At 39.7% G+C, this 144,179-nt stretch overlaps 5 protein-coding genes across 11 annotated transcripts; 2 read left to right on the top strand and 3 right to left on the bottom strand.

Annotated features, from left to right (window-relative positions):
• Positions 1-4,627: 4,627 nt before the first annotated feature.
• LOC110082367 (galectin-related protein A) lies at positions 4,628-7,831 on the top strand. The gene is made up of 4 exons (XM_020799838.3): positions 4,628-4,773; positions 5,143-5,231; positions 5,732-5,912; positions 6,524-7,831. The coding sequence occupies exons 1-4, from the start codon at positions 4,723-4,725 to the stop codon at positions 6,665-6,667; spliced, it is 465 nt and encodes a 154-aa protein (XP_020655497.3). The 5' UTR covers positions 4,628-4,722; the 3' UTR covers positions 6,668-7,831.
• A 1,870-nt stretch (positions 7,832-9,701) lies between these two features.
• On the bottom strand, positions 9,702-21,497 carry PLEK2 (pleckstrin 2). The gene is made up of 9 exons (XM_020800174.3): positions 21,328-21,497; positions 18,487-18,651; positions 17,498-17,679; positions 16,300-16,391; positions 14,881-15,068; positions 13,606-13,707; positions 12,319-12,402; positions 11,028-11,106; positions 9,702-10,372 (listed from the first exon to the last, which is right to left on the bottom strand). Exons 1-9 carry the CDS (start codon positions 21,373-21,375, stop codon positions 10,245-10,247), a joined length of 1,068 nt encoding a protein of 355 aa, XP_020655833.2. The 5' UTR covers positions 21,376-21,497; the 3' UTR covers positions 9,702-10,244.
• Positions 21,498-29,722: 8,225 nt separating this feature from the next.
• Positions 29,723-44,107, bottom strand: EIF2S1 (eukaryotic translation initiation factor 2 subunit alpha). 2 transcript variants are annotated; one of them, XM_020799796.3, is made up of 8 exons: positions 43,872-44,107; positions 40,127-40,368; positions 39,370-39,449; positions 37,943-38,094; positions 35,985-36,091; positions 34,809-34,906; positions 34,094-34,237; positions 29,723-30,236 (listed from the first exon to the last, which is right to left on the bottom strand). In XM_020799796.3, the coding sequence occupies exons 2-8, from the start codon at positions 40,365-40,367 to the stop codon at positions 30,111-30,113; spliced, it is 948 nt and encodes a 315-aa protein (XP_020655455.1). In that variant the 5' UTR covers position 40,368; positions 43,872-44,107; the 3' UTR covers positions 29,723-30,110. The 2 variants fall into 2 exon arrangements, with proteins under 2 accessions (XP_020655455.1, XP_020655446.1); XM_020799787.3 differs by having other exon boundaries at positions 43,806-43,940.
• A 1,760-nt stretch (positions 44,108-45,867) lies between these two features.
• Positions 45,868-59,334, top strand: ATP6V1D (ATPase H+ transporting V1 subunit D). The gene is made up of 9 exons (XM_072986123.2): positions 45,868-46,106; positions 50,199-50,316; positions 50,506-50,585; positions 51,669-51,736; positions 53,585-53,629; positions 54,086-54,189; positions 55,460-55,526; positions 57,136-57,214; positions 58,609-59,334. Exons 1-9 carry the CDS (start codon positions 46,066-46,068, stop codon positions 58,745-58,747), a joined length of 741 nt encoding a protein of 246 aa, XP_072842224.1. The 5' UTR covers positions 45,868-46,065; the 3' UTR covers positions 58,748-59,334.
• A 4,358-nt stretch (positions 59,335-63,692) lies between these two features.
• Positions 63,693-140,152, bottom strand: PALS1 (protein associated with LIN7 1, MAGUK p55 family member). 6 transcript variants are annotated; one of them, XM_078390344.1, is made up of 16 exons: positions 139,996-140,152; positions 117,306-117,390; positions 107,170-107,676; positions 98,774-98,982; positions 89,245-89,322; positions 88,220-88,366; positions 84,802-84,963; positions 80,516-80,593; positions 78,900-79,083; positions 76,839-76,910; positions 75,024-75,095; positions 73,483-73,650; positions 72,679-72,881; positions 70,664-70,774; positions 68,537-68,637; positions 65,689-66,896 (listed from the first exon to the last, which is right to left on the bottom strand). In XM_078390344.1, exons 3-15 carry the CDS (start codon positions 107,534-107,536, stop codon positions 68,584-68,586), a joined length of 1,905 nt encoding a protein of 634 aa, XP_078246470.1. In that variant the 5' UTR covers positions 107,537-107,676; positions 117,306-117,390; positions 139,996-140,152; the 3' UTR covers positions 65,689-66,896; positions 68,537-68,583. The 6 variants fall into 6 exon arrangements, with proteins under 6 accessions (XP_020655420.1, XP_078246468.1, XP_072842221.1 ...); XM_020799761.3 differs by lacking the exon at positions 68,537-68,637 and having other exon boundaries at positions 63,693-66,896; XM_078390342.1 differs by lacking the exons at positions 68,537-68,637; positions 139,996-140,152 and adding an exon at positions 139,130-139,648 and having other exon boundaries at positions 63,693-66,896.
• Between the last annotated feature and the right edge of the window lie 4,027 nt (positions 140,153-144,179).

The following is a 144,179-nucleotide window of genomic DNA, read 5'->3' as shown; positions in this document are numbered from 1 at the left end:
AGGCGCCTTTTAATTTCAGGGCTGCTGTCTCCATCTGAAGTAATCATGGAGCCCAGGAAGATAAAATTTGACACTGCCTCCATATCTTCCCCTTCTATTTCCCAGGAGGTGATGGGACCAGTGGCCATGATCTTAGTTTTTTTGATGTTGAGTTTCAGACCGTTTTTTGCACTCTCCTCTTTCACTCTCATTACAAGGTTCTTTAATTCCTCCTCACTTTCTGCCATCAGAGTGGTATCATCTGCATATCGGAGGTTGTTGATATTTCTTCCGGCAATCTTAATTCCGGCTTGGGTTTCTTCCAGTCCAGCCTTCCGCATGATGTATTCTGCATATAATTTAAATAAGCTGGGGGACAATATACAGCCTTGCCGTACTCCTTTCCCAATTTTGAACCACTCAGTTGTTCCATGACCAGTTCTAACTGTTGCTTCCTGTCCCACATATAGGTTTCTCAGGAGACAGATAAAGTGGTCAGGCACTCCCATTTCTTTAAGAACTTGCCATAGTTTGCTGTGGTCCACACAGTCAAAGGCTTTCGCATAGTCAATGAAGCAGAAGTAGATATTTTTCTGGAACTCTCTGGCTTTCTCCATAATCCAGCGCAAGTTAGCAATTTGGTCTCGAGTTCCTCTGCCTCTTCGGAATCCAGCTTGTACTTCTGGGAGTTCTCGGTCCACATACTGCTGAAGCCTACCTTGGAGGATTTTGAGCATAACCTTGCTAGCGTGCGAAATGAGTGCAATTGTACGGTAGTTGGAGCATTCTTTGGCACTGCCTTTCTTTGGGATTGGGATGTAGACTGATCTTTTCCAATCCTCTGGCCACTGTTGAGTTTTCCAAACTTGCTGGCATATTGAATGTAGCACCTTAACAGCATCATCTTTCAATATTTTAAATAGTTCAACTGGAATGCCATCACCTCCACTGGCCTTGTTGTTAGCCAGGCTTTCTAAGGCCCACTTGACTTCGCTCTCCAGGATGTCTGGCTCAAGGTCAGCAACTACATTGTCTGGGTTGTACGGGATATCCAAATCCTTCAGATATAATTCCTCTGTGTATTCTTGCCACCTCTTCTTGACGTCTTCTGCTTCTGTTAGGTCCCTTCCATTTTTGTCTTTTATCATGTTCATCTTTGCGCAAAATGTTCCTCTAATATGTCCAATTTTCCTGAACAGATCTCTGGTCTTTCCTTTTCTGTTATCTTCCTCTATTTCTTTGCATTGTTCATTTAAGAAGGCCCTCTTGTCTCTCCTTGCTATTCTTTGGAAGTCTGAATTCAAGTTTCTGTAACTTTCCCTATCTCCCTTGCATTTTGCTTCCCTTCTCCTCTCTGCTATTTCTAAGGCCTCGTTGGACAGCCACTTTGCTTTCTTGCATTTCCTTTTCTTTGGGATGGTTTTCGTTGCTGCCTCCTGGACAATGTTACGAGCCTCTATCCAAAGTTCTTCAGGCACTCTGTCCACCAAATCTAGTTCCTTAAATCTGTTCTTTACTTCCACTGTGTATTCATAAGGGATTTGGTTTAGATTATACCTGAGTGGCCCAGTGTTTTTTCCTAATCTCTTCAGTCTAAGCTTGAATTTTGCTATGAGAAGCTGATGATCAGAACCGCAGTCAGCTCCAGGTCTTGTTTTTGCTGACTGTATAGAGCTTCTCCATCTTTGGCTGCAGAGAATATAATCAATCTGATTTCGATATTGCCCATCTGGTGATTTCCATGTATAGAGTCGCCTCTTGTGTTGTTGGAAAAGAGTGTTTGTGATGACCAGCTTATTCTCTTGACAAAACTCTATTAGCCTTTGTCCTGCTTCGTTCTGAACTCCAAGGCCAAAGTTCCCTGTTGTTCCTTTTATCTCTTGGCTCCCTACTTTAGCATTCCAGTCCCCTAGAATGAGAAGAACATCTTTCTTTGGTGTCAGTTCTAGAAGGTGTTGTAAATCTTCATAGAATTGTTCAATTTCAGTCTCCTCAGCAATGCTGGTTGGGGCCGTCGTTAGCCAATGCTTTCTTCATTCTTTCCGGGCAATATGTCTCGATGGCTTTTCTGCCCGCAAGAGTTTCCGAGTACTGTACAGTGAAATTAGGAGAACATTATTTCAGAATAGATTAGAAACACATAATGTAGAAAGGAAGGAAAGGCCAGGAGTGAATGTGATCTACTAACTAGACGCCTCTCTTGAATTGTGCCTGTGGACAGTTGTGTCCGACATGATTTTGTCTTTTGTCCTTGTTGAGGGAAGGCGGTTATAGAGCCATGACCCCCCCCCCCTTAGGTGGCAGAGCAATCCACACAATTCTCTCTTTTGCTTTTGATCCCCTAATAAAACGCTGGAAGAAGGGGAACTGAGGGACACAAATAGGGTGTGCTGCAGGGACAGACTAGGACTCAGCCAGGAGACCTGGGTTCAAAATGCTGACGGCCTGTCGACACTGAAAATGGGTGCGATCTGGTTGGTGCTTAAAGGGTCCTTATCTGCAGTGCAATCTATTTTAACTTTTGGTACCCCTCGACCAAGGCAGAACAAACAGCTATTTTGCATCTCAGTGAATCATCCCAAAGAGATTGCATACCTTAGCAAAACAAACAAACAAAAACACCAAAAGCAAAGTGAGTCGCTTATATACCCGTTGGACAGTATTGAAAACACTCTCTGGATGGTCTACAATTTAATTATTCAGGTTACACATCCCCGACCCCAGCAAGCTGGGTGCTCAATTTACCAACTACAGAAGGGTGGAAGGCTGAGTGAACCTTGAGCCGGCTACCTGCGTTTGGTTCCAAAGCAGAGTTTTGGCTGCAGAAGGATGGGCTGATTTAAGTGGAAACACAAGCGGAGGTCTTTTTTTTCTCCCATGCCAAATATGGCCATCATAAAACATAACGATATATGTATCAGTGTGAACAGGCTCTGATTCTACCATGGGTTCTGCCTTAGTGTGGGTTACACTAGCAGCAGGGAACAAGCTTATGTGGGGTGTTTTAGAAGGGTCAGACTTGATAAATGTGATCTACTCAAGTGTGATGGTGTACAGTACATGGAAATTGCTCCTGTCAATATTGTCTACAAACTATCAGGAACCCCTACACAATACTAGTTCTTGATTTCCCCAATTTCACTTTAGGAGACAGAATAAATATAAGTCATGCTGTCACCCACCTTGTTTCTTCTCATAGGTGGAAAATATATGAGCTTTCCTAAATCCAAAAAATTGAGGTGAAGACATATATTTCTCATTTGCTTTCTCTTCAGGCACACTTTTTCTCAGTAACTGGCTGCCTTAGAAGGGGTTCTTAAAAGTGGGGCTGCTGTTTTTCACTGTGCTTTTTAAAAAGTTTTAAACATTGTTTGTTTTAATATTATTAGCCATCTTGGGTCCTCTTGAAGAGAAAGGAAGGGTATAAATATTTTAAATTAATAAATAATAAACTACAGTATATTCTGCAGCTTATGCATTCTCCCTCCCATACTTTTTGCTACATCTAACTATGAAGAATTATATGTGCAGCCTGGTCTTCCCCAAGTCATTGTTTTGGAAGGAAGTGTCTCAAATTTCAATGAAAGCTGCTTCCCAGAATGTGTGCATACGGTTGTAACATACTTCAGCTGTGTCTCAAGTGCAAAATGAGAAACATGTGACTATTGTGAGACAAGCCACAGGACAATTAATGTAGTGCTAGTATTCAGAATGTGTTCATAAAAGATAATGTTAGTTGTCAAGGCTAGGCAAGCCTCAGATGAAGTGAATCCATGGCAGTAAAGTAATCTCCACCCACTGCAAATATTATCTTCTTTATTATTTTAATTTTTTCTAAATTAAAATTTTACTTCAGTTCTGGTTATAATACTGTATAACTGCTCCCATGGAACATATTATCACAGTGTGTTAGAATAAAAGGCAGCTGTTAAACTGCCCAAGTATGTGGTTTCATACAACAGTCCTTTCTTGCAGAGTTGCCACTTTGTGAAAAGCACAAAATACACATGCTTGCTTCTTTTGAGGATTCTGTGTGATAAACACATGTTTTTTCCTCATAACTTTTTTGAGGTATTGCTCCCAGAATCTCGCAGTCAGCATGGGCTGGGGTATTCCAGGAATGTATTACAAAGAAGAATATGTGCTTGCTGTGGAAAAAATCTAATATTTTTAAAAATCATGAAAGGAATTTTTGAAACAGTGCTCCAATATATTATCATCTATTCTGAATTTCCACAAATGTGCCTTACATTCTTTACCAATTTGTATGAATGGAACTAGATAAAGATTTGATCCAAACACTCCTTTTGAAATAATTGCATGGAAATATCTTACATACTTTACCAGTATGTAAAACCAAAGGAATTTTACTTGGTGTCTCTACATAATACACATTTCTTCTTATCCTTGACCTAGAAATACAGTATTCTTTGGTTAAGTGTGTGCAGTGTGAATGATTTTGAAATGAAGCCACCCCATTGCTTAATTTGTATTGTCAAATAGTCACTGTCACTGAGTGTTAATTTACAGTTATCGTCTCTCTTACCCTCTTGAACACTCATTTGAAAATTATATCTGTTGTGACTCAGCCATCTGTATGGGTGGTGTTTGACCGGTGTTTGTTAGAGATAATGCTCCACATGATATCCTCTCTTTATTCTTTCTCTTTTGTTTGTTATGTCTCTGCACAAAAAAAGAAAAAAAGGGAAAGAAAACTCACTTTCCTTAGACTTCTAAGAAGGCATGAATGTAACTGGCCAAAAAAAGATGACAGAAAATGACAGATGCACAAATGTAAGTACTGTATAAAATCTATTGCTTTGTGTATGTGCATGTATAAATAGAAAGAACAATGCAGTTTTATGCAAAAAGCTCTCAGCTGTATGGAAATTACATCAGAACAAGTAAAGCAAAAGGATCTTTGCCATGGCCTCCTTTCACTGCATAGCTCATTTTACTGTGATGCACAGAATGGGGCCAAAAGAGGGCTACCACTGAAATGTGTTTCATCCACAAGCAAGATGTTTCAATTGCCAGGTCTCTGTACTTTGTTAGTTTTTCCAATTCTTCTTATGTGAAGATCATAAATATCTTTATCAAACACACATTTATAATTTACATTAATTTACATTATGCATTTATATAATGTTTCCCTCCTTTTAGGTTGACAAGTATGTTGGTGAAATTAAAGGTGGGCTGAGGCCAACCATGAAAATCACTATCATGGGAGTAATATGTTCCACCCCCAAAAGGTAAGTGTGTTGCCATCCAGACAACAGTTTCATGAGTGTATCTGGTCAAAACAGCATGTAAGTGTAATCATATACGCACCTTGGGGGTCTACAACTGGTTCCAGGTGCCAAATGCATACACTTAAAATTAACATATTCTGAGCTTAGGAATTTATTTTGAGTGTCAGAACAGAACAGAGGTTCTTTATTTCAGCAGAATAATTTGGCATTTGGGTATGTGATTGAATCATTTATTGTATCTGTTGTTATTGGCAACTATGTTTTCTGCTTTTTTATATTATTTAATGAGTTGCATTACATACAGCAGCACTATCATTCCATGTCTCTGTGCCATCCCTGCTGCTGCTAGATCCAGTAGGTTCTATTTACTATGAAATAAATATAGCATTATGTGATATGTATGTAGTATGTTAAAGATGAGCTCTTCCCTTACATCTCCTACACCATCCTATTGGATTATTGATGTTTTTTTCTCATTACTATATGTTTGTTCCTCACAGTTTTTCCGTGACTCTGCTCTGTGACCCCATTGATGGTCATGCAAGCAAGGATATTGGCCTATCACTCATAGTCAGTTTTACTGAGAAATCCGTTGTCCGGAATTCACGAATTGCTGGGAAATGGGGTAAAGAGGAAAGAACAATTCCTTACTTCCCATTTACACCAGAGGACTCATTTAAGGTAATTTATTATTTATATATGTAAAGTTGCTTTGACAACTAGTATGGTATAGTGGATATAGTATCCGACTGGGGACTCAGGACACCTGGTTTCAAATCTCCACGTATCTACAGAAACTTACTTGGGAATGGCAATGGTAAATCATTCCTTGAACATTTTACATACTACTGTACTTGGATTGCCGTAACTTGGAATCGACGTGATTGTATGTAACACATAAAGTTGTCTTATGCTAAATGGGAGCAGTGGCGGGGGGGGGATAATAAGAAAAAGATTTGGTGAGCACATGTGGCCTGTGGGCCTTTGTGGACCCCTGAACTCGAACAATAGAACTTATGACCTTTGTGTGTACAAAACAACATTTGTTCCATCAGTGTTTACAGAAGCAGAAGAAAGCCTAGCTTAAGCCATCCAGTATAATATTTGCCATGCAGTTTCAAAACAATCCAGAGGGTGATAAACATGCTTGAGCCCCATGGAACTCAATAATAGGCAGAAACACTTTATGGCCTATCAATCTGTGTGGCTTTCCTATACTTGACTATTTCTGGATTGCATTTATATGATGCTGTTGTTTTCCACTAATGTATTTTTCTGTTTATTTCTTTCAGATGGAGCTCTTCTGTGAGCATCAACAGATCCGTGTCCTGCTTGATGGGCGGCAACTCTGCAGTTTCAGTCACCGTGTGCAGCCTGTGCAAAGAGTGACAGCTTTACAAATCTCAGGAGATCTCAAACTCACTAAGGTGGCCTGAAGAATAGAATAAAGGATCCCATATTTTACTGTGCTACGGCAACAATTCTCTTTCCTACATTCTTCAAAGTGTTTCCTTCCTTTTCTGCAAGGTTTTTTTTTGGAGGATTTGAAATGTTCAGGAAATTTGGATTAGGTGTGTTAGCAACCACCCCGTCCCTGTTTTGTTTTATTTTTCTTTGCATACCAAATTGATATACTAATTCTTATCCTAATGTTCCACAATCTGTAATGAATGACTGGTTTGGGGGCTTCACATGACCACAGCATTATTATTATAATAATTGCAAGCCATGGATCCAGTAAAGCTTTTTGTCCATATAGAAAAGATGGTGAATCCACAGAGGATGTATGCATTTCCAAAGAGAGCACATGGCACCTGCTTATTTAATGACTATGTAAATTAGAGGAAGTCAACCCCATTCAGAGCTAACTACATAACACAGAGAAGTTTCTAGTCATGTATTCCTTTGTATGTTCTGTGGAGCTTACTCTGTACGTAAGATTATAACTATGTAGTGCCATTCTACATGTTTCCCTAGAAGTAAATCCTACTATGTGGAGCTTCCTTTCTTTTAAATGTGCACAGAATGGAATTGCACCATGAGTGCAGAATATGCAAATGAAGGATATATAAATATCCTTATTGTATTTTGCTAAACTGAGACAATATTTTACTTGCGTTTTTCTATATCAGTAACGCTTTGGTCTGTTGTGCTAAAATAGTATATACTTTAATTAAAATTGCTATTTTAACCTTTTAAAAGTACACATCCAGTTTTGTTCCATGATGTTGCACATATGATGCCATTGTTCTGGAAGATGAAAAGGGAGGATGTGTAAATCTGAGAAGTCAAATTCCATGGACTTTTTCATTGTCCAGATCTACATCAGTTCCTTGCTACTTTCATGTGGATTAGGAGTATGTAGGAAAAAGTCCCTCCTATATTATAAATCTTTTAAAATTGAATTTTTCCAATTGTACACATGGTTTGTTTGCACTGTTTAAAATATGACAGATAGATAAAACTTTATTACCATCAAAGACTAGCCACAAATAAAAAATCGAAATATATAAATATGTTTTTCCACATTTTTAAAATATGTGCTTTTTTCTATGAGTAATTTTCAAGTACATTATTTTTTATAAATGTTTTGCAAAGTTTTGGAATGTGTGGATTTTTTAACACAAAGTACATACGGTATAGATCCATTTTAATGGGTAGTATATTAACATTCCTCCTGATAATTATGGCTGTGGAATTTTCATTTATGAATGTGATTTCCAAAAAGAAACACAATTATCAAACTCACTGCTAAAACTTGTCAGAAATCCTTGTGCCTCTTAAGTTATAGTTCTAAGATTTTTTAAAGCACCTTTGTATTTAAGTAACAAACTTTTAAGATTTTATAACTAGAAATACAGTACATAGTATGAGAAACATAGGAAAATATTTCAAAATGGTGTAATACCAAATATACAGAGAGGGAGGTTATTAAGCTATATTCCACATTGATAGTCCAAGTCCCGTTGTGCAATATTTGCCTACTTAAAGAGTGATAGTGTCACAGGCAAGGGAGTTTGCTGATAAAGAATTCCTGCTTCAATCCCAGGCTCACACAGCTCACACACAATCAGTTTCATTGCATACAAGCATGCAAGTGGAAGCAGTAACTCTTTACCAACAGTCTTCCCCCACCACTGATGTCATCTCCCTTATGTTGGCATAATTTGTACAACAGGATTTGGAGCAATATTTGTTTTTCATAATAAACCTTTTGTTGCAAAACATTGGCTACTAACACTTAGAGCTTCTTGTATATTCCACAGGACATTTCTTTAAAACGAAAGAAAGAAAATGATGTGTAGCTACCTTTTTTTCCAATGCATATTATTCTTTACATGCAGAATTGATACTAGTCTAGACACCACAAATCAATATGCAATAACTATGAACATCAGGAAGAATTTAGTGGTTTCTCTGCCAAGGGAACAGCATTTTTCAAATAAATCAGTTTCTCTTCTCCACTGCATCGCTGTCACCTAGATCTGCTCTGGAGGGTAGAGGGACCTTCTGGAGCAGAGCGCGGCTGCAGTAGTGAGGAAGGGAAGAAAAGTCCCTTTTTCCAATAGATTTTTGGGTGTCACTCAGAATATTAGTCCTTGTTATTCTTCACAAAAATAACATCCAACAAAAAAAAATCAGTTTAGTGAATGGTTTGCAATTTCCACCATCCATCCTGGTGAAAGGTACTTCTGCTTGTCTGAGACTCGGAAGATTTTCTCTTTAGGAAACTAAGTGGGCTAGTAGGCTACGTAGGTGAATTCTCAGGGGAATTCTTACAATTACATACCTCCATTCCTCTGAGATGCTCAGAGTGGTGCAAGATCCTTTCCATTCCCACCCACATTTTGTTAATCCTACTTATAATGTATGTTTGATTAAAAGAGTTATTAACCCAGAGTCATCTGATGAGAGCTTAATGACCCAAAACAAATGTTAACCTTGATTTTCCCCCCAGTTCTATGTTAACATATAATCTCTGTACTGTAACAAAGTTCTCTTTCTTCCTTTCTTCCTTTCTTCCTTTCTTCCTTTCTTCCTTTATTTATTTATTTATTTATTTATTTATTTATTTATTTATTTATTTATTTATTTATTTATTTATTTATTTATTTATTTATTTATTTATTTATTTATACATACCCCGCCTATCTGTTCAAAATGGATAAAAGGCAAACTTGCTATGTTTGTGCATAGACAAGAGTTCTGACTCCTGTCCTCTGAAGATGCCGGCCACAGAGACTGGCAAAACATTAGGAAGAACAACATTCAGAACATGGTCAAAGAGCCCAAAATATCCACAACTTCCATTGCTATGTTTTTGCTTGGTCCAGAGATAACTATGAGCTAGAGTTAGCCATTTCCTCCTATGAACTGCACTTCTGCACTTCTGGACAATACAGGTCTAGGGAATAGATATGGTCTAGAGTAGGAGCAGAGGAGAACTCAAATACGGTATCTTTATTTATACCCTGTATTCCAACAGGACCATTCTCAAAATGGTTCATACAAAAACATTAAAAGTGTGTAATATTAAACAATCAGAACTTACAACTACAAGCTAAGAATTACATGGTGGCAAATACAAAGTCTATATATAAACCACAACCATATACCCTTGTGGATCCATATACCCTGGAGAGTTGAATAGATCCATGTAGAAGAGAGCTGATTTGCCTTTAGATGGGTTGTCCCCATTCTTGGTTATAATTATGACACAGTTCTCCGTGTCATTCAGTTTATCTTTATTCAGGTGAATGTACCTGGTGAAATACTGTATCCAGAATTCCAGACTGACTTTGAGATAACAATATGTAGAGATCTTCGACTACATAGAAGAATAGATGAAAATAGGTTCATCATCAGAATGTACAAATTGTCAGATGAAGAGTGTTATATGCTTTCCTGCTTCATGATAAGCAGATTAGTCAGATGTAGACTTCGTGCTAGAGTTAAAACAATTCTGCTGCACTGAAGCATGAGTTTTCCGTGTCCTAGACATTCTCACAATTCTTATGTCTGTTGTTTGATAGCCTCAATCCATTGAGCCCTCTCCGCCTTACAACTGGCCTGTATGTAGTAGTGGATGTCATTCTTTGTGATGATTTTGAAGAGATTGCCCTGCACATTTCCTTTCACTCCTGGAAAGAAAGGGGGGGAAATCAGGCACAATGTACAAGATACAGTGGCAATAAAGTTAGTGCAGTTATAGCAGACATTTTTCCAGAGAGATGTTTGAGTATGATAAGGACAAGTGGTCTTGCCAGAGTTGCCATATGACTCACTGCATTTTCTTCTTGCCTACAAAAGCCGGTAATGGAACAGACGTATACTTCATGCAACTGTTTTCACAAGCAACATGAAAGGCTGCTTATGTTCTCCGTTAGACTGTATGCTTAACCCGGGACCAAGTTTGCTCAATTTGGATCTGTGTGTAGACAGGGCACAACAGTTTCTGTTGTCATCACTATCTTTTCTAAGTAGCTGTGAACAATACACACAAGGTGATGGGCAAGCAAAGCAAGCTCCCGACCTTTGGGACTGTTATTTCTTTAATTTTTTTTAGGAGTCTACAGCATACAGCACGATTACAGTAAGATCAGACCAAGTCAGGTTGTGGCATCTGTGAATTTCATTACATTATCCCAACAGATATTACCTACAATTTCAGAACTGGTCTGAAATAATGACAAAGATTCCAATGCAAGCAGCTACTTCATACTATCTACAAATGAAAAAGGAATACACAAACAATACTGTCACAGGAGAAAGTAATCTGGCATGGTCATAACTTACCTGCTGGAACTCCATTATCTTCTAGTGCTGAAATAAGACAGCCACGGAGAGAAAACCCACCAACTGGCCTGTTATCTTCCTATAAGAGGTGGAATAAAAGGTCTAGTGATAAGGTAAAGATTACATTCCCTGCAACACATTTCACATTGTCATGAAAGATATAATAATGCAATAGATGATCATATCAACAGTGCTTTAAATGTGTTTCAGGACTTAAACCCTAGTCAATCATTTTGTAACACAGAATAATTTCCATGATTATAATGGAGAAGCTAATACCGCCCATTGGCTATCAGATCAAGGACATATTTTTAATCCTGTCCTAACATTTAAAGCCCTATGTGCTTCCTGTCCTAATTATTTAGCAGAGCTGGTGTCATGGCATATTCTTCTTAAGAGGACTCAGTCTGCATATTCTGGAATTTTGTCCGTGCCTTGGACTAAAGTGGCAAATTCCAGGCTTTGGACATTTTCGCATTCAGCTCCAGAGCTGTGGAAGTTTGTCCCTCAGCACCTTTGTATGGAAACAGAGTTAGGCCAATTTAGATAAGGTTTGAAAACCTGTCTCTTCAACCTGGAGCCATAGATGTTGGTTGTAGGGAGTGGTCAGGGCTTTACTGTTCACCCTACTATATATTCTAAATGTTAATTATTTAATAATGGCATTGGAAAAAGGGAAAGGTGTCTTTACCTAGTTAGACTATTTGTCTACTCTGATAAGTATAACCAGAAGAATTTGTGCACCTTTAATAATTGTGTACAGAAAGAAAGTTTGTCAAACTTTGCTTGTTCATAGATCCTACCTACTAATAGAAAGTCCTGCTTCTGCACAATTTTAGAAGTTGCAGAGACTCTGTCATCTTTTGCACTTGGCCACCCTAACTTTGACCGGCAGTACCTCTTCAGGATCTCAGATGGAGGTGTCCTGGATCACATTAAAAATCTTTTTAATAACATGAGATGCCAGAGATTTCCAACATGTGATCATATACCTTTCCACTAAGCTTTAGTCTCTTCATTCATTGGAAATTATGGTACAAGGCATTCTGCATCTCTCAAATCAGGGCATGATATACGACTGCTGAGTCTGAGCTTCTGAAATGTATGAATACAGTATTAGCTTATTGGCTGGATGCTGCATCCATTGTAGTACCCTCTTGTTCTGTGAAGTATATGAAATTGAACAACAGCCCACTGCAATTTACTTCAGGAGGGGGATGAGAAACAAGGGAGACCTCTTTCTTTCTCTTCCACACACAGACCTTCAAATACTAGAAATGCACCACCTCACCTTTGTGGGGTCATAATAATGTAAGAAAGCAGGATCAGCCCTCAGGACGAACCGCCTCACCTTCCAGTTTTTTCTTTTGTGCCCCTAAACATTGGAGAGAGAAAAAAATATGTAAGACTCCTCCTGCTAGACATACAGTGTTCTGAAACTACCCCACTTTGCGTAATAGTAGGGTTTTGTGTGCCTGTGGGAACAAAAGATTCTGGGTGCTTTCAGATAAAGACCTTTGTTATGGAACTGCTGTTTCAAAGATGGAATTTTACAGAAATCATTTCCCATTAGTAAGCCCCTTATGTTTTTCCATCACTGTTGGTGTTTTTCTCACAAAAAAAAGTGGTAGTGCTAGGAATTGTCCGCCTGAAAACACCATCTCTGTTTTCTTACAAGTTGTCTTGGGAGTCACTGAACTTCAGAAAACAACTTGGGATAAGGTGGGGTATGTGGTATATTGCAGAATCACAGTTCTAAAGGCTTACAGGGTGCATGGGGCTACTGGCTTGGATTCCTAGAGAAATACGATATTCTTGGGATTCCAATGCAATTCAAGAGTTGTCACAAAACATAGAAATCACCAATACGTGAAGAGTTATATTCCGTTATTAGTCCCAAATACAGTATACAATTGAATGAATGGAACTTACAGTGCTTTAACCAATGACCCATTGATTAAATTGGTCTACTGTAACTGAAACGTAACCATTGTGTTTAGCCTCAAAAGGCAAGGCACTGAAATATGTAGGAAACAAACAAATTCTAAAAATCTGTTTGAATTGGTGTAGATAGTGCAGTGCTCTAAACAAGGTTTCCCTGGGCAGAAAATTGTTGCTGATGATTTTGTTGATGTGGTAGTACTATTTTATCACAGTGAAAGCCAAACTGTACATTCATGAATGCCCTGTGAACCACCTTTTCATAAAGTACACATCAGATTCAGGGAGAAAAGTACATGTGCCACCCTCAGATTTCCTGCCCATGAAAAGTTAGCTTGCCAGCTAGATGGTTATACATTTACATTCTCTTACATCTCGGACATGCACTTCTTATGGAAAGAATAGTTCCAATTAGTCACAAGGACCTTTCCCTGCAGAGAACTGTCAGCCCTACAACCCCACTGTTTCTCCAGAAGTGTTATGCAACCTATTTATTCTGCAACATTGTACATATGATTTTGATTTGTTATTACTGAGTGCATTGTCCTTCTTTCTTCCAAACACACACACACACACGACAGAATTCTCCACTCCTCCCACTGCCCATTTGCCAACATGTTCCAGAAGTCATATTCACCTGTTTTGTTAAAAAGCCTTGTTTTACAATTGTGCCACTCAATTCAAGAATGTTAAGATGAAGCTCTTCTTTGGAGCTGACTCTTTTTTTATAGCTTTCAGCCTGCAGTTTAAAAAGGAAAGAGATTTAGAATTTGGTTATTCCATTTTTGGTGCAGAGAAAAATGTGGAGAGATCTGCCAACCCTAACACCTTCCCTTGGTAAACGGGAAATTATTAATCCAGACGGTTTTTGTTTAAAGGAAACAAAACAAAAACAAAAAATCCCAATAACGCGTTTTACTTATAGGTCACGGTTTTATTCTTTCATATACATACTGTGGTGTGACATCTCCCCATATCTATCTCTGGACAGCAGAAAATGGAGGAGAAAAGAAAGGCAGCAAACGAAAGAAGCAACAGATAGGAAAGGGCATAGAGAAAGAGTCTTCTGCATTTAGTGTCAGGTATAGAGCATGCTTCCCATAGCTATAAAATGTTAAAGGAGGAGCATGAAAGATCATATTTTTCCAACAGATAATCTATACAAAATATAAAAAATACAAATGTCATTCTTAAACATGGAACCTTTAATAGTTTAAAACAACATCCATCTCTAGAGTGTTTTTCTGTTGTTCCCTGATGTAACATGCTGAACTTCAGGGCTGGCTTTAGCATTCAGCATCCCAGGTCCCTGCTCCTTGCTCCTCTTGCAGAATTTGCAGCTAACATTAGCAAGAGACCACTCCATGCCCACTTCCTCCTAACAGACTGGCTTATGAGTTACCTTCCATTTTAATTATCATCACTTATAGGAAATTAATGGCAGGGAAGCCACTATGTCTCATCGCAGGTCACAGTTTTGCTCCCACAACTCATTAGATAAGCATATCAGAAAGGCCCACTGAGGCAAAAGGCTACCAACAAGGGGGCCTCCCTGTGGGGCCTCCTCAGATTGGGGGATTGCCCTGATAAGCAGTGACAGAAATGCACAAATTTAGTTGAATAATTGTATAGACAGCAAACTGTTCCCACATTGTGCCTACAATAAAGGTAAAATTTACTTTTTATGTATACACACAGTCCAAAGTCCAACTACTATATCAGTTTCAGATAGAAGTCTTTAAAGCATTAAGAAGGTCCTAAGATTCCACCCCACAACCTTATCTCTCAACTGGTTTGTCAAGGGTTGGCCTAATTTTTCTATCAAATTCTCAGTTCTGTATGCACAGCTACTTTCACTTTACAGCATTACAGAAAGAGAGGAGACATAAATTTCAGGAATCTCGCCACTTACAAATAGATACAATGCAGTAGAATCGTCTAAAAATTGCTCAACTAGATCACCATTCCTCATGGCTTCAACACTTCGGGCTCCCACAGGCTTGATGAAATTTTCTTCCATCAGCATAGAGGCCAGTGTGACTGCCTCTAGCCTGGAGGCTGCAAATTTATTGGAAATCAGCCAGTCTACCAAAACAGAACCTAAGAAGGAGAAAGCAAACCTTTGAGGCAAAAACAATATGTAGCTAGACTGTTAGCAAGATGGTTATGTCTGATTTAATCTACTCCTTACTGTATCATAGACAAATGTATCTTAAATTAACAAGGAGCAGTCATTAACGGAGATATAATCTCCAATATTGAAAGTCTAATACATTTAATAATAGAGGAAATATTAAATGACTAGAAAGGGACCATATAGGTTGAGGAGGGTGGGGGAGATTGGACTTTAAATCCCAGAACCTGACAGCCAGTTTAAGCACTGGCCATGTGGGCTATGAGATTCTGGTAGAACAAAAAAAGTAACTATTTCCATCTCTGTAAATTACACAGAACGATATACACCACAATAGTCCATTTTACCATTCCTCTGCTGCCACATCAATCAATGAAGTGCAAGGGGAACCTGCAATGACAACATCGTGCCAGGTGCCATTTATTTAAATGTTACAAGAAAGGCTCTAGTTAGTGGTGGTCATATAGCAGCAACCCTACAGCATCTAACCTAGATCCAAGGTTTGGACTTTACATCAAGAAGAAAAGATTGGGTGGCAATGGAGAAGTAAGATATATGCAGATAGGTACAGCTGAAACTAAAATTAAAGATGTTTGCTTTCACCACCATGTTACTCTTCTTACTTTTCATCCTGCTCTTCCTTCAAAGTCCTTGTCAGAACCTTCTGGATCTATGCACAATTTCCCTCGTGATGAACCAACAAACTGTTCTGTGGCTGCTTTCTCTGTCAAGTACCTCCTCACCCTGGACCAAAATTCTGCCTATTGGAGGCACCAGGCCAGGAAGGGCTGTGAAAGGATTGCCTGTTGCAGCCCAGCTTGATTTGGGCAACAAGGTATTTTTGAGGCATGATCATTTTTTTTTTTTTTTGGCCCAGACTCCAAGCTTGCTTTTCAATCCTGCCTCCTGGTTTGTTCTTTGATTCCAATGTTATTTGGGCTTGACTCGTGGTTCCTTGTTCCTACTTTCCCTCAGCCTGCCACTAAAGACTCAACTCTGCCATTATTTCAGCATCATGGGGGTGGAGGTGGGGACACTTGCATTAATGCTTTGTATTATTTCTTATGTACTGAAGCTGAGAAAACAGGATCTGAAGATTTCCCACAGTGAGTCCTGTTAGAAAGTAGCTATCTTTTGTACTAGAGTATACTGAAGTATTAGGAGGCTGATAAGTGTGTGTGTTTTATGATTTGATACCTGTAAAACTTTCCTTATACGTGCTGCCTTGTCCTGTGTTGGGTGTCAACTTAATTCCATTGCTGTTGTCATGCATTTTCTCTACAATGAGACTAGAAAAAAAACACAAGAAAATATTAGTGTTACTGTAAGACCGAGAGAGGGAAGCAAGCTATTCTCGCTGGAGTGCCATCCCATCCTCTCACTATAGAAAAAGAGGTGCAAACCTTGCCTGTGTCCCCTCCCCTCCAGAACTGCCGGAAACAGACCCAAGGAGTGTGGAGAAAAGATTACAAATCTTAGCAGTTAAAGAACCTGGGAAGGAAATGGCAGGAAAAGACCAGAAACTCCGGTAGAGGTAGAGGCGGGGATGGCCGATATAAAGGGGAGAAAAGGGGAGTTGCCTCCAGGTTGGTAATGGATCTGGATGCAGGATCCATGGACTGGCAAGTGGGAAAGGCTCCGGGGACCAAAAGAAGAGGTGGATTAGAGGAGAATGAGGAAGGTGACCCCAAGACCGTCTTACTGGGGTGAAACAGAGGCGAAGGAGTGGAGGAGGAAATTGAGAGAGGAGAAAGAAAGGATTGAGAAGGAGAGATGAGAAAGGACAGAATGGAGAGTGAGGGAAACCCAGATGAGGGGATACCTTCTAGAACATGGTAGACCTTTGCGGCCTCTGGGGAACCCACCTGGGTGGACCACCAGGACACCGTGCCCTTATTGGAAGGAGAACCCGGACAGATATTGAACACTGATCTGCCTATGGACTGGCTGGGGCCTTGGAGCACTGTTGGGGGAAACCCCTTTAAAGAAGAAGCTTGGAAACCCCTTTCTGACCAGTTGTTAGATGGTGATAAAAGTTGGAATGCTTTTGCTGACACCTGTTTCTTGTTAAACACCGCAATAAATGCTACTCCTGATGCTAAACCTCGCAAGTCTGCTAATTTATTTGGAGAGAAACAGGAGCCAACTCTCGAACCCTCACAGTTACACAAACAGAAACTGGTTTTGTCAAATACCCAAAACTCTTCTGTCTCACCACATAAAACCAACAAAGAGGATTGCTTTAGAATCAGATGCAGAAACACCCCAGGCATGAATGAAAGGAAATTCCACAGACATGACCCATTCAGGTTGCCCACTCCTTTCATAACCACCACACATACACAAGAGTCCACAAATACTGGAAAAGCAAATTGAGGAATTTTTTAGTACTTACCTCAGACTGATATTTGATGGCAGTTTGAAAGAATTTTTCATGCGCTGAAGCTGTTGGACTTGCCCCGGATTGCCAGCATGAATGGCACCAGTTATATCCAAAGCCCAAGAGTCACGCTCTTCTCGGGAGGAAGAGTCAAGGAAATATTCTGTGTTGGTTTTTGTTCTCAGTTTAATGACCAACTGCAAAATGACAGCACAGAAACCAGTATTTATACTCATTGCCTATATCGTTCAAACATTTATTTGAAATTTCTTACAGATAAAGAGGAAGAAAGAGATCTTAAATGTTTCTACTGCTCCAGTCATAGACTGATGTGGTCTCTTATTCATCCAGATCAAGAGAATTAAACGCTGTTTTTATCTAGTGGCCCCATTTAAACTGTCCTAGCATCAGATCTCCAGTTGTGAAGAACTCGTAAGAGAAACACCTACTCCTGTATCAACTCAGTTGAACAATACAAAAGTGCTTCTCTGGGATTTCTGCCATCAGAAATATTGGCAAGTGGTGACCAAGGATAGAACGTTTTCAGTTGTGATGTCCTGGCTGCATCATTTGCTCCTCAAATAAAAACATTGTTACCCACTCTCTTTTTTTCGTGCCAAGCTAATTCCCTGTTAGTCTCGCATGGTTTAACTATCTTTGATATACATCTAAAATACCAGTAGTATTTGCTTTCATCATTTCATATGAAATTTCATAATTTCATTTCAGTTTCTATTATATATCTCCTTAGTGCATTGTTCCAGTTTTTTTTAAAAGCTGCTGCACTTTGCATTCCTTATTAAGGCTAAACTAGGCAATACATGGGACATCTGTGATAAGTTCACCTATTTCATTATCCGATTAAGGTAGCCCTCTCAGAACATCCTTCCCAAAGACCTTCAAACTGTCCGAGCCAGCAGGGCTCTCATCTCTAATCAGTATCTGTCACTTTGAAGAATCAACTCAACAAAAATCTGTGACAAATGGGTATAGAGTAGACATACCGGCCTGTTCTCATACTCCAAACAAGGGCAGGTAATAATGCAGCCATCAAGCAGAATTCTGCCCTTTGGAGAAGACTCCTTCTTTCCTCCCACAACTTTATAATAGAGCAGCCTGTCTTGGAGGAGAACAAACCATCTTGCTTTCCAGTTGTGGACAACGTGCCCCTATGAAGAAATTAGAGGCAGTTTAAAATCAACACTCATCTTCTTCAGTATAGCATGCATATGGATTTAATACTCACTGCAATCCATACTTCTTTCATTTTCACTGTGCTCTTGATCTGTAGAACTTTTGAACAAGGTACTGACTTCAGGATTTCTCCATACACTAAAAATGTCCCTTAAATTCATTTTAGCCACTGCACCATGCTCCATAGGCATCCCAGCCAGCCATAGCAGCTGGATGAGATGCTTATGGGAGCATGGTGCATATACATATACATATATATATATACATATACATACACACACATACATATGTACATATATATATATATATACACACACACACACACATACTGTACATACAAAATGTTATATATAGACTGATGCAACATGATTGAATAATTAAGGTAGCACAATCAGATGTAAAGGCAATTAAATTATCCATTTTTAAAAGCACATAAAATTATATGCAATATTTACATGTTCACATTTACACATACACAATGCATTTTGATTTTACAAAAACTACAGAGCCCCCTGTGCTACAACCCGCTACCCTTCTGCTATACTGGAGTACCATTTCCATCAGCCCAGGCAGTGTGATTGCTCACTGAGGACAAAGTGAGTGCAACATATCTGGAGGGTACCAGGTTTTAATGGCTGCTGTTGAGCTCTTAGAACAATATACTGCTTAATGTACTTTGAAGGTTTGGAGTCACTGTGTCATCATAAACACACTGAACTTATCTGGTTTCAGGAGCTAAACAAATTTGACCAAAGACAGAAACCTCCCTGAAGCCCTGAAGAATCACTGGTAGTCAGATATGATAGTATAAAGGTGAACAGACCAATGATTTGCCTCCCATAAGGCATTTTCGCCGAGGTTCCTATTTCATTCAGTAGCAATACTTTCTATCAGAAAAGTTCAAGCTGGGGAAAGTTGACAAAAGACCACACAGAGATTTTTGAAAGGCATGCTGTTTGCAGCTCTTGTCCAGATATACTGCTGGGAAAATTTATAGTTTAAATAAAGACCACTTAAGAGATTTCAGGATTCCAATATCATAGATCTGTGTTTGAATCAGCATACATTTACTGTGTTTTTCTGTCATTTTCCTCCCAATATGGCTAATGGCAACCTGGAGGAGCAACTGTGATGAGGACAACAGAAACAGGGAAAGGGAAAGGTTTAAACACACATTTGTTCAGTCAACTGCAGTTCTAAGATTATTATTATTAAATTAGCAAGTTTCTTGGTTGCTCTGAAGCAAAGAAAAAAATCAGGGGTTTCCCTGTGTCATATGTAATGAGCCAGGAGAAGGAGGAAGAGAAGCCAGGCACACTGAAACAAGTATCCCATTCTTTACCATGCACAGAACAGCAATTGTATGACCAGTGCATGACTGAGTGTTCATCAGGCATCTTGCAGAAAGGAAAAACCCATTTACTGTATTTGATTGGCATTCTGCATGTGGGAAGTTGGACCGGATGCTTGAAAAACAGCTGAAAATTGTAGCTGGTGTCCATAGCCTCATTGCAGGTAACATTTGATACAGAGTTAAGCACGGAAGTTGTCGTTGTTGTACAATCTAATAACTGGAGCTAATGCCTGAATCTGGAATTCAACTAACAGAAACTGAGAGTGGACAATGGTAGATTAGAATCAAAATGAGCTGCTGGGCTGGCAAGCAGAACGAGATTATTGCACTCTAAGGTCAGTAAAGCAGCTTGAAAAGCAAGAAGATAATATGACACCACCTGTGTTTCCACAGTCATTGCCCTTGTGAGATTCACCCACCTTTTTGAAACAGTTTTAAAATAGGGTCTTTTACACATAACATTACTGTAATATAGTACTAGTAATACTATAACGCAAATGATCAAATCTATAGCATTGTTGTTACAATGCTTTTGTCTTTTATTTAAACAAAATTATAGCCAGAAAATAATTAAATTATTTATTTAAAAAAAAACAATTGTTATAAAATGATACTCGTCATGAAGATTATAGCAAATGTGTGCCAAACTTCACATTATAGCAGCATTTAAGAAGAATGAGTTCCAAATAATCACCCTGCCACTACACAGTTATGGACGGCTTAAATATGGCATTATATTCATTCTTCTTACAAGCAACTTTACAAACATTTCCCTCTTTCCAGCAGTTATATTACATGCACTGGTGTGGAGGGGACAGAGTAGGATGTATACACAGAAAAAGCACAACGTAATAGTATGGAAAGTCGGAGGTCTGCTTGTTTTAGGTGGCAATGGAAGAGTGGTAATTGGGTAGCCCCAGGAGCCACCTATCTGGAAGCAGCCCAAGAGGGTGAATTAGAGGCAAACTGCATGCAGGATCAGACCTGTCCATGAGTAAGATGCTACAGGCCAAAGTGGGAGAGGAACGTTAGCAGAACCATTGGCATGCTATACTTAGCTCGTTTTGCCTCTTGACGATTGGAGACGTTTCACTTTTGGAAACAATGATCATTTATTTGTTTCCAAGATTCACAACTAATTTTCCTTTCAAAGGAAGGCTAATACTTCAGTCTTATATATAATATATATATTACTGCTAATATACTTACTCTCTCTATATAAGATTGCAAGTGTGGTATAACATATGATATTTTAAAAGACCAGGTTGGAAATCTGATAATTGTAATCACTTCTTACCTTTTTAACAAGAAAGCCTTCCTTTAAGATGCCGCTCCCTTCTTCCATGCTTAGCTGGTAGCCAGTTGATGGATATGCCTGCCGGGAAGCTCACAAGTAGCTGCTCACAACACCTATTCCTTTGTGTCTGAAGTTTAAAAAGGTAGACTGACTTTCTTAACCACCTCCTTGCCTGTGACGTATTCCTTCCTGCCCTGCCCAGGAGACAGTAAGCAAACACTGAGCTGGCACAGGGGGGAGCACCTGCCCTTAAGGGAATGTAAAACGGGGAGAGTTTAACATGACCATGATATGAAAACACCACTTGTCCTATTGCTCTGACATGGAGTAAGCTCACTGAGTGACTCAGGTAATGTTATTCAGTCATCTAATTAAACCATTACAGGAAATAGTCTTCTGTAGGTGGAAGTCAAGAGCATAGTGACCAAAGCTCTCTGTGTAAGAATACCTAGCAAAAAAAATTATATAAAAGGTATTTTGCTATGCTTTAGGGGATTTTTTTAAAAGCTAATGTAATAGTACCAGGAATCATGTCCAAAAATTTATTTTCCTGAAGATACGACTATTTGTATCAGAAGCATTAATGACAATACTGCCTTTTCTTCTTGGTTTTTCTTCTTTGTGAAGTGTCTATGACAAATAGTTCTCAAAGTTTTCTTTATATTTATGTTTTTTAATCTAAGAAATATATCACTAAAATTTAAAAACTAACTTCTCTCTCTTGATGCTAGTTTTTAAATTTTAATGATAATTTCTTAGATTTAAAATGCGCATATACATGGAGAGAGAGTTTTAGGCTTCTCCTGATTCTGTCAATTTACAAGTTCGTAGCCAGATCAACAACTGATAAGGCTGGAAGCCTAACTCCCCTTTATGGGAATAAATCCTATTAAACACAATGGGATTTGTTTCAAGTCAAAAGACCTTGAATTCTGCTTTGGTAAGATTGCACTCCTAGATGCAGTTCTGCGATAAGCACAGTTGAGTTTAATGAAGCATACATCTGAGTTGATACAAATAGGATCATGCTGTAAGGCTGCTGTGTTGCAGAGCTGTAAAAGCTCCAACACAATGTATAATCTGCATTCTTACCTGAAGGCAAATTCCTCAACTGGGAATAAGCTGAATTTGGTCAGACCTCTGACTTTGGTGGAATGTTGAGAGTGTTGGAGGAGGAGACCTGGATTCATGTCACTATGCTTCACAAAGTGGTTGTGAAGATAAAATGAGGAAGATAGCTCACAGGAGGAAAGGTGGGCTGTAAAAATAACAAATAAAAATAAAGAGAAACATATAGACAGCACTATAAAGAGATCAATAGGAATGTTAAAGTGTTCTATGAAATCTTACTCCAGTTAAGAGTTTGGTGCCCAGTCACCATACAGGTATATAAATTAAACTTTATATGTCACTTTCCCAGCATTTTGCCAAAGAAACACTGTACTGCAATGTCTAAGATGCTACAAAACCAGAAAACCTCAGGTTCAAATCTCACTTCTTCCATTAATTCATTAGTAACCATAAGCTAACCACTATTTATCGCATCACTGGGATGATGATGCAGATTCTCAGAATTATTTTGTTAAGGTTTACAGCTACTCCAGATGTGTAAAGCACTTTGAAAGTCAAAAGTGCTATTTATATATTTTTATTAATTATTAATTTTCCAGATTTTCTCATTTCTTTTATGTAAATTTGACATTTGTAAAGGGATAAAGGTCAGTAACTACATGTTTCCTGTATATATTTCAAATTAAAACATGACAATATGGGTTTGCTCTTTTGTTTTTATGAAAAAAAGTGAAATAACCCACTAATCTTCAAATGACTTGGGTCTACTGTAGACTCAAAGCTCCAAAGACCTACTGATGCTGCAGACAGACATGTTTTGATTGAGCAGCTGCTGTGGAAGCACATGGAATGTTGATATGCACATGAAATATATCGTTGTGTAGGACCTTCTTCACTGACTTCAGGATCAGGGACATCGCTATGCACATAGTACTGCCACAGCAGTAATATACGTATATGAAGAAGCCCTGGATTACAGAGATCCCTGTGCACCCTGATATTTTATGAAGCCATGGGTCAGGTCAAAAACCTTTAAGACTGAGACAAAATTTGGAACAAATTACTTGTTTGGAGAGCAACTCCCAGTGTTGTGTTTGGTCTGTCATTTGTAGTCCAAAAAGGTACCCTCTTCAACCTCTGGATCAAAGTGCCTGGCATATTTGCCCTACTCATTGTGTGGCTTCCTGGTTTTCTCAGTCACGAGGTAGGAGAAAAGAAGTTGCTTTATCCATTCAAAACACTTGACTTAAAACAACATGCCTAGAGATCAGAATGTAGAGAAGAAAGAATTCATGGCTTGTTGTTAACACTCCAGTAAATACCTCCTGATATCCCACTGCAGATAACAATCTCTGGACTCTTACAAGTGAGTGTGAGTCAGGGCAGGAAGCATTAGTCACCAGACTACTGTTCCCTCCTACCATCCAAGCTGTGTGTACAGTTGTTATTGTGAAGTGGGAGGAAGAGAAAATAATTGGCACTTGTTTTAACTGTATAAAACACTGGCACATTTGTTCATGAGATCTCATCCTAATAACGTGCCTCCTGTTTCACAAATAGTTGAATTAGTCCTAGAAACATATACTTTTACTGGTCATAATTCTTGAACCCACATTACCATGGAGTTGCACTAGGTAACGCTTTATCTTCAGGCAGGCTTTTCCTTAATGACTGGTGGTCTGAGAGGGGTTTTAAATAGTCTGTTGTGCTCTGTTGTTTCAAATGTGTTTTAATATTGATCTTAGTTACCATTTTAATATAGTACTTGCTTAATTATTTTTTAATATTTGTATATTTACTGTTTTAGCTTTTAAATACTTTTTTAGTAATGTAAACCACCTTGGGTCCTTTTGGGGAGAAAGGCGGGATAGAAATATTTTAAATAAATACAGTGGTGCCTCGCACAACGAGTGCACCGTAGAGCGATGAATTCGCTCTACGAGGCCGGTTTTGCGATCGCAAATGCGATCGCACACCGATGCCTGCATAGGGCAAAAATCGCAGAGCGAAGGGCGGTAAGTGGTTTGCTTACCGACCTTCGCTTTGCGACCCACCGATCAGCTGTTCGGCGGCTACAAAATGGCTGCCGGAAGCCTCAAAATGGCCGTGCGCAGCGTTTTTGCGCCCTCGTTAAGCGAGGGGAGGGCGCGAAAATGGCTGCGGGCCATTGCAAAACATTGCTGAACGGTGAGTAAATCAGCCGATTGGAACGCATTAAACGAAGTGGGCTTTTCTGCCCCGTTCAGCGATGTTTTCACACAGCGAGGGTTAATCCGGAACGGATTAACCTCGCTGTGCGAGGCACCACTGTACATACATAAACAAACACTTGGAATCCTTTCCAGCTGAACAGTTCTGAGGATCTAGGGTGGAATTATCAGAATGTTTTCAAGAGAGGCACAGCAGCAAGTGATGCTTCTCTCACCCCAGTCCAGGTACACAGTATCCAAAGCCAGCCATTTTATTTTGGTGCTTGCAGCAAAACAATCTACAAGCTTTGCTCCCTTTCTGGACAGTGAAACTGTAAACTTAAGGGACGGAATAACTACTACGTATTTGCTACCCTTTCATGACATGCAAAATCTGGAGCCTGAGACAGCCGTCTTGCCCTGCCCGATAGTAAGACCAGACCTGGTGGAAGGTAGAAGTGACTGTAAAATGAATGTGTCTCCTAAAGTGGTAAAATAATCAGGTTCCTTTGCTTTCTAAACAACAATCATGCTGTAAAGTTGAGGAAACAATTATGAAAAGCCACCATTACTTGTTTTCTCTAGAAATTAAACTATGGAGCAAAATCTTTTGTTTAAAGTTAAAGGCTAGATGACCGGGCTTTCAAGCCACTAGCTGCCTATTCCTGTTGTAGATCAAGGCAGACTCTAATATGAGAAATAACAAACAACATCCGGAACTTATTCCTATAAGAACTGAGCTTTTTCTAACAGTTAAAGGGAGCACAGATATTTAAAATTTTGAATGGCAGGCAAAGCAAAGGTACTAAAACCTGTCCTAAGGTTGCCTCTGGGAGAATCCAACACCTCCTTACTTCAGAAAAACAAAACAAACCAACAACAACAACAACAACAAAAACAAAAACACAAAACAAAACCCTAAAATTAGAAAACTGCTGCTGGAGTCTGGAGTCAATTGCTGAGGACTAATGATGAGTTAAAGCTTGTAGGCAACCAACTGCATCACCTTGCTTCTTATACCTTGTCAGCAAAGTTTTGATACGGTGGGAGGTCCTGAGATAAACAGAGATGTGTGGAATGAGAGTGAGGGAAGTGTAGTGGAGGGTTGAGACTGAAAAGGCTGAGCGCTGAACAGTGACTTAGTTTTAATTTACTATTGAAATGTACTGAGTCTACAACTTAGAAACACTTGTAGGGTCTCCTTTGAGGGCGACACATGGCTGTTACGGTAATTTAAAATTGAAAAAGCTGCAAAAGGCATTGTGCCACAATGTAGATGCCTACCAATACTTTATTGGTGTTTCCATTCAAAGCCCTAAACAGTATAGGGCCTTGCTACTTGTTTCAGCCTCTCTCCCTCAGAATGACCTCCTGCCCCAACTGAACCTCCCAATCCATGATGTTAAGGGTGGCCACCCTGAGGGAGGCCCTGAAACCAACAAATTGGATCCAGGTCTTCTCAGTGGTGGCTGCCTCATTGTGGAACTCCCTCTGGTTAGGCTGATTTGAATCAATGGAACTGACAGTGGAATTGTCTCATGAAATCCCCATTGATTCAATGGATCTACCCTGGTGGAATTTACTATGATAAGTAACAGGATTTGGTCCATATTATGTACATGCAGATACATTTATTTCCCCCTAAAGGTGCATGCATCCACTCACATATATGCACATTCAGACGTGCATATCTGATAGTAGTATGTTTCATCAGAATTGCCAGTCCTTATGCCACCATGACACAGTGCAGGGATAAATTACCCTGTATCAGAGGTGTCTAACTCAATTTCATCTTGGGCCGCACCGGCATTATGGTTACCCTCAAAGGGCTGGTTGTATCTGTAAGACTAAATACAGTAAATGTAAGAACGGGAGTGGGCAATAGTCAGGACTACACTTCCCAAGGTGCTGTATGCCGCCCAAGCAGCTGCACTTTCTGACTCTACGCTGCTTGGAATGCTGGGATTAGAAGTCCTACTGGGCAGTTTCCCAGCATCCTTGTGGAGCATTATGGGTGCCTGCATACTGTATACGGCACAATAGCAGGAAACACTGTGAGGGCTAGGTGAAACTGCCCAGCGGGCCAGATTCGGCCTGTGGGCCTCGAGTTTGACATGTGCCCTATATACAGCAGAACCCCCATATCTGCAGGATCAGTATCCACAGTTTATCAAGCCCTACATACAAGGGGTGGGCTTTATGGCTTTTGTTCCACCTCCTTGTATGTTGTATTTAGGGTTCGCTAATATCTGCAGTTTCAGATGGTCATGGTAGATCATGGAAGAGATTCCCAAAGTATATGGAGGCCATCCTGTATTACGATAACATTTTGATACACACCTGAGTGCAGTATTTATTATCAATCAGACTGATAGAGCTAGAAGGCAAGATTTTAATGTCAGCAGTGCTTAATCTGTTTTCACAAGATTTTCTCAGTTTAGGGATAAACATAACTGCATGTGGTAAAAGACAGGTAGGGACTTGAATAGGTGTAAGGCTCAGCTCAGACAGTCGTGTCACGATCTGCGAAACAAGACATAGCTGCAAGGTTTTTCAGAAAAATTTCCCTCTAGTCCATGAGATTTCCCCAAGACACAAAGCACACTTTTGCAGCTATATCAGTTTTATTTTTAAATAGAAATAGAGAATTATTAAGTAGTTACAGCCCTTCACAATTACTAGTAAGGATGATGATGATCAATTCTGACTTATGGCAACCCTTTTCAAGGTTTTCCAGAAGTGGCATACCATTTCCCTTCTTCTGGGGGTGCCCTGGGACTGTGCAACTTGCCCAAGGCCACACAGTCTGGCTCTACCCATAGGAAGCACAATGAGGAATCTAACTCCCAACTTCTGGCTCTGCAACCAGATACCTAAACCACTGAGCTATCCAGCCAACTCACAGTATACAGTGACTAGTGGATAGAAATAGGCAGGAGACATTTTTTGTTTTCTATACCAGAAATTGTGAAGGTATTTTTCCCAGTGATATCCCCCTGCCCCCAACTTATTAGGACTGAGTAAGCATGCAAGTGCAGATGGAAACTCTTGGGATTTGTCCTTACCATGCCAGCAGCTGCTGTGAGACTGTAACACCCGGATACAGCCTCTGAAGTTTGTAAATGTACTCAACCCTATACCTGCACAGATCTTATAGACATGTATTCTGACCAACAGAGGCATTCCAGAGACATTTAGACAACCACCGGTCATTTGATTTGTATTCCTGTACTGAACAAGGGGTTGGACTCGATGGCCTTATAGGCCCCTTCCAACTTCATGATTCTATATTATTCTGCCACAAAGTAAAAGCTAATATTTAATATTTGTGTTAAATTATAACTTGGTATTTTAACAAATGTGAGGATTCCTTCTCTGTTCAAAATACAGCATCATAAACGTATGTAATTCAAGGGATCAAATATATACTATGGTAAATCATCCCTCTCTGTAATATTCTTTAACAAGCATGCATCTGTGTATACAAACACCATTTCCAATAAAAAATTGGCTGAAATCCTGTTATTTCATGCAGTAAGTTGTAATGAGAGGCCCATTGAATCAATTGAACTTCCAGAGATGACTTACCAATTTCCCTCTGATTACTCTAGTTGTGACTTATTACACTAAGCAACAGGATTTTAACTACTGTGTAGTAAGCGCTTTACCCTTACCCTGTCCAATGATCTCCACCTTGGTCCCACTGTGTTGCCGATGCAGCTACCTTGTCTTCCTCTTGTGCACAAGGCAATGAGCCTCGTGGCTAATCCATTTCCTAGCCTGTGCTTGATCTCAGTGGGACTTCATAAAGGGCAGTAGAATCTTCCATGAGCAACACTGAAACAGGAAAACCAGAACTCTCCTCCAAGCCCTTAACTTGACAGGACCAAGAGACAAGGAATCCTCAAAACATATTTGGAGCTCATAAAAGTTTGTGAAGATTTCCAGTCCTTAATCGGTCAGCAATTTGTGAATTTTTGAATGTACACACGGAACATCCCTTCCCAAGTAAATAAAATAGATGAATTATATTGTATTTTATTCCAACTCTTCACCCTGGATCAGCTTGCAGGAAGTCTTCCCTACAGGTAGGTCACTAGACTGCTTCAATTCAGATATAGAACTGCTTCCACATGCAGTCAGATCACTTCCTCTAAATCAAACATTTATTTGTGTCTTATATTTTCTTTTTAAGAAATGCTTGTAAAATATTAAAAACCTAACCTTTTTGTTTAAAGAACAGAATCAGGCAATTTGCACACAATACAGTATAGTATTTGGAAACAATTCAGGCAAGTAATCTGGATTTCCTGGGTGAGTACTTGAAGTAAAAATAAGAACATATACTATTGTGTAATAATTCTATTTAACACATGTTATTTGAAGAAATAAAATGTTTGTTCAAATTGTAATTTTAACAGAAAAAAGTTGACCATTAATTTGGTAATTTGCAAGTGCCACCAGTTTATGGTCTCCCTCTGTATGAAAAATAACATGGAAGCAGATCAAACAAAATTCCCCTTTATGATGGTTATAATGGACAGCTTTATACACACACCAGCCAATTCAATATTGTGAAGGTTTTGTGGAAGAAATGGGGCATGATGGAATAAATAGGGGGAAGATTCACCAGTAGAGTAAATTTTTATAGCAAGGATGGATGCATAAGATGCACAAATGGCTCTGTGAGCTTATTCTGGCAATTCAGTCTAATAACTTCTTGCCCGAGATAAAAAGTTAAAGCCTTCATCTCAAGGATTTGGCACCATACTGCATGTCCACAATGTAATAAAAGCCTTAACCTGTGACAAGAAATTAGTTATTATTCCGTCTTCCGTGTGTGTGTGTGTGTGTGTGTGTGTGTGTGTGTGTGTGTGTGTGTGTGTGTGTGTGTGTGTGTGTGTGTGTGTGTGTGTGTGTGTGTGTGTGTGTGTGTGTGTGTGTGTGTGAGAGAGAGAGAGAGAGAGAGAGAGAATAAGAACAAATTCTTTGTACTAATAGAAGGAACAAATACACCAATCAGACACAGAATTTAGTGGTTAACAATATACATATTGCTATCTTTAAGACCCATAAAGTCCTTCTATGCTTCAAGACTCTCTTAAGAATGTGAAAAAGATTCAATGAAACCTAGATAAATATCCAAGAAATTTATTGAATATTTGCTTGAGTAGCCTGCGAAGCAATATTGGTCAGAGTCCTAAAAATCTCACCGACATATCGAATGGTTGCCAGTTTCAATTTGTTAGATATGAGATTATAGACAGCCGTCACACTTTATTGGTGGGGCGGGGGAGGGGAATTAACTCTTCAGTCAGAGGCACCTTCCCACGGAGATTTAAAAAAAAAAACCACTGCAGGAGATTGTTTCTTATCTCTTCAAAACTTGGTCTCATTAAAACTTGAAACATTTCAAGTCTTTTCTTCTGAGGTTTTCAATAACAGACTCTCAATCAAATTTGTTTTCACCAGTTTGGCATATAGATGTGTAACAGCCATCCTATACTTTCAATTCCAAGCATTCTAGTCTTCAGTTTTTGCCTCCATCTCCTCAGCGTCATCATCTCCATCCACTTCAGCATTCTCACGCTCCAACCTTTCCAGCTGTCTTGCAAGCTCAGTCTCATCAGTGTCAGTGACAACTTTGGGCTGAAAAGTTTAAAAAAAGAAAACCAAAAAACCACACACACACAGAAACAAAAAACAAACAAAAAATCATGTTAACTTTTACTGTGATTCAGAAACTACTGAAGCAAATACACTTAGATCAGAAATGGCTTTGCACAATTGGAATTAATGCACTTCCTATATCCAAACGTTGAGGACAGTGGATGAATCAACATGCTGGGGTCAGACTAGCACATTATGTTGCACCTTTTGCAATGGCAGTCATTGGAAGTTGGTGCTATTGTTAGAGAACAATTGCTAATTATGTACCGTATATTTTAGGGTTAATTTTAAAATGATTTATAACCCTCCAAACAATTTAATTAGATTACAAGATCCTTGAGAAAAGAACTACTGATATCTGCAAAAGGTATGTCAGATTCTTGAACTTATAGGGCCCAGCTGGATATAAAACAAATAAATTGCTCTTGTTTTCTCTACAAGAAAGGGCAGGAAAACAAAAATATAAAGGATCATATACTGAGATTTAATTCTTTACTAAAGGTAAGGCAAATAAAGTACAGTGGTGCCTCGCTTAACGATGTTAATTGGTTCCAAAACCACATCGCTATGGGAAAACATCGTTAAGCGAAACGCGTTTTCCCATAGAGATGCATTGAAAACCGGTTAATCCGTTCCAATAGGCACAGATTGCCGTCCTTAAGCGAAAAAAACCATAGGAAACATCGTTAAGCGATACAATGTTTCCTCCATTGGAATGCACTGAAGCCTATTCAATGCATTTCAATGGTTTTGCGATGTCCATTTTTGCAAATTTAAGTGTGTCTTAAAAGGTTGAAAACTATTTTAAATGCTTGGAATCGTTAGTGCACCTTCTAAAATGGGTGCAAACTGAATTTTTTCCCCCACCAACTTTTGACAGCTGTCAAAATTTGACAGCTCCATGCTTTCCTATGGGGGAGGAAAAAATTCACAAAAAATTAACGAAGTCAGCAACTGTTTTAAATGCTTGGGTTCGTTAGAGCACCTTCTAAATCGTGTACAAAGTTAGTTTGGCTTTGGTCTGAGTCTTCGTTAATTTTTTGTGAATTTTTTTCTCCCCCATAGGAAACAATGGAGCCCAACAAAAAATTAACGAAGACTCAGAACAAAGCCAAACTAAGTTTGCACACGATTTAGAAGGTGCTTTAACGAACCCAAGCATTTAAAACAGTTGCTGACTTTTCGTTAGTTTTTTGTGAATTTTTTCCTCCCCCATTGAAATGCATTGAGCCCAACTTTTGACAGCTTTCAAAAGTTGGTTTCAATGCTTTCCTATGGGGGAAAAAAAAATTCACCAAAAATTAACGAAAAGTCAGTTCAAAGCCAAATTACGTTTGCGCATGTTTTAGAAGGTGCACTAACGATTCCAAGCATTTAAAACATTTTTGAACATTTAAGACACTTTTAAAATTGAAAAAAAAACGGACATCGTTAAGCGAAACAGGGGACCTAAAAATGCATTCGCTATGCGAAGCATGGTCCCGAAATCGCTAATGAAAATCGCCCATAGGAAACATTGTTAAATGACGTATAGAATTCTTTTTAAAAAACCATCGTTAAGCGAAAACATTGCTAAACGAGGCAATCGTTAAGCGAGGCACCACTGTAAACCAAACTCTGTTTCATGATTCCTGGCTTTGGATATTTTCTATCACAGAACTGGTAGCACTCATTCTTCAATTAAGGCATACGTTCTGATTTCCAGAAAGGAGAATGGGACTGGGAAGAGAACAGTGAAGGACACTTCAAAAAGATTAAGGTACTTTTGTATTGGCTAGATTAGCTGTCCCGACTTGACATACTGCAAATACTTTTTTGTTTACTTAAAATATTTTACCCTGCCTTTCTTCTTAAAAAGGATCCAAGGTGGCTTAGATAATTAAAAAGGCAATTTTTAAAAGTGAAAACTTTAAATATACAAATATTGAAAAAGAATTAAGTATTATACTAAAACCAGTAAAGAAAATCAATAATAAAAATATATTCTAAAGCAGCAAGGCACAACAATCCATTTAAAAAATCCCTCTCAGACAGTTAGTTACTAAGGGAAAGACTGCCTGAAGAGAAAGGTCTTCTTCACCTGCCTGCGGATGGACAGCAAAGATGGGGCCAGCCTGGCCTCCCATGGGAGGGAGTTCTAGAGTCTGAGAGCAGCATCAGAGAAAGCCTTCTCCCATGTCCCCATCAAATGTACCTGCTTTAGACAATGATTCTCATCATTCCTGATAACTGGCCATGTTGGCTTGCAATGATAAGTATACCAGATTGGGGAAGACCGACCACAGTATATAAGAAAATATCCAATGAATACTATTAAATGGATTTCTCTCACAAGAAAAACAAGCATTGTAGGCTAACACAATCAATCCAATGTGCACCTGGGATGGGATGCTCGGTTATGAAAGTTCTAGTTCTGCTGAAATAAATCTTGGGACTGAATTTCCAATGGCAGGCAAGCATGTTGACTTATGATTTTACGGCAATTTTACTGATAAATATGTATAATTTTTAGTATCTTCTGAGAGTGAAGACTTAATATTAATTTTGGGTGGACAGCATTTCTGTTTGTAGCAGCATGCTTTCCACCACAATGTGCCCTTCTGCTTTTATGCAATGAAGAGTCAGGAACAGCTGCAACTTCACTAGAGCAGGGAGTGCAGCATTCCCTGCTGGTCTAAAACAGTAACTGGCCAGGCACAGAATGTATCCTTTCTCTCTTGCAAACCTCTTTAAAATTTATTTCCTGATCTTCAGAGCTCCCACGTTGCCAAGTAATGGGATGGGAGCAGAAAAATGGGAGAGGAGAGTTTGCTCTGATCGTTAAATGAGTAGCGGTAATGTTCTGAGTAATGAGCACTAACATTCAACTAATGCAGAGCATAGTTTTCCCAGAGAAAATGAAAATCTCTAAGGAGAAAGATTTCTCAGCACCCAAGTCTACAGTTAAGCATTAGATGGTATACAGATGCACAAGGAAGATGCTAAAGATTCCATTCAGTGGCACATAAGGGGACTGCAAGTTGAGCAATTGGATCCCCCTACCCCCAATACCTCTTCAAGAGAAACTCTTTCAGGAAATCTGCCTGCCCCATGGCTCTGGAGCACATGTGGGGCACACACAAGGGTCTAAAGGAGGAAGAAGAGTCTGTTCCATCAGCAGTGCCTGTTCTACAGTACTGGCAGACAGATACAAGAGTGAATCTTGAAACACGAGGTATCTAGCCAAGTTAATTTGAATGAGTGGGTTCACTGGCCCCCTCCCCTCCCTTTCTCTTCCCTAAACTTCTGTCAGTTCCCAAATTGACAAAGCAGCATTAACTGCTTTTTAAAATTCTCTCCGCCCAACAGGACATAAAGTCTTCTGGTTCTGTGGTCCCATTGCAAGCATGTAGCTCACACCTTCTCCAATTACTACTTGCTTGGCCTGGCAAGTAGGGCTCATGAGGAAAAGGAGCACAACCATATTCAAATTCACAGTGTGCAAAACACATGCTGGAAAACGCATCTACAAATCCAGTTTCCTACTAAATGAAAAAATAAAACTCTTTTCTGTATGCTTGAGCAGTGGTTCTTAACCTTGGGTTACACAGGTGTTTTTGGACTGCAACTCCCAGAAGCCTTCACCACCAGCTGTGCTGGCTGGGGTTTCTGGGAGTTGCAGTTCAAAAGCACCTGAGTAACCACTGTGCTTGAGCATCTAGTTTTCCACTGAGTGGGAAAAATGAAGAAAGCTAGAAACCCCTCATAGTCACCATGGGAGATCCACCATGCACACATCTGTGGAAGCAAACATACCACTAGGACCCCCCAGGATTAGGACGACAAACAGTACTTACTTCCATCTGTACATTGAAGACACCTCTCTTCTCTTCAATTTTTTCTTTAATGACTGCCATGGCTTGGCTGAGCACAGAAAGGCCTTCAGTTCTCTCCAGTGTTGTAGTGGTCATCACATACCGTGGAGGAGCTATCAGATTTATCTACCAAGGGGAGAGACAGCATGAAATTTGATTTTGTAAATCCTGGGGGGAGAGGTTGACTCAACATGCTGTTAATGGTTGGTTAAACCAGTGGTTCTTAACCTTTGTTACTCGGATGCTTTTGAACTGCAACTCCCAGAAACCCCAGTCAGGACAGCTGGTGGTGAAGGCTTCTGGGAGTTGCAGTCCAAAACTCCTGAGTAACCCAAGGTTAAGAACCAGTGGGTTAAACTGCATTCTGTTAATTCTTCAGCCTTTGCAGAGGGTGACTGCACTATGCATGGAAAATGATTAAGTTGTGAGTAAAGGAATAGCTCTGCTTAATTTCCTTTATTAAGGAAGCATCCTTCCACATTCCTAAAAATGCACATATAAGAGATACAATACTAGATAAACTAGATACAGTAATTTCTATACATCTGCCTCCCTTCCTGTCTTCTGGATCTATCAATGAGGATGGGAACTACAATCACATGATGGTATCCTCCTATGTCCAATTTTGTTAAAGACACTGGAATAATTTAATCTTCCAAGTTTTCTAGAAGGCACTACAATAACAAATGACACTTACTTTGATGGGCATGCTCTCCGTAGAACAACTCAGGCCTGCTCTCAAAGCTTCTTTCACTGCATCAATTCCCTCATAGCCATAACAGGCAACTTCAATATCTAGAGGGTTACAGTTATTATTAAATTATTTATACATATAAAAAACAATTTTTATGGAGATCCTATAAATTAAGAACTCTCATTTATTTTATTAGTACACAATTCTAAATGGTTCAACAACATTGTACTTGGTAAATACCAGCAAACACTGGCACAGAGAAAGAGCTAACATTATGTTTTAAACTCATCTCTGTTCTCTTTTTCTTATTAATAGGACACATGTAAACACTAAAATATTGTCTCAAATGGAAATGTGTTCCACTTAGATCTGATGATGCCATCTGTACAGTAACAGGAACCCTCTCCCCAAAGCAGAGCACCTACAGAAATTCCCACATTCTCATTCTTCTTTGAATCCCTATGTAGCCCACTTGGTATTTTGCTTCCAGAAGAGATCAAAGGGGTGCTCACTGCTGGGGTGTTTTCTAACAACTGTTATCTCTTACCACCCAGTGCCTCTGGACTGTCCCAACCTGTATCATTTTCCCGCCTCCTCTACTTATCTTTCCTTTGGTCTCTCCTTTTCTTTTCTTTTTTAACGGCTGGCCTGAGTCAACTGCTTTCTTTCCTCTAGTATGCTTTCGATCTTCAATTTATGACATCTGCATTCAGTTCTCCTTATTCAAAACAATGGAGTCTGAATAAAAGGGACTTTCCTTCCTACCATTTCAGACTTCTTCAAAACCAAAGCAACCAAGCTGTCAACATTATGTTACTCTAATGGTAACATAACCTGTCCTGCCCCCAAGGGTTTTTTCTCCTGACATTACATGTCACTTTCCAGCAAACCTGTAATTTTTTTTTATTTTTTTATTAAGACTCATTATTTCTCTCTCTAAACAGGAGAAACATTTTAAAAAAATTCCACAGGGGAAGGTGATGGAGAACGAACTCAGAAATACGATAAAAAGTATCTGCTACCTATTAATCAAAAATAGTACTCAAAATTATTTTAAGATAAACTTACAATTTTATTCAGCAAGATATATGGGATCAGTTTCTGTAAAACTGCAGTGGTGTTGCTTATCCTAAATGAATAAGACCTATTTCTCTAGCCAGTTCAGTTTTGGGGACTCACCTGCTCTAATTTTGACTGCTTGTGGTGTCAATCGCCTATTGATATTGTCAATTAGGACACGCTTCTCATCTTCTGTCAGATCCAGTCCATCAAGAATTGAAGGATCCCTAGGTAAAATAACCATAAACCTATCAGCATTCATTAAAATTTACATAACAGGAACAGCAAGGACCAGTGCTGAAATATTATAACCTCTCAGAAGTATAGATAGGCTGTACAGGAACAACAAAAGATACAGCTATGGTTAGAACACAGGGAGCAGAGAAGATTTATATGCTGCTTTGTTTTTCATTCATCTGTGTAAACTCTCCCTCCTTTCTCGAGTTAGTATAGAGTATGGTATGTTATCACATCCACACCATTACTAACATGGGATTAGTATCAGTAGAGACACAATGCTAAGCCTTTGCTAACACAGATAAAGGAAGAATTTGGCTGGGTAGAGTTCATCAAGTTGCCTTCCAGTCTCTGAGCTGTATCAAAATGAATGGAGGAGTTGCATCTACTGGTTATTGTGGGTTTTTTTCAGGCTCTTTGGTCGTGTTATGAAGGTTGTTCTTCCTAACGTTTTGCCAGTCTCTGAGGACAGAAATCAGAACTCTGTGCTCTGGTGCAGTTTGTTTGGATAGTTGAGTATTTATAGCTCTGGGATCAGCTTTTGTTCTTTTCAGGAGATGGGTGATTGCAGTGATCAGCGTATTTTTTGTTGTGGGTGTATTGTTGTGACAAGAGGGAGAGATTATCTGTCACTGTGATTGATGTTTCATTAGCTGGTCTTTTGTGTGCAGTGTAGCTGGGTCCAGTTCAAATTCAGATAAATCAGATAATCTCCTGAAAAGGACAAAAGCTGATCCCACAGTTATAAATAATCAACTATCCAAACAAACTGCACCAGAGCACAGAGTTCTGACTCCTGTCCTCTGAAGATGCCAGCCACAGAGACTGGCGAAACGTTAGAACAACCTTCAGAACATGGCCAAAGAGCCCAAAAAACCCACAACCGCCAGATCCCGGCCATGAAAGCCTTCGAGAATACAGTTGCATCTATGTTGGGCCCTGCAAGTCACCCAAGTGATAATTCACCTTAAGAGATCAAAAACACAAATCTATTCCTAAGCAAATTACTCTCCATTTAAGGTGTTAAATTCATATAAACAAACCTTACAGGCCATTATAGTCTAATATAATTTCTTTAGTTTATCACAATTGTTAAGAATGACTAAGTCTGGGTTCTAAATTAGATAATAAGCCTTATCCTGATTGTCCCTGTTCAAACTGCAGGTTAGGGTTCACATGACTGAGTGAACTCTGATATGAAGAAAAAAAAATCAATTCCAGCAAAACTAGTTATCATGGTGGAAGATTCATGTTTGGCCTTCTCATGGATGTGCTTTTGTATGGAGGAGCATTTCTTCAGTAGCAATGACTGTGAAAGAAGTGACTTGAAAGTGCTCTTGGAGGATATTCAAAATATTAAACTCTCTTCGTTTGAAAACTTACTGAAGTTTGAACAATGAACATAGGCAGCTTTGTTTAAGAAATTCAAGTTCAGACAGAGGAAATTTATTGGGCTGGGTCAACGAAGAACAAACTGAGACTCAGAAGAACGGGCTCCCACTAGCATCTCTCATACTCTCCTGGAGTCTTCTCAGATAGTTGCATTTCAAATACAAGGGAAGGAGGAATTATTATTATTATTTATTATTATTATTTATTAAATTTATACCCTGCCCCTCTAGACCATGTCTACTCGGGCCGGCTTACAGCATAAAATTTTTCAGAATTGAAAAATATTGTCTCACACTCTCCTCCAGCATGGAGCACCCACCTGCACAATTCTGGAATCAACCTAAGATACTTGCTAAGTTATATCTATGCATAAATAAAACATTGCTATTGCTAAATCTCATTAAATTTTTTAAGGGACAGATGGACTACAAACAGGACAGGATACTTACGAAACTGCATGTTTGAAGGCATCATATGCTCCATATCCAGGCCTTTTGTACTTGTCATCAAATACCCAAGCTGTTCTCTGGAACAGGCTCTCCAGCTGTTCTTCTTTTGTGTATTCCAAAACTTCAGCAACATGGCGAAGAATGCTGTAAACCTAGATACAATTGACAAAATAAGCCAGATAAGGATGCAATGAGTACATTACAGTGGGGTCTCTACTTAAGAACAATCCAACTTAAGAACAGCTCCATTTGCTAAATTTTGCTTCTACTTGAGAACAGAAATCCAAGATAAGAACAGGAAAAAAAACCTTTTCTGCTCTTTTTTTAACCTTAGGTCATCTTAGGTTAAAAAAATTCTCCCCCTAGTGGTAGAGTACGTATTAACCAGCTTTGCATTAGTTCCTATGGGAACTAATGCTTCAATGTACGAACACACCTCTACATAACAAAAAAACAGCCAGAACGGATTAATTGGTTTTCAGTCCATTCCTATGGGAAATTTTGCTTCAACTTAAAAACATTTCAACTTAAGAACACCATTCCAAAATGGATTAAGTTCTTAAGTAAAGTTTCCACTGCAGTTTCTATGGACAGAAAAGAGCAGATACAGATTAAATGGTTTTCAATGCATTCCTATGGGAAATGCAGATTCAACATAAGAACTTTTCAACTTGAGAACCACCTTCCAATACGGATTAAGTTCTTAAGTAGAGACCCCACTGTACTAGAATCCTATCATGGCACTGATTTAAATAAAAATATATAAAATAATAACCAACAAATATTTATGACACCCATTCTACAGATGACTAAACATCTGTACAATTATTTGCTTAATTACACTATATATACTTGTGTTTCTTCTCACTTACTAGTTATGTTAACTTGGCATACAGCAAGAAATAGAAGTTCTGACTTCTTAACTGGCAGCAATTCACTGCCGAGATTTACACTGCTGGATTTATGCTGGCATACGCAAGTACTAGGATTTTGGCTAACATAGCTATCAAGGAATCTCTAAAACTGACAAAAACTTAATTGGAATTAAAAAATAACATATGTTTCTCCTAAAAGGCAATGGAGAGAGGATCGTGTTTCTGGAAGATAGTTCCAAAATCACAGAAGAACCCTTGTCCTTAATACTCAACCATTTGCTAATGCCTGATAAAGTAAGAAGAGACACAGAAACTGATTGCAGATCTCTGGCAGAATGAAAGCTTAGACTAATACCTGCAAGTGCTAAACATACTCTAATTCTGTTTTACAGGCTGTGCTGGTGACATTTTAGCATAAATGTATCTTAAACGTTTTAGCAGAGTGCCTCTTAATGTATTCCTTTTTTGCTAATATGAGACACACATCTACCAGAACCTATTTCCATTTCACTGTCCTGTAAATTAGGAGAAAAGATAATATGAAAAACTTGCCGTTTTTGATTTGGTGAATTTATCTTCACATTTAATTGCCTCTTCTGGAGAAACTCTTCTTTTTGACAAGTCAATATAACCTAATACAAAAATCAAAATTTTAGTACAGATTTAGAATTGAATGCAAATTCTAAACCTTCCACTTTCTCACTCACAAATAATGAAAGATCTGTCCACTTCAGGAAGTAAATACATATGCTGTTCCAAAAAGAAACTGACAAACTATCAACTTCTACAAACCTTATACGCCATTATGGTCTATTTCTCATTATCATTCATTCTTATATACATACCCAACAAACTTCTAAATTATGATACCAAATCTGAGCTGAAAACAACCATGCATGTATAAGTGTTGGTGGCAGAGACATACAAACGAGATTTTATTTGCTCTGCTTTTTTGTTGTTGTTCATTCCAGTACAGCAGGGGTCTCCAAACATTTCACTGTGAGGGCCACATAATATATTTTTCACGTTTTTGAGGACCAAAGGAACACAACACGCCCCTCCCCTGGCCAGATAAAAAAGCAAGGTGGACCGGATGTGGGCCATGGGCCATACTTTGGAGACCCCTGCAGTAGAGCCCCCAGTGCCTCTCAATCAACTACAGATGACTCTAGAATGGCATGTGATAAGGGGTAGCAGGAGGGAAGAAAATAGGGAGAAATTGAACAAGCTGAACAGCCTTCTATTCAAATAAGACAGTTCTGCATCCCACTCTTAGAATTCAAATTGATAATTTTTAAATTCAACTCACCTTTCTCTTTATCAACCCTTATGACAACAACACATTCATTTCTTCCAATTCGAATGAGTTTGTTTATTGAACGGATACGTCTCCTGGATAACTCACTGAGTAGAATCATGCCCTCAATATTGTTATATTCCAGAAGGCTAACGTAAGCTCCCATTTCTGCAATGGACCGGACATTCACCATGACCACATCTTCTACTTCTGGAAATTTATGCTGGTAAAATCTACAACTTAGCCCAGGCATCCTGCAATATTGGATTACAAAGACAGAAATATGTATTCATTATATAAAAGCCACTATTCATAAAATTCAAAATGGGAATTTCATGTACACATGAAAAATAAGAATGACTGGCTAGCAGGTGGAAAAAACTCACAAAACAAACAAGTTCAACTACAATAATAACCAGTTATTATAGCTATTGAATGCTATGGGTCAGCAAAAAGTGTCTGGAAAAAAATTTGAAATGAGATATACTAGTTGTTATGGTGGTGGTGGTGTCAGAAAAAAAGGGGAAAAAAACTAACAGCAAACCTAGCTCACTACATGTACAAATGCACTGATGCTATTTTCTGCTACCAAGATTTGGCAGAGTGTGATGACTGAAAGCAGAAGCTGAGAAGTCCTTAATGGAAGCTTCATCTTATCCATCAACTCATCAGAAGAGCTTTTTCAGCCTGAGGCTCAAACTTGCAACAACCACCTAATTTTTGCAGCTGCATACAGAATTACAGAAAAAAACATGCAATATACTTTGAACACCAAAAACAAATGGATACTTCTTAGCATAACTCTCACACATAACTCTGTTATCTTAATCTGAAATTATTAGGAAGTCAAGCAACACCACAGAGATATTATTACCGTTACAGTTTCTCTTGTTTAGCCTTCAAAGTGTTTATGGCTTGCTGTGGAGCTGCAAAATACTCATTATAGCATTTTGAGATTGTTTCTCTATGATCTTGACCCGTGAGGACAATGGTTTTAGCCAGGAATCCAATATTTGATACTGATTTTGAAAACAAATGATGTGACCTGCCTTAAGGATTGTCTAACTCTGTGATTCCCAACCTTGGACTCCAATGCCACTAGCTGTGTTGGCTGGGGTTTCTGGGAGTTACAATCCAAGAATACATGGGTTACCCAAGTTGGAAAATACTAGTCCAATCCATTAAATGCTGCAGACCAAAAGAAGGCTTCTACTTCCAACTTTTAATGAGAAAAATTATGTTTACAGTCAGCCAAGTTTTACAATTTTTTGACCAAACTCCAGGAGGCAGTGGAAGACAGGAGGGCCTGGTGTGCTCTGGTCCATGGGGTCACAAAGAGTCAGACACAACTCAATGACTAAACAATAACAAAGTTTTAAATTTACAAAAAAACATTAAGATGTTTCAGAAATGTGTTTGGAAAGTTTTTAAAAAAGCTTAGTGGATAACTTAGAATACTGGCTTGATTTTCCCTAAGAAAAAAAATAATGTGAGCTATTTCCTATTAGATACCTTTTTTCAATATCTTAGAAAATGCAGGGGCCATAAATTATCCTAATTGTGCCAAATCGACTGATTTTACTTCTATTAGAATATCTGGTATATATTCCCAAAATAAATATCCTCAAAGCTATTCATAAACCTTAAAAAATATGATTAAAGTAGGAGGATGTAATGTAAGGCCCTCTTCTATCTCATGTATCAACAATCTACTAACTAATTTGCCTTGTCTTTTTGAGGCAATCTTTTACCTTGTGGCTTTTTGATCCTGACTTTGACAAAGCTAAAGGCAGAAATATTTGTGCTCCAATATAAAAAGCCACACAAGTACAGTATTATTGTCAGTGACTGAAGCTAATGTTGACAATCTTCATGTAATACAGAGTGAACAGTTTATGGACAGAGAGTAGCACAGCCACCAAGTGCTGGCAGGTTTTCCAGCTCTTCCCTTTTTTGTCATCCTTCATCATCTACCTCAGTTGCCTGGATGGCTCAGTGAATGGAAGCATCTGCTTGTGCAGCAGGGGTTGGAGGTTCTATTCCCCATCATGTCTTGTGGGAGTCAACATATGTGGCCTTGGGCAAGCTACATGATTCCAGAGTGCCCATAGAAGAAGAGGACAATTAAACTAATTTGGAGTACTTTATATCTAGGAAATTCTGGAAAGGTCTGCCATAAATCAGAACTGACCTGATAGCATGTAATTACAGTGGAGCCTCGCTTAGCGATTGCTTCGTTTAACAATGAAATCACTTAGCGATGACTTTTTCAGAGTGATCTTGCACTCCGTTTAACAATGGTTCCTATGGGCGATTTTCGCATAGTGATGTTTGGGACCATGCTTCGCATAGCGATGACAGTTTGGGTCCCCCTGTTTCGCTTAATGATGGTTTTGACAGCCTTATGTTTGTTGTTTTTTAAATGTTTAAAAATGTTTAAAAATGTTTAGAATGCTTGAAATCATAAGTGTACTTAATAAACCCTTTGTTAAACTAATTTGACTTTGTTCTCTTTTTAAATTTGTTGTAATTTTTCCCCCCATTGAGATGCATTGAATAGGTTTCAATGCATTTCAATTGGGGAACCGTGTTTCGCTTAGTGATGTTTCCTATGGCGAGTTTCGCTTAAGGACAGCAATCCGTTCCCATTGGAACAGATTATCCGGTTTTCAATGCATTTCTATGGGAAACCGTGTTTCGCTTAGCAATGAAATCGCTTAACAGCGATTTTTTGGGAACCAATTATCATCGTTAAGCGAGGCACCACTGTAATTCATTATCATTTACATCACAGCTTGAGAATGCTTTGGCGCTCCATATGGTTTGAACGACATCTGCTGCAGTCCCCTTCCACTGGCTCTAATAGTGAGGGTTTTTCAGGAGTTAAAGTTGAAAGTGGTTCCCCTTCCATGCCCTGTCCCTTTCCGCCACTCAACCTGAGGAAGTGAGAGCACGAAAGCTTGCCCACTTCTGTAGCATTCCAAGATCCTCCTCAACTGTGGTTTGTGTACGGAAACTGGCTCGGAAATCTTCCAAAGGCCCTTAGGCCCCTTCCGAGGGAAAGAAATCGTTGTCCCAGGGGTAGAGAATAACCGTGGCCCTCGTTCGCTTCACTAACAAAAGAGAAGACCTACCAGGCGCGCCAATTTGGAGAACGCCTCCTGGAAGAGCCTTTCTCCCTCTCGGTGCCTTGGGCCGACATGATTAGCTACTGCATCGGTGCCGTTTGCTAAGCGACCTTTCTGGTCGCCCTTTGATTTACCGGTGCTTCTTCTCCACCACCCCCCCGGTCCCCTACGGCACCACACGCGTCTGTGACGAAACGCAACCCAAGTGGAAAGGATGAGGCGCGGGAGCCCTTTTTGTGACATAACGCCTCCTAACTCAGCTAAGAGAGAGGCGAGCGAGACCTCACGGGAAGAGGCGGCCAAGGCCACGCTTTCCGCACCATGACGCGGAGGAAGGCGGCCGGGCTCGAAACACTCCACACAGGCGGGGCAGCTCCGGCTGCGAGTTGCTGGGCGCGCCTGGCGCGTCTTCGACATGGCGAACGCCAGCCGCTTCTCCTCTCCCTCCCTCCGCCCGAAGCTCCGCATCCAGATTCACGCCCGGCTTCGGAGAGGGTCCGGAGCCTCCCCAGTATACGTGACACGTTTGCGAGACCCGGTCGGCGCCCTATTGACCGCCTTACCTGTCTTCTTCGCAGGCCCCTCTCGCGACGCACCAGACTGGGGGTCTCCCGACTGAGTGTACCTACCCGACTCTTGTCACAGCGTGTACTCCAACTCAAAGTGCGCAGGCGCCATCCCGCCTCTTCCTGCTAGACTACGGCCGGAAGTACTTCCACAGTAAGGGCGCTCTGTGGCATCCATAGAGTTTTTTTTTTTTTGGTGGGTGGGAAAGGCTTGTTTTCTGGCTAGTTCATCCTAGACCGGGAGGTTTGCGATATGTTCGCATGAATTTTGCTTCCCTCGAGTAGATTGGAGAGCCGTTCTTTGAAAACAAGAAATCCCGGGATTTAACCGTAGCTAGCAGAAGCAGGAGTTTATGCTGTTAAGAATAATTAACCCCCCCACAACCACTCATAAGTAGCTGTTAGCGTATGGCAGTTCATCTAAATACTACAGGTTGTGGGATTGTGTGGTTAAGAAAGGTTTATAATAAGCCCTGCAATATTGTAAATTGCCAGTGGAGTTAAAGTTAACCTGGATGCCTAATTAAATTGTTGTTTTTAATCTGTTTGTGTACAATATATTGTAAGCCGCCCTGAGTAGACTCCTTCCTCTAGAAGGGCGGGATAAGAATCCAATAATAATAATAATAATAATAATAATAATAATAATAATAATAATAATAATAATAATAATAATAATAATAATAATAAAAACTAAACAAAATAAAAAAACACAAAAACATAAAACAAAAAATACCTGCATAGAGCTTGCTCTCAGCTGTTTCAAACCTAAATCCAACACTTTGTTCGTTATTTATTTCTAGGCTGCAGGAGCAATGTCAGTTTTCTGTAGCAAAAACAAGTCTAATACACAACAAACCATTTTTATCTGATATAGCCTTTCATTAATTGCAGCTTTGAATTTTGCATCTAAAGAAGCAGGTTACAGTTGGCAAAAGCACCTGCTAAATAAAACTTGTTAGTTTTAAACAAAAATTTTTAGTTTAAAAATCCTTACTCTCCTTCCACGAGCAGGCAGACCTTTTTCTTCAAGCAAGCTTTACCTTCATTTCTGGCTGCCTGAGTGGGGTTCTTAAAAGGATTCTTGTGCCTTACTGCTTTGAATGCATTTTGATGTTGCTTCTCTTTACCATTTTTTTACTATGGTATTTGATCCTTTTTTTAGTATTTGTGTATTTCTTGATTTTTGCTTTAAATGATGTAAGCTGCCATGGATCCTTCTTAAGGAGAAAGGCAGGGTAGAAATATTTTAAAGAAATAAACAGATGACTAAATAAACAAAGAAATAAAGAGGTTGCAAAACTTTGTCTTTATTCATACTGTACCATGACAAAGCAAAATGGAGCTTGCCGATTCAAACAACACTCCCAAGATACCATTTCTATCCATTTTATCTGTACAAAATAAAATAAAATCTACACTCCCTTGCCTTTGGATTTATTGTCTTGAAGCAGAAATGTAAAGAAAAAATACAACAGGTTTTATGTCACAAAAGCAGAAGATGAAAAACTTAAGTGTTCCATTAGGATTTCTTTCAACATGAGCTATCTTTGATTACAATTCACTTACAATTAGATGAAAAAAGATGAAAAGCTATAGTCGCTTCATCTTGTGTACAAGATGAAAGGATTGTGGTCCTTGTACACGATCGGAAGACAAAGGAGAGAGAAATAGTCATTAACCCGCTGAAAGAATCATAAACACAAGCTAGTTTTCGACTCCGCACGAGTCTTCAGCAGGCTTAGCGTTACAAAAGTAAGGTTGTGTAGGCAGAATGCTGTATTCGCAGAGATACTTGAGGAATCCCATTGAGAACCTAAAATTCAACAGACATATCTCAAAGAAGAGGATTGAAATCCATAAAACCTCACATTTAAATCAATCTTCAGGGACCATCTTATCTTTGTCGCAACATTTCTTTATTTGTGCTTTATATACGGAACTGTGATTTTTCTCACTGCTTCCTATCTTTTAATTATAAACGGTTGTAACTTTAGCCTGTTAAGAGCTCTTGCCGTTTGACGGATGCAGATCTGTGACTTCCGCCGCTCTGGGCATTGTGACTCACTGACCGTCTCGGGCCCGAACGGCCCCGCCCTCCCTCCAGCTGATGTGCGGAAAGCGGAACAGCAGAGAGCACAGTACTGGCCGGGATCGCCAGGAGGAGTCACGTGACGGAGCGAGGTGCCCGGGCTCCTTCTCAGGGAAAAAGCGAGCAGCTCTTCTCTGGTGATCTTCCTCTACTGCTCCAGCCAGGATGTCGGGCAAGGACAGAATCGAGATCTTCCCTTCACGGATGTGAGTCGTGCATGCCTTCTGGTTCCCTTCGGCCTCTTCCCTTTGGAAGCGGTTCTGGCTGATGGTGGGCCAGGTAGCCCCTGCGGACTGTCTTGAGTCTTGCGACTGAGCTTGCAGGGCAGTTTGCTTGCAAATTTGCTTGCAGTTTGCTTGCCACGGATTAGTTACCCCCCTGACACCCTTTCGTAGCTCGCTCCTACACGACCAAGTGTCTTGTTCAGTTTGCATTGTAGCCGCTGGTTGACCGGACGACCTTGGTCAAACCTTTCGTTTCCTGCTTGACACCTGCCTTATTGCGACTATCCTGACTTAACTCTCAAGAGTTGTGAGGTTAATGAGATATGGAAGTATTGTTAATTATTATTTGAGACTCTCTCCCCCCCTTCAACCGCGATCTGTAGGTTAAGAAAATAGGGAAGTGAAAATCAAGTTATTTCCAGGTCAAAACAGCCCTGGCTTTGTCATGTAGTCATATGTTTTTGACAGTTATGGAATATGATTGTCATGCTATCTGAATACTTGGAGTATGTCCTAATGTGGTTGTTGGAACATTAATTTAAATATGGGTTATGTTTGTTTTCATAGTATGGCACACTTGTACTTCTGGCATTTCCCTTTGTAGTTCTTACTTTGATTTAGTTCAAGATTATGAAGTCTACCTAGAAGTCAGTCTTACTGGTTTTAGTGGAACTTTCTCCAGTTGTGTCTGTATTGGATTGCAACCATGCAGAAATATTTGTGCATAGGCATGTTGATTTTATTGGTTTAGATGTTCTTCATTATGTAGAATCTTGAAACTCTCAGAGTCAAAGGATTAATTTATCCCTTGCTGAAAATAATGATGGGGAAAGTTGAATCAAAGTAACAGGAAGCTTGTTTTGATGAGATATGGTTCTCCTCTTAAATCTGATCCTTTGGTTGTGCATATACACGCTTATTACATGTCCATCCAGTGATATTATTTGATAATATTGTCCACAAGAATTAGGAGATATAAAGCCAAAGATGTAGGTGATGATCTAATTTATTTATATTGGACTTGGCTTTATTGTAATATATGTGAGAAGCTGGTTTATACTGGGTCAGATTGTTGATTCATCTAGCTCAGGATTGTTGACACTGGCTGTTTGTGGCTCGTTAGGACAGTCTTCTGTATTGTGGTGCTCTGCAAATTGTTTGAACTATAGTTCCAGTGAACAATGCCCAGGAATGATAGGGAGTTATAATCCAAAATATTTAAGCTTACCTAATTGATGTAGATTCCTAGTGTGGTGAGTAGTGGACATAGCAAAAGACTAGGGCTTGGAAGCCCTCCTTAGCCATGGAAAATGACTAGGCAAATGGAACTGGTAAAGCCACTTATTAAATATGTTACTTATCTTGAAAGACCTCGGAGGATCACTATAAATCAGTTGATGGCACAGAAACACATATACAATTGATGTAGATCTGTCTGGTATTTCAGACAACAGTTTTCTCCACTCTAGCACCTGATGGTAGATACAAAACATGGAACCTTCTATGTGTGCAAAGCAGCAATCTGTTATTTAACCACTGCCTCTGCAATTTTGGTAGTGCTTCTGTTCCTGCACTGAGACCTTGACCCCAAGTGTTTTTTATGGTACAATACCTTTGTTGATTATCTGCCCACCAAACGTCACATGATGTTATTAATAGTAAAGGACTTAATTAGAAGATTGCAGATGATGATAAGGTGATTGTCTTCCTACTTTTTAAAATAATCTCTAATAGGAATTGTTAACGTGCCCTTAAAACGTTATTTCTTTGACAAGTAGAAAGATAGAGAGGTGTGATATACAGGATTAGAGTTTTAAAAATTGACTTTGTTCTTGGTGTCTTGAGAAGGAGAAAATGTAAATTCATGCATGCTTCTGCAAAATAGGTAAAGTAGTTTTCTTTATGCTCAGAAGTAAGCTTAGCTATAAGTATAGATTTCATAAGAGGTGTGCAAAGCAGAGTCATCTACAGTGTTTTCTCTGAATCTGCCATGACATTCTTGATAGTAAACAGAGCCTTGTTTAAATGAACACACACAATTTTGCTGAATCTTGCTTCAACTAGTAAATGAGTTAGGCTGAGATAGGGAGGCAGTGGCACAAGCCAGATACTGCAGGAATGTGAATATTACAGCACTTTCTCCATTTAAAAGATTCCGGTTTCTTAAGGTGTTTTTTATCTGAAGACTTTTCTGTGTTGCATGTTAACATGAGGACGTTGATATGATAGCTCCATGCTTAGTATTTTTGGTGCAGTTAAAGTTTGTCCAGTTATCACACACCCCACCCCCACCCTGTTACACTAGCTCCACTGGCTGCTTATCCATTTCCAGACTGAATTCAAGGTGTTTTTAACCCCCAGTTTGCGACCCAGCACTGGTCCATGGCCTAGGCAGGATCAGGCCACGGACACAGATCTCCTGCCCCCCATGAGGGTGCCCCGTGAATGCACATGAACGTGCCACCCCCTGTGCATGCGTGCAAGCGGGCCACGCCGCCCAACCAGTATGCGGTTGGGAAAAGGTTGGGGACCACTGATATAAAGCCCTGAATGGCTTGGGCCCAGGCTATCTCAAGGGCTGCATCTCTCTAGATCCAGCTCGAGTGCTAAGATCATCCAGAGAGGCCTTTCTCTCAGTCTTGCCCCTTCACAGGCATGGTTGGTGGGGATTGGGCAGAGGGCCTTCTCTGTTGCTGCTCCCAGACTTTGGAACTCCCTCCCACAAGAGACCAGGCTAGCCACATCTTTTCTGTTCTTTGGCATGCAAGTGAAGACTATTCTCCTCACACAAGCCTTTCCTTTAATCTGGCTGGTTAAGTGGTTTTTTTTTTTAATAGATTGTCTTACCTTACTGCTTTGAATGTGTTTTGGTGCTGATTATGGTTTTTTTTATAGTATTTGTTTGATCTTTTTTAGTACAGATTTGTAAACTCCACTGTTGCTAGCTTTTGTATTGCCTTTTAATGATGTAAGCTAGCTTGGGTCCTTTTAAGGAGAAAGGCAGAGTAAAAATATTGTGAATAAATAAATAAAATAAATGTGCTTTGGGAATCACAGCCATCATGTGGAGTTATGGATGGACACAGCAACTACTTAATAAGCATAAATCATGTGGGACAAATGTATAATTGATTGGTTTCAGAGCATTCATTCAGATGTGGCATCTACATTAACTCACTATGAAATGAGGGATGGAGCCAATAATGTTTGGTTGCAAGGCATGGAAAACAATATTGCTTCTCCATTGTGACGGAAAAAGATTGGTAGTAGAGGTGTGGTGTATGCTTAATACCCAGTTTCCCTGAAAATAAGATCTAACCTGAAAGTAAGCCCTAGTATGATTTTTTCAGGGTGCTCATAATATAAACCCTGCCCGAAAAATAAGCCCGAGTTAAGTGAAACCCCACCCTCCACCATTGTGCAACAGCCGGAAGAAGATGACATGACTGTATTTAAATAAATGTAGATTGTTGTACATGAAGAATATAAAACATCTTTTGAAATTAAGCCCTAATGTGTTATGGGGGCAAAAAAATAATATAAGACCCTGTCTTATTTTCAGGGAAACATAGTATATGTGAGCTTCAAAAAAGGCCCTTTTTTCATGGTACCCAAGCTATATTCAGATTTTACTAGGTAAATAGATTTCCTAACTGGCATCTCCAAGTTAGAAAATATAGTTTATGATATAGCTTTTATCTCTTTGTTTTGCATGGTAGTAGGGAAGGCTGATAATGTTAACAATCTATGATTTTATTATAAATGTATTTAATTAAGTAAACTGGTTCTGACTTTCTTCTGTTGTCATTTCTGAATTGTTAGGAGCCCTCCCATAAAACTGGTTGTCATCCTTGATTACTTAATACAGAGCTTACTGTCTTGTAAATGTGCTTGATAAATGCTTATACAAAATGACACTTTATTGAATACAATTGAGTTTACCTTTGCTTAATCACGCATAGAATTATGCTGTGTGTGTTTTCTTCTACAGACTGTGAACACACATATGGTTATTTCTGTCTGTATTCCAAGTAATAAGACTGAGTAGTGTTTATTCCATTCTGATTTTGGTAGGGCGCAGACCATCATGAAGGCTCGTTTGAAAGGAGCCCAGACAGGCCGCAACCTTTTAAAGAAAAAATCTGATGCTCTGACTTTGCGATTCCGACAGATTCTGAAGAAAATTATTGAGGTAAGGGGTTCTAATGTATTTGCTTTTTAATTACTTTTAAAAGGCTTAATTAGTAGTAGTTCTTTAGGTTAATTTTTATAGCACATCAGCTGTTGCTCTTCAATTAAAGAAAAATCTCAAACCACCTTGAATACATATTAGGTGTAGCCTTCAGGAGTTGGAACTTTTTCTCCCCCCTTTTTTTCTCAGACAAAAATGTTGATGGGTGAGGTGATGAGAGAAGCTGCTTTTTCACTTGCTGAGGCCAAGTTCACAGCTGGAGACTTCAGGTAAGGTGCACAACTGTGTTTGGAGGGGCACATCTGGCTTCTTTTTCCTGGCAAAGAGCTACTGGCCCACCTTCTTTTTGTGGGGAAAAAAAAAGGAAAATCCTGTAAGAGGTCCTGTAAGAAAAAGAGGGAAAGTCCAGGTTCCCTTGAAAGGTAAACAGGGAGAGAGGTAAAGCACTGAGGTAAAGGTAAAGGTTCCCCTTGACAATTTTTGTCCAGTCGACTCATCCCCGTTTCCAAGCCATAGAGCCAGCGTTTTGTCCGAAGACAATCTTCCGTGGTCACATGGCCAGTGCGAATCAGACACGGAATGCTATTACCTTCCCACTGAGGTGGTCCCTATTAATGTACTCGCATTTGCATGCTTTCGAACCGCTAGGTTGGCGGGAGCTGGGACAAGTGACGGGTGCTCACTCCGTCATGTGGATTCGATCTTACGACTGCTTGGTCTTCTGACCCTGCAGCACAGGCTTCTGCGGTTTAGCCCATAGCACCGCCACGTCCCCGTTAAAGCACTGAAGGAGGTGGTAAAACTATCCACTAGTTTAAGAGACAGTTGGCGGGTGTTTTTTAATTGTATTACATGGGTTGGTTTGGTGACAGCTTTGAATGTTATTAAAGCAACAGCTTGCCACATTACCACCCCAAATAAGCAAAACTCTGGCTACAGAAAAACGGCAGAAAAGTTGTGCACTTCTAGACACGTTAGTCTATTTTTCAGGTCTAAATCATTTTACCACACTTACTGATGAGCTTACTGATGAAACAGCTTGTCCTATTGGTGTATTTTAATTTTTGACAAAAGTGGCATTTCTAATTGTTTCATATTTCATAGGATGCCAAGCTATTATGATTTATACATTTTTCCAGAAGAGCAGCCCTATCAGTGGGAGTAACATCTGAGCAGACTTAAGTAGAATTTTAATCATGGAACAGTGTTTAGAAACTGTGTATTGCAAACTATTAGTGTTAATGTGCTGACACCAAAAAACTAAGTCAACTCATTGGCAATTGTTTCTGTGCATCTTTTAGAAAATGCACCATGTATAATATTGCAAAATGAAACTTCTCTCATTTCTGCAGTACTACTGTGATTCAGAATGTAAACAAAGCTCAGGTCAAAATCAGAGCCAAGAAAGATAATGTAGCAGGTGAGTAAACCTTAAAACAGAATCATCTTTTGTGGGTCCATGGGCATATTTGGAATATTAAAATACTGATAGGGGCACCATTGAAAGTGGAGATGAAGAGATAGGAAATGACTATATGGTGGGAATGCGGTGGGATGGCTAATCACGGTTATTACTATTGTAACCGGAGATCCATTTTAGAGAAGGCAAAGTGTTGAGGCCAAAAGGCAAGTGACTTGTCTCAGGGTGAGACAGTGGTAGGACCTGAGCACCAAAACGCAAAGTTACTCCTTCGAAGTCAAGCTTCTTTATTTAAGCAGAGTACACACTTCGCAGAAGTCTAATCCAATGATTTCTCCAGATCACCTCTAAATAAGTCACTCAGAAAACGTTTATATCATCCATAAGCATATGTGTCCCTTTTTATTCCCAGGGTCACTAGCCAAAGAGATCTATCTGTGAGCCCTGGTGCCTCAGGCTTGTAGGAATGGATACTACGAGAAAAGAGAACATAAGAGATTGGAAAGTGTTTAGTGTTCTTTTTTATTTCAACTCCCAGAATGTTCTGGAGTTTTACTAACAAATATAGCCGCCTAGAGTGGCCTTTTAGGCCAGATGGGCGGGGTATGTATAAATAAATAAATAAATAAATAAATAAATAAATAAATACAGTGGTGCCTCGCTTAACGATGTCAATTGGTTCCATAAAAAAAATGTGAAAACATCGTTAAGTGAAACACCATTTCCCATAGGAATGCATTGAAAACCGGTTAATCCGTTCCAATTGGAACAGATTAATGCTTGCAATCATTAGCCCACCTCCTGAAACCTATGCAGACTTAATTTGGTGCTGTTCTGAATCGTCGTTAATTTTTGGTGATTTTTTTTCTCTCTCATTGAAAAGCATTGGACCGTCCGTCCAATGCTTTTCAATGAGAGAGAAAAAAAATCACCAAAAATTAACGAAGACTCAGAACAACACCAAATTAAGTCTGCATAGGTTTCAGGAGGTGGGCTAACGATTGCAAGCATTTAAAACAGGTTCCAAACATTGTAAGACACTTTTACAGGAGCGAAAAAGGGACATCGTTAAGTGAAATTCCCCCATAGAGAACATCGTTAAACGATGGGGGAAATTCCTCAGAGAAACCCATTGCTGTGTGAATTCATCGTTGTATGAAGCAATCGTTGTGCGAGGCACCACTGTATAGGCAAACGTTTTCAATATGAATTGGTCAGTCTCTCTTTGTTTGCTAGTATTGTCGAATTCAAATTGTTCTGTCTTTATCATCCACCTGGTTTTTTTTTTGGTTTTTTGTTGTTGTTTGATGTTGTTAACTGATACCATGGTGAAGAATGAGTTAAAACTATGGTTCGGGCTGAACAGAATTTACAAACTGGTAATGATGATAGAAAGAAGCTTGGTGGCCACTCATGTAAGCCTCTGAAGGCCCAGTGTTGTCTTAGAGCACCATGTTGGGGAGGCAGTGCATATAATAGGTTTGTATAAGTCTTGGAAAAGCCTGGACACACTCAATGCAATTTTCTCAATTAAACTGCAGGATTTTAACCATAATGTTTCTGGTGTGGTTTTTGGATTGGGAACAGTTTTGGCGCTCAAGTGTCTGGCTCACATGTCTGGCTTCAGAGGAAATTTCCTGGGTTGCTTAAGCTACCTAGTTTCTTGTGAACAAGGAAACTATAGCTAAACACTTCTTACAAATCAGGATTCATCCCTGTGTTATATGAGAATCAGTTTTAGCTCCCAAATGATGTTGTTGGGGGCTATAGGAGAACCCTAGGAGAAGGGTGGAATTGGCAGATGTGACATATTACTTATACAAGCTATTGTGTGGCTTTTACTTACAGGTGTGACCCTGCCAGTTTTTGAGCATTACCAAGAAGGAGGGGACAGTAAGTAAGAAATTATTTCCTTTCTGTCTCAGGAAGGTTGTCACGATAACTCAGTTTGAATTATCTGTGTTAATAATAATCTCTGGAACCATGTTCTTTTCTCTTAGCCAGTGATACAACAGATAAAAGTTATGTGAACTTTATAGCTGTCCTATAAACATGCATCAGTTTGGTGGTGTATTGCAGCTAAAAGGACTTGGAAACCATGTACTGTAGGAATTGTCTGAGAGTTCTCCATCATCCCATATATTTATAGGTGCAGTTGTAAGTGTATCACACTGCTTGTAATGGCTTGTATTTTTCCAATTGAAAACTGAGATAAATAGCCTGGTACCTTCTCTCATGCTTATAACATCCTCATTTCTATAAGGTCTCCTAATGAGTTTGTTTTGTGTTTAGAAGTTTCTTCGTTTTCTGTCTACAAGGTTGTTAATTGTATTTGATTATTTATTTCAGGTTACGAGCTCACTGGTTTGGCCAGAGGTGGGGAACAGCTGGCCAAATTGAAAAGGAACTATGCCAAAGCGGTTGAACTCCTTGTAGAATTGGCTTCCCTTCAGGTATGTAGAAATGACAAATTATCCAAAGCTCTCTTAGAGGACTGCATTAAAGTAAAATGTCCAAGGAACTACAGGACTGCACATGATTCAGGCCCAAGAATCTATTGTTCACGAGGTCTTTTTAAAAAAGAAAATTACCTGCATGTTTCCTGACACATTGAACTGCAGTTGTTTCTATGGTAAACAATGAGGCCAAGAGGAGGTAGATATGGAGCTCCAGCCAGGTGCATGGGGTTTATGGTACAAATTGAATGTCACTGGAGCATATGTAGAGGATTGGGGAATTTATGTTAAGGGTTAGATAGGTTGCACCTTTGTAAGACTTGACTTTTGAAACAGTGTACAAAATCCTAGTAGTGTTCAAGGTATATATAACCTGCTGGAGCTAATTGAAACTACTTGCCAAGGGGCCAGAGTCACATGCCCAGTTACGCAACCAAGATGTACTTGGTACCTTGTCTGTGAGCCGATTTGTCACGTAAACTATGCCCCCTTGGCAAGTTAGATCAACCTCTGTGAGCCCCAGTAAAATTCTAGCCATTGACTAGCTCACAGTTTAGCCATATTTATATCCCATTCAAAGTTGTACTGACAGTTATTTTCTTCACTTACTACCCTAGTAATTGTTCTGGAATCTGTTTGTCAGCTGATACGGTCCTCTTTGCTCATATATGAAATAAAAGAACCTGGCCACTGCTTTAGGCTAGGAGATGAGGTTGTTACAAAATTGTTCCTCACCCCCAAAATGAGGGACATTTTTTCATAAAACCAGTTTTTAAGGGCAGGGGCGGAATGAAGAAAATAGAGGATTAGGGCAGAGGCACCAGGGAGCCTCTGGGCCATGCTTTTATGCTCCTCTAGCTTGCATGAAAGTTATGCCTCTGTTCCAGTGCCCAACCCCACTCCATTCCAGCTGAAATGTGTAAGTCTGTACTTGGAACAGCTGGTGGGAGTGAAGAAGACTGCACACTTTGCCCTGCCGTCCTCCGAACCACTGTGGTGCACCCCTTCCCACCCTCCCATGTCACTGTGCCCGGAGGGATTAGGCTGGCCAGTTAAAACTCTCTTTAGGGGTGCTTGCATGTGAAATATGAGGTAAGTAATCAGACCAACATTTTGTCTAGTGAGTTCTATATATATTTGTAATTAATGAATGTAATGAATAAGAACATAAATATTTTCCCCAGAGTTGAGTTCCCGAGTCAGTGTGTCATATTGGGTTTTTAAAAAGGCCTATTTTCTGTTCCATCTCTTTTATTTTTTAACATAGACCTCATTTGTTACACTGGATGAAGCTATCAAGATAACAAACAGGCGTGTGAATGCGATTGAACATGGTAAGTAAGAAGAGATCAATCCTACATGCTCTTTTCGTCTAGTACAGACAACAGTGGAATGTTACATTTGTGGTAGCATCAGTATTTTCACATCATAAATCTGTTACTACAGTGTGTTCTTTAATACGTATCATAGTTTTGATGGTGGAGAGCTTTTACAGAACCACTTTTGTAGCCCTGCCTTGGAGGAAGACAGGAATTCAGGTGAATGCTCCAACACTTCTTTTTGCCTACACTACTTCAGGCCCCGTTGCAATCCCTGTTTTGAATTTTTAATTCTAGTATTGTGTTGGAGCTATTTTTAAAGGAGGGAGTCTGAGATTGGAAGAGCACAGAATTATAGACTATATTTTATGTATTTTGGATCCAGTACATTTTGGCTACTTAGATACCACATCTAGATTAACCGCATCTGTCTCATTCTTGGATTTTTCTGAGACATGCCATTGTTTTCAGTTAATTCCTGGAACTAGCATGCCAGGGGAAGTGGAATGCACCTCAGTGGTTATTTGCATCCAAAGTTTCAAGTTACACTGCTGGCGCTTGCGGCCAGAATACAGCTGGGGCACGTCACAATGGTAGGGGGGGGAGAGGGAAGGAAGGAAGGAGTGGGAGGGGAGAGGGGGGCTGTGTGACTGCATTGTGCCATCCCCATCAATAGGTGGACCCCCTCCCAGCCCCATAAAGCCACCAGAGTTGAAGCTGGCAGCCTCTGCTGTCTAAGATTGCAGCTGCCGGTAAGCGCACTTGGAGCGGGGCTGCGGAGGATGGCTAGGGCTGCCCCCCCATGCGGCCCAAACCAAATTTATGTGCGGCCCAAACCAAATTTTCATCTTCTAATGTGGCCCAGGGAAGGTGAAAGGTTGGACACCCCTGATCTATAAGGTCCCTTCCAGCCATGCAGTTCTGAGAAGAAGAAGAAGAAAAAGAAGATTTACCTAGCTTTAGTATTAAATGCTGTCACTAAGGCCACTGTGGCCAGAGAGTTTCTGTTTCAGTCCTGTGAAGTTATTACATCCATGTAAGTGTGTTTACAATTGCACATTTTGTTTATCTTCTGATAACCAGGCTGCTCCAGGCTGTGTATTTTAATACTACATTAGGACTTCCATATCTGTGGGGAATCGGTTCCAAGCCCCCCATACTGAAAAATGCAAATTATCAAATGCCATACATTGCATGCTTTCTTGCTCCCTCTAGTGGCTATTCTGGTAAATATACTCTGAAAAATACATATTTTTCGCTCCATAAGACGCACCTTTCCATAAGACGCACCAATTTTTTGGGAGAAGAAAACAGGAAAATATAATCTGTTTTCTTCGCTCCATAAGACGCACAGACTTTCCACCCTGTTTTGTGGGAAAAAAGTGTGTCTTATGGTGCGAAAAATACGGTAAATATTTCTGAGGCATTTTGTTTATCATTTTCAGGCAGCAGATCAGTGAATCAGCCAGTACTGATCCTGCAGATATGGGGGTCCTACTGTATTTAAATTATTTCACAGCTAAAAGGTATGGGTCATGTGTGTAAGGCACCAGCATACTTTTTTTTTGCTTGATGTCATTCTGTTCTATAATCGGAATTGCTAATAACAATTATACTTTTGCAGTGATTATTCCGAGGATTGAACGTACACTGTCTTACATCATAACCGAGTTGGATGAACGAGAGCGTGAAGAGTTCTATCGGTAACTTGGTTGCTATTAAAAAAGTGAAATATGTGGTCTGCTTTTTCAAAATGTTTTTGAGTATATTGTATATGAAGAATACATTGAAAATCTTATTACAAGTCAAAGTGCAGGATATGAAAGATCTATTATTTAGAACATGTTTCAGAAAAACTATATCTTATGTGGTAAAATGGTAACAGGATTCTAGATGTTCTTGATAAAAGCAGTTATTTACATTCTCTCACACCTCTGCTGCTGATGGGCTGCCATTTCAACCAATTTATAGAAAAGTTAATACCAACTTCTACAGATTATGCAACTTTCTTGGAAAACCATGCTTTGCAAGAAGTCTATGAATGGGGAACCAAACTTGTGGAGAACATTCTCATGTCAAACAGCTTTGTTGATTTCCAGATTATGATGTGTGGAATCCTTTTGGCATGATTAAATGGGTGTAAATGTAAATTTTTAGTTTAGTTTAATGTTTCCTTACCCCACTCAAGTTTTGAGGCCCCTTAGAGAGAAGGTGGTGATTTCACCCCTGCTGGCCCCGGGGGGGGGGCAGGGTGAGCTTCCAAAGGGCCCTGGAACGCGCCCTAGGATGCTTTGAAGGCTCACCCAGCCCCCCCGTGGGGCCAGCAGGGGCGAAATCGCCACCTTCCGGGACTCTTCTGAAGCTTCCCAAGCCTTAAAAGTGTCCTGGAAGGTGGTGATTTTGCCCCCTTTGGCCCCACGGGGTGGGTGGGTGGAGGAGCCTCCCAAAGGGTCCTGGCACACACTAGGACCCTATGGAGGCTCACCCAGCCCCTTGCTTCCCAAGCTTTAAGAGTCCTGGAAGGTGGCGATTTTGTAGCCGCTAGCCCCCCCGCGGGGGGGGGGGGCTGGGGGAGCCTCCAAAGGGTCCTAGTGTGCCTTCCAGGACCCTTCTGAGCTCCCCCCATCCCACCCTCGTGGGGCCCTGAGGAGCGCTGTTTTACAGTATTTGCTCCATAAGACGCACGCACTCCCCCCACATTTTTTGGGGAGGAAGTGCATCTTATGGAGTGAAAAATACGGTACATCCAGTTGAATAAACGTATCATTCAGTTTGCCTGCTTGTTCCAGACTACTGTGGCTGTAGCACCTGCAAGAAGAGGCATCTCTGTACGGCTTCTGAGAGTAAAATTCCTTGGGTATGATGGAGCCTTAGCACCAAGGCCATACTAGGAAAGGAGACCCATATATACCTCCCATATCCCTATTTTATCTTCCCTTTTCTTGGACATTAATTCCTAATCTTTCCAAAAACCTGGTGACAGTTGGGAGGAAACTCCAGATAATGGTTTTGTCATCATTTCCTTCCTTCAAGAAAGGAAAAGAACAAGGAATGAGCTCTGTCATAAATGTCAATATTAAGATCTCTTGCTCTGCAGGTTAAAGAAGATCCAAGAGAAAAAAAAGGTGCTGAAAGAGAAGAATGAGAAACAACAAGCATTACGGAAGGCTGCTGGACAGCAAGAACCTGCTAATTTGCTTGCAGAAGACAAAGACGAGGATCTTCTCTTTGAATAGCTTCATACACATTACAATGTGTGACTGAAAGCAGCGCCTTTGAGATACAGATATCATGGTGGTTATTTATGTTGTGGTCCTCATTTGCTATATTAACCTGAAGTATCCACTCATCACTCTGGATTATTTTGGGAATTTTTCTGTGGTGTAAAACAGCCTCGTTTAATAATTAAATAGACGCATGGAGTAGAAAAAAAATCCAGCTGTTTTCCTGTTTTTCATTTCATTCCTTTCACAAAGAATGGGTATCTTTGCTTCTGCTGTGCTTAGCTACACATAGATTGCCATTTCTTGTTTTACTGAATACTGCCAAATTTTGTGAGCAGAAGTTTGTTTTAAACTGCTTCATTAAAATGATTGTACTAATGTTGCAGATTTTGAAATGAATAGCTTTTTCTCCAGAATCTGATTAAGAAAAAGACTGTACCTGTATATTCATTGTAATCTGCTTTCCTCACAGCTTAAAAGGAAAGTCACTTCCTTGTATCTGTCAACTAATGTGTAGTGTAAAATCAGTAAAGAAATTGTATACAGTCAGGCTACTTGTTGACAATATACATTAAATCTTCAATATCAAGGTGCAGGAATACTTGTTTGCTCAATGTTTCCTCTTGCAACTGAGCCAATAATTGCAATCGTCCCTTTAATATAAGATAATTCAAACTCTGAAGTAGCATAAAGTCAAATTCCATTTATTTACCTTGCTGAGCATTAACAGCCACTGACAGGAGGGTTGGGAAATAAATGTGGCAACATAATACCACCTAATATGACACACTACCTGCTGCCATGTAGATGATACAGCAGTATGTTTTGTGGCACATCCAAGAGCCTCATGACAGCGATTCAGTTGCAGGCAAAACTCTGCCCATGATCCCAGGTAGCCGGTTTGAGGTTCATCCACCCAGTAAAATGAGTACCCAGCTCACTGGGGGAGGGGAATATATAGCCTGCTTAATTAAGTTGTAAACCACTCGGAGTGTGCTTTTCGCATTGTGGGGCAATATATAAGCAGCACTTTGCTTTTTCTTTGTATCTTCTGCTTTTGAGGTAATCAACGGAAGCTTCTTTTCTGTGCAATAAAATAGGCATCATCTACATAGGAAAATTAGCTTAGCCCACAGCGGTCTCAGGATTTGGATATTATAATCGACAACTAGATTGATATAATAGTCCCTTTAAAAAAATTAATTGATGTAGTCCACCTTTTTGAGCAGGGTTTTTGAGTGGCCAGCTGGTGGAGAGGTTTTGGGGAGCTTTTCACTCTTACCTGCCATGTTTCTCCATCAGCTATGTTCACTTCCCTTTTAAAAAAAAGCAGTTACAAATCAGACTTTTTCTCTTCCTATTGGTAAATGAAGACAGTAGGACATGACCAAGTACAGACAGCAGAGGAAGCACTTCTGTGTTTAGGAGAGATTCTAGAACTTATTTATTTATTTATTTACAATATTTTTTTAATCGCACCATTGCCAGTGGCTTCTTAAGGTTTTATCCAACAGAAAGGTGACAAAACTGTTTCCATTCCTTAAAACTGTCTCCCTCAATCGACTCTGCATGTTTGGGGACCAGTTCAGAGCACATTTAAAGGCCACCAAAGCATGAATGAAGTAGAAAAGCGTCCTACTCAGTGGGCAGAAGTTGGTTGATGTGACATTCCATGTAACTAAAAGAGTCTGTATCCTAATTTCTATGCCAGTGTGGTGGCAGAAGCCTTTTTCCACCTATAGTGGCTTACAAAGGCAGGGTACATTCTTTACACAATAATAGCTGGTAAGAAACATTACATAAGGTGTGGGGGAGAATTGTATAATTTCTTTAGTGCAAAAGAGCTAGTCTGGCTATCTCTAGTGAAAAAAGAGGTTACTTACCTATAACTCTGGTTCTTCGAGTGGTCATCTGTGTATTCACACTAGTGGGTTAATCTGCGCTTGAGCAGAGCAGCCTCAGAAATTTCCAGAGCTCAAGCACATGGTGCCAGTGCTGGCCATAACTCCTAACTTTTGCAACTACTACCAAAGCAACATCAAGTCTTGCAATTTTCTCTCTACTGTATGTTGAATATAATCCAATAACACCAAAGTGAAACAGGAGGCATTTCTACATGAAATTGCTGGGAGAGACTGTCTTGAGTTTTGGGGTTACACTCCCCCTGAAATCCCAGGTTCACAGCTTGAGTATAGTCCTGCATTCATCTCTGGGTCTGGATGCCCATGATTTGGTGGCAAACCACCACAGAGGCGCCACCATCGTCCTCCATGCCATGAGGGAACAGGCCGGGTAGGTGGGACTCGTCAGCCTCGGAAGGAAGCCCATCTAAGAGAAGGAAAACTCTGATTTCAAACCCCCACTGAGGTGCCGCCATCGTCCTCCATGCCGTAAGGGATCAGGCAGGATAGGTGGGACTCGTTCAGCCCTGGAATGCAGCCCATCTAAGAGAAGGAAAACTCTGATTTCAAACCTTCACTGCCTTGTGGCTATATCCACTGATGGAAAAGGCTTCAGGAGTTAACCTCGAGGCAAAATCCGGAGCCGGAGTCCCGGAGGCAGTTCGTGTCATTCTGTAACTCCTGCGAAGTTGCTAAAACCAGCTGTATTGGCTCTTGCCTTTCCATTGGACTATTTCAGTGATGTGGAAAGGGGGGATTTGCTGGTTGGGTAACAGCCTATCCTCCATATTATTTTACTTAGGCTTCGTGCTCTGGAGAGGACACTCCAGGTTTGCGTACAGCGTCAACACACTAGACACTGTTCCAAGTCCTCCATACAGAGCACGCTACCATAGTCTCTCGAGACTGAAGGGTGCCTTTCTTAGGAGTACTTTTGCACTGTTAAAATTGGTGCGTTAGCTGTGCCCGTTCCTTGAGATGTTTGATTTGGCTACAGTGACATATGCCTTTGTTACATCCCACTTGGATTTCTGTAACGTGCTCTATGTGGGGCTACCTTTAAAGGTTGTTCAGAAACTTCAGCTGGCGCAAAAATCAGCAACCAAACAGCTGACTGGGGACAGTTATAGGGAGCATATAAAACCTCTACTACAACTACTGCAGTAACTACCAGTGGGTCTCCGGGCCCAATTTAAAGTGCTGGTCATTACCTATAAAGCCCTATACAGCTTGGGTCCAGGCTATCTAAAGCACTGGTTCTTAACCTTGGGTTACTCAGGAGTTTTGGACTGCGACTCCCAGAAGCCTTCACCACCAGCTGTCCTGACTGGGGTTTCTGGGAGTTGCAGTTCAAAAGCATCCGAGTAACAAGGGTTAAGAACCACTGATCTAAAGGACTGTATCTCCCCATATACCTTCTTATTTATTTATTTATTTATTTATTTATTTATTTATTTATTTATTTATTTATTTATTTATTTATTTAGTTTCATTTCTACCCTGCCTATCTGGTCATTGCAACCACTCTAGGTGGCTTCTCAGCATTTAAGATCAACATCAGAGAACCTCTTATCAGTCCCACTGATAGTGCAGGCATGGCTCATGGGGACACGGGAGAGAGCCTTGTTTGTGGCAGCTCCCAGGTTATGGAATGTTCTCCTTTGGGAGATTAGGCTGGCTCCCTCCCTTTTATCCATCTACCAACAGCTGAAGACTCATCTTTTCAGATAGGCTTTTAACAATCATGACTGAATCCCTGAATACCTTTTTGGAGTTAAGATAGTTTTTAAGGTTTACTTGCTTTTAACTATTCAATTGTATTTTAATTAGCATATAATTTAATTTTTTAAAAATGTTTAACTTATGTTTTTAACTGTATTCCTTTTAATATGGTGAGCTGCCTTGGGCCCCCTTATTGAGAGGAAAAAAGCCTATAAATGAAACAAATAAACAAATAAAAAATTTAGCATAGGTTGCAAAGTTCAAAATAATATTTACGCAAAGCAGAAGGAAACATGTACAGTTGGCTCCTTTGTCCCTGAATCAGGGTACCTGGTTTTGATGCATAAAAAGCATATACTTCATGTTTGAGTAAGTGGCAAGTGACCTTTATTTTTGGTGAGAAAAAGTGGTGCAAGATACGCTTCCTTTTCAAAGGACAGTGAAAAAGTTCTACAATTAAACACATGCAATATTCAAGTTTCATTTTTCAGGAAATTACCTTAATTATTATTATAAAGAGCAAGAGGTTTTAATACTCCTAGAACATTTTCACATAGTCTAACAATGTTGTTGCCACTGGGAAGGAAATCACATGGTCACTGCTCCATGAAGTTTCCTGTGCTATTCTCTGTCAATGCAATTTTGAGGAATTATTCTTACCATGATAAAATGCAAGAGCCTTATAGACTTCATGTGAATAACTATTAGAATGCTGTGAAGAATGGAAATCCCAGCCCTATTAGTAAGTACTCAGACAGACATAATTTACAAAGACAGTTTTTGCTGACTTATTACAGAAGTTCAGAACCCACAGATGTTGTTCTGCTAGAAATCCCATAAACCATGATCACTGGGACTGATAAGAGTTGGTCAATTATTTGAAGGTCCAGGGGTTCCTTATTCCTACTATAAAATATCAGTCGCCCAAGATTTCGCTGATGCAGTTGAATGCCAAAAAGGCTTCTGGCTAGTAAGAAAAGGGTAGACTGGCTTTTACCTATTTCCATTTATTCATGCATAGAGGCTTATAACTAACTGTATCCAAGTGCCTCTATCTAAAACAATGGTCACTACCCCACATCTACTCCAGAAATTGAGAGTATATTTTGAAGCAGATTGGGAGAGGCTACAAGGGGAGAAAGGATAGTTCTGTGACCTACATGGGAGGCGTGATTTCAGATAGGACCCAAGGATAACGAATATACTGTAGATCTGTACTGACAGCTTGAAGTAATCTTGGTGCTGCATCCCTTTTATCTGATCTCATACTTTTATTTTCTGGCACGATGGCCTGTAAATGTTAAGCCACTAGAAAGTGAAGTGTAACTAAATAGTTAAAATATGCATTTACAATTATTTATTTAGAGTTGAAGCATAATTTTACATTTTTTACATTCGTTTGTAACAAGAATGCAGATACACAATATCATGCTTCCATGTGGGGCTATTCATAGGTAGCTGTTATGAAGTCATCCCTTCCACTCTTTGATTTTTAAAGACACATGATTAGAGTTATAGTTTGTCATCAGAGTATGTGTCACTCTACTAAGTATTTTTCCCATATAAGCAGCATACAAAAATGTAATACAGCAGCTGTTGTTTAGCATATAGCAAAACATTTAATAAAGTGGAATGTTATTAGCTTCAAAATTGTATAATTCTGCCCAACACCACCATCCAAAGGTACATGCATTCTGGCATACCAAGTACATGGAGCATTCTTTTTGAAACATATACTTCAGCAACAGATTGAGTGACAAACGTAAATTCAATTATTGCTTCATTTCTGAAATACCTATTAAAGACTTTTTTGGACTACTACTGTTTACATACTCTTGCATACCTGTAACCAGATTTTAGTAGGATTTGTTTTACACCACCACTCTTACTGCATTCACAAAACCAGGTGGTGGCACACTCAACAATATCAGTAAAATTGCAATTCAGAAGACTACAATTAATGCTATTACCAGAAATTTGAAAAAGGTTTATTGCATAACACACCCCACTTTTTAAAATACACTGGCCGGTGTGGAATGCCAAGTTCTTAGTATCTTACCTACTGTCCTAGAAGGTATCTCCAATTACATAAAAACATTCATTATGCATTTAAAAATAAAACTGTTGTAATTTTTTTCCTAATATGGCTATAAACAACCTTACTTACATCCCAAGGGCATCAGCACCATATACCTTACAGATAATGCTAAAAAGGTATGTTTGAATAAGCCACAAAAATGGTGCTGATACATAACACATTCTATCCTTTAGCCATGACTAAAGAGGGAACAGGCGTGGTATTAGTGTGCTTCTTCTCCACAGTCTTTTCCTTGCTGCATTCAACAATTACCACCCTTAACCACAATTCAGTACATCTTCATTAACCTTAAAACATTGTGAGTGCTGTTCTGAACAACCTGTAACCCTTAATTTGTAAACAGGTTCAAATACTGGTTTAAAAAGCGACAAACTTAACCACAGTTAAGCTTAATACAGCCATAACAACCCATAGTTAAAATTCATGGGAGGAGGAGATTTGCATGTAAGAAGGAAAGAAATATCACTGTACGTCCTTCCTCATCTCTTAACCACGGTGGGAAGCAATACACCTGGATGGTCTACATGCCTGAATTTTAGTGACAACCAAACCAAAGGAACAGACATAATATTCATGTTTGTGCCTTGAATTCTAGGCAGTGTTTATCATGTAAGATAATTACTTTCAGGTTTAACAGTGATACAGACTTAGTCCATATAATTTCTATTTCCTACCCAAAGGCTTTATTGGATGGAGGCACATTGTAGAGTACTTTTCCAATCTCTGATAAGTGTGCTACATTTTAAGACTGTTTGTGTATAATCTGCATAGGATGAGAACTGCTAGATGTTGTCAAATATTTTCCTTCTCCCCATGGCGGGGGCCAGATCACAGTACTTTGGAGTTGCCGTTCTTAAGCAGCTTTCTCTGTATATTCTCCACAAGTTGCTGTATATAGTGCTCAGCTATGAGTCTACAAGACTCATACAAGGCTGGCCTAGATATTTTTAAGGGAAAAAGCTTTAATTCTTCACTATTAATTACACTCTACCATAAGGTGAAGTACTTCCAGTGTATGACAATATATAAAAATAAAAACTATGACTGAGAACAAGGAAAAAAACTATTCATATTCACATTCAAGGGTGCCACACACAAAGAATCAACTAAACTATTTCAGCTTTCATGTCAGCTGCAACAGGAGAAACTTCATAGATGAAACAGCTACAATACTTGAACCTTCATGGATATTTTCAATTGCACATAAGGATGTGGTGGTTCTAGAACAGCGAACATGGCAGGTTCCTAGTTTAGCAATTTTCCTATTCTTTCTTTACAGGGTGATGACTTGTTTACTAAATAATATTAACTCCAGTTAGCTAACTATATGACCCACAGCCATGAGACATCCTGTGTCTAGGTATAAAAATACAAGAAAATACTCTAATATTTACCATCCCAAAGTCTGTGTTCTTAGTTATAAAAGACAATTTTACACTGTAAGGAAGCAAATCCTTTTAAAAAACATACAAGAATGTCTTTTTTTCATAAAAATATAGCTTCCCTTCTAGATAATAGTTCTTCCCAAATGACTTACGTAGCCAAGAGGAAATATTTTCCATAAAAATATCACATCTAAAGTATCAACTTATATATTTACACATATAATTCCTTTTTATGAAATTTATGAGTTATTTGATAAGCTATCAATCTGATTTACAAAGTACCTAAAGACAAGAAAGTCTGAAATATTTACATAGTACACATATTAAAAAATTGCAGTACGATTAGATAATGGAATGTTTCATCTCTAAAAACAAATTCAAGCTTAAAAGGACAACTCTAGATCAAAGATGCCCATTTATACAGTTAAGAGTGAACTAGCACATTAATTAATCCATTCTCCTTGTAGACTAACTTCTTTGTCCAATACTCTGTAAAGATAGTTTTGAAAACTACAAGCATGTCCACGAGATCAGTATGCTAACATTGTCACAATAATAAGCATTTATGATGATCATGTGAATTGTTTAGATATGTTTCCTTTAAATTTCCAAACATAAAAATGAAAATTTAAAGCAACTGTTTGAAAAACAAGTCAAATAATTATAATATACTGACTTTTTCAGAACATCTGATAAAATCAAATCTCTCCCTTTTGTGATATTCTACATAACAGTAGATTTGTGCCAGACTATATGATTTCTAAAAAAACTTACTATACTGATCATGTGGACAGAGGACTAAAGCTTAACCCATCAACTAATATCAAAGATAAACAGTCATCTATAACAAAATCTTTCCTCCTTAGAACTGCCCTCTTTCACCGTAGCCAAGAGGATGGAACCCATTGAGGTTCTGTATCAAGTTTGTTAATTAAACGAAGTAATTCCTGATATGCTTTATCAATATCAGAATTCACAATTGCTGTATCGAAGTAATGACCATTATTTTGCTCCATCTCTCTGGTTTTTTCAATGATTTCTCGTAATTCTTCTGGCTAAAATTCAAACAGAAATATTATGTTTCATCAGCAGATATTTATGGGTATCACTCAGCTATACACAACCATACATACATATTCAATCAGCACCTTGGAGAGTACAGTGGTGCCTTGCACAACGAGCGCCCCGTAGAGTGATGAGTTCGCTCTACGGGGACGTTTTTTCCATCGCTAATGTGATCGCAGAGCGATGGCCCCAATGGGTGAAAATCGCAGAGTGAAGGTCGGTAAGCGGTTCGTTTACCGACCTTCGCTTTGCGACCCGCCAATCAGTTGTTCCACGGCTTCAAAATGGCCGCCGGAAGCCCCCAAATGGCCACGCGCAGCGTTTTCGTGCCCTCGTTAAGCGAGGGGAGGTCGCGAAAATGGCTGCCGGCCATAGAGGAACATTGCTGTACGGTGAGTAAATCAGCCAATTGGAACGCATTAAACTAAGTTTAATGCATTCCAATGGCTTTTTTCTTTCCGTACAGCGATGTTTCACACAGCGAGGGTTAATCTGGAACGGATTAAACTCGCTGTGTGAGGCACTACTGTACAGTGTTAACAGGAATAGAATGAAACAAAATATATCAACACTAGCAGGCCTGAGGGTCAAACTACAAGAGCCTGTAATCTGAATTTTTTTTTTGGCAAGGTATACAAGGGGATCTAAACAAAATCCCTGCCAATATTACATATGTATATATGTAAATGCTTATTTAATTTGGGTGAAATGAAGGCTGGTATTACTAAGAACTGGCCTCCACTTATTTTTGGCCCCAACTCTAACTGCCTGAAATATCAGTTTTTTCTTTCTGAAATCAAACCAATTTCTGTCCTCTAATAATTTTTCTGAACTCTTTCCTTTTTTTTAGTGGTTTGGCCACGACCTGTGTCTTGTTTTCAGTCAAATTCACATTCATATTCATGTCAGTCAGTCAGTCAGTCCGTCCATCTGTCCATCCAGCCAGCCTGCCCATATGGCTACTAGTCCACTCTGGGCGGTTTATATATTAAACATACACAATTCCCAACAATAAACATGATAGTATAAACCCAAAATAAAGATAAAACAATTTAAGTAATAATCATTAAAATAATATAAAATAATATAGAGCAAGACAGCAGGACTGACAGTATAAATCTTGAGACCAATCACTAAGGCGTTGTAATTAAGGTGTTGTAAGGTCTGGGAAGGCCTGCCGAAAAAGCCATATATTTAACAGTCACTTAAAAATTCCCAATGATGAGCCAGGTGGATTTCAGGTGGGAGGTTATTCCAAAGCTGAGGAGCGACAGCCGAGAAGGCCTGGTTTCTGGTTCTCTCTTTCCAGGCCTCTCTCGGGGTCAATACTCTCAACCACCCGGCCTGAGAAGATTGTATGGTGTAAGCAGATCTCTTCAGGAGGAGGCGTTCTGTCAGGTATTGAGGCCCTAAGCCATTTAGGGTTTATAAGTTGACACCATCACCTTGAAGCCGGACTGGACAATCCACCTTAAGATGGAAGTAGGCAGAATGGACCGCAGATGCTATTGAAGCTCCACTGACAGCGCTGGGTCCAATAGTACACCCAAGCTGTAAATCTCATCCTTAGTGGAGAGTAGCCCCCCCAGGAGAGGGAGGCACCAAATCCAAGAACACTAGGGGAACCTACCAACAGGATCTCTGTCTTGCCTGGGTTCAGCCTCAGTCTATTATCCCTCATCCACTGCAGCACGGCATCCAGGCAGCGCTCAAGGGACAGGACAGTATCCTCTGCAGAAGGGTGAAAGGAGAGATAGAGCTGGGTGTCATCCGCATATTGGTGACACAAAGCTCCAAAACTCCTGGTGATCTCCCTTAGGGGCCTCATATAAATATCAAACAGCATTGGGGAGATCATCGACCCCTGAGGGATTCCATAGTTAAGAGTCCAAGGGGTGGACCATCATCTCGCCGAGCTGTATTCTTTGTGGATGGTACTTGACGAAGGACTGGAGCCAGGCCAAGGCCAGGTCACTAATCCCCAACCCAGAGAGAGACATTCCAGGAGGATATCGTGGTTGACGTACTGAAGGCTGTTGACAGGTCGAGGAGGACCAACAAGGACATTTTGCCCATCGGTCTCCCTGAAAAAGTAATCTTGCAAGGCGACCAATGCTGTCTCCATATCATGGCACAGCCTGAAGCCGGACTGGAATGGATCAAGGGCATCGGTCTCCTCCAGGAGTGTGTGAAGCTGATCAGCCATCCAAATATTCTAAATATATTCTAAATATCTTAATACGTATATCAGATCAGCTAATCTAAATATTCTAGATATAATGGCCTACAACCTGGACAAAGGTGATAGAAAATAACTCTGCCTGATTTCCTTCCAATCCCGCTCTTTTTTCATAGTCAACCCAACTACAGTCTACTCAGGAAAGACCCTTAAGGTAAGCTTTCAACTGGGCTTAAAAGAAAAGCAAGTAATATTCTACTAACCCATTCCACAAATACATGTCTTATTGTAAATTAATAAAAACTGCAAGTCCTTCAAACTAATTACTTAATTTTCTCCAACATCAGAAAAGACCATCTTTCTCAATCCAATCAGGGATAACAGAGAACATCATTTTTTCACAAGAAAAAGAAAGAACAATCAAACAAGCAAGCAGTATTCTGTTGGAATCCAAAAAAGACAAACATACTGCTACATAGACATCTTCTAATGCCACACATTCTGCCTATTTCTAACAAAGTAGCTACGTTAGTCTGTTGGCAAAATTTAAGGGGAAAAGAAATCAAAACAATGGGAAGGTAAAGAAAAAAGAAAAAAACCATGGCACTTTAAAGATTTGTTTCAGCACGAGTTCTGATGGTTAAAATTCCACTTTTTAAGCTTAGTATAGAATAAATGCCCTATACTTTGATTTTCTTTTAATGCTTACTGTCTAACAGGCAACGGTTCCCCTTGACATTTAGTCCAGTCGTGTCCGACTCTAGGGGGCAGTGCTCATCCCTGTCTCCAAGCCGTAGAGCCAGCGTTTGTCCGTAGACAGTTTCCATGGTCACGTAGCCAGCGCGACTAGACGTGGAATGCCATTTCCTTCCCACCATGGTGGAACCTATTTATCTACTCACATTTACATGGTTTTGAACTGCTAGGTTGGCAGGAGCTGGGACAAGCTATGGGAGCTTACTCCGTCACATGAATTTGATTTTATGACTGCTTGGTCTTCTGACCTTGCAGCACAGAGGCCTCTGCGGTTTAACCCGCAGCGCCACCACTTCCCTTAGTCTAACAGAGGAATAGTTAATGTTATTGTGCTTGTAAGTATCTTTCTGTATGTATTTCTGACATATAGGCAGACATATGCATCAGGTGTTTTGTGGCACTGATAGGAGTATGGTGGAACCACAGATCCAACAAGGAGTAAAGTTAAAACTGAAAATGAACTGCATTACCCTTTTCTAGAGAGACCCTTACTCCAATGTGTATGAGTTATGGGCTTGAGGTTTCTGCTACATAACTCTTTGTGCAATGAGTCACACAATGGTATGATACAGGATAAGTTCTAGAAAACGCCATGCACAGGGATTTATATTATGCAATTATCCAACAGGATAAAGACTTCAGAGTGGTGTCCTCTCATAGTTTGGAGTTGGGTTGCAGATAATATACCAGAAAGATAAACCAGTACTGCTGTAAACATAACACATGAATATTGTCGTTGTTTAGTTGTTAAGTCGTGTCCGACTCTTCGTGACCCCATGGACCAGAGCACGCCAGGCCCTCCTGTCTTCACATGAATATTACCTTTGGGTTTTTGCCCTCTTTGGCCAGTAACGCACGAAGTCGCTCTTGTGAAGGTGGTGCAATGAAGATAATGTATGGTTTCAAGTCTGAATTACGTAGGCTCTTCAGAGACTAATAGGAAATATAAATGAATACTATTAATATTTATACAGAATAAACCCAAACCATTATTCATATTGATTATCCCCTGCTTAAAATTATAACATTACACAGAAACAGTGAAGTTCTACACTGATTATGGATGAGGTTCATGCTATGTGAAATAGCACGGGGAATCATGGAACCCTGAGACGCTCCACAGGCTAGTGGTCAAGGTGTTGACCAGGAGCCCCCAGCACCACTACAATTCATAAAGTGACACCATGCAAAGGAAAATCCCAGAAACTGACTCCTTTTTTCATCAAACACTTTTCACCTAAACGGGCTGTTTTTCAACAGGTATGAAGGGTAGTGAGTAGAAGAGAGTAGACCAACGGTTCCCAACCATTTTAGCCCCGTGGACAGGCTGGGGAAGGCGGGGCACTCCTTGTGCACGTGCATGTGCAAAGTAGCAGACATTCTCTCGGGCGCTTGTATGCATGCGCAAAGGGCAGTGCAGCACTCGTGCGCAAACAGGCTGTGCCGGGGGGAGTGCATACAGGGGTGGGGTGGGAGGTCTGTCTCCATGGCCCGGTCTGGCTCAGGTGGACCGGGGGTTGGGGACCTCTGCTGTAGACCATCTTGACTACAGCCATTAGTGTTGTCAACATTCAGCTGCCCTTTGCTATGTAAAGCTTGGCATCCTTTTTCCTGCTGGCAACACGGGCACAATATTTTGCAGTAATACTGGGCCATTTCCTGGCTTTTTGAATCATGGGTACAGAAGCACAATATCCTACATTCATAAACAGGAGGTTTTCTTTTGAAAAACCGAATGACATCCCAACAGCATGATAAACAATACTTTTGCAAAGTGTTGTTTATAGGGTAATTTTCTATTTCTTCACATCTAGGCAGAAAGACACAGATCACACAATTCAATGATTGGCAACCTATGGCCCACAGACCTCTATATTACTTTTAAATCCTACATGGCTTGGGAACCACGTACTTAAGGGAGTTTCCCTACTATAGGTATGAAACTGTCTGGACCTGCCCTTTCAGCTGTTAAAATTGTTCATCTGAAATGTATTAGGAAAAATATCTTTTCATGTTGCTGCTCTTATGATCTGGGACTGTTTCTGAAATCCTACAAATATGGTGATATTGGAGGGATTCAAAAGAGGATGTAAAGCAGAACTGTTTTGCTGCATCTTTGAATACCGCTATTTTTTTTACGATCTGTGTTTTTACAACTTACATGAAGTACTTTTGCTATATGTTTTAATATTTTGATTAATTATGATGAATGTTGTTCTGGGTGTCCTTGGACAAACAAATTGCAATAAAAGGGAATAATAAATAAATGAATGAATGAATAAAAATGATACCTGAAAAGTTAGTTAGGGATTCTGAACAAATATCTCCCTAACCCAACTTTAGTGAAAACTGACAACTGCAACAATTTATCATCTGGAGTTGCTTTCCATTTTGCATGACAGATTGGTTACACTGGTACTTGGCTGTGACCAAAGTAAGAACATAAAGTCTGCAAGATGAACTGACATATATTCATTTCTTCTTTAGGGACATACATATTTTTGTATGTCTGCTGTGGCAAACACTTGGACAGGCTGTGTTGCAAAAGAAAGCCAAGGAAACTGTCTCTAAAATCTGGAGGTATTCAGGACAAAGTTTTATGGAAACTAAAACTGATAACTCAATATATACAGCCACTGAAGGGATGAAGTGGGCAATTCATTGGCAAATTTCCTGCCCACACAGAAACAACCACAGATGGATATTAGGAAAGTTACATAAAATGTTCCAGAAAAATTAGAATTATCAGTTCCTGAACTAAATCTGATACCAATAACAGTGCTTTCAAATGGAACTACTACAATTGAATGCTAATGTCCAAAAATGACTTCCATTACCTGTGTATGAAGGTTTAAAAGACATATTTTCCCAGAATTGATCACTTGCCGGACAGAGTCTATGCTGGTACCGTAAAGATTTTTCTCAAATTCACCATGCTCAATAAATTTTCCAGCTGCTATGTCAGCTTCAAATGCTTGTCGTGATACAAAATGGTAATCTCTGCCAGCTACTTCATTTTCTCTTCTGTTTCGTGTTGTATCTGATAAAGGCCAGTGAATAAACCAAAGTTAAGATCTGTAAATTCTTGAACTGGGGAAATTGTAAAAGACATTTTTGCATCAAGATACTTAACAGGGCTAACAGATAATAATGACTTGGAAAAAAATCTCTTTAAGCAGAACACTCTTGTAGTAAATTAACAATGTTGATCTTTAGAGTCTTTCATCCAGAAAGGATTATAAACCTTTAACTGCAATGAAAAATAGTTCTATTATGCAGCAGTCTCTGGCAGATGTCCAGCTATGCGTAGTACATGCCCAGTCATGCAAACGTACTCAGCACAAACATTTATCACATGAAGCAGAGAATGTCACATGCAACTGAAACAGGAATATACAGGGTGGCAAAATGACATTCTTGAAAATTAGGTTTTAATTCAGTTTAGTTATTGGTTCTTTCTTATGAATGGGTCAAAGCACCCTCTCTAAGGCAGCAGTTTTGAAAGATAGCTAGCAATCATATACATAGAAGAGTTCACTAAAGCAGTTTCCCAATACACCAATGTATATATAATGTGCACTTAGGGGACATGTTTTTTTTTAATTAGAAAGGAAACAATACATCCAACCCTTTCAACTTACGAGGAACTGCAGAAGCAAACCGGTCAGCTTCATTATTCAGTAACCTTTGCCTCAGTTCATTTTGACCACAGTTCTGTGGACCAATCAGAACAATGGGTCGTTTTCTATTTGCTGGTTGGTGATAAAGTGACATTTCCTCATAAGTCAAGATCTCCTCATTGTCGTAATCTTTAAAAGAAAAATCAATTTTGAATCTTCTGATTTCTGTGACAACATTTGTTTTGATTCAGTAACTGCTAAGAAATGTTATGCATTTTTGTTAGTATAATCTTGTGCCGAATCCATTTCAATCTCCAGATGATCAGATGTCATGTAGAGCAGTGGTCCCCAACCTTTTGGGGGCTGCGGACCAGCTGGGTGAAGCGAGCTCCATGCATAGGGGGGTCAGGGGCACCCCTGTGCGAGCGCGGTGGGCGTGTCATGCCTTTAGTGGGCGTGTCGTGTCTGTAGGGGACCTGCTGCGCTCATGTGCATGCAAGCACAACCCCCCCAGGTGCAACACACCCACCACGCAAGCGCAAACCCCCCCGCATGGTCCTGCCAAGGCAACGGCCCGCTACTGGGCTGCGGACTGCGGGTTGGGGACCTCTGACCTAACAGACTGCCATCTTTTGTATAAATGCCTGTTTTATCTTTATGTGGAAATTCCTGCTCAGTATGCCATGCCCAAGTAAGGTTCATTTGGTGGAGATATGGAGGAGAGTCTTCTTCGTTGTAGCATACATCATGCTGAATGATCTCTCCATTAAGATCACATGGGCTTCCACAGTGGAGTTTTCTGCTATCAATTGAAGATGGATTTGTTTAAGTGTTTTCTTGACTATTCACCAGTTCTGCTTATTTTAATGATATAAATTTGCAATATAACTGTTGCCTTACTTCGTTAACAGATTTTATTATATTTTAATTATTTTTACTGTTCTGAGGATTTTAAAAATTAGTAGGCAGTAGTTTAAAATCATTCTTAATAAATAATTAATATGCTATGGCACACAAAATAAGAACATTTGAGTTTAATGGGAATACGTTTCATAAAAGTACTAACAAACAATGGAACGTCAGTAAATGCACTATGTGCTTCTAAATATTGACAACAGGTTAAGATTTTGCCAGTGTAAAATGATCTATCTGTAATACAGCGGATAAGCTCAAATACTTTAAAATATTAGATATCTAAAAATACTCAATTTTTAATTTTAAACTATTGAAGTCAGTAGGCAATTGGACACAAGCAACACTTAGTCAATGACATAACAGGTAGTGATTGACATTTAATAAAGTCATGATTTATGTACCTTATTTAGCAAATGCAAATGGACTTAGTGCTCCCTGCACTACATCACTCAAGGATAAGGGGTATGTGTGTATATATGCATGTGTACATGCATACACACACACAAATATGATAATCAATGCACAACAGAGCTTTGATGATTCTCTAGAATAAAAAAAAATTTGAATAATAAAGTGATAAAGTATCTATCTTAGTAGATATTTTATTTATCTAGAAAAAATATTGAAGTCAATTGACTTCTTCTTACCATCATTTTTATTTGCATTATACAATACTTTCTTCCGTTTCTTTTTGTTTTTCTTTGCACACCAAAGTTTTCCTAGAAGTTAAAAAAAAGTCAAAGTAGTTTGAATAGAAAATGAAGTTCTTCTGGCTGGATTAAAAATCAATACATCTCAACAAAGCACATAACTATAAGGTGTTTCACAAATACAACATGCAAAACAGATCCTCCTAATAGGTTTGCAATCTAAAGGACAGACAGAGACATATTAGGAAGCAAGAAAAGAGGAAAGAGATAAGGCATTGTGAAGAAGACTATTATGGCATTTAAATGCCAAAATAGAGGATTGTTGTTATATAAAGAAAACCTAACAGGTGTTTTTGTAAATATCTAACAATTTGTTGTTGTTTTGTTGTTTAATCGTTCAGTCGTGTTTGACTCTTTGTGACCCCATGGACCAGAGCACACCGGGCCCTCCTGTCTTCCACTGCCTCCCAGAGTTTGGTCAAATTCATGTTGGTTGCTTCAATGACATGCCCAACAATCTAACAATCGGCCATGCTAAATACACTAATAGCCAAAGCAAGTTGAATCTTTGGCCAAAATTCTGTGGATGGTTTCTGTGCATACAACAGCAATTGTGCAGCAGGTTCTTCTCACCTTGCAAAGCACTGTTCCCCCTCATACAATCATTTGTTTGGCTAATTTTGCAACCGGTTTAAGACGAAGTACACAAAGGGGAGTTTGCCAGACTGGGAATGTTATGTGTTTGCCCTTATATGGCCTCATAATGCAACAGGAATCCTGCTGCACAGATTTAGAGTGCTTGTTTTGTCCATCAGTATTAAAGAACTATTTATTTATTCAAAATATTTATACCACACCCTTCTCCTCAAAAGGGACCAAGGTATTTTACAATATTAAAACAAGCATTATTAAAATCTTAAAAACAGTTGTAGGATGGAGAGAAAGACTTCCTCTGGTGATCTTAAAACCAGGGAAGGCTCATATAGGGGAATGTAATATTTCAGACAGCATGTATACAAGTTTTGTTTAGGTCAAATACTACACTCTGAATAGTGCCCAGAAACAGATAGGCAGACAGTGGAGTTACTATAACAGGGGAGTTATGTGATCCCTGTAACCAGCCACAGTTATTCATCTGGTTGAAACATTTTGCACCCGCTTCCAATCATCTTCCAAAGGCAGCCACACATAGAATGAGTTTACACCATCTAGCATAGGCTGATTCACTGATCTGTCTTTTGATTAACCAGGAGCATATCCATCTTGTATGAATTAAGTTTCAGTTTATTCACTCTCATCCAGTCCATTATTGACATCAAATACCGATTTAGAACTGAAACAAATTCCTTGGATTTAGATGGAAAGGAGAGAGAAGAAATTGATGTCATCTGCATAATGGTGACACTGAACCCCAAAACTCCAGAAACCTCTCCCAGTAGTTATGCATATGTCAAATAGCACTATCATCAACAGTTTTGTCAATAAGACCGCAAGCATATAGAAAAGTTTAAATGTCCTTTGGCAGAAATCTTGTTCTGTGTAAGACTGATAACGCGGACATTTTCAGCAATTGTTCAGAAATTAAAATGTCCTATTATGCCCTGAGGCTTAATGAGCTTCACCAATCAAGGTCCTACCTTTAAGTGTTGGCATATATTGTTAGTGTCTCAGAAGAGCTGTGTAGGCAATTCAGCTCATCTTTATACATGTGTAAAGAATTGTGGATATGCATTCATTATCATTATCATGTTTCTTTTAACATTATTATAGTATTATAGAAGCTGCAGCCATTTCTTGAAGATTTTCACCTACCTGACTTTTCTGGCTCTTTGTCTTCCTCTATAGTTTGCTTCATAGCTTCTCTTTGCTGTTGGAAACTTTTTCCTAATGGAAGAGTATAAACACAAAGATAATTAGTAATGGGAAACAATCTTCACAGCCATTAAGAAATACATTTTCAAGAGTGATTGTATTTCAAAATGGTTTGATATTTTGATATCTTCTCCCAAAAGAGTGTTGAACTGAAAAAAGAGTTGCCTCTGCATTCACATTTTTGCATTTTTAAAACTGTGAAGTGGAAGGTATTTACAGGATTAAGGGTATTTGCTTTTGACCACATCTTTTCTTCCCCAATTCTCCGCCAAAGGAGGAGACTACGGAACAATAATTTATCGCCGGTTTCCACAAAACAAAAATACAAGTACAGGTAAAATTTAAAACCTCTTGCATGTCATTAATTCATAGGCTTACCATATGTCAGAAGTAGTGCAACAGCAAATAACACAAAACTTTAAAAATACCTCAAATCTTTTCCACAAACCACAGGGTCAAATCCCATTAAAATTTAGATACTATGCTTTTGACTATAAAGGAAGCAAAAATAATGGGAAGCAGTCTAGTTGCCAAAAAGCAAAACAAAACATTAACCCTCCCCTGACTTTTATAATGTCACAATGGCTAGTGGGATGCTAATGAAAAAAATTGCACAACGTCTCAATGTATATTAATCATTTGTAGTTCAACTGTATTAACTGCAGGTTTCAAACACAACACAAAACATAGGAAGATAATGCATCTTAAAATTTTCCTGTCAAATATGTCCACTACATTTAATTTGCTTACCAAAATCATCGAAACAGGAACACAGTGTTATTGCCAACAAGACAAAAACAAACCTCTACTACATGTGCCATTATTTAAACCAGTATTCAGAGCTCTTGTCCAATATTCCACTGCTAGCCCCAACTTGAGTAGAACTACTGACTCAATGGGATTTACATAAGTGTTACAACCTGTGGTGGAACCCCCATGTCACACCTGTCTATCATGGAGAGCTCAAGAGCAGGAGCCTATGAGAGGACAGGAGGGGTGGAACCTAAAGGACAGTTAGACAGTTAGATAGACAGTTAGGGAGGAGAGTTGGAGAAAAGAGGTTTGAGATAGGGAATTGGAGAGAAAGAGAGTTAGGAGATTGAATTGAGGAAGTTTAGACAGAGACTGGAAAGCTGTAATGCTAGAGAGAATAGGAAAGACTTCAAAAACCTAGAGAATAACTAGATAGTCAACGAAGAGTGAAAAAGTTAATGAAAACAAATAAACCAACGTGAAATCAAATGATGTTTAATGAATGATCATAAACATCTGTGATTTTCTCCTGTGATTTGCATAACATCTATAATATCAATGAACGTGTTGTATTGGCCGCACATGCATAAGAGCTATCTATTTGGTATTGAGGGAATAATACCTGGTGGCAGTGTGAAGTGAGGAAACACATCCAGAGGGTGGACTTGTGTTTAAGGCAAAATAAACAAAGGACATTGGATGGACGTCATAAACCATTCAACAATTTAAAAAACATGTCTGCTCTAGTATGAACTAAAAACAGGACATTGTGTCAGAGTATAAAATTTACAGGCCTGAGCAGAACAAATGTATTAATGAGCAGCCATGATGTTCAGGTGTATAAAAATGCTGAGTCACAGTGACTCAGGAGGGCTGGCTCAAAGATGATGCAACATCTGTACTGAATGGATACAGCCAGATGCATAAGTGTATATATGTGGACTGTGTAGAGAAGATGTATTCCTGCTCTTCTGGTGAATTCATGGTGTCATGCTGTCGCTCTGTATATTTGTAAATATCCTGTAAATACACGTCTGGTGCTGAAAGAACCTGATCGTGTCTGAGTGAGTCATTTTGCCACCAGGACCTTGAAGTTACTCTGCTAAATTTCCACATGTTCACACTCTAACACACTGGCCCTTACATTAAAGCTTTTTTATTCAGTGTACCTAAGTTGCTTTCTCTGAAAGAGAACAAAACTGGGATTGTAGTGATACAGAAGCTCAAACTACTTCAATGGTTAAATACCTGGAATAAGGCCTGCCAAAGGCTGATTTTCTTCATCTCCATCCCGATAGGCCTGCCACCAATTTGGATCTTCTTGGCTAATCACATGGAGTATATCTCCCTTTTGAAAGGACAGGCCTAACTCTCTGCAAGGGACATAGGGGTCATCAGATGGATCATAGTCAAAGTGAGCTTTCACATGGATCTAGGAAACAAAGAGGTATAAAAATAAAAATACTCATTCCAAGGATTCCACTCTCAATTCAAATGTAGAATGAAGAGGTCCTACATCGGCAGATGTGCAAGCTACAAATATGGGAAACAATTAATTACAACTCCATTCTCAAAGGCTGACAGTAAATAAGAACTGGAAAATGGAAAAACAAACAGATCCGATTCTGAAAGCATTTAAATTGTATCAGCATTTGAGTTTGCTACAGGGTGGAAAGATTGCAAGACTTTTTTTTAAAACTGAGAACATTATTCTGCATAATATATTTGGACTGGAAAATCTTTCCCAACACTGACCCCCAAAGACACAAACTCAATTTAAACCAGCAAGCTGAATACAAACCACCTCATCCCTCATGAATTATCCATTCTGTGATCATTTTCAGTGACAAATAAACCAGAATATAGATCAATTGGAGACATGTAAACAATTTAAAACAATGCTTTATCTCTCACAAGATAAAACACGATCACTACTCTCTTATCAAATCCAGTCATACACGGAGATGTACATATGAAATCTGCATATCATGCTGCTTCTCCACAGCATTGCTGGATAAGTCTGCATTAGAATAGTCTGGTAACTGGTGCATGGGCAGAGCTGTCCCAATGTCCTATTCTGTGGCTGGCAAGATTTATCATGTGATCGGGTTAGATGTGTCAGGTTAACCCAGCTAGTGCCAGAATACCTTCCCTTCCCTGGAGTCTCACAAAATTTCATACACATCCTGAGAAAAAAATCAGAAGCCTGTGTTCCTCACAGCTGGCATTCATCCCAATAAAGGGTTAATTCCACGACACAAAACTGATGCAACCAAAACCCGGTATACAGTGGTGCCTCGCATAGCGATCGCTCCGTTTAGCACCGAAATCGCTTTGCGATGCATTTTTTGCGATCACAAAAGCGATCACTTTGCAATGTTCCCTATGGGGGAATTTCCCTTTGCGATGATCGGTTCCCTGTTTCGGGAACCGAGCATCGCAAAGCAACAATTTTAAAACAGCTGATCGGCGGTTTCAAAATGGTGGCCGGGTAAACAAAATGGCCACCAGCTGTTTTCTGGGACGGATTCCTCGCTTAAGAAGCACCAGAAATGGCCGCACTATGGAGGATCTTCGCTGAACGGTGAGTTTTAAGCCCATTGGAACGCATTAATTGCATTTTAATGCGTTTCTATGGGCTTTTTTATTTCGCATTGTGAAATAAGTTTTCGTTCTGCAGCGATTTTTGCGGAACGAATCAACGTCGCAATGCGAGGCACCACTGTATTTTCAAACTACAGTTATAATATAATACAGCCTATTCTTTAATATAGGAGAAACATGACATTTTAAATTAGCAACAACAAAACACAACCAACAGAATTAAGTTCATTCTATAATATAAACGCACTACAACAACATACCACAGTCTCCTTAGTAGGTGGTGGTTTGCTCTGCTGACTGGGGATCAGCACAAATGTCAGTGTGCCATGCATGTCCGCCTGTGAAGAAAAGCATAAATAAGTGACTATTTAAAGCAATGTTAATCCTAGCAGCAGTCTTTTGTTTGCATGACAAGCAACTATGATTTGGGTGGGCAAAGGAATTTCAATCACCATCTTTGCTAACCTTTCTTCACTTTCAATTCTAACTTCAGTTTCCCAGTCTTCATTTGGAAAAGCTCCGGCATACATCTATAAAGTACTATTGCCTTCTTTTCAGATATCAACCAGGCCCACCTCGCAAAGTATAAGGAATTATTGAACAATAAGAGTGCTTTAGACCACTGAAGGGAGATAGAATACTTTATTTGATAGGTTTGCTATTTAATCTAGAGGGGGCAGTTCTTTGATTTATTTTTTCAGTCCCAGCTCTGACCGTCAACAGGCAGGGCTGGCACAGACATTGCACTCCTATGAGAGATGTTAGGATAAGGATTAGAATAAAGCAGATGGAATTTCTAGTGATGCATGACTGGAATTTGCTAAGTTAATGGGAACAGCACTCACAGCCAAAGTGAAGATGAACAAAGTGAGTATGTTCCTTATACAGTACCATTTATAGTACTTTAAAAAGATCAGGGATGACAGGATCATATCTCAGGAAGCTTATAATTTAAAACAAATGCAAGCAAATAACAGAAGGGAGGAGAAATAAAAGAAGAGATATGCAAAGGAAGAGTCTGATTAGTTCAGCTATACAACTTTGGGTTTACTTACAATATGACAACATAGTAAGATACAATGAAGTAAAGGATAATATGTGTCAGTGCAAGGAGTCTGAGGGATGACGAAAGGGGAAAAAAGGACTGTGACTCTGGTTTGGACAAGGGAACAACAATTACAAATGGAAAACAAGAAAAGAAGTAGGACGAGATGGCACAACACCTACTCTCCCCCCAAAAGGAGAGGAGAAAAAGAAATGGAAGAAAAGCAAAAACATAGATCTATGAGGTTAAATCTGTACCAGACACCATTTAATTGCACTCCATTTTAATTTTTCAAATAGTTATTTTGGCTGCACTATGAGTGTCTGATGCAAGCCCTGGCTATTTACGGGCAAGTTTGATTTAACTTTCGTAGAAAGCTAGGAAGTTGGGGTAAATTGTAAAAAGTGAGAATGTAGGAAGGGAGCCCAAGTGTAAACCAATCAAATCCTTTCTAATACAGTGGTGCCTCGCTTAATGATTACCTCGTTAAACGACGAAACTGCTTTATGATGAAGTTTTTGCGATCGCTATTGCGATCGCAAAACGATGTTCCTATGGGGAAAAATCACTTAACGACGATCGGTTCCCTGCTTCGGGAACCGATTTTTCACTAGACAATGATTTTAAAACAGCTGATCGGTGGCTTTAAAATGGCCGCCCGCTGCGCAAAATGGCTCCCCGCTGTGCTTTAGGACGGATTTCTTGCTTTACAGGCACCAGAAAATGGCCGCCCTATGGAGGATCTTCGCAAAATGAGCAGGTATTTCGCCCACTGGAACACATTGAACCGGTTTCCAATGCATTTCAATGGGTTTTTTAATTTCGCTTGACGAGGATTTTGCTTAATAGCGATTTGAACGGAACGAATTATCCTCGTCAAGCAAGGCACCACTGAAATAATGCATAGAATTTTTAGATTTTTATCTCCTGTTAGAATTGCATTCAATATTCTTTAAATAACACAATTTTAAGAGGCAAAGAACCCAGTTTCCACTTTCAATTAGAAAATTACCCAGCTTCCAAATTGAGCTGGTTAACCATGTTCCTTCAGAGTCAATGTTGTTACTCTGCAAGAAAATAGACCTTTTTCCTGATTCAGTGGCTGAAGTCCCATTGCTCAGCATATTAAAGCACAATTAGAGTAGGTCCACTGAATCAATGGAACATGCAGATGAGTCGACACATCAGATTCTCATGGATTCTATGGTTCTGTTCTAGTTCCTGCTTCTTACAATGAATCTTATGCACCATGTAAGAGAACCATACCTGCTTATTATGCTACTGAGATCAGGTTTACAAGTGTAGAAGACTTAGCTATCACAAAGAACTTTTTATTTAATCGCTGTGTTATGTTTTTAATTGTTATACTGCTGATAACACGATTACTGTTTACATTACAGTAATTTAATCTGTTCCAGGTAGAATCTGAATCAATGCATCTCACTCCATGTTCTATTTTTGGGAGTAGTCATGGCTTTTTCTATAATAGTGGTTCCCAATCTTGGGTAATCCGGGTGGTCTTGGACTGCAACTCCAAGAAGCCTTCACTACGAGCTGTGCTGGCTGGGATTTCTGGGAGCTGCAGTCCAAGAATTACCCAAGGTTGTGAACTACTGCTCTATAATATGTTATCTTTGAGGTCAAGGCTTTTTCTGTAAGATATTTATGAATGTGGCCTAGGAGTCAAACACAGAACAAAAAAATCACCAATAAACTAACAGAACTTTTCCATGCAAGACAGACTGTATCTACTGAAATCCTAACAGGAAGATGCTACCAAAACCAAAATAATGCCTCATAAGACTGGAAACATTCAATATAGATTATAACCTCCAAGAAAGAAAATGCCGAAGAGTGCAGTGACTAGGACCAATGCAGTAACCTCTCATGCCAGAATGGTGATGTTTGAGGTAATGCAAAAAAGTCTTTTATCATATATGGAGCAATTAATTCCTGATATTCAAGCTGGATGCAGAAAAGGAAGAGGCACTACAGATCATATTTAAACAACTGTGTACTACTGGAATCCATCAAGGAATCTCAGAAGGAAATTATGCAGTGTTTCATACATTAAAGCAAAGCCTTTGATTGTGTGGATCATGAAAACAATGTTAATTGGTTCCAAAAAAAACATCGCTATGGGAAAACATCCTTAAGCGAAACACCATTTCCCATAGGAATGCATTGAAAACCGGTTAATCCGTTCCAGTGGGAACGGATTACCGTCCTTAAGCGAAAATCCCCATAGGAAACATCGCTAAGTGAAACAATGTTTCCCCCATCGGAAAGCTATTGAAATACATTGAAGCCGACTCAATGCATTTCAATGGCCTTCCGATGTCCGTTTTCGCTCATTTTTAAGTGTCTTAAAATGTTTGAAACCTGTTTTAAATGGTTGGAATCGGTAGCGCACCTTGTGAAACCTATGCACACTTAGTTTGGCTTTGTTCTGAGTCTTCGTTAATTTTTGGTGATTTTTTGTTTTCCCCATTTAAATCCATTGAATGGACAGTCCAATGCTTTTCAATGAGGTGGACTAACTATTCCAAGCATTTAAAACAGGTTTCAAACATTTTAAGACAGTTTTAAATGAGCAAAAACGGACATCGTTAAGTGAAATTCCCCCATAGAGAAAATCGTTAAACGATGCAGAAAATTCCTCAAAGAAACCCATCGCGAAGTGAATACATCGTTAAACGAAGCAATCGCTAAGCAAAGCACCACTGTAAATGGGTGGGCCACAACATTTGACTATCCTGATGTGTAACCTATATTCTAGATAAGACATTATAGTTAGGACAAGCTACAGAAAAGTACATCACTGGAAATGACAATAATGCTGGGAGTCATCGAAGGCAGCGGGAAAAGAGGAAGTCCAAACAATAGACATATTGACACAATAAAGGAAGTCATAGCCTTGAATTTGCAAGAGCTGAGCAAGGCTATTAATGACAGGACATTCTGGAGATCACAAATCTGAAGGATCTCCTTAAGTCTGAAGCAACTTGATGGCACAATATATGAAACCCAACGCTGGCAGATATATGTTCTTTCCTATTGTCATTTTAGAAGCATGTCATTTTAGCTTCTAATGAGAGTTCAGGCTTGATTTGCTCCTGATCACACTGATTTATATTACCTAATAGTATTCCTCTGGAAATTAGTTCTAGGTCTAGAGTGTGTTGGTCTTTCATGGAGAAGACTTTCAGAACGGATTAATATTTGCCAACGGTGCTGTCATTAATGCTGTAAATACAGAGGACCATATCAAGATGTTACTGTCCTCTGACATTAGAGTATGCAGTGAGACACTGGGTAAGGTGTTCTCTAAGTATGCAAAGGTGAACTCATTAAAACATAGCTTAAGAAAAACAAACCAATGCCTATACAGGAGTTTAACAAATGTTAACGGTGCAATTAATACAGTTGGATTAAGTAAGAATATCTTAAGATAAGAAAAATATTCAAATATCCTGAAAGGAAGTAAAAGAATCAACATACCAGTAAGTCAAAGACCTCATTGACATCTTTCCCACGGATTTCAATTCCATTAATTTCCAGAACTTCATCACCTTCATGTAACAGACCACTCTTTTCTGCAGCACCTCCTTTTACTATTCGACTGATGATAACTGAATCCATTTCATTACGCACTGTAGCACCCTGAAAAAATTTGAGAGTAGAAATTTAAAAGTAACAGAAATATCTTGTAAGGTACAGCGATTAGAGATTGCATGGAGGAAAGTCTAGGTTCAGATCTCAGACGCTATTCTTCTCACAGCCTAAACAACTTCATGGGTTGTTGCAGAAATAAAAGGGTGAGGACATTATTTATGCTAAACTCTAGCTAAAGATGTGAAGGTATGAGAAAAAGCAGGAAATTTTGGAATGAGTTCTTTCCATTTTCTCTCTAGTAAAAATTTTTAAATTTTTCCAGTGGAAAAATAAACTTTGAGCAACACTTCAAAAAAGCCTATAAGTCTTTTCTTTTTCTGCATAAACAAAATATTTTATGACAATGATTTACTCACACAGAACTGCCTGCCAGCAACTGCCTAATATGGAAATTTGTATATTAGGCAACATACAGAATTAGAATGATAGTTCCTACGCATACTTTAGATACACACAGTACTCAAATCCAAACTGCATTTCTGCACCTAGCATTTTGTGCATATTGGTATATATATGTGAAGGCTTTGTAGCTTGTGCATTACTGTTTGCCTTTTTCAAGTGACATTTGCTCAGTCTGGTGGACACAGTTCAAGTACTTTGACCAGATTCCTGTAACATTTTGCAGCACATACTCTGGGTTCACAGAGGAAATCAGTGTACACTGACCATCCTTGTGAATTCAACAACTCTAAGAGGATTTTGGCCCTTATTTTGTTTATTATAAAAGTTTGATAATTCTATAAATATGCTAAACAATACCAACTGTATATACTACCCAAATTATGAATGAAGCACTTTATGCTGCTAAAACTGAAAAACTGGTTTAGGTTTGCTAAGAAAGGATACACCATATGCTAAATTGCACCACACATTTCAATTTTTCCAAAATGTCTTTTTCCCTTCTTTTTAAAAAAACTTTAAAATATGAGAAATTGTATATCTCTTAACCAATCATGAGCAAGACTGAATAAGACAGAAACATAACAAACAATTTGATGAATTTCTAGAAGAAATTAAACATTTTCTTAATTTATATGCAATACTTTAGTTTTTACAGTTTGCGCATTGGAGAAAACAGATTACACAGAATGGTATATAGCAAGTTTATAGTCCATTGATCTATATCATATCTATTAAGAGACCCTGAAAGGATCTCTTCTGAAAGTTTTTTTTAAAGAACTAATTTATACTGTGTTTATATTGGTTCTTGGGTTCACTTTATTGTTCTTTTAAAAAGCATCAATTATTATGGATTTGCTAGTTGCTTTCAATTAAAAAAATGGGATAAAACCATTAAAGGTAGAAAAATAAAAGGATAGACTTCTATGCGCTTAATACATGAAAATAATACATACATATTTGTATACTTATTCATTTATAAAAGGCATAGAGGTCCAGGGGTTTTACCTGCTCTTCTCTGGAGTTTTTTACAGCTCTTTAAAAAAAGGTGGGTGGTGAATGCCTACTATTCCCCTTGAGGGCATAAGGGAACTTTCTGAGCCAATTTATTTAAAAGAATTAAAAATATATATTTTGAATTTTGTTGGGAACATATTTTGGCCCTGCGATATGCATGCAGACCACAGGTTGTGCATGCCACCTTGATAGCAAAAAATATATTCCACTATTTGACTGATTATACCCCATTCAGGATGACTTGCAGCAATTAAGACTGATTAGGAAACACAGCAACATTCCATAGAAATAACACTAGTGACAAAACAGACAGGTTCAGAAGACAGCATAAAGACTAAATAGAAAATTACCTACACACTAAAAAAAAAGTCTTGCTAAAATTAGAAAGTTTCTGCCATCAACTGGAATATGACAAGAGAGAGAACTTATAAAGCAGTGGTCCCCAACCTTGGGCGTCCAGATGTTTTTGGACTATACCGCCCAGAAGCCTTCACCACCACCTCTTCTGGCCAACATTTCTGGGAGTGGAAGTCCAAGAACATCTGGAGGCCCAAGGTTGGGGACCACTTTTATAAAGCAACTGAGCCTCACAAAGGAAATGATTCCTCAGATAAAAAAGACATAAAGCAGCAACTGTCAGAACCCTGACCCCACAGTTGATTCTATCTGCAGCAATTGGAATAGTACTTGTGTGGTTAAATGAGATCTGGTACTAACAATTGTTCTTTTGATTACCAAAGGGGAGAAAAAATCCAGAGCTTTCAGATGACAGTCCCTTTTTCCTTTCCTCTTCCCAACATAATGAAAACTGTGATTTCATGGTTGTGCAGTGGCAAAAGCAAAGTGCAGTTACAGACAAAGAAACAGTAAAATGGCAATGGAATGAGCTTTGGTGTCCTCTTCATATCACCATGAGAGTAACTGAGGTCAAGATAAAATGGTGCAACCCAAGCATTGATCAAATTCTATTACTTCTCCCGTCTGCGAAATCCACTGGCATAAGTTTCAGTTGTGAACTGCTGATTGTTAAGAATTTAGCATAGTCAAAGCAAAGCAAAAGTGTGTTACTTATATACCACCCTACAGTACTTAAAGCACTCTCTGGATGGTTTACAATTTAATTATGCAAGCTACACATCCCACCCTCTAGTGAGCTGGGTACTCAGTTCACCAATCTTGGAAGGATGGAAGGCTGAATAAAGTATGAGCTAGTTACTTGAGCCCATCAGGATCAAACTCATGTTGTGAGCAGAGTTTTGACTGCAGTACTGCACTGTACCACAAGGCTCCAAATTACACAACAGTTACATAACTCATCGTGTGACAATGGACAAAATCCTCATGCGTAAGTTTCTGTTGTAATTCAGATCAGGTGCTGATTTAACTTAAGCTCATGGAAAGCTTCCCATCCCCTGTTTTAGGTTCCAAGGCTCCAGAGGGCTCCCTTTTGCACAGGGGAAGAGTTTGGGAGTCTCAGGACAGGAGTGGGAACGTGTAGCTTGCATAATCTCATTAATGCTCAGTTTCCTAATAAATGTTTCCTATGTAAGAAGTCACTTCACAGATTTTCTTACGAGGAATAAAACAAATTTTCCTGTATAACCTAAGAAAGATGAATCATAACTAATCACATGTTATTCAGTTGCAACATCATAGCACAGAATCAGCAGTACAATAAAAAAGGTGAGTTGCACAAGCATCTCCTTCTTTATGCCTAAGAGGTTGTTTTTTGTTTTAAAGAAAAGACTGCATTCTCAATATCAGCCCAATTATTGAGGGTAATAAAAATGGGAGACATATTTTTATGACCTTGTCTCAGTTTACTCACCAATGGAATATCTCGAGCCTTTTCAATGCGAACTATTTTAACTGTCTCTCCTCCATAGAGACCAACATTCTCATAAATCTTTTCATCTGTCATTGGTTCTGGCTGCATTTCCTGCTCAGCAACTTTATCATGAGCTAAAAGGAGTGCCTGGGATAAAATAAAAGGTATAATTTATAGAGGATTTTATTCACTATACTGGAGCTACACTATACTGGGTAGAATCCTCTTGCCCTGCTACATGCTCAGTGGGATTTTTCTGGAACTCATGCAAGAAGGTATCTAATACTCCCTTGTGCAAATATAAGCTCAGCTGGAACCAATGAAATGGTCTTCAACTTCTGCAACAGCAACCAGGAGATCACAGGAGCTTTGTGGCTGGAGTTTTTCACTTCATCCTCAGTAAACAGCATACTGGCCATCATGAAGGATGACTTAAACATTTTACAAGGCAAGATGAAGCCCAATGTTGTTTTCCCAGTGTTCTCACATAAGAGAGGCTATAATCAAGAACTGGGTTTTGAAAATGAATGCCACAGAAGACAGCCTTCACCAAAGTACTATTCCCACCTCACAACTTTGCAGTGCCTAGCCTGATTAAGTTTAATTGCATCTGTCCTGTAACAAAGCAACATAAAAGGATATTGCACATTCCTGTTATGTCTGACTTTGGGCTGTAAACATACACTTCTGTCACACAGATTTTACTTGAAAGTGACATTTTTCATGCATTGTATGATATACAGTGTGTTGTGAAGATTGCACTCTGGACGTTTTCACAGACCAAGGTACAAGCTTTTTTGTTTTAAACACAGCATTTCTTTGTCAGAAGGAACTGCTGTAGCCTAGAAGTCACACAAAACTCCAGCTCCATCTACAGATCCATCTTCCATGCAAATATTACTCCTTTAAACCATGTAGTTTTATCATATTGGAACAGAAAAAAGTAAATGTCAAAATACATTTACAATACAGATGTTAAGAAATAAATGTAAATGTACGATACATCACATCACAACTATTCCTACCTGAATATGAGGGGCATTCAGTAAAGAATTAAGTTCCAGTCCATCTTTTTGATGACTAGGCTTCAAAACACTCTGTACCTGAAAGACAGAACACAACAATTGTGATGTCAAAAAGTATTCTCCTCAATGATACCTTTTCTATGACTCATAAGGGTAGAACCAAATGTTCCATCAGGAAATAATTATGGTCTCAACCCATGTTTCTTAATAATAAGGTAAATAAAGATGAATGTATGTTCTGCAACCATGTCCTTCCAATGGGGAAGAGTCTGAGAAAGCATAATCTTTTCCTCCTTATTCTCCTCCTCACAACTATTTCTCTCTAGTTGACCTACAAGATTAGGCATAAGGGAAGTTAGGAATAGAGAAAGTGTGTGAGGTAGTTCCTGTGAACCACAGAGTGGTGGGCAAAGAAAAGTCTGGAATTTTCTCTTGCCACTTCTCCCCTGAAAATCCTGTAAGCTTGCATTCATCTAATGCAAGGAACATCGGATTTTAACCCCTGTCTACTGAACCAGCTTCAGCTTCAATCTAAATTCTCTCTAGTTAAAGGGGGTTCATTCTTATAACTAAGTAATATTCTGATTAAATGGTACAGAGTAGTATTATTAGGACAACAAGGGAAGTTTTACATGTCTGTGGCCTAATTTACCATAGGATTATTTGCTCATGTGGCAGTCCATAATACTATAATTAAAATTGTAAACCGCCCGGAGAGTGCTTGTAGCGCTATGGGGCGGTATATAAGTCCAATAAATAAATAAATAAATAAATATAAAAATGATTGTATAAAACTAAAATGTATACATAAACTATATAAATTAATATCTTTGTATAAATGCAAACAATTGGAAATTAGATGCAAAATGATAGTGCTGTATATAGCTCAGACCTCCTGTCCCTTTTAAATTACTCTGATAGGTTCCATGTGTATGCTTTACAGGATTATGTTTGCATTTCAAAGAGAATTAAATCTTCAGAGGTACTATGACATTAGCTTTGATCCATCACTACTTGTTTGGGAGCAATAAAATATGATGAAAGAATTAGACACTGTGTGAAGCCTGTTTGGTCTGTTTTCCTGCACTAAACAAAAGTCGATCTTATTCTTAAGGCACTTAAAATCCCAAAATATAATAAAATATTTATAAATAAAAACTTTCTCATAGGTTATATACAGAATGGCTGAAATATTCTGTAGAAGATTGACAACATCATCAGATGCAGCAATTTTTCAGAAATAAGACATTTCTGACTTCTCCCAGAAAGATCCTGAGGCTCTCAGGGAATCCCTTCTGTCACTAGGAAGTCACTGGGCATTGTGTGACAGCACAGAAGTCTACAATTACTGAAAATCACTGCTGCCAATGGCAATTTTAGGTAATTAAAGTCTCCACCCACATTTTGTGGTTCCCAATGGCTTTTGATGACAAAAGGAAAGATTTATGACCTTGGTTTTGTGTAGAAATATTTTATTCATGAGACATCACTGTGGCTCACATTGTCATCAACCTTACCCGGTGTACCTTACAGATTTCAGGCAATATATAATAACTAAAGAGATGTGGTACATGTTCAGTAATGATTACAAGTTTGTTGTTTTTGTTTCTCTTCTTGGGATGTTACATTACAGATCAATTTATTACAATAACTCCTGTATTGTTTTCACATTTTCTACAATTGGTACTTTAAAAATCTCAAATATTTTATATGAAGTTATCTTGTTGTACAAATCAAAACAGATAATATAATTCTTCTATACATCAAATGATAACTGTGTGACTTTTTTTGTAAAACTGATCTGATTCTGGGAACTTTATTTTTCCTGTTCATATACAGAGAGGGGAGCATTGTTTGCTGAGCATAGACAGCATGTACTACATATGATAAAGAAAGGGTGAACAGTAAACAGCAGAGAAAGAAATACTATATGAGTTCTGTTTATTTTTTTCATCAATTCTGACCCACATGCTCAAGGTCTCCTACTGCAACTTCTGAGGTTTTGGAAATACACTACAAAACTCACTGCAATATGTCCTATCAATAGATTGCTGCTTAGGCAGGCCCATTATTCAACTTGGATTAATTGTCACAAACATAGTGAACAAAGTGTATTGACTGTTTTATTGTTATCCCATATTTATATTATATAATTTAAAAAGAAACAAATAATTAACTGTGTAGGAATTAGGCCCTAGCAAAACCATTATGCTAGCTCTATTATAACTACATCTATGTGCAAATGTTTCTACATTATTTAGAGATGGAGAAACTGAGGGGACAATTTCACCAAACTTCTTGAAGGGAAAGAGGTTTTCCAACACCTTCTTCAAGGTGTAGCTTGGCCTCAGAAGTGACTATAACAGGTCTCTTCTTTTCTTTCCTGATTTTTTTTTTGAGGGGGGTACTGTCACTATAGTGGCAGCTACAGCAATTGTACTAGTAGCCTGGTCACCATTTTGACTGCTCTGCAAGGCCTTATATTTAATGTATTATTGCACACTCTGGTGGTACTGGACAAAGCACCAAAAGATGGCAGAGAATATTTGGAAATTATTTTGCAACGTTGCTGTCAATTGCTAGGGGAGTAAAAAAAAAAGAAAGGATGCTTCAAAGAAAAATATCTTATCAGAAATTTTGGCTTAGCACTAGTTCTCATTCTTTATTTATTTATTTTATTTATTTATTTGATTTCTATCCCGCCTATCTGGTCTTATTCGACCACTCTAGGTGGCTTTAGTATTCACCACCTGCCACAGTAACTGTAGATACATTTTGTATCTACATTTTGGTTTTATTGCAAAATATACTTACAAGATCAGCTCCTTCCATGTAAAACTCTTCTAAATAGGTAGGAATGAGAGAAGTGTTGTGTCCAGCTTCAGGAAGAAGGTGAAGCTAAGGTCGTGTCTGTCACCCAAATTAACAGTTTAACTTTCCCATGAAAAAGTTTCCTTCCTCTGCCCCCCTACAACACATAATTCTCAGGGACTTTTACATTTTCTTTTGATGTTATTTTTGTTTCTATAACATTACAATCTAGCCAAGAGCAGTTCGATTGTTTTTCCCTGTTTCTTGATCTGAAAAAGCCTTGTGAGAAGGACTCACGGTGTCTCTCCACAAGTTTTAACTGATGTATGGAAGTTTGTCAGATAACCACAAAGATAAATGTGCAATGAATGACAGTATATTTACACCAGGGGTCTCAAACATGCAGCCTGGGGGCCATTTGCGGCTGCCGGATGATAGTTTGTGGCCCCCGCCTTGCCTGACCCCGAAGCACCCACGTGTCCTCTGCTGTCAAGAGTAAAAAAAAGCCTCGCTTCGCTTGCCAGCTCTCTCCCAAGACATTGCCTGTTTGTGTGCATGCACGAGCACGCACCTGTGGGGGCCCTGCCCCATTGTTTAATTTCACAGGTACCGATGGGGGCTTTTCTCCTTTGGCAAGGCGATTCTGTGAGGGATTTTTTAAAATTTTATGTCATGCCCTCCCCCCCTCCCCAGCTAGGCGTTTGCTGGCGCTCCCTCCCTTCTCTGCTTCTTTGTCCTACTGCTGGAGGTGGTAGTGAAGAAGGAGCTGGAGGGGGTCGTGGCTGGTGACGAGGGCTTGCGTGGCCCTCCTCCTCGGAGCCCCAGTCGGGCTAAGGAAACTTCTGGGCGGCTTCCTCAGGCTCTTGCTCTGCGTGGCGGAAAATCTGATGCGGCCCAGCCTCACCCAGACTCTGCCTCCAGCGGCCCTCAGGTAAAGTGAGTTTGAGACCCTTGATTTACACACATCCTCAGCCATCTCATGTGGATGGTAAGGACAAAAATCCTGAAATTTGCCCATAAGAATTTTCCCCAAATTTCTCCCTTTTAAAAATTATTTTTGAAAGAAATTTCATTTCTATCAATCTGGAAGATTTTAAGAAAGATGGTCACAATTCTGATGTGAGAAATTGTTGACGGAGCAATAATTTTAATTGCTTTCATAATAGAAGAATGAGTCTATGCAGTGAATCTTTCAATATGATAAACCTACTGTTATTTTTAGATGTCTACTACATGCTATAGGACCTAGAATTTCTAAATCTCTAAGCAGGGTTGCCACTGAAATTTTATTTTTCCTTGATTTTCCCTGACTAACATTTGTCAATTTCCCTCACTACCATTCAAATATAACCACAAGTTAAAAATGAATAGGTCATGTTGCATTAATGCAAGTTTAATGAAATGTTCCACTCTACAACTACACAAGTCTTTGACAAAAATATTTGTCAAAGTAAGTAATATCAGCTTCTTTAAACATTAACTACAGCAACATCTGTTTTGCAAATTGCACCAAAAATTACATCAAGACACAAACTTCAATTCAAGTGAAAGCTAACAAATGACATTTTTGTTACTGTTTGAAAGGTACACTAAAAATTATATAAACATTCTATCTAAAATGATTTCTCTAAAGCCACATTATGAAACTTATACATTTTGAAGTTGCACTAATAATCAAGTTAGAAATTTGAATATAAGTAATCTGTTTTTAAAGAATAAAGATTTAAGATATAAAACTATAACTTCTACAGTTTTATCTTTTTATTTATCTTTTTATTTTGTAACTTTTAGTTATTCATAAATTGTTTCCTCTTCCATGTTGGCTTCTTTTCTCAGTCTTTTTAAAAGCATTTTCAAGATGTTTAATTAGTCCCTCAAGTTTCTTATTTTCTTTTTTCTTGTTGCTTATGGTGTTTAGCCTCCAAGTGCTCTGTGCAGTGTGTATGAGGATGCCTGACTGCAACAGATTCATATCAATTACAACAGATTCAAGTCCTCCACAGTTCAAAACAGCATGGTAAATCTGATGTTGACAGACAACAGTTTCTTCATGCAAGTTCTCAATTAACATTGATTTATTAACTGAACGTCCACTTGCAACACAAGCATTACAATGAGACAAGATAAGGCACATTTTGACAACAGTCCACAGGTCTGAGAAACTTTTGTTGGATATCAAAATACCACTGTAAAATGTATCTAGTCCAACTTCATCATTTTGTTTTGCAACATATGGTTGAAACTGAGCCTTGAACTTATTGTGGACAGCTGTGGTTAAAGTAGTGTGCTGCTGCTTTAATTTTCTCCCGCTACTGTGTCATTGATCTGATTTGCTGCATGTACAGCTTCAAGAACAGCCCCTATTCTGGTGATTCCATGATTTGGCTTGTATAAAATGATAGTAGGATCTAATGCTGATAGGCCACACACCATCTTGAACTTCAAATGACTTCTCTAAATCAACTTTTCAACAACAGCTACTACAATGTTTCGACACTCTAGGCCAGCGATGGTGAACCTATGGCACGCGGGCCACAGCTAGCACACAGAGCCTTCTCTGCGGGCACGCGAGCCGTAAGTCACTACATCACTACCTCCGGCAGCCAAACCTAAGGAGGCAGCTGCAGCCGTGGTGCTAGCGCCCCGACAGGCAGTGGGCCAGGATCCGGAGCAGCTGGTGCTGGCGGGGTTGGGCACAACTGGAAGCGGATCCAGAGTGGGGTCTGGAGGCACCTCTGTGCCCGGGATTCCCCCTTCTGCCACTGTCCACCAGTCTTGTTTTCTTTTCAGTTTGGGCACTCAGGTTCAAAAAGGTTCTCCGTCATTGCTCTAGGCAAAACTTGGCCATCTGACATTCACTCAGTTTAGTTTCTTTCAACAGTTTTTTTTTTGCTGCAAAGCCAATGTCAACCTTGCTTCTGTCAAGCAAGTTCTCAGACAATTTCATGTCAATTTGTTAACTACGAGAAACCAGAAGACATGTTTTGCAGCTTTTCCGATTTTATGCAGTGACTCATTAGCTTCTTGATTAGCTTACAAGTTCTTCATACAAAAAAAGGCTTTTGATTTTGAAACCTCTGTAAAAATGGCTCACAATCTCCAGCAATAGTTTTTATGAAAGCCATTTTGCACTTCATGAGTGGATTTTGCACTGCAACTTTAATACAAAGTACAGGTTTACTGTGGGGGAGTTTCGCTTCTTCCACATACTTCCTGATGTTGTCAGAAACAGTCATAGCTCTATCAAGGCACTTAACATTCTCCAACCACCTAGTGGAGCAAAACTTCAGGGGAAATAGTGTGCTTCCAGTCATAGCAGTGTATGTTGCCCACCTGGGGAATCTTTGAACAGATCATACATATTGTGCAAGATTGAATTCAAGTTCCATTTCACTGCTTGCAATCCTGTTTTAAAAGACCCATGTACAACACGAAGGATATAAGTTCCGAAGTCAATCAATTCTTTCCCTTCGCCTTTACAGTCAATGTTGGTTTTAATTTTTTCTTTTAGTTTTCTCAGAAAAAGGTGATTTACATTTGGCCCATCCATAGATACCTGTAATAATTTTGCAACTGTTAAAGAAAACATGTCTTCTTGAAACTTCTGAAGTTCTTCAGCAGTAGCAGTTTGAAGAAAAACACTGGTTAGATTACTTGTGGAAACTTTATGACAGTAATCATCCCAAACATGAACCACTAAATCCATTTGTCCCTTTTGAACCACCATATTCAAAGCTTCATCAAAACAGGTAACAAATGTTTGGTATTGTTTCAGCTGTTTCAGGAAAAGATCACAGAAATATGGTGCCAAGCCAAAATCAACAACATACATTGCTTTTGATTTTCCAAGATGGAACTGTTGAGCTATCTGGCTATCTGAGAACATCTGCTTGAATAACTCACTGAGGTTGTTACAAGAGTTAAATGACATCTCCTTCATCACCAGTTGCAAAGCCCACAGGCACTCTGCTGTCCTAACACAGTCCTTGATTACATAGGCAGCCACACTAGTTGGTGTGGTGGGTAATTCTTTGCCATTTTCATCACTCTGATCATGTTTTCCAGTTTTTGCAGGGACCGCCCCTTCACCCTCTCTGGTTTTACTATCTGAACTTGTACTTGGCTTTGAACCTAAACATATTATGATGGACTGTTGACATGATTTAATTTTCAGATTCTTCTGATGCACAGGTCCTTGTACTCGAGACACCACAGCTCTAATTCCCATATAACTTAGTTCAAAGGTTTTGTAGGTCACTTTACAATAACCTTTGCATTTGTCTCCAGCAACTGGTGATAATCATGGAACAAAGTCAGGATGAAGTTTGAAATCCAGCCACTGCATATTAAAAACTGTCCTCTTATAAGCCATCTTCAAAATGTAGTTCCAGATATAGCCATACACAGAACCACCTGCCTGACACGAAGATGTTAGCAGATTTGTTTTCTGGCAAGTAGGAACTTTTGGAAGCTGGGAAAGTTTCACTTTCACTTTCTGGTTCCAGAAAGTGTAATGAGCAGATTGGCAGCAAGAAAGAATGTGAAGTTTAAATGCTTGCAGATCATTTCTGCAATCTAGAGAAGCACACAAGCCTCATTTGCAACCTTTATGCATGGGAGAAGTCAGGGAAGGGGGTGAGAGAGCTGGTACTCTGTAAACTCCAGCAGGAACAAGCAATTACTTTACATGGTGCAGAGTAAAAAGTGCTAGTTGACTGTGAAATCCAACAGTGGCAAAACTCATTTGCAACTCTGTGCTGGGTTTAGCAGTAGACAAAATGTCCATTCCATACACAAGCATGATCCAAAAACATGATTATCTTTATATGTAGGTTAAATGCAGTACTACCAGGTAGAGATGAAAATAGTTAGATGTTTAAAGTTTGTATCTTGCTAAATGTTTACACTAGCCTTGCTTTGCAAATGCTACAGGCAGACCTTGGAAATCATGCAGGGACAGAGCTCAACAAACACTTTAGGCTTGTTGCTGGGGGTGGAGCTGAGAAAAAGGTGGTGCTGGGAAAGGGCATCATTAAATTTTACTTGTATTCTGCTACTTCACTATTCCAGCTGCCACAAGAACAGATCATGCTCTTGCAGCAGCAGGTCAAAATCCACTGCTTGAATATATTTTAATCACAATTTCCCTCACTTCCTTACTTCAAACCAATTTCCCTGACTTTTCCTGACCAATTTCCGTTTCCCTGATTTTCCAGAAAGTGGCAACCCTGCATATGTTGTATCAACTAATCTTTCATGTTATGTCCACTGATCTTGATGAGCAACATTCAAATTAAGCCTAGCCTCCATTTTTGTCAGTTTAACTGGCTTTAAAATCAATTTAATTAAATTTGATGTTCAACAGCTATTTTTATAACAGAGACAGAGTGCACCACATTATTTCAGGGAGGTAATCTCCACATAAATTCCTTAAGCCTGCATGCTTTACTCAGCTTTCTAATTAAATTAAAGATAAATAATATTTTCTTGGCCTTGTTATTGAACCTACACATTAAACAAAAACTTAAAAAATATTTAAACTGTTCCACATTTAAACAAATTATGAAACCAGTGTCATGTTTTATTACAAATCTGTACGTTTTAACTTATTAGTCAGGAATAATACATTTCCAGTATGGCATTTGCGCAGCACTGATGCATTTAGCCCAGTTTATTCTGAAATACTTCCTTTCAAAACTACTTCTATAGGAACTCGAAAGACCTACTTGAGCTTCCTAACAGAGAAAAATGAAAAGAAAATACATGTGTGTCAAATTTAGGATTTTGCCATATGGCAATGGAAAGATCCTCTAGCCAATTTGGGAGGGAATCCTTCCCCACACAACATAATTCAGCCCACACAAAACTGTCTCTTCCTCTGTTGGCAGGGGGTGAAAGCCTTCGCGAATACAGTCTCTTCTTCCTCTGTGTAGTATTTTCGGGGGGCGGGGGACACAAGGATTGTTGTCAGAAGCAGGTAGGGAAAAAAACCACTTCTACAATCTAAGTTGTATGTGACTAAATCTGATTCAAGCCTGTTGGCAGGGGGTGAGGTGCATATTTGTCTGTGCTTTTGTGCTTGCCTTCATATGTACATACGAGCTCGGTATTTTTAAAAATAAGATGTTCACAGCTTCTTCCAGACAATCTGACAATACTGAAAGGAGTGGACAATTTGCATTTATCCTAAGTCCATGTCAACTTTAGGCTTGCATAGTCAACTGAATTTGTTAGGACTGCAGAGACATGGAAGATGCAGACACAGAGAATCAGAAGAATGCAGCCTCTTATTTGAATGGCAGTCAAATCTTAGGAAAAGTGAAATATAAATTCTTTTCATCTCCCATACTTTTCTATTTTTGGATGAATTAGGAAGAGCAATTTTATGCTGAATGCAGCACTTAACATTTAGACACTGACTGAGATCCAAACAACTATGAGCTATTTATAATGACCAGAGGCATACATTTTAATTACTGTACTTCAATAAGATATTGAACACTGATAATCGCCATTTAAAATTCCTTAAAGATACAAAAGGTGGAAGCTGTTTCCTTTTGGATTAAAAAATCCAGACAGTAACAAAGGGTATGAACAGTTTTTTCTTTTTTACTTTAATGACATCCCAATGATAGGCAATTTTAAATTAGATGACCACAAGTCAGTTACTAGAAGAAAATGTAAAATACATTACTAGAAGAAAATATAAAATACATACCTCTTGTGCAAGCTCTTGTGCATTGGAAATAAGAGGGTATGGAGGACTGGCTTTGTTCATATGTACAGTAACAGCATTATGTATCTTAAATGCATTTTGAAAGTCAGTGTTTTGTACAAGTTGTAAAATTAGAGCAATTTCCTCTTGACTTTGGGGATCTATTAGCGTGTGCTGGACGTGTTTAAGAGAAGATAGCAGCTCATCAACTTCTGAAAAGGAAAGGATACACGAGCTTCAGTGGATGTGAAACAAGCAACAGCAATGAGGCTATATAAATATTGATTTCTACAGAATAGCTCATCAACAAGGATTAACATGGAACAACACAAAGGAACCTGCTCTATGAAGAACTGGCCATAGTATAAAACAAGCAGCACAAATAAAGAAGCCCTTGTAGGAAGTTACAACTAAAAATTCTTTAGAATTGTGTTGTCATCATCTTTGGTAAACATGTGCAGTGGGATCATAATTTTCCTAGAAAAGGACACCTAAAACTTTCCAAACTTGTTCCTGCCCTCAGCCATCTAAAGCTGTACTACCTTCCTGGATCCCTAGACCCAGCTCAAACAAATTATTATGCAGCTCAAATAAACTACAGAAGGATAATCAGATAACCTTTCATGTAGTGTTGTACGTGCAGCCTGAAAATGTGGACATGGGTATTTAGAGGTGGACAGTGAAAGAAAATGTGGAGCCCTCCAGATGCTGAACTTCAAAACCCTTAAGTCTAAGTCACTATAGTCAACCGTCGAGCACAATAGAAACTATAATTCCATAATATCTGGAGGACAACAGATTCCCTGCCCTTGCATTAGATGAGCTCAGTATTTTGGAACCCTTTTCAGAGCCACACACACATATAAACAAAGCAGTAAGTCTTTCTGAAGTCACTGTCTTGACACCTTAGTATGTCAAGGAAGCATACAGTCATCCCTATAAATCTAATGTGGCTAGTAGAAGTACACTAACAAGCGCTACTCAGTCTGTGTAGGTCTTAGTTAAGGGGAGGTCACCTACCCTTCCCTGGAACATTACAACATCTGTATAGGGTACCCTACAACTGCTAGGAACTAGCTCAATAGGCAAAATTTCTAATATTCATGAAACTAATTACTGCAAACATAAAGGCTGCTTAACACCACTGTGTCACACACAGATGACTGTACAAAGGAAGGAAAATTATACCTGCGTGTTAGCACTATTGAGATAAAGCCATAATTTTCTTTTCTGCCTAAAATGGCAAAGGATTTAATTAGGGAGAATAAAAAGAAAAGACACAAGCAACAAAAACCCATATTATTCCACAGTGTATCATAAATTTGGAAGCATGAAAGGGTAAGATAAGAGAATATGAGTTCTTAAAGCCCTATTCTCCCATCTGAGCATATAAAACGTTTAATCTCTTTGAAACTGTTTCAGATGTCAAAATATTTTAGTATCATACTTTAGAGAGGTTTTTAATTAAGTAATAACTGGAATTAGGTGGGATGCACATTTTTTGTCCTAAACGGTTATTTTTCAGTAACTGATTTAGATTAAAAAGTATGCATCTCATGTAAATCCACATATCACTTGATTTAAACTGCGCGCGTGCGCACACACACACAAATATATATATACTCTCTCTGTGTGTATATATTGTGTGTGTGTGTGAGAGAGAATTACATATTATGGGATGCACAACAATACCCTTTTCAATTATAACAATACTCTAATTTTTGCCCTCCACAGTATATTAGAAATTCTTAAAACACATGTAAGGGCTACTCTGCTTCTATGTCTATTTTTTTCTCTTTTATTATCTTCCACCAACAAAGCAACTGGATCAAACTTCTTGTCCCTTTGTATACTCTGCATTGTTCTCACCAGTGACTCAAAAACCCTATAGTACAGGCCTCAACAGTGTCATAGTTACACTTCAGATAAAGCAGATGAAGCTACAGTCTGCATTATGCTACAATTAAAGTTATATGAGTGGACTGTTAGTTACTAACAATGAGTCTTATGCCAACTACTCAGAGATAAGCCTCAATTAATCCAGTAGCATTACTGTTAGGTAACTGTAATCTAACTGTATATAATTGTATATAACTGCAGCAAAGAAGGTGTATTTCCCTACACACACACACACACACAAAGAGAGAGAGAGAGAGAGAGAGAGAGAGAGAGAGAGAGAGAGAGAGAGAGAGAGAGAGAGAGAGAGAGAAGCAGATAAAGAGGTTTCCACTGCCAAAAAAAAGTCCCTACAGGTCAGCTAAAGATGTATTCCTTCTATCTTTGTTTCATAAATAAAAATAGCATTACAGTATATGTTTAATTACACATGTCATGCCTGTCTTTTACATAGATGCAAATAACTATGTAAAGAAAATGAATAAAATAAAATCACTAAATTTGATGAGACATATCACCTGAATTCCCATATTTCTGACTACAGTGACTAATCAGAATGTTGAAATTAATATTTAATTCCCATCATTACAACTCTAATGAAATAATTAGAAGCAGACCGAGATCCAAAGTTTTATATATAATATTCCACATACACACAAGAGCTTTTCAGCTTCTCTCTTGTTATGGCCAAGTGCACAGAAGGCAGGCGCTTCCAGAGCAGCATTTCAAGTACCAAGAAAAATACTGCCTTACCCATATTTATGCTGAAGTACACACATATCTGTATCCTAGTTACTGCTTTGTTAAAGGATGGTCTATTTAACAATATAGCAAGATTTCTCCTCAATAATATGGATCTTTTAAATGCCCTACCTGAAACTCCTTTTGCTTTTTGTTATGGGCCCAACTGCATTTTTTTCCTGACTTCAGCAGCAACTGGAAAAGTATTCACTGTGTGAATCACTCCAAAGAATAACAGAGAATAAAAGAGATGCAGAATTGTAGGGGAGGATTGTTTTCAGCATGACAGGAAAGTAGTTTGGAAGGAGTGAAAGGAAATTATTGCTGGCTCTCATTAAATAAATGTTGCATGAGACATCTCTGGAGAACAGAGCAGCAACAGCCACTCTACTAACTAAAATACATTCTAGTTTCAGGTTCCAAAGAAGTAGGTGTTAATCTGTTTTCATGTATTTGTAAAAAATAAAAGGAGAACAAGAAAAAGATAGAATGAAAGGCAAACTACTTTGCATTTTTAAAACCAAAAGATTTATTTCAGTTTCATGGATCAAAAGTCACTCCTTGATAGTTCCGTTTTTTTATCCTCAATATTATTTGTATGTTATTATGAATCCCACCAAGTAACCTACCTGCACATTGAAAAGAAATCACAAAAATAACAAAGCTGATGAACGTGAATATTAGGGATGTGAAGAATTCCTGCAGAATTAATTGTTCTGGTCAGAATCACATCAAGATGCAACTCACACTATTTTCTTTGTCCCCCCCCCCCAAACTATTTAGGATAAAGATACAGATAACAAAAGATGAGACAAAGCTGCTAATTAGCAGGTCCTAGCTTTTTTTGAAGGGACATGGTGGTGCTGCGGGTTAAACCGCTGAAGCCTCTGTGCTGCAAGGTCACAAGACCTGCAGTCATAAGATTGAATCCATGTGATGGAGTGACTCCCCGTCGCTTGTCCTGGCTCCCACCAACCTAGTGGTTCGAAAGCATGCAAAATGCAAAAATGTGAGTAGACAAATAGTTACCATCTTGGTGGGAAGGTAAATGGCGTTCTGTGTCTAGTCATGCTAGACAAAATGCTAGCTCTATGGGTTGGAAACAGAGATGAGCACCACCGCCTAGAGTCAGACACGACTGGACAAATTGTCAAGGGGAACATTTACCTTTTATTTAAGCTAGGACTAGTGTAAACAAACCAATGTCACTCTGTATATTATCTGAATCCTCAATTGGAGATAACTTTTGTCAACACATATATACAGGGGACCTGTATTTGCACTCCTTGTGCCTGAAGAAAATTTTGACTCACAAAACATGCTGAAATACACTGATCATCCACACCATTAAAACGACTGACACAGGTGAAGTGAATAGTATTGATTATATCATTACAATGACACCTGTTAATGATAGGGATATATTTGGCAGCAGGTGAACAGTCAGTTCTTGAACATCATGTGCTGGAAGCAGGAAATATGGGCAAGTGAAAAGACCTGAATGACTTTGACAAGGGTTAAATAGTGATGGATAGATGACTCAGTAAAAGCATCTCCAAAACGGCAAGTTTTGTGGGGTGTTCCTGGTCTGCAGTGGTTCGTACCTACCACAATTGGTAAAAAAAAGGACAACTGGTGAACTGACATCAGGATTGCAGGCGCCCAAGACTCATTCATGCATGTGAGGACTGAAGGCTAGCCCATCTGGTGCAATCACGCAGAAGAGCTACTGTAGCCCAAATTGCTGAAAAACATAATGCTGGCCATGAGAGAAAGGTGTCAGAACACACAATGCATCACAGTGTGCTGTGTATGGGGCTGTATAGACACAAACTGGTCAAAGTGCCCACAAAGACCCCTGTCCACCACCAAAGCATCTTCAATGGGGATATGAGCATCAGAACTGGACTATGGAGCAATGGAAGTAGGTGCCTGGTCTGATGAATCTTGTTTTCTTTTAGATCAGGTAAATGATCTAAAAGTGTGTCATTTACTTGCAGAAGAGCTGGCAGCAGGATGCACTACGGGCAGAAGGAAGGTTAGCAGAGGCAGTGTTATGCTCTGGGCAATGTTCTGCTGAGAAACCTTGGGCCCTGGCATTCCTACCTAGAGATTGTTGCAGACTATGAATACCTCTTCATGGCAATGTTGTTCCTTGATGGTAGTGGGCTCTTTCAGCAGTAATGTACCTGCCACATTGCAAAAATTGGTCAGAATGGTTTGAGGAACATGATGAAGAGTCATTTTCCAAATTCCTCAATCTGATTGAGCATGGGATGTACTGGACCACCAAATCTGGTCCATGGGGGACCTACCTTGCAACACAAAACTTAAAGGATATACTTCTAATGTCTTGGTGCCAGATACCATAGGACATGTTCAGAGGTCTTGTGAAGTCAGTGCCTTGACACATCAGAGCTGTTCTGGCAGCATGAAGGGGATCTACACAATATTAGGCAGGTGGTTTTAAGGTTGTGGCTGATGAGTGTAAATATTTGATTCTATAAAGAGTTGCTTCTTTCTTTCTTTCTTTCTTTCTTTCTTTCTTTCTTTCTTTCTTTGCCTTCGCTCACACACATTTTCCTTCCTTCTATATATTTACCAATGTTCTTGTTTTAGGACAACACAGCTTATCAAATTAATTACTATGTTTCTTAAGCCCTATTTTTCAAGGTAAAACATAACAGTAAAAAACCTACATGCTGATAAGCACTATAGTAAAAAAAAGGGTGGGGTGGGGAAGAATACTTGCTTTATCCTTACCGAATAAAGTTTAAATTATAACCTTCTTGTAACATAAGATAAATCACACAAACAAATAACAAGAAAACTGGTGCATGTGAACATTAGGAATGTTAAATATTCTTGCAGAATTTGTTTTCCCTCACTAGACAGGGTGTCTCCACAGAGTGAGATAGACTACTGAGAAACTGCTGTCCCTTGCAAGCATGAGAACAAAACAGATTTTTCCCCACAAAATATCCCTGTGCAAAACCAGTGTCTTTTATTTTTTGATACATAGCACATAGTCATCAATCATGGAAGTATTGCCTAATTCCTCAGGAATGCAAAAACAATACAACTAATGCTTCTATTTTTTTTAATAAATACATTCAATAAAGTAGCAGCTTGTTGTATTTTTGTGCAATTTTGATAAAAGTTGCTCTCCCCAAATGCAAGAACTCTGATACCAGCAGAAAGTACCTTGCCCTCTCACAGGTAAGAGGGAAAAAAGTGGGTTTTGTTGTTGTTCTTTTGTATGAGGAAGAGACAAACAAGGGTTTATCTCCCTGGTGAAGTGTCATTATTTAGAATTCAACTTTACTTACCACTGAGCAACAGTAATGCATTCACATGTAGAATGTATGGTTCACTCATTTAAGATTTTAGTCCTAGGAACCTATGTGACAAACTAGTGACTACATTGTTACAAACTACATTCTTGGGATATACTGTATCAGCAATCAGCCATTGTTCTTTTTGAAAGAACTACAAAATAAAAATAGTTTCTCTCCCTTTCCATGTCACAGATGTTAACAGAGTTTGACAGTTCTCTGAGCAAGCTCAAATTTTGTTTTGAAGTTCAGCAGAACTGTCAAATCTTGGACTGATGAATTCAAAAAGCAGAAAATAGGGGATTTTTACACAACACAAGCTTTCAGAAATGACTTATACCTCTTCAGTGCTCATTTCTTTTACCTTTTTGTAGTTTGAAACAGATATTCAAACAGAATTAGAGCTCCTCATAAGCATAACTGCTTTGATATATAAGAGCTGAGACCTAGTTAATATTTAATTTGAAAAATAGCCAAAGGTTGTGCGCTATTTAATCTATAAATTAGTTATCCTTTGGTTTATCATGTATACCCTCCCCTCCTTGATATAGGAACACAACAAAGCATGGACATTCAATATGATTTTAATGAACCCAAAACATGCTGACATTGGAGATCAAAAAAAGCAAAGCACTCAAATATGACTGGCAACATCAGCCCACATTAGTTTTAGACCTCCTGTATAGCAAAGTTTGGCAATATCTAAATGAAATCTTCCTGTCTTACCAAAATGGGAGGTAAACAATCCCATCTACCTACCTAAAATGAGATATTTTAAAATATATTTTAATATTAGATATAATACTGAAATACAGTATTGCATTCCATTTTGAGCTTAAGACTTTTTTTTGGAGACTCCTCTCTATACCATGTATCAATCTAAGTATCTGAGTATAATAATTCTTTAGCAAAAGTGTTGCAGTAGATTTGGTTGATACTGAAAGCTGTACTCCAACAATTACTTGACTATATGCTCTAACAAAATGAAATTGATTCCTGACTAAACATGAACAAGATTTGAGTTTTAGCTAAAATTTTAGCTAGGTGTTAATGTTAGTCTCAAAATTTGCTGTTGTTGCGTAATGCTAATAATGTTACAGAGCAACTGCAACAGACTTTTCAACCTCATGCACGCTACAGCTATGTATCTGCATTAAGATCAGGCAGTCTCTGCAGTGTCAAAGCAGCACAATACTAATCTGTAAAATGACTTTATTTTCACAGGGTAGTGACACCAAACTTTGATAAAGGAGTGTGAATTCTTGTGCTGGAGATCCAGGTTCCACTGAAGATGCACTGATAGAGTACACACTGTACAAACTCTGTAACTGAGCTCCCAGATCTACAATCTATACATATGAAGGTTTGCATAATCAGGGAACACTTAAGTCTTTCTTGTTTCAAAGTCAGAGAAAGTTAACCATCCTACCCCAATAACCGCTGAAGCATACCACTGGGATTTATATAAATGCCTGGAAAAAGCTGCTTTGGTAAGTTAGGGAGACATACAACATTGATGACAAGGTTTAACAATTAAGTTTCTGAAGACAGAGATCCCTGCGCTCTTATAATCTTTGTTAAGACGGAAATGGGCATGTACTTATTAGCTTGTTTCAGCTTCAGAAGATTGAGAGTTAAACTAAATTTAAATGCTTATTTACATTGTTGTTTGCATTTAACAAAATAGAGAGCAGATAATTAGCAAATTGTAGTAACTATGGAAAAGAAATCCAATTTAATCTTCTGCTGTTTTGAGGATTAGTAATCACTCATATGAGAGACAATAACAAGTTTAATTATGGCAAGTTGGAGCCACTGTTTGGTAGGTGTGGCACAGCACATCTTTTGCTAACTTTGGCTTCTGCACAAGCTACAACCCTCCTGGCCTATTAACTATGTTCTAGCAACTTTCAGGTTAAAAGTACTATAATACAACTAGTGTAATGACCAATGTATCCTCTAGTTTAACCCCCACTGGCTGGGGCTCTGCCTCTCACAGACACAACTTTGCCCCTGTGTGTGCACGTCACTCTGCCCCCCCCCCCCCCCGCACGTAGAGTTCCGTCATGACCAGAACCTAACATGACTGCTGTGTGGAGGAGGAAGAGAGCTGCACAAAGGGAGGTAGAGAAGTGTACACATCCACTTTAGAGGGAACATTGGTAATGACATATGGCCTGTATCTGAAGATTGTTTAGCAATAGTAGTTAATCCCAGAGAGACTCATGAGACTGCTGGGTACTGGTAAAATTTCATGAGAGTTTAAACAGTTCTGTTGATTTAGTGTCATATATGTAAAATTCTCCCAGTGCAAATGAGAATCAAGCGTTCTATTATTATAATGATTCAGACTGTTTTGAACTGTTAGTAACAATTAATTGTATTTTTTAGTATTAAGTTTTCGTTTAATTAAAAAGTTGTCCATACCTAGGATTTTCACAGCATGATGTGGGCTCTCCAAAATAACTCCTTCACCCGTGTCAAACATAGGATTGTCTATTCCAGTTTTGGGAGGAATTTGAGCTAGCTTCTTCAGACGCATAGAAGAATTAAGGTCCAGCTCCTGTTTTTTTCCTTCTTCTTCCCGTCTTCTCCGTAGGTCATCTTGTTGTTGTCGAATCCGCTCAAGCTGAGCACTCCGTCGTAGTGGCATCATCCTGGTGCCCAAATCACTAGGGCAATCAACAGCCATCTCTCTGTGCTTCTGAGGTTCCTCAAGAGGGGCAAGATCCACATTTTTTGTTTCACTGTCTGAATCTTCTGTTATGTGTCCATTCATATGAGAGGTTGTCATGGTTGTATGTTAAAACTGCACTGCTTGTCAGTCATAAAAGCTATTATATGGCCTATTTTCTTGAGAGTACAACTTAAAATCCATTATAATGTCAAACAATTCTTCTTATAAATTACCAAAAGAAAATGGAGTAGGCACACCTAGGAGGAAAATCAGAGAAAACATAGAGTTAGTGTGGAAGAAACTATTCCTGTATGTAAGGTTAGCACTATGTTCTGTTTCTAGCAGTAGATTTAGAATAAATACTGAAAGACACACAAATATTCATGTACTACCTCTGTAGAAAACAGGTAGCTGCTATCCAGTGGAATAAGCGAAAATAAAATCTTAAGCAGTGCCAATATAAATAATTACACTGGCAGAGGAAGGGAAACATCTGATCTTAACTGATGTTCATATGTGAAATTCATGCAGACCCATAAATGCCCAGCACTATACAGGCAATGGAGTAGCATGCACATTCATCTATACAGTCAATGTTCCCTGTAATTTTCAGTCCTGCTGGGTAGGGCTCCATCCCCTCACGCACACAACTCCCCCCCCATGCGGAGTTCTGTCATAATCAGAACCAAAGGGGCTGGAAATGATCGCTGTGGGTGTGTGGAGTACTAGAAGCTTTGTGTGGTGGGGGGGGTGGAGTTGCGTCTATTCACCATGCACCTCATAGGGAACCTTGCATACAATGCACTCATAACTGGATTAGGCTTACTATTGACTTCATAATTAGCAGTTTTTTCCTGGAAGATTTACTTTATAGAATAGCTAGTTTCTTCATCACTTAGTCTTTCCTATAAGTCAATAATCTTGCTCTAGGAAGGTACTGTTACCTTGTTTTTCCATGTCTTTGCAGATACATTGTTTTTCTCGAAGTTTTTAAGACTCATATGTCTTTGAAAACTACCCTAGTTCCTGAATTGTTTTTGTATTGCAAATTAACACTTTGGCAGCCCATGTCTAATTTACTGAGTTACTGTTACACACAAGAATAAAATAATTCAGATTTGTTTTTTTTTTTTTAAAAAAAAGGTTATTTAGGGTTTTGTTATCACAATATGAAACAGCTTTGATAATTATAATCCGCACTTCAAATAGGAGATTTCCTCCCCCCCTTTATACCAGGAGTATCTAATTCTGAATGTTTCAAAATATTTATGTGCTCCACTTGGCAATAAAGGATATAGGAGGATGCATAATATACTACCAGATGTGTTTGTTGTTTAAAACTTTATTACCCAGTATACTGGCCTACTTAATCATTTCATTAATACTTAAAACTATTAAAGACAGACTGAACACAATGACCACTGCAATTTTTCAAGCTTAATAAAAACAAGTTTCTATTTTCACCACTTTATTACTTTTACTCCCTTCTACTTAAACATGAACACAGAAACTGGAGGTGTGCCCTGTTTATCAAACCATGGTCCTGACTTTAGCATTTTTTCTCTATTGTGGTTACTAAGCCTTTTTTTTACAAGCTGAAAATGTAGCCTGCTACTCGTGTATAACAAGATCACAATTATCATGCTTGATCAAGCTAACGTTCCATCTAGTCCAGCATTTCTTTTGCAGTATTAGTGAACCATGTGGCTGACAGGTCACAACCATGACCTGAAGGTGATGCTATCACTCATATTTCACCTGACATCTGCACACAGAGATATATCGCCTTTAGACACTGAGATACCATTTTTCCACCATGATATGCCTTCTATAAACGTGCTTGCCTGTCTTTAAAAGGCATATAAATTTCCCTGAAAACAAGACAGGGTCTTATATTAATTTGTGCTCCAAAAATGCATTAGGGCTTATTTTCAGGGGATTTTTTTTTCATATACAACAATCTACATTTATTCAAATACAGCCATGTAATCTTCTTCTGGTTGCTGCACAATGGTGAAGGGCGGAGTCTGACTTAAATGGGGCTTATTTTGGGGGTAGGGCTTATATTACAAGCATCCTGAAAAATCACACTAGGGCTTATTTTCACGTTAGGTCTTATTTTTTTGGGAAACAGGGTATGATAATCCATGCTGCAAATTTATGAGAAGCAAAGATATGTTTGATACCAACATAGGCTTCATAGAATCTAATGAAACAACTATATTTAAAACTATAGTGTGATGTGGCCAGAACTTTTTCAGCAAGCATCACTATCAACACTTTTAAATTAAATCTCCATTTACATTACAACTATAATCTCTAATGTCGAGTTAATTTTAATAGATTTAAGATTTTAAAAAACTTTTCCAGGACAGTCTTCTCTGAACAATGCTATCCAAAGTGACAATCACAAGAGTATTCCTTTATTATGTAGATCAGGGGTCATCAACCCCCGGTCCGTGGCCCAGTGCCGGTCCGTGGGCTTGCCGAAACTGGGCCGCAGATATGGATCTCCACCAGCCCCCCACACCAGGAGTGGGCAATTAATTTCTATAGGGGGCCACATGAAAAATCTGAACTGTGTTCGGGGGCCGAACCAACTTTACTTAAAAATAGGCCCCCATTAGTTGGGTAGTAATAGGCCCCCAATTTGTGGGTAGTAATAAGTCCCATTGGGTGAGGCCCTGCAGTGAACAAACTACAAGGCTGACATAGTTAATTCCCTAAACTTTTTAAGGACTGGAGCGACGACTGGTGGGCCGGACAGGAGCGGCTCGCGGGCCATATGTGGCCCATGGGCCGCACTTTGTCCAGGTCTGCCCCACACCCTCATGCAGGGGGCGTGTTATGCTCGCAGTGGGTGTATCACGCTTGCAGTGGGCGTGACATGCAGGCGGTGGCATGTCGCGCTCACATGCATGCGTGAGAGCACAACACACACACAACAGGCACAACATGCCCACCGCATGAGCATGGGGGTGCCCCTCCAAACCCCCCCCCTCATGGAACTCACTCCCCCCAGCCGGTCCGCAGCCCCAAAAAGGTTGGGGATCACGTAGATGACTGAAAAGTTTTTATCAAGGTTTAAAAAGTGTCAAAACATTACACTTGAAAGCATCCCAAGAGTTTATACTTGAGCCAAAGATAAATTTTTAATTTGTAGAATGTTAAGACTTAAACCACTACAGGTTACACCTCTTAAGAAACAGCATTTTTGTCTTGCTTCTTAGAAGAGTTTTAGATACAGTATATCACATTTCATAAATATTTTAGTGTATCTTTTCATGTGACAACACTGAAGAAATGACACTTGGTTACAATGTAAAGCAGTGAGTATACAGCTTATATAACAGTGTAAATGTGCTGCCCCCTCAAAATAATGCAACACACAGCCATTAATGTCTAAACCGGTAGCAACAAAAGTGAGCACACCCCTGACAATGTCCAAATTGGGCACAAAGTGTCAATATTTTGTGTAGCCATCATTATTTTCCAGCACTGCCTTAGCCCTCTTGGGCATAGAGTTCACCAGAGCTTCACAGGTTGCCACTGGAGTTCTCTTCCACTGCTCCATGATGACACCACAGAGTGGGTGGATGTTAGAGACCTTGCATACCTCCACTTTCCGTTTCAGGATGCCCCACAGATGCTCAATAGGGTTTAGGTCTGTAGACATGCTTGGCCAGTCCATCCCCTTTACCCTCAGCTTCTTTAGCAAGGCAGTCGTCGTTTTGGAGGTGCGTTTGGGGTCATTATCATGTTGGAATACTGGCCTGTGGCCGTCTCCGAAGGGAGATGATCATGCTGTGCTTCAGTATGTCACAGTACATGTTGGCATTCATGGTTCCCTCAATGAACTGTAGCTCCCCAGTGCCGGCAGCACTCATGCAGCCCCAGACCTCGACACTCCCACCACCAGGCTTTAACTGTAGGCATGACACACTTGTCTTTGCACTTCTCACCTGGTTGCCCCCACACACGCTGGACACCATCTGAACCAAAGAAGTTTATCTTAGTCTCATCATACCACAGGACACGGTTCCAGAAATCCGTATCTTTATTCTGATCATCTGCAGCAAACCGTATGCAGGCTTTCTTGTGCATCATTTTTAAAAGAGGCTTCCTTCTGGGACAATAGTCCTGGAGACCAATTTGATGCAGCGTGCGGCATATGGTCTGAGCACTGACAGGCTGACACCCCCCCTTCAATCTGTGCAGCAATGCTGGCAGCACTCATACGTTTATTTCCCAAAGCCAACCTCTGGATATGACTCTGAGCACAGGCACTCAGCTTCTTTGGTCAACCACAGCGAGGCCTGTTCTGAGTGGAACCTGTCCTGTTAGACGACTGTATGGTCTTTGCCACCGTGCTGAAGCTCAGTTTCAGCATTTTGGCAACATTCTTATAGCCTAGACCATTTTTATGTAGAGCGACAATTGGTTTTTTCAGATCCTCAGATAGTTCATTACCATGAGGTGCCATGTGGTAATTCCAATGACCAGTCAGAGAGACTGAGAGCGAGAACATCTACTTCCCATTCACACCTGGGACTTGTGACACTAAGGGGTCTCATGACACCAAGGAGGGAAATGAGCTACATGGCCTCAATTTGGATATTGTCACTTAGGGGTTGTACTCACTTTGGTTGTCAGCAGTTTAGACATTAATGGCTGTGTGTTGCGTTATTTTGAGGAGGCAGCACATTTACACTGTTATACAAGTGTATACTCACTGCTTTACATTGTAGCCAAGTGTCATTTCTTCAGTGTTGTCACATGAAAAGATATTCTAAAATATTTATGAAATGTGAGGGGGTATACTCCAGTGATATGCTGTATATTCCCCAAGCATTATGCACAAATATTATGGTTGTGTGGTGCCAGGGGTCAGGAGTTCAGTTTCCTACTGAGTCTTATAGAAGAGCCAGTCTGCACAACCATGGATCTGATCCTAGACTGCACCAAGAAGAAGGGGATGTTAAACCACTTCTGAGTACTCTATAACTAAAACATCCTGGAAAGGGTTGCCATAAGACTGAATCAACTTCACAGTATGTAATTAAATTCAGCACATTTCTTCAAATAGTGTAGAAGGATCTTTAAAAGATTGCAAATAACATTTTATATATCTAAGCAGCATATATCAAGATATACCAAATGAATCCTTGTATATAAATATTATTCAAAAGGCCACTGCACTGCCATAAATAAGCTAGTTGGACAGCTCAGTGAGTTAAGTTTTGACTCTGAAGCCAAAAGATAAGTTGTTCAATTCCCCAATATGCAGTGGTGCCTCGCTTTACAATTGCCCTGCATTATGACGAATCCGTTTAACGACAATCTTTTTGCGATTGCAATTGCGATCGCAAAACAATGGTCTAAATGGGGGAATTTCACATTGCGATGATCGGTTCCCTACTTTGGGAACCGATTCTTCACAAAATGACGGTTTTTGAACAGCTGATTGGAGGTTTCAAAATGGCCACCAGGTGATTAAAATGGCTCCCCGCTGTGTTTAGGGACGGATTCCTCACTATACAGGCAGCGAAAATGGCCGCCGTATGGAGAATCTTCACTGGATGGTGAGTTTTTACCCCATTGGAATGTATTGAATGGGTTTCAATGGATTTCAATGAGGTTTTTATTTTCGCTTTACAATGTTTTCGCTTAACGGCGATTTTTCTGGAACAGATTATCGTCGTTAAGCGAAGCACCACTGTATATACAACAAGAGCCAGGCTGTGTAACCTTAGGCAAGCTGCACAGTCCCTGGATGCCCAGAAGAAGGGAATGGAAAATCACATTTGAGTATTCTCTATCAAGAAAACCCTGAAAAGGATTGCCATAAATAAGTAAGAGTTAACTTGATGACAAATAATCATTATTAATTATGGTCAACATTTTTCAAAGGAATTTTGAATTCTCATTTTAAGATCTCTAGTGAACCTCTTAGCATTCCCAGCCACAATGGCCTTCTCTACCCCTACCTGATTAGTGCAAAAAAAAAAAAAAAAAAAAAAAAAAAAAAGATGGGGAAAAATAGTTTTTGCTGCACAGAGTTCCACTACTGGGCAGTCTTTGGGTATTTGTACGCATTTTCTGAAGGATCAAGGAACAGTCTCTATTAATGCAAATAATTTCATCATTCAATCACCCCATCATTAAATTTCTATCCGTTACAATTTCCCAGACATACTGTACTGAAATATGAAATAAGCACTACAAGTTCTCAGAAACTGTGCTACCATTAATTTAATTCACACACAACACCAAATGATGGTTTGACATTATAAAAAACAAGCTTTTGTACTGATGCATATATTCTACCTTTGTAGTCCACGTAGTTATTTCCAAGCTAAAGTTTGTAATAGCCCTGGCAAGTGCTAGAGAACAAGAACAAGCCAAGTAATATCGCAGTGACAAGTCCCTAACAATATTGCTCCACGTAGTGTTATGTCTCAAACATTGACTACTGTAATGCACTCCACATGGGGCTCTATTCTAACATTTAAAATTCTAAATGGTTTGAGACCTTGTTTACTTGTCTGAACATCCTCTGCCAAGCTGGCAGCCTGTCTATCCTGGCCCTCACAGACTTCATGCCTACAATTGTTGACACCTTGAGAGGCCTGAAAAGTGTTAATTCTCAGCCACTGTGCCCTCTTTATGGAATGCTCTACCACAGCAGTTATGTCAGGGACCCTCCCTTTGCATCTTAAAAAAGCTACTAAAAACAGCTTTTAAGGGAAGGTTTAAAGGAGGTTGTTACTAATTAATAGAAACAGAGGAAAAAGAAGGAGAGGCATATGGTATTCTGTGTAACCTTGATTTTGCTAACTTTCTTGTCTTATAAGGATAGTTTTAGTCTTCTATAGTTGATTTTATAATTTATGTTTTTTTTGTTACATCACCCAGAGTAGAGATTTTGCTAGATAGGCAGGATAAAGAGTGAGTGAGTGAGTAAATAAAATAAAATAAAATATATAAATTTGCCTACAATGCAAATTCTTCCACATGCAAAAATAAATCATGACATGGTGTAATATGAGGTTGTATTTACCTAATTTTCAGACCAGCTAAGGACCAGATGACTTTTATTATATCCTGATACGTGAAACCACAGAATTCAAAGAGAGTGTACTTCTTTTTCACCTGACTCGTCTCCCCCCCCTCTGTGATTTGCATGTTATAAATCTTAAGTGAATTAATTCAGACTTTGAAGAAAAGGAATTTTGCTTATGCAGTTAATACAGTGGTGCCTCGCTTAATGGGTGCCCCGTTTAACTATGAAATCGCATAGCGATGAAGATTTTGCGATCGCAAAAGCATCGCATTGTGATGTTTTAAATGGGCAAAAATCACTTTGCAATGATCAGTACCCTGTTTTGCTTACCGATCATCGCAAAGCAATGATTTTTTAACAGCTGACCGGCAGTTCCAAAATGGCTGCCAGGTTAAAAAAAATGGCCGCCTGCTGTTTTCTGGGATGGATTTATCACTTACCGGGCAGCGAAAATAGCTGCCCTATGGAGGATTTTCATTTAAAGGTGAGTCTGAAGCCCATAGGAACGCACTGAAGGGGTTTCAATGCATTCTTATGGGCTTTTTAAAATCGCATGACGAAATTGCTTTGCAGCGATTTTTGCTGCACCGATTATCGTCGCTATGCGAGGCACCACTGTACATATGATATAATTTGTTGCAGAAAGAAAAAGTCATTACTGAAGATTCCCAAGCATTAAACGTAAAATGAAATACTTTGTAATAAACCACAGCAAAGACCAGGCATCCCTCAGTCTCAAGAGACTATGGTAACATGCTCTGTATGGAGGACTTGGAACAGCATCCAGTGTGTCTGAGAAGGCCAATTCAAAAGTGACAATCCCTTCCATACTGAAGACAAACATAGTCTGCCCCCTGTCCAGCCCCCTGATTTTGCTGGTTTTGGGATTGCCTCTTTGCCTCAGCTTGCTGAACAAGTGTCACTTCAAAATGGGACAGGCCATGATGCCCCGCCTGCCTCCAGCCTGAATGCTCAGATGTCAAGGTTTCCCATCTGTTGAGGTCCACTCCTAAGGCCTTCAGATCCTGCTTGCAGATATCCTTGTATCGCAGCTATGGTCTCCCTCTGGGGCGCTTTCCCTGCACTAATTCTTCATACAGGAGAGCTTTTGGAATCTGACCATCAGCCATTCTCATGACATGCCCAAGCCAACGTAGACATCGCTGTTCCAGAAGGCTTTTAATCAAAATAATATCAGCTGTTGGTCTGATGGCAATTTTTAGAGTATATATTTTAACTGGATTTTAATTATTCTGCCTTTTTATTGTATTTTAAATGTTGTAAGCTGCCCAGAGACCTTCAGGTTGTGTGGGCGGCATATAAATTAAATTAATAAAATAAATAAAGTATACATGCTAAAAATTCGAGGGTCCAGGACTCACTGCAGTACAGGAGTGTGCTCAGAAGACAAGCTCTATAGACCTGGATCTTGGTATATGCCTTCAGGTTCTTATTAATCCATACTCTCTTTTTGAATCTAGAGAACGTGGTATCTGCTTTGCCAATGCATTTATCCAGCTCGACATCTAGGAAGAGAGTGTCAGAGATCGTTGAGCCAAGATACACAAAGTCATGAAAACCCTCCAGTTCTTGCATGAAGATGGTAATAGAGGGAGGTGAGTCTAGGCCCTGGCTCATGATTTGTGTTTTCTTCAGGATGATTGTTAATTCAAAGTCTTGGCAGGACTTGCTAAAGCGATTCATGAGTTGTTGGAGGTCTTCAGCAGAGTGGGCAACAACAGCTGCATCATCGGTGAAGAGGAAGTCCCATGTGCATTTCAGCTGGACTTTGGTCTTCGCTCTCAGTCTTTGCTCTCAATCTAGAGACATTAAAGAGCTTTCCATCTGATCTAGTCTGGAGACAGACACCTTCTGTTGCAAATCCAAAGGCGTGCCTCAGCATGACAGCAAAAAAGATCCCAAACAGGGTCAGCGCAAGGACACAGCTCTGTTTCACTCTGCTTCGGATGTCAAAGGGATCTGATGTTGAGCCTTCAAAAACTACACTGCCCTTCATTTCCTCATGAAAGGACCTGATGATGTTGAGGTGGACATCCAATCTTAGGAAAGATTTTAAAAAGGCCGTGCCTGCTAACCAAATCAAAGGCCTTTGTAAGATCTATAAAGGCCACAAAGAGTGGCTGTTGTTCCCTGCATTTCTCCTGCAACTGTCTGAGGGATAATACCATGTGAGTGGTGAATCTATTAACTCGAAATCCACACTGTGATTCTGGATAGACTCTGTCTGCAAGCACCTGGATTCTCTTCAGCACAACACGGGCAAGCAGCTTCCCTACAACGCTAAGCAGAGAGATGAAACCAGAGCAAAATGACTCCAAAATCACTCCAAAAACAATAACGATGAAGAGGGAAGTATAGAATTTGTTTTTCTTTATACCAACAGAGTACTGAGACCAGTTAGTTTCTTAGCATTAGCTGTTAAGGACTCTCTTCCTAACTTATTCTCACTAGCCAGTTGATAACACATCACTAGAAATATTAAGAGCAGCGAGATCCAAACATACTAATAGAAGTCTTTTAATTAGTGTACATGTCTTTTATGAATAATTTTATTTATAGCGATTTCAGTACTTGCTCCTGATAAAAAATAATGGTGCCAGGACTGAGTAGATACTAAAATAATGGAATGTGGTTTCACTTCTTAAGCCTTTTCTTTCATGCCTCCCCACCTTCGGGAAGCAGCTGGAACTTTTCATTTATACCAGATTAGCATTCCATTGGCACTCTCTGGAGCTGAATGTTTGTTTCCATAGCAACAGCTTTGCCAGCTAACATGCAACTCATGCAAAGAAAAAAACTTACATCATGAAATCACACCCAGTATTTTCTCTTGTCTTCTCAGATTCTTCTCCTGCAGTATCAGGTAACAGTGACGAATCTTTAAAGCCTGTTTAACAGTAAATGTAATGATTACTCATGTACAAACCTCTGCAACATCTTTCTACTAGCTATATCAGGCTCAGATGGCAGATGGCGAAAGCTTCCAAGTAAGTAGTAGTAATGATGCCAAAACCTCTAAAGGACAGCACGTAAACTATCTGTTCTAGTTATGTCAGTCATTTCAGACCACTTAAACTGTGAATAACAGGTGAAAACAGAATTTATACAGTACGAATACAAATAAAAATTCTCAGCTTCATTTGTATTAATCCTGCATATATCTACATTAGTAAATCATACAGAGTAGACTGTTAATTGTTACTCACACCGCCTTCATCCCAAACAAACATACCCAAATTTCATTTTCTATTGAGCCTATTCAAACAGAAGGGAGTAAGGACAAAAAATTCCAAACTCCAAAATTTTTCTTCCTACAACCAATGGACTAAATCAGTGGTTCTTAACCTTTTTGAAAGAAACGCCCCCTTGAGCCATTGAGGAAGTTATCATCGCCCCCCCTCCCCACGGTGATGATATCTTATTTATTTATTTATTTATTTATTTATTTATTTATTTATTTATTTATTTATTTATTTATTTATTTATTTATTTATTTATTTATGACACTTAAATCCAATGACCCCTGAAAACAAAATTAAATTCCAAGAAAAAGAAATGCCCCCCAAAAAGTAACATTTAATGATTTAGTTGCAAGTGAATTTTAAGACGCAAAAAGAAATATAAAAAGGGCATAAAAACAAATGCAGGAACTAAAAATTTCAAGACAAAAAGTCTGAAACTAAATTAAAATTGGAGGAAAATATATATTCATGCACACTGTAAAAAGGCTGCAGCCATCTTCACAGGTTTGGCTTGCTCCAGCGCCCCCCTACCGCCCCCTTTTGCTCCAGCGCCCCCACGGCGCCCCTTTTCGTTCTACCGCCCCCCTGAAAAATGAAATTGCCCCCTGGGGGGCATTATCGCCCACGTTAAGAACCACTGGACTAAATAACCCAGCCTGGATGAGACCAAGCACTAGTTTCTATAGCATGGGGAGAAAGATGGTTTCAATGTCATTTTTAGAATATGTAGTTTTTAGATTTCACTTATATGGACAGTCCCATTGTTCCTTAGATCCAAAGAACTGTGTTACACTTCCTGGGATATTCCCATCATCCTTTCTCTTTTGGCTCCTGATGACCTCCAAAAAAACCATTTCAGGGAATCTTCTAGAGTGATGGAATATGGTGGGAGAAGCACTGAAGAAAGGTACGGAGTAAGATAGCACAACCCATGCAAATGCAAATAAGGCTTTCTGCTCGGAACACTGTTTTTCCAGTAGAATTTTAGCTAACTCAGTATAACTCCTTAATTCATAAAATCTTGACTGAAATTATTACAACAATAATGAAGACATTTACAATTGTAATTTACATAAGGCCAGTTTTCCAGTACAGTGGTGCCTCGCATAACGAGCGCACCGTTTAACGATGAATTCGCATAGCGATCTAATTTTTTAGATCGCTAATGCGATCGCATTGCGATGTTCTGTATAGGCAAAACATCGCATTGCCTTACCGATCTCCGCATTGCGATGTTTTTTTAAACAGCTGATCGGCGGTTCCAAAATGGCCGCCGGGTGCCCAAAATGGCCGCTGTAAGTGTTTTCGCGTCCTACCCTCGTTTACCGAGGGCGCGAAAATGGCGGCGCTATGGAGGAACATCGCTGAACGGTGAGTTCTGGAGCCATAGGAACGCATTAAATGAAGTTTAATGCATTCCTATGGCGTTTTACGTTCCGTTTAGCGATGTTTTTGCATAGCGACGATTAATCCAGAACGGGCTATTAAACAGCTATTAAACAGATCCCATATTCTTTTAAAAAGAATACACATATCCAAGCATATTATATTAAAAAGGAGACTTTGCACTTACAGTGGATATAAAAAATTTACACACCTCTGTTAAAATGTCAAGTGTCTGTGATATAAAAAAAATGAGAAAAAGATAAATCATTTCAGAACTTTTTCCACCTTTAATGAGACCTAAAACTCAGTTGAACAACAAATTGAAATCTTTTAGGTGGAGGGAAGTAAAAATAAAAAACTGAAATAATATGGTTGCATCTGTGTGCACACGCTTTTATAACTGGGAATGTAGCTGTGTTCAGCAGTAAACAATCACATTCAAACTCATGTTAAGTAGGAGTCAGTACACCCCTGCCATCATTTAAAGTGCCTCTGAGGAATCCCAAATAAACATCAGCTGTGCTTTCCTGGCATTTTCTTAATCACATCCTTCAGCAGAAGCTATGGTCTGCGGAGAGCTTCCAAAGCATCAGAGGGATCTCATTGTTAAAAGGTATCAGTCAGGAAAAGGGTACAAAAGAATTTACAAGGCATTAGATATACCATGGAACACAGTGAAGACAGTCATCATCAAATGGAGAAAATATGCCACAACAGTGACATTACCAAGAACTGGACGTCCCTGCAAAATTGATGAAAAGACTACGTAGAAGAAAATTGGTCAGGCAGGTTGTCAAGAGGCCTACAGCAACATTAAAGGAGCTGCAGGAATATCTGGCAAGTACTGGCTGTGTGATACATGTGACAACAATCTCCCATATTCTTCACATGTCTGGGCCATGAGGTAGAGTGGCAAGACGGAATCCTTTTCTTATGAATAAAAACATCCGAGCCCAGCTAAATTTTGCAAAAACACATCTGAAGTCTCCCAAAAGCATGTGGGAAAAAGTGTTACGGTCTGATGAAACCAAGGTTGAACTTTTCAGCCCTAATTCCAAAAGATACGTTCGGCGCAAAAACAACACTGCACATTATCAAAAGAACATCATACCCACAGTGAAGCATGGTGGTGGCAGCATCAGCTTTGGGGCTGTTTTTCTTCAGCTGGGACAGGGACCTTAGTCAAAGTAGAGGGAATTATGAACAGTTCCAAATACCAGTCAATATTGGCACAAAACCTTCAGGCTTCTGCTAGAAAGCTGAACATGAGGAGGAACATCTTTTAGCCTGACAATGACTCAAACATACATCCAAATCAACAAAGGAATGGCTTCAGCAGAAGAAGATTAACGTTTTGGAATGGCCCAGCCAGAGCCCAGACCTGAATCCGATTGAATATCTGTGGAGTGATCTGAAGAGGGTTGTGCACGGGAGACACCCTTGCAATCTGACAGATTTGGAGCGTTTTTGCAAAGAAGAGTGGGCAAATCTTGCCAAGTCAACATTTGTGATACTGATAGACTCATACCCCAAAAGGCTGAGTGCTGTAATACAATCCAAAGGTACTGTGACAAAGTATTAATTTAAGGGTGTGTACACAGATGCAACCATATTATTTCAGTTTTTATTTTTACTTCCCTCCACCTAAAAGATTTTCGTTCGTTATTCAACTGAGTTGTACAATTCATAGGTCTCATTAAAGGTGCAGAAAGTTCTGAAATGATTTATCTTTGTCTCATTTTTTTTACATCACAGACACCTGACATTTTAACAGGGGTGTGTAAACTTTTTACATCCACTGTACATTGCAATCAGTCAATACATGCCACTTCTTTTATTCTGACAAAACTGTTAGCAACGGCACCACAGCTTTTATCAGAAAAATAAAATAAAATAAAAATAGGTAAGCCTCTTTCACACAGCAGTATCTCTCAACCAGGCTACCAAAGTGCTATGTTTTTGTTTTAATAGAGATGCTTGGGGAATTGATTCCGCAGTGTTCTGAAAAACTAGTTACCATCCTTCTCTATAAATAAATAAAGGTATATAATTATGCTTACAAAAATGGAGTTCCAAACTGCAGCCTTCTGTAAATATGTGGGCAATAACAGTTTCAGATGAAAAATCCTCATTTGAGGACACTATACTCTAGTTCCAAGTATCCACAATTTTATTCATTCACACATGTATTGTACTTACTCAATATCAAGGTGGTATACAACATATTAAAAATACAAATACAAATGAAGAAATTACTAAGCATAACACATAAAGTCAACACATAATGAGTAAAGTATAAAAACACTATAGTGTATGAAATCAAAGTAAAATCAGTAGCAAAACAGAAGAGTGGTAAGATCTAAACTGCTCTTAAAATGCGCATCAGCCCTACACAACGCTGCCAATGAGGGGGTCAGGTAGTTGTACTCCCAACAAGTTTTCTCAGCATCACTCAAAGTAAAAACAGTTTGGTGAAAAACAGGTGAGTTATTCTACCAATACACACTGCAGAATATGCACTAATGTTGATTCTCAAAAAACCTGAAAATCAATATTACAGACCCCTCCCCTATACAATCGATAATACATACTTTGCTCAAATGATATAAGGCTTCAATCAGTAGAACAGACAGCAATATGAGTTTCCTCCTATGATTTCCTGGAGTTCCTCTAAATATACTCCAAAGGGTCCCCCAATTTTCTGGATCAGAATTTAATGTGTGCAAAAGGCTGGAAACCTTCTAGAGAGAAATCAGTTTCACTCTGCCCACTACTTTAATTTACTGAAGAAAAGGTTTCAAAATTTCTGATCTGTCAGCATAAAACAATTAAAGCATCAAGGGAGTACTTTAAGCACTATGGGATGGTATATAAGCAACACACTTTGCTTTTACTTTGCTTTAAAGAAATTGTACATATTGTAACACATATGAATCCACAACAATTTTATCATTGTGATGTCTGAATAATAGACTACCACAGGTTAGGTTAGGCATCCTTCAGTCTCGAAAGACTATGGTAACGTGCTCTGTATAGAGGACTTGGAACAGTGTCTAGTGCGGCTGAGGAGGCCAATTCAAAAGTGACAATCCCTTCCACACTGAAGACAAATCCAATCTGTCCCCTGCCCAGCTCCCTGATTTTGCTGGTTTTGGGACTTTCTCTTTGCCTCGGCCTGCTGGGCAAGGGTCTCTTCAAATTGGGAGAGGCTGTGATGCAACACCTGCCTCCAGCCTGAACACTCAGATGTCAGGGTTTCCCATTTGTTGAGGTCCATTCCTAAAGCCTTCAGATCCCGCTTGCAGATGTCCTTGTATCACAGCTGTGGTCTCCCTCTGGGGCAATTTCCCTGCACTAGTTCTCCATATAGGAGATCCCTTAGAATCTGACCATCAGCGATTCTCACAACGTGCCCAAACCAATGTAGACGTCGCTGTTTCAGTAATGTACATATGCTAACAATTCCAGCTCGTTCTAGGACTTCTCTATTTGGAACTTTGTCCTGCCAGGTGATACCAAAAATCCGTCGGAGGCAACGCATATGGAAAGTGTTCAGCTTTCTTTCCTGCCGTGCACAAAGGGTCCAGGACTCAATGCAGTACAGGAGGGTGCTCAGGACACAGGCTCTATAGACCTGGATCTTGGTACATGTCGTCAGCTTCTTACTGAGCCATACTCTCTTTGTGAGTCTTGAGAACATGGTAGCTGCTTTGCCAATGCGTTTATCCAGCTCGACATCTAGAGAGAGGGTGTCAGAGATGGTTGAGCCAAGGTACACAAAGTCATGAACAATTTCCAATTCTTGTGTGGAGATGGTAATAGAGAGAGGTGAGTCCATGACTTGTGCTTTCTTCAGGCTGACTGTTAGTACAAAGTATTGGCAGGCCTTGCTAAAACGATTCATGAGTTATTGGAGGTCTTCAGCAGAGTGGGCAACAATGGCTGCATCATCTACGAAGAGGAAGTCCCGTGTGCATTTCAGTTGTACTTTGGTCTTTGCTCTCAATCTAGAGCAGTGGTGTCGAACTGTGGCCCTCCAGATGTTCTTGGCCTTCAACTCCCAGAAATCCTGGCCAGCAGAGGTGGTGGTGAAGGCTTCTGGGAGTTGAAGTCCAAGAACATCTGGAGGGCCACAGTTCGACACCACTGATCTAGAGAGATTAAAGAGCTTTCCATCTGATTTAGTCCGGAGATAGACACCTTCTGTTGCAGTTCCAAAGGCATGCTTCAGCGTGAGAGCAAAAAAGATCCCAAAAAGGTTTGGTGCGAGGACACAGCCCTGTTTCACTCCGCTTCAGATGTCAAAGGGATCTGATGTAGAGCCATCAAAAACTACAGAAATCCATACTGTGATTCTGGATAGACTCTGTCTGCAAGCACCTGGAGCCTCTTCAGCACAACACGAGCAAGCAGCTTCCCTACAACACTAAGGAGAGAGATGCCATTGTAGTTATTGCAGTCACTGCTGTCTCCTTTGTTCTTGAACAATGTGACGATGTTTGCATCCTTCATGTCCTGTGGTACTCCACCTTCCCTCCAGCAGAGACGAAAGACTTCATACAGTTCGGACTATCACAATGCTATTCCTAAATCAGTGAAGTTTTCGGAAGTATAAACAGGCAGGATTAGTAGACTTGCTTAGCCTAAATATTTGGTGGGTGATTATTTCTTGAATTTTTGACAATTTAGACTAAATACACAAAAATACATGTGTTTGGTTGTAATAGTCCCCAAAATAAATACTCAGTAAACAGAATCCAGTAGTTTGTTTTGACTGTTGATCTGATCTAATTATTTTGTCGTATATTCTTAGAACTAATTAAGTAAGGCTAGATTCAGCATAAGATCTTTATTGTTCTTTCCATCCAAGAAAAAAAGTTATAAAATACGACTTACTGAAATCCTAGGAAATCAATCAGACACAGTAAGTTTAAGCACCCAACTATTTAATGGCTCAAAGGTTCCTTTGCTTACCAAGGTGGACACATCTGGAACAGAGCATAGCAAAGGGAACTATTCTACAAAAGAAAAGGACTGCAAATTTGCATTGTGTGAGTTTAACAAGTCATGACAAACAGAATTAGTCACTTTTCAACATATCAAACAAGAACCACTGATGAGCACTAAACTGTAAAAGGTTAAATTATATACAGTCTTGCCCCGCTTTACGATTGCCCCGCATTACGAAGAAACTGCATTACGACGATCTTTTTGCAATCGCTTTTGCACAGGCACCGAAAATAGCTGCCCTATGGAGGATCTTCGCTGGACGGTGAGTTTCCAGCCCATTGGAATGCATTGAAGGGGTTTCAATGCGTTTCATTTGGCTTTTTATTTTCGCATTACAACGTTTTCGTTCTACAGCGATTTCGCTGGAACGAATTAATGTCATAATGCGAGGCACCACTGTACTGAAAATACAATTACCTACAAGATTTGTCTCTTTAAGTCCCACCTATCTGATCATAATTAGCCCATAAATGCATTAAATATATTTTTTTAAAATTTAGCTACAGACCTACCATAAATACAATCTTAAGAGAACTTTTTGTCATGGGCAATTTTGAGAACAAAATAGGAATTCTGAACAACTTTTTGCTACAAAAAACTAAAATTCAACAAAGGAATGAAGTGGAATTTGTAACTTGGAGCATTGCTGGGCATTTTAGAATTTTACAAGAAAGGTACCGTCAGCTGATGTCAAATACGCCTACTTTAGACAGGAGTGCCTTCTGTTAGTCATCAAAGTAGTTTCATTCCATTTGTTTAACACTTTCCAGAACTTTCATAGAGAGTGATGACATAATATCTATTTCACAACCCTCAAACCCCACTGTTCCTTTTATGGGATGTCACATTCTTCAGTTCACTAGAGAAATACAGATGTGCATATGAAATGTATATGGTATTGATACAGACGATTTTTACACTATTATTTTTAATATTAGAATATCAATAATACTACTGATTTTACTTGCATATGGAATACTAATTTTGACTTCCTATCAAATTGATATGGATGTCATGTCATTTTTGAAGATGCCACTGTTGGATTCAAATCCTGAGAAACGTTACATTCTGAAAATTTCTGGGAATGCTGCTGTGGTCCCAAACCGTTTAGGACTTTATAAGTGATCATTAGCACTTTGAAGTTGACGCGGAAATGGATGGGCAACCAGTGCAAAGCAGCCAGAGTGGGGGTGTTTTCTCACCCCACTAAGTAGCTTAGCTGCTGCATTCTGGACCATCTGAAATTTCTGCATCAGCCTCAAAGGCAGCCCCACGTAGAGTGCGTTACAATGGTCTAATCTCGAGATTATGAGCACATGTACTAGAGTAGTGAGGGCCCCCCGATTAAGATATGGACGCAGCTGGGCAATCCGCCATAGATGAAAATAGGTGGAGCGGACCACGGACGCCACCTGTGTTTCCATGGTAAGCGCCGAGTCCAGATGTACCCCCAAGCTGCGAACCTCATTCTTTGCGGCAAGGGTCGTTCCTCCGAAAGAAAGGGAGTTACCTATACCGCTGACAGAAGGACCACCCACCCTCAAGACCTCCGTCTTGTCCGGGTTCAGCCTCAACCCATTTGACTGCATCCATTCCAGTACAGTCTCCAGGCAGCGCTGGAGGGACAGAACGGCATCCACTGAGGTAGATGAAAAGGAGATGTAGAGCTGCGTGTCATCAGCATACTGGGGACACGAGGCTCCACACCCCCTGATGACCCCCCCAGCGGCCTCATGTAGATGTTAAACAGCATTGGAGAGATGATCAACCCCTGTGGAACCCCACAACTGAGGCTCCACGGGGTTGAAACCCTCTCTCCAAGCTGTACTCTCTGGGGCCGGTCCTCCAAGAAGGAACGGAGCCAAGCAAGTGCTAGGCCACCTATTCCTAACTCAGAGAGCCTCCCCAGGAGGATACCGTGGTCAATGGTATCAAAGGCCGCTGAGATGTCAAGGAGGACCAACAAGGAGATATTGCCCCCATCGGCCTCCCTCAACAGGTCATCCATCAGTGCGACCAGTGCTGTTTCTGTACCATAGCACGGCCTGAAGCCCGACTGGAATGGGTCCAGAGTATTGGTTTCGCCCAGAAGCGCCAGGAGCTGATCTGCCACCACCCTCTCAACCACTTTGCTAAGGAAAGAAACGTTGGCGACGGGCTTATTGTTTCCAATGTCATCCGTCGCCAAGTTTGGTTTCTTCCTAATGGGCCTAAGGAGTATCTCCTTGAGGGCAAGGGGAACCTTGCCCTCCTGGAGAGACCCATTAATTATTGCAGTGGCCCATTCTGTTGTTACAGGCCTGGCTGCTTTGATTAGCCAGGCCGGGCAAGGGTCGAGAGAAGAGGTGGAGGCCCGACAGCGATCAAGCGCCTTGTCCACCAAATCTGGCGTCACAGGCTGAAAGGAATCGAGAATTATTGGGCAAGGCTGGACATCTCAGCTCGATCCATTGTATTTAAAAAAGGAGAAAGATCACGGCGGATGGCGTCCACTTTAGATTTAAAAAACGCTGCAAATTGGTCAGGTGAGATGCTAGCGGGAGGCCCTTCACCCAGACCAATTCCGGATAGATCGCGAACTATACAGAAGAGTTCTGCCTGCTGATTAGAAGCATCGCTTATCTGGTCAGTGATGTAAGATCTTCTAGCAGCCATTACCTTAGGCAGGTAATGGTTAGTTGCGATCCTGACAGCAATTTTGTTGTAATCCGTCGGTTTCCTTCTCCATACGCACTCTAGCCATCTCCTTATTCGCTTCATTGCTCGTAGATCCTGGGTATACCAGGGTCCTGGCCGAGCTCTGCTCCTGAAGGGGCGTTTGGGTGCGATCGTGTCAACAGCCCTAGTAGCGGCGGAGAACCAGCCATCCACCAGAGCTTTGACAGGAGCGCCAGACAGTGCTGCTGGAATCCCTCTCATGGTATCCTGGTAACCTTCGAGGCCGGACCATTAAAATAGGCCCTTGCTCCCTGCAGGGGGGGAGCTCCATTGCGAGGTTACATTTTATCAGGTGATGGTCTGACCATGACAAGGGTACTGACACGAGGTCAGTCACCATCAGACCACACTCACTACACTCAGTGGAGAATACCAGGTCAAGCATATGGCCCCCATGTGTGTGGGACCGTTAACATGTTGGGACAAGTTCAAGAAAGCCATGGCTTCCAAGAACTCAAGAGCTGGACCGGATACCTCCGCCTCCGCATGGATGTTGAAGTCTCCCAGGACTAGAAGTCTCGGGGACTCCAACAGTGCCGCGGAGACGAAGTCCGCCAGCTCCGGTAGGGAGGTGGCTGGATCGCGGGGAGTGCGGTAACCCAGCAAGATCCCAATACCGTCCCTGGCCCCAATTCGCACATGAAGGGCCTCCAAACCTGGCTTCACAATCGAGGAGCGCCTTGTAACCTCTAAAGATTAAAAACTACAAACAGACAAAACAACAAAATCAATTAAAAAACTGATGAAATAGACGGGGAACATCTAAACAGAAACATCAGAAGTACATGCTAAACTACAGTCCATTGAGGAAGAAATCCTGCCTTCACTGTATACTTAAAAGCAAAAGGGAGGAGCCAAATACAGTTGTCTGCAAGGCATCTGGAATGGAGCAAGATTTTTGAGGTAGATCATTATTTGAGGATGTAACTGAGATACCCAGCAATGGATTTCCACACAGGTATCATCTTTTCAATTCACCTAAAAACAAACAAGGGACACATATGACAAATTCCCACATATGCAATGCTACCGCAAAGGGAATTGTAGTCTACTATCAACCAGAGGACCACAGATTCTTCATTGATGATTCAGGATTTACAGATTGACACCAACACTGAAATGGGTGGAAAAATTAACAGGTACACAGTGGGGCTGATATAAAATCAGTATCATATGTCCCAGACATTTTGACATTCCAAATTGCCATACTGCTGCATTCTGTACTCACTAAAGTACATAATGTTACAAATTTGTAGGTAGCTACATTCCATACCAACTTAGGTCTTGGAAGTGACCCATTAACCAAATACATTGATTTAATCCCTTTATTTATTTTGAAATTCATCTTTAACAAAGAAATCTGCCATGCACATTGGCTATGGTTTTTGGAATTTCTAATTTTTTCAGCACCATCTAAAGATCTGTGATGTGTGACAGCCTGATGAAAATCTGTACAGGATTGAAAGCTAACTTATGCTTGTGATTTTTTTACTGGTTTAAAAAAATTGGACTGTACCAATCTTGCCTTTAGGTCTTGTAAAAGGATTACACATCTGTCTGTCTAGTTACACCAAAGTTCAAGAAAGTGAACAAGTCACACATATCAATAAGAAATTTGTCTTATAGGCAGAGAAATAATATAGAAAAAGAATTTTGTTTCTTAGCCTGAGGGCTATATGGTTACAAGGCTATTTGAGCACTAGTCTGATTAGCTGCATTTATTTAAAATGCTTATATCCCAGCCTTGCAATTTGAAGTGGTTTACATTAAAATACAACATCTCTTTATTAAATGTAAAATTTCTGCAGTTGCATATTGTGAGCAATTGAAGTTTAAAAAATGACTAGAAATTGATCAAAAAGCAAAATTAATAGCACAGTGTCTCTTCTACCAGTTACAACAATGAAACAAAATTAATGCATCTCGCGGACCATGAAACAGATCTGATCTATCCTGGAAGGCAAGGTAGGAAAGCCTTGCTCCTAGCTTTTTACACCAACTAAAGTAATTCTTAGTTGCCCATTGTTCCAGATCTGGCCTATGTAGTTTACCTATACAGCGGTGCCTCGCATAGCGATCGCTCCATTGAGCGATGAAATCGCTTAGCGATGGAGTTTTTGCGATTGCAAAAGCGATCGCTTTGCGATGGTCCCTATGGGTTTTTTTCGCTTTGTGATTATTGCGGGGAAGTGATCGCTTTGCGATGGTCCCTATGGGTTTTTTTCGCTTTACAATGATCGCGGGGAAGCGATCATGGCAAAGCGACCCTTTTTAACAGCCGATCGGCGGTTTCAAAATGGCTGCCGGGAAAACAAAATGGCCACCCCTGTGTTTCCTCGCTTAAGAGGCAGTGAAAATGGCAGGCCCCTATGGAGGATCTTCGCTTAAAGGTGAGTTTTTAGCCCATAGGAATGCATTAATCGTGTTTTAATGCATTTCTATGGGCTTTTTAATTTCGCTTAGCGATGAAATCGCTTAGCAACATTTTTCCCAGAATGGATTAACGTCACTAAGCGAGGCACCACTGTAGTGCCATGTTCCTTTCAACATCATTGGGTTGCCAAAGTTCTTCTGGAAATTTTTTTATTTTCTTTTTTTGTCCACTAGGCTACACCAATTAATGACATCTTCTTTCCACAATCTTCAGGAATTTCAGTGCCCTTCACCACCTGTTTCCATCCCAAAAAGCTTTTTTTCTTTCTTTCAAAAGAATTAAGGGGAATGTGAATGGAAGTGGGATTGTAGTTACAGTGATTTCTCACTGTTCAGTTGTAGTGGCAATCCTGACCTGAAGTAGAATATTTCACGTTTCAGTTCCTGCAATCTCACCACTTCCAAAATTGCCCTCCAAAAAAATTGTCATCATAAAAGGTGATGTGTTGCTAATTTACTTGTTGTTGCTGTTGTGGTTGTTGTTTGCCATCAGCCTGGCAATGGCTTATAGCAACCCTAATAGGGCTTTCAAGGTAAGTGGAATATTTAAGGAGTGGTTTTACCAGGGACATGGTGGCGCTGTGGGTTAAACCGCGGAAGCCTCTGTGCTGCAAGGTCAGAAGACCAGCAGTCATAAGTTCCCGCCAACCTAGCAGTTCGAAAGCATGCAAATGGAAGTACAGTGGTGCCCCGCATAGCGAGGTTAATCCGTTCCGGATTAACCTTCGCTATGTGAAAACTTCGCTAAATGGAATGGGGAAGTCCATTGGAATGCATTAAACATCGTTTAATGCGTTCCAAATGGGCACAAAACTCACCATTTAGCGAAGTTTCCAGGGTCTGGCAGCCATTTTTGCGCCCTCGGTAAGCGAGGGGAGGGCGCGAAAACGCTGCGCGCGGCCATTCTGGGCATCCAGTGGCCATTTTGAAACCGCCGAACAGCTGATCTGCGGGCGTCGCAAAGCGAAGATCGGTAAGCGAAACGCTTACTGATCTCTGCTATGTGAGTTTTGCCCATTGGGGCCGACGCTATGCTTCCGCATTAGCAATTCCGAAAACGGGATCGTTATGCGGATTCGTCGTTATACGGTGCGCTCGTTAAGCGAGGCACCACTGTAGATAGATACCATCATGGTGGGAAGGTAATGGCATTCCGTGTCTAGTCGTGCTGGCCACATGACCACGGATTATTGTCTTCAGGCAAACGCTAGCTCTATGGGTTGGAAACAGAGATGAGCACCACCTCCTAGAGTCGGACACGACTGGACAAATTGTCAAGGGGAAACTTTACCTTTACCAGTTCCATACCCCCCCAGTGAGTTTCCATGGGTCGGCAGAGATTTGAACCCAGGCCCCTCAAGGCTTACTCTGACACTCTGTCCAACTTAAAAAAGCAGAAAATGCAAAAACTTGAGAAAATTCATATGCAACCTACACATGGAAAAAACATGTCGAGATGCTATGAAGTGATGGCTATTGTTAAATAGACTAGCATTCTTCAGTAATCACAAGAAATTTAGTTGGACTCTTAAACCAGACCTTTATAATGATTTTGTTGTTTAGTCGTTAAGTCGTGTCCAACTCTTTGTGACCCCATGGACCAAAGCACACCAAGCCCTCCTGCCTTCCAGTGCCTCCCAGAATTTGGTCAAATTCATGTTGGTAGCTTCGAAGACACTGTCCAACCATCTTGTCCTCTGTTGTCCCTTTCTCCGCTTGTCTTCACATATTCCCAACATCAGGGTCTTTTCCAGGGAGTCTTCTCTTCTCATGAGATAGTCAAAGTATTAGAGCCTCAGCTTCAGGATCTGTCCTTCCAGTGAGCACTCAGGGTTGATTTCCTTTAGAATGGATAGGTTTGTTCTCTTTGCAGTCCAGGGGATTCTGAAGCGTCTCCTCCAGCACCACAATTCAAAAGCATCAGTTCTTCGGCAGTCAGCCTTCTTTATGGTCCAGCTCTCACTTCCATACATCGCTACTGGAAAAGCCATAGCTTTGACTATGCGGATCTTTGTCGGCAAGGTGATGTGTATCATTTATAATGATAGAATGAATTAAATACAGTGGATGTCATATGCACTAAATCTTAAATTATGTGAGTTTCTTTTTATGTACTTATTTATATGTCACCTTTTCCCAGAACCGAACATAAAGGCAGCTTACAAAACAGTTAAGAAATCAAAATACAGTAGAATTGCAAACATTAAAATAGGATTAGATTCATTATAATATTAAATTAAAGATTGAACACTTCCAATATATTTGATTAAAAATACTAACACTACTTTGCCTTTAAAAAGAAAAATGGATCCTGGGTAAAATCTTATAATTTGAGGAACTTTAAATATGACATCCTGCCTGGATAAACAGATCTTTACCTCCTGCTAGAAGGATATAGCAGGGAGTGGGTAAAGTGCCACTGTAGCCAAGTCAGACATCTCCAGGAACGTGCATAACTAGCACACCAGCTTTGACTATACAAATGCTCACCTGACTAGCACTGAGGCTTAAGCATCTAGGCTCAGGGACTAGTTCATGAGTACAACCAAACTGTGAAATTGGGGGGTGGGGGAGGAGTACAATCAGCACAAGTTGAATCTCTATTCCCTGGCTGGCCTTTTGATTGATTAAAAGTACCTGGCTTTTTTAAATTAAGAATCAATTTGTTAACTCTTATTCAGTCAATTACTGATTCTAGACACTGGTATAGAACTAAAATGAGTTCCTTAGATTTGGGTGTCCCCAGCATATTGGTGGCATTGAAATCCAAAATTCCAGGCAACTTCTCTCAGACTTCCAAGGAAAACTAGAGCAGTGGTTCCAAACTTTTTGGACTTACAGCTGCCCTGAGCAGTGGCAGAGCAGGAGGAGTGGTGAGGGATGTGGAAGGTAGCAGGAAGCAAAGAAGCCTGAAGGAACCAGAAACTGAAGCCGGAAAAGCAGCAACAGCAGCATCACCACTGGCTGAAGGGGAAAAAAAGAGAGAGAAGCTTCTGTTTTGCTCCTGGCTGGTTTGACGACATGCCAGTGAGCCCTGGGGTGCTATGGCACACACTTTGGGAACCTCTGGACTAGAGTAACAGTAAGACACTGCTATTGAATCAAATCTCAGACAGGCAACCAAAAAGGATACCATATTCTGTGGTACTGAAAGTTGCTAAAAGGTTTGGCAGAACCAACAGGGAGACACTTCTTCCTGCCCATTTCTTGGCACAGATCGTCCATCCAGGTGATTAACATTGTTTCTGTACTATATCCAGGCCTAAAGAAGATGGATATGGATCTATATAATCCACTCTATTCAGGAATCTCTGGATCCAAGTGTCATGAGTTCAGCCAAAGATCTGGAACCTGAGGGGTTAACTACAGCTGAGGAGAATGCTGAGTGATTAGAAGCACAGACAGCTGAATCGCCACCAGATTCTCCTCCCCTAGCAGCCAGGGTAAGGACTAGACTTCGGCAAAGACTTATGACACAAAGGTCAGAGGATTGCCTGAATGCTGCCCACAGAAACATCAGGTCAGCTAGCCCTGAGTATTGACAGGATGAAAGGCTTCCAGCAGTTCAATGACTGTTTTACTATATAAGCAGCTCCCAGATGGCTGGGAAGCTCGTGGAAGCAACAAGTCAAATCTCTGGCTTGCATCCACGCTCCTGACTACCTTGAACTTTGTTCTTTGGACTCTTGGCTTTGGACTCTGACCCTGGACTATGCTGTGTGATTTGGCTTTGGACCCTGACCTCGGATTACGGTTTGTGATTTGGCTTTGGTATTTTGATATTGGCTCTGCATTCTCTGAACTTCTGATATTGGACTGGCTTATCGGAGTTTGCTCTTGAAACCCCTGGGAACATGACAGATTGTTTCCACCCCCACTCCCCCTACAAGATGGAGGGAGGAGCAAGCGAAGGTTTGGGTCAGCTGAATGGAGTGCTTACTCAAGTGCAATTTCTTACCCAAATGGTGGCACAGCTTCAGCAGCAACAACTGCAATCCCAAGCCAATGCTGCTTCCCTAGAAGTGCCCTGTGCTTCCTCCAGAAAAGTTTGGAGGAAAAGTGGAGGAGTTTCCAGCATTCCCGGCACAGTGTAAATCAGTGGTTCTTAACCTTGAGTTACTCAGGAGTTTTGGACCACCAGCTGTGCTGACTGGGGTTTCTGGGAGTTGCAGTTCAAAAGCATCCGAGTAACAAAGGTTAAGAACCACTGCTGTAAATTGTATATTGAGCTGCATGCCAGAGATTTTCCCACAGACAAATCAAGGTATGCTTCATAGTCAGCCTTCTCAAGGGACAGGCAGCTAAATGGGCTGCTCCTCTACTTCTTGCTCCTTCACCCCTGTTAACTAATTACCAGGGCTTTTTGGACCATATCTCAGCAGCTTTTGCTAATCCCTTGAAAGCTGCTACTGCCAATAGGAAGATTTGGGCCCTGAAGCAGGGTAAGGGTTCAGTTTCCCAGTATTCCACTGAGTTAAGACTCTTGGCTCAAGACTTGATCTGGAACGAGGCAGCTCTTATGGACCAATATATGGAGGGGTTGGCTGATGGGATCCTAGATAAGCCGGCATGTATAGATCGACCCAATACACTGCAAGAACTAATCACTCTATGCCTTCTCACTGATGGCCACCTGGAGAGCCAACACCCAGCACAGGGCAGTTCCTGTCCCTTGCAGCCACCCCCGATGCCCATCAACACTAGACAAGAGGATTCTGAGCCCATGGAGTTAGGGGCTGCTCGGCCACACCTCACCCCTGAGGAAAAAACACGATGCCGCTCCCAGAATCTCTACCTGTACTGTGGGGGAGCAGGACACTTTGCTTCAGGCTGCTTGGTTAAGGGGCGTAACCCCAGCTCCGCACTACCACCATCAGTAAAAGATTTGCCCCATGTCTGAATGGACCCTCAGACGTGGGGCACTTAGCTGGGTCCCTTGAACCCTATGTTAACATCCAGGGTCCATTCCTCGTACCAGTGAGACTTTGCATGCCGAATGGACACTGGCTGTTTGTTTACACCATGGTCGATTCTGGAGCCGCTGCTGTTTCATTGACACGGCCTTTGTGAAACAGCACTGGATCCCCGTACAGGATAAAGAGACCCCGACCCTAGTTGAATCTATAGATAGGCATCTCCTCCGCTCTGGCCCAGTGACCCAGGAAACCCATCCGGTCGTTTTCCAGGTCCAACACCATCAGGAGCAACTAAAATTCAACGTTGCATGCATGCCCTGTTTCCCGTTTATTCTGGGACTATCCTGGCTCCAAACACATAATCCCCTAATGGACTGGACACAAGGGGAGCTGCGTTTCAGGGACTCGTGTCTGCATCTGGGTTCACTGGCTACCTTGGCTGCAGCAGGGTCAACAGATAGTCCCATGACATTGCTGATGTGTTTGAAGAGAAGGGGGCTGACCAGCTACCCCACCACCGACCCTACGATTGTGCTATAAATTTGGTGCCTGGGGCACCCTTTGCTGTGGCGTGGATCTGGCCTATGTCTGAACCAGAACTCGTGGCCTTGCAGGCCTTTCTTGATAAAAACATGAAAAGGGCCGTCCATGTCACCCGTCTGCACCCGTTATCTTTGTTAAGAAGAAGGGCGGAGAGCTCCGCCCCTGAAATGATTACTGGGCTTTGAATAAAATAACCATTCGAGACAGTTACCCCCTGCCGTTGATCGGCGAACTCCTGGATCGCCTTAAGGGGGCATGTATTTATACCAAGTTGGATCTCCGGGGTGCCTATAATTTGGTGCAAATCTGTGCTGGCGACAAGTGGAAGACGGTTTTTGGAACTCGTTATGGTCAGCATGAATACCTGGTCATGCCTTTTGATCTAACCAACGCTCCGGCTGTGTTTCAGCGGTTCATGAACGTCATCTTTCGGGACCTGCTTGATCATTTTGTGATCATCTATCTGGATGACATTTTGATTTACTCCCAAGAACCTGCTCAGCACATGGAACACGCGTCTTATAGATGGAAAAATATGGTAATTATTACCTTTGTTAGGCTAACCAAAAGGTCAATAGAAATATACATACTAGATATTCAGAATCACTTTACAAATAGTACAAATGCAGCACAAAAGAAATTACTAAAATGATATGGCGAAGGAAATGGGTCAGACTATTTCCAACTTGTGTCACCATCTTATATAAGTATTGTCATCTTTTTGGGAATTTGCACAAAATATATGCATTTAAATTCAACTTATTTTCGAAAGATTTCTCCATGACGTTCTCATTTCAACATATATTCTGTCTCGGCCAATACAAATAGTTTTTATCCTAAAATATGCAATTCTGTATACATTTTTGAGCAAATAACTGCATTCAAAAATTCAGAGGAGTATGAAACCTGAAAGCTAAGTTCCCAAACTCAAATTTTATATTTTAATTGTCACATTAAATCTGGGACTTACTGATAAGGCCATTTTTTACTAGAATTTACAAAAAATGAATTCCTCATGCACCCTATTTACAACATGGAACATCTGGCTCACATATAAATAAAACAGAAAGTGCTATTCCCTACATAATCAACTGAAGTTAGCAACTATGTATTATTTTCATTTATTTAAATTAATAAGACATAAGCAGTTATTGAACCTTCTTACCCAAGTCAATTTAGAGATGGTTATTTTCTGCTGGATTTTCTTCCCAGCACTAATGGGCACAACAAGCAAAAGAACAGCCACATATTTCAGAAGTTAAGTTTCACCCAGATAAGGAGCTTAAGTATCTACAAAATGGTTTCAACCCTAAAATTCAAGTTTATTCAGGCAATGTTTCACAAAATACCAGAGCTGATCAGAAACAGAGTTTATATTTGCAGAAAATATTTTATTTTAACTTGCCGCCTTAATCTAAAATGGTTAAATCAGGTCTTTGCATATCATACAGCATATCATCCTGCTGTAAGATTCCAACTTTGTGTTTCAAGATGATTACGTCCTCTATTATTTGTGCTTTAATATTTATTCAGGATTTATTATTCCTTTCAGAGCATTTCTAAATCATACAATTTCACATACTGTATGTTTATTTGCCATGAGAATAAAACAACAACACTTTGCAGTTCACACTGTGGAAGGTTAACTAAAAATAAACTACCACAGTATTTTCACAATTTCCTGACCTAATTGGAAAAGTTCAAGCATTTCTTCTGAAAAGCATCTGCCCACACACAACAGCTAGAGCTAAAACAGAAAATGGGTTTTAATATATAGTATTTAATATTTTATAGATTTTTGCACTACATTTGGTTCTCAGGCTGGAAATTTGAAAACATAAGACCTGAACTCTTGATTGACTTGTTGCTAGCCGTCCTTCTAAGCCTGGATAGAATAGGTTGTTTCAATGGTCAAAGCAGATCCTTAATACTACTAGCTCAAGAATGACTTATCGACCACCCAGCAGGAGAAAAAAGCCTAGCAGATCAGCTCTTAGCTCATTAACTCCAAAAGTCTGCCTTAATACTACTGTTGCTGACCAAGGGACCAAATTTAGAATTCATCTCCCTGCTTGAACAAAAAGGGGGGAAATCCTCATTACAGTGGGAAAAGATTCAAAACAAATTCTTGCTAGAATAAGTAATTAGTTTCTTTTAAGGCTAATTTCTATTGCAAATCCTCAAATACAAGAGCCTGCTAACTTGAATTAACCTGTAGAAGTAAGGTCACTATGTCAATTCAGAAACAAACAAACAAACAAAACAGCTGCATTATGCTTTTATATACTTCAAGATTCTGTAGATGGTTTTTCAATCATGAATACTCAAGCTAGCCAAACATTAAAAACACTACATAAATATTACACCAATAAAACCACCATATCTAAAATAATACAAACCACGAAAATTATCCATTTAAAGTCAGACACTGATTTTGCTGAGAGAAATTTAGGTATTTATTAAAAACATTTCTACTCCACCTTTTCCCTTAAAAGGTGGCTTACATAGTTAAAAGACAATATTAAAGAAAACAAAAATGAGTCTACAAATACTAAAAAGGCTCAAACAAATGCCATACAAAAACTCATAAGCATAGGTATATACTTAAGTCTTCCCATGTGTTTAAAAACTACCACTAAAATTAGTGCAATATGAAAACACCTAAAACATGTTAAGATTTTGCCCCACTTCCTATGTATGCTTATTCAGAATTTATTTCAACAACACTTACGCCCAGATAATTATGTGTAGGATGGCAACCTCAATTTTGTTTTTTTTTTAAATATTTACTTGGAGTGAAAGAACCATTATGCTGTAAGCAATTATCACATGCAGTCTATTCCTACATGCCTACTTTCTTAGAAATAAGTTATATTAGATTAAGTGGAACTTAAGTTTGAATAAAATGTACAGGAGGGAACTTCACTGAAAATTCCCATTTACATATTAAGAATAAGACTGAAGTCTAGTACTTGCCCCCATTCTTGACTGTTCCAAATAAGTTTGCAGAATCACACAATTAGATCACCTGTTGTAGCAGAATTATTTTAAAGTGTCTGCTTAATTAGCAAACCTAATTACTAAATCTTTGACTAATACGTTTGTTTTAACACATAAAGCAACTGACATTTCTCCCCACCCCCCATTTCAATTCAGACTACAGGAAAGCAAGACAACAATGGCTGAATTCCTGTTGTACTGTTACAGAAAAGACATTAACTTTTAGCAGTGAATTGCTGCAGGTTAAGAAATCTCTGTATACCTTACCTGTTGCAGACCAAGTTGTGCAATCTCATATGCAATATATAATGCCAGAGAGACTTCTTAACATGGCGATTTGCTGCTAAAAGTTACACCCTTGGTATAAATGCACAACAGGATTTTGACCAATACAGTATATTAAATCACTGACCAGTTCCTGCCCCCCAGCCAGGGTGAGTAGGCAAATCTAATCTAACTATATGTTATGGTATCATATTCTGTAACTTTTAAATGTCTTTTTGGAACATTATCAAACTTTTAAAAAGTGATATCTTTTATAATCTTCACCTATATTCATTTTCTGTTAGAAGTCTAGATGGGGACAACTAACTGCCTCTGTAACTCAGAGTGACCCCACTGGATACTAGAAACAACATCTCCAAGGCCATCCAAATTTATGGAGACCTTTAAGATCTTGCTGCCTATTTTAACCAGCAAACAAAGATAGCCAATCTAAGCAAAGAGTTAAAAATAAGCTCTTCACAGTGACAGTGTTTTTATCAGCTTCACCAAGCTGCAATGAAAGGATTCTCCAGAACTCTTTTTAAAGCTTATTTCCCCTGCTAAAACTTACACTGTACAATTTTATATTTTCAAATTCTGGACCCCCAACATATGATATGATTACCAAATGGGGCTGTTGATAGCGGAAAGCATAGCTGAAAAAATGGGATTCTACACTAGGACAAGAAATAGAGCATCATTTTGAACTGTATCCCTTTCCTCTCACCTCAAAATTTTCATAAGCATTGGCTGAACACAACAAGGATTCACACCTGCCAGAAGCCATGAACACACAAAAACCCTCCCTCCCATGTTTCTTCGCTGCCATCAGATTTTCTCTACCATATCTACAACATACTACTATGCACATACATTAACATACAACTTTTGTCAATACAGTACTGAAAAATAAATAATTGGGTCAGAAGAAATACATGTCTTGATACACCTGCATGTTTACATTATCAAGACACATACAGAATGACAAAGCAGGCTCTTGAAGTTTTCTCTGAAAAACATCTGATAAAATCCACATTCTTGGTCAGGGTTTCAGAATGCCATCAATGCATTAGATCAGTTCTGAGTTAATATGTTTATTGCTATGATATAGTACCTGCCAGTCCACGAACACAATTCTTCCTGCAAAACTCTGTATGGTGGCAGAGACTAATAGCTTAAAGGGGAGTTATCTGAACATGGACATGTTAGTTGGGTGCAGAAAGAGGACCAGAATGAAGTGCAAAACACACTGGGGGGAAATATGCATTTAAGCCAACAGAAAAAGTGTTGCTCTTAAAGAATCCGAAAGACAACAATGCCAACAACAGCTTCAATTAACTAACTTGGAAGTTGCCATCGAGTGAGGCACACAGAGAAGAAACATGGGTCACACATGAATTGCAACTTTTCTAGCATGAATACATGACAGCAAAACCACACGCCTATTAGCATACTCAATGAAAAGTATCAGTTCCCACACACAGACATATTGTACACAAACACGGGAGAAAGACGACAGACGTGGAGGGGGGGGCAAAGAAAGCAGGGGACGAAAGGCAGGGTCGAGAGAACCGAGATTTCAGGAGACGAACCAGACACGGAGACGAAAGTTCACACACGAGAAAAGGGCGGCGGGCGACGAGGGAGAGAGAGAGAGGGAGCAGAAAGGAGAGACTGAACGATCCATGTCAGAAGAGGAGCAGCAGCGCCTCCCTCACGGCACCGTCCTCTCTCACCCAGGCGGCCCCAGAAAGAGGTTTCCATTTCCATGGAGGTCCCTAAGAATTACACAAGCCGCGAGGGTGGTCGTGGGGAGAAGCAGGCGAGGAACTTGAGGTCGGGGAGGGTGGGAGGACGGACGACACCGGGCCTCAGGAGCGGAAGCCTCTTCCGCCTCCGCCCCAACTTCGCCCTCCTCTCCCGGGGAGAGGGGAACCTGTTGCGCGGCTTCAGGACGACGAAAGCGAAAGGGCGCCTCACCTTCACGTCCGCAAGGCTCGGTCTCTGAACCGCGAGGAGAGGCGCCCCCGGCGCTACTTTAATCTCAGGCCCCTCCAAACAACAAGCCACGGGCCGAAGGCAGACGGCGAGACGGAGTCCTCCCGATTCACCCCGCGCGCAGCATCACAACTTCGGCAGCCCCCGCCCCGCCCCGCCTCCTGTGCCAGATCCCAGCAACGAAACCACCTCTCGCTCGCTCGCTCTCCCCCGCCCCGCCCGCTCGCTCTCGCGGCAGCAACTCCTCCTAAGGCGCCTGCGCACTCCAGTTTTTCTCTCCCTCTTCTTTTTCCCACCGCTCCTTGAGCCCCGCCTCTCAAAGAGGGAAGGCGTGTCTGGGGAACGTGCGCCTTTACCTCGAGTGGCTGAGCTTGTTTGAGACGTCACGAGCGTCGAGCGGCGGCCTGGGCGGACTCCGTTACCTGTGTTGTGTTGTTGTTTTTTTTTTTAACGTAGTTTGGCGGGTTAGGCAGAACTGCGTCTGGTGCTGTGAGGCTGGTGAAAAGCGCAGTGGTAGAGTCCTTGCTGTCCTCCTGCTCAGGCACAGCTGCTTGTGACCATTGGGGGGGTAAAAAAAGGCGAATTTTTCTTACACTCACTTTCCATGGCGAGAAGGGAAAACTATTACATCAAATGATTGATTACCAAACTTTAAAAATACCTTCTCCATAACAGAAGATTTATGTTCATCGAATAATTTTTGGAAATGAGGATCAAGAATTAATAGTTAATTAGTTAAACATGCCTTCACTAAATAAATCTGAACAGGTGCTTTTTGCAATGTTGAGGGAACTGCGAGTTGTCCTTGAACTTATTAGACAATGTTACTAAGATTTTAGAAAATGTTTTGTACTTCGTTTTGTATTAATACACTAATATTGAAATAATTGTGAAAAAAATGTACCGTTCTCTACCCACATGGCTTCTCTGTTTTACTCAGATTTATCCATCCCCTGCCCCCTCAAGTGTGGGGGCAGCAATAATAACCTGGTGGCAGAAAAGGAGGTACCAACTTAGTATCTTCAGTTTAGCAATTCACCAAATGTATCTGTGAAGATTTTCAGTCATTCAGGACAGGTTATCTGGAAGTTGAGTCATGGCAACTGGACTTCTTTCTTACTGTATTAGGTTGAAATGCTTTGCTACTCATCCAAGCAGCTTCTTCAGTCTGAAGAGAGTTGATAGTACAGTATACCCAGATATATCCACTTCCCCCTGGTCTGAATAGGCTGTTAGAAGGACGAAGGACTGAGGGAGGTGAGTGAAAATCCCACTTCTGCAGTCCTTCTCCACCTGTCCCCAGAAAGATCAGGACCACACACACCAGGAAGACCACTGTTAACAACCCATGACGATGGGTGGAGAAGGACTGCAGAAGTGGGATTAACACTCACACTCCCTTTTTTGACCATCTAAGAAGCCTTTTCAGACCATGGGGAAGTGAAATCAATGTGGAGGATGTATCAGGAGTCTTACCAACTAGTGAAACATTTCAACCTAAGAAGTCCAGTTGCCATGACTCAACTTTCAAATTTGTCAGATGGTCAAAAAAGTGAGACATCTTAAAATATTGTTAAGTTTTATTTTGCATAAACTTTTGTAGATTGTAGGCTACTCTTCGAGATGCATCTGGAGAAGTGGGCTCCAGTTGACAAACATTTAAATTACTCTTGTCTTTAAGGTGCCGTTCGGTTGTAAGGTGTTTTTGCTAACATGGCACACCCCTGCCCCTAAAAAGTTCACCTGATGTTGCCACTGACCTTTTTTTAAAGTGGCTATAATATCTTCTTAAAAAGTGAAGTCTTCTATGAAAAAAAGCACAAAAAATATTAGTTTGACTTGTGGTCATGGAAGCCCCTTGAAAGTTTATTTATGATCCAAAGTGTTTTTAGCAGTAAGTGAAATTGGACTAAACTGGACTTTGTCTATTGATATCCATGACTGCAATTCTCTATATTTAAGCCTTATTTTGATATTAAAAAAACTGCTTGTTGTGATATCATACACAACACAGAACCTCTGATGTTGTTGTGTATAGTATTATAATAGGGAAGTCCACTTGTATACAATTGTAGGCATCTGGACAGTTCAAAGAATAGGAGTCTGGAGATGGGGGGAGGACTATAATGTTCATGAATCAGTTCTCTGCTCATGAATACAGACTATGTTTTTATATGGCTGAACAAAGTTTTAACAGAACTGGCTTCTGAATAAAAAACAAGCATAGGATTAGATTGAACAGCTTCAAAGATGTACAGAGTCTGTTTACATAAGGTTAAACTCAAAGAATAAACTGCATAGAATTGTAGCTGACAACTTCATTGCACTTTGTCTCATCCTAGCTGAAATTTCTTCAAACATGAGCCACTTTCTGCATACCAGATGCAACATCTCTTGCCCATAGAATGTCCAGCAGTCAATGCTTGAACATGGTTATCAGAGTAATATTTACAGGTAAGTAAGGCAAGAGAAAGGTATTTACAGTGTAATGTTTAGACCATAGATGTTTTGTAGAAATAATAAAATGAAGAGTTCATCTAGTATAATCCTGTCAGTTAAATGTGGACTAATTTTATTTTGTATTCCATTCAGAGACGTACAGAAAGTACTTTGTAAATACACAGAAATTTATTTGGCTGGCTCAGTAATGCCTACAGAGCGCTGGAATTCTTGCAGAGAACTTTAGACTGGATGGCCCTTTATCAAATGCAGTGAGACTTTTTTTTAAGGTTCCTCAGCAAGATCACATATTAACCATAGTTCTTTCCATCAAGTGCATTATGTTTTAATTGTTAAGGGATGTCAAGTGCACACTTTCACCTCCCACATCTAAATCAAATTGATCTAGTAGTGATTTTAGTAAAGGCAGTGGTAATAGACGAGAAAGTAAATTGAGGCTTTGATAGTGTATATTATTTATTTCAAGCATTTTTATCCTGTTAAAAGACTCTGAGATTTACAAAGATTTATAGAAAGACAGGCCCTTCTATGCTGAATAATAGGATTGATTAATTATATTATTAATTAATTAGGAATTTATTTTAACTCATTTCAATGTGTTTTAAGTGTCTCAAGCCACAGTCCAAGCAGTATGCAAACAGCACAGACTTTGACCTGTTTCGAAGATTTATTTGATGACTACTGCGGCATTTACAAGAAAACAACCCATAGCTCATTTTAAATATAGCTTGTTTCTTTGTTTTTGGAGCTACAGTGGTTCCTGTTATGAAACAAAACTCCCCCTGCATGCATGGCAATTCACTGTGCATGCATATTATCTCATTGGATCATATTATTTGGATTGTTCCATTTCAGGTGCCTTTTTATGTGAGTCTCATCCTTCCCCTTTCCACTGCTTTTTACTTTTGCGAAGTTTCTATTATTTATGCTGTATTATATATGTTTATTTTTATTATTCTTTGTTTGTTAGCCGCCTAGAGTGGTCCTGAGCTGACTAGATAGGCGGGATAGTAAATAAATAAATAAATAAATAAATAAACAAACAAACAAACAAACAAACAAACAAACAAATAAATAAATAAATAAATAAATACATAAATAAATAGCTTGTTTTATTTATTTCTCAATAAGCAAAGATAAGAAAAGATATGTTCACTGTCCATGCTAACTTGCCCTTAATTTTGACAAAAGGGAAATATCCGTAGAAATAAATGCAGTTTCAGTGGGCCCTCGACTTACGAACAGCACTAGTTGTGAACGTTTTGGGTTACGAACCTGATCTCATAGGAAACTATAGACCCTACTTACGAACGCGGAATCGAGTTACAAACCGAAAAAAGGGGGGGAAGGGGGAAAAAAGAGAAAAACTCTGCCCCTAGTGGTAGGAATGGATTAAGCAGCTTTGCATTAGTTCCTGTGGGAACTAATGAATCGACTTGCGAACCGCCCCTCGACTTAAGAACCAAAAACAGCTGGAACCGCTTAAATGGTTTTCAGTGCATTCCTATGGGAAATGCTGATTTGAGTTATGAACTTTTCAGGTTACGAACGGACTTCCGGATCGGACTAAGTTCGTAAGTCGAGGGCGCACTGTACTAGAGCGCAGGGCAAGATGTTCAATACTGTTGCCTTCTGGAGGCAGAACTGGAGAGGAGACAATGTTAAGGCATTGTCAGTTGGCAGCCACATGTTTTCACAAATAATTA

This window comes from Pogona vitticeps, chromosome 1, assembly GCF_051106095.1.
Source record: "Pogona vitticeps strain Pit_001003342236 chromosome 1, PviZW2.1, whole genome shotgun sequence".
NCBI classification, from domain to species: domain Eukaryota; kingdom Metazoa; phylum Chordata; class Lepidosauria; order Squamata; family Agamidae; genus Pogona; species Pogona vitticeps.
The sequence above is the reverse complement of the archived record's forward strand: the minus strand, read 5'-3'. Positions and strand labels throughout refer to the sequence as shown.

Coding starts and splice junctions, on each gene's coding strand:
- LOC110082367 (XM_020799838.3), top strand. CDS start 4,723: ATGAATGTAACTGGCCAAAAAAAGATGACAGAAAATGACAGATGCACA. Junction 4,774..5,142: donor AAAATGACAGATGCACAAAT/GTAAGTACTGTA, acceptor CCCTCCTTTTAG/GTTGACAAGTATGTTGGTGA. Junction 5,913..6,523: donor CACCAGAGGACTCATTTAAG/GTAATTTATTAT, acceptor TATTTCTTTCAG/ATGGAGCTCTTCTGTGAGCA.
- EIF2S1 (XM_020799796.3), bottom strand. CDS start 40,367: ATGCCTGGGCTAAGTTGTAGATTTTACCAGCATAAATTTCCAGAAGTA. Junction 36,092..37,942: donor GCCTTCAAACATGCAGTTTC/GTAAGTATCCTG, acceptor TATTTTACCTAG/GGATCCTTCAATTCTTGATG. Junction 34,238..34,808: donor CGGAGAGCATGCCCATCAAA/GTAAGTGTCATT, acceptor TCCCCTTGGTAG/ATAAATCTGATAGCTCCTCC.
- PALS1 (XM_020799761.3), bottom strand. CDS start 107,536: ATGACAACCTCTCATATGAATGGACACATAACAGAAGATTCAGACAGT. Junction 76,911..78,899: donor TTTGGCAGGCCTTATTCCAG/GTATTTAACCAT, acceptor CTCTTCCATTAG/GAAAAAGTTTCCAACAGCAA. Junction 75,096..76,838: donor CAAAGAGCCAGAAAAGTCAG/GTAGGTGAAAAT, acceptor TTTAACTTCTAG/GAAAACTTTGGTGTGCAAAG.
- ATP6V1D (XM_072986123.2), top strand. CDS start 46,066: ATGTCGGGCAAGGACAGAATCGAGATCTTCCCTTCACGGAT. Junction 51,737..53,584: donor CAAGAAAGATAATGTAGCAG/GTGAGTAAACCT, acceptor TTTTACTTACAG/GTGTGACCCTGCCAGTTTTT. Junction 54,190..55,459: donor TAGAATTGGCTTCCCTTCAG/GTATGTAGAAAT, acceptor TTTTTAACATAG/ACCTCATTTGTTACACTGGA.
- PLEK2 (XM_020800174.3), bottom strand. CDS start 21,375: ATGGAAGAAGGGAGCGGCATCTTAAAGGAAGGCTTTCTTGTTAAAAAG. Junction 17,680..18,486: donor TGGAGTATGAGAACAGGCCG/GTATGTCTACTC, acceptor GTCATTTTGCAG/TTGGTCATTAAACTGAGAAC. Junction 10,373..11,027: donor AGATAATGGAGTTCCAGCAG/GTAAGTTATGAC, acceptor CTTTCTTTCCAG/GAGTGAAAGGAAATGTGCAG.